Source organism: Microcebus murinus, chromosome 7, assembly GCF_040939455.1.
Source record: "Microcebus murinus isolate Inina chromosome 7, M.murinus_Inina_mat1.0, whole genome shotgun sequence".
NCBI classification, from domain to species: Eukaryota; Metazoa; Chordata; class Mammalia; order Primates; family Cheirogaleidae; genus Microcebus; species Microcebus murinus.
In genome coordinates, this window is record NC_134110.1 from 66,455,017 (window position 1) to 66,588,972 (window position 133,956).

General features: G+C 40.4%; 1 protein-coding gene and 1 non-coding gene across 7 annotated transcripts; both read right to left on the bottom strand.

Annotated features, from left to right (window-relative positions):
* Window positions 1-16,985: 16,985 nt before the first annotated feature.
* Window positions 16,986-17,091, bottom strand: LOC142872247 (small nucleolar RNA U13). Its single transcript, XR_012920461.1, has one exon. It is a non-coding gene; the product is annotated as a small nucleolar RNA U13 (small nucleolar RNA).
* Window positions 17,092-40,111: 23,020 nt separating this feature from the next.
* NDUFAF6 (NADH:ubiquinone oxidoreductase complex assembly factor 6) lies at window positions 40,112-68,202 on the bottom strand. 6 transcript variants are annotated; one of them, XM_076005151.1, is made up of 9 exons: window positions 68,089-68,202; window positions 61,816-61,915; window positions 58,997-59,119; window positions 53,753-53,809; window positions 49,924-50,026; window positions 48,423-48,556; window positions 47,649-47,750; window positions 44,293-44,349; window positions 40,112-40,259 (listed from the first exon to the last, which is right to left on the bottom strand). In XM_076005151.1, exons 3-9 carry the CDS (start codon window positions 59,081-59,083, stop codon window positions 40,131-40,133), a joined length of 669 nt encoding a protein of 222 aa, XP_075861266.1. In that variant the 5' UTR covers window positions 59,084-59,119; window positions 61,816-61,915; window positions 68,089-68,202; the 3' UTR covers window positions 40,112-40,130. The 6 variants fall into 6 exon arrangements, with proteins under 6 accessions (XP_075861266.1, XP_012628282.2, XP_020144514.1 ...); XM_012772828.2 differs by lacking the exon at window positions 68,089-68,202 and adding an exon at window positions 67,818-68,062; XM_020288925.2 differs by lacking the exon at window positions 68,089-68,202 and adding an exon at window positions 67,818-67,945 and having other exon boundaries at window positions 61,812-61,915.
* Between the last annotated feature and the right edge of the window lie 65,754 nt (window positions 68,203-133,956).

The window sequence follows — 133,956 nt, forward strand, 5'->3', positions numbered from 1 at the left end:
CCCGTCTCTACTATAAATAGAAAGAAATTAATTGGCCAACTAATATATATACAAAAAAAAATTAGCCGGGCATAGTGGCACATGCCTGTAGTCCCAGCTACTCGGGAGGCTGAGGCAGAAGGATCGCTTGAGCCCAGGAGTTTGAGGTTGCTGTGAGCTAGGCTGACGCCACGGCACTCACTCTAGCCTGGGCAGCAAAGTGAGACTCTGTCTCAAAAATAAATAAATAAATAAATAATAATAATAACTATCTTATTGGGTTCATTTGAAGATAATATAAAGCACTCACAACAGTGCCTAGAACATAGAAACTCTCAATGTATGTTAGATACTATTATTTTTGTACTATTATTTTTACTGAAATGTGTCCAACACTGTACATCACTGATATCTGAAACTGCTTTGCTAGCCCATCTGGCTTCTTAAGTAAGTGGCACCCTTGAGCCGTACCTTACAGAGCAATGAAATTGTTCCTGTTCTGTCTGTTGCACAGTTTGTTGGTTAGGCAAGGTGCTAATGAGATCACAACCATAGAATTAAATACATTTATTCTGTTCTATGATCCCAAACTGAAGTCTTTGCTGCTCCAACCATCTCTTAGGCATATGTTACTGGTCCTAAGGACACCTGGTCACCATTATTGGCCATTATTGGACTAAGAGCACCACATTGGAGAAATTGCCACAGCTCCATGGATAACATGATGGGTCATTATAATCCCCTTCCTAAATTGATAAGAATGCATTTTACCACAATCCAGGAGATTGGGTTAAGGCAATTCAAAGATGATAAAAGGAGAAGAATACTTATAAGAACATACTGATACTTCCCTGGTGGTCTAATGGTTAAGAAACAAACAAACAAAAAGAACATACTGATATACAACTCCAAATTGTTTAGAAGTGTAGCCAAATATTCCATAAAAGAGGCAGAGACAGAGTCACCTGCATAATCTTAGATAAGTTACCTTCACTTCACCAATCTGAGTTTCAGTTTCTATATCAGTAAAAGGGTCAGCAAGGTGATTAGGTATAAGTGGGTATAGTGGGGACTGCAGTAAACAGGACAGACCATGCTCTATTTGAAATTGGCAGTCATTAATCAGCTGTAACTGATTATTGCCATGTGAGAATGAAATAAATATATTTCCACTTTACAAGTGAGAAAACAGAGTCATTGGTTGATCAAGATCCATCTGGCCCCACACTCTGTTCCTAACAACCACCAGTACAGTAGATTTTTGCCTGCCAATCAGCCATTCGTCCTTTGTCACATTGACAGCTTGATTCTCCTTGGGATTTTCTCTTGATAGGGGTAAGATTGACTCACTTCTACCTCCAGGGATAGGATATGTCAGGGCTGGCCAATCAGAGCAACAAATCCACCTGAACAATATGATTGGCTCAGTAATAAATATGTGACACAAGCTTGCCAATCCACAGTAAATCAAACTTAATCTGGTGCAATCTGGTGCAATATTGGAGGAAGTACTCTGTTCCTAGTGGGATCCCAGAAATGAAGGGCTAAAATCCTGGAGCTGCTGACCACTGTCTTGTTACCATAAGTAACATGTCTGTAGAGCCTACAGAGATGAAAAGAATGCAAACGTGGTGTGCCAGCTATCAATTTATTGCCTCGCAGTTTGAAATTCACCCTTTATTGCTTGCTCAACAAAAATCTAGCTGGGCCCATGAATATTTCTTGTTTACTAGCTGTCATGATTTAAACTTTGTTGGTAGAGGGCGCTGGAGAGACACTGCAGAAGATAAGGAGTTTGCGTCCAGTGTGTTCATTGGGAGAATGTGCTGTTTCTCCAGCATCCAGCTCTAGCAAGCTGATAGCAAGCTTCTCTAGCACCTGGCTCCCTCAGTGCCAGCGGCTTACCCAGGCACCTCCCTCAGATACCTTCAGTGAGACACCTCCCAGTGAGTGGCTTTCCCCAACATCCAAGGAAACAAATTTACAGCAAGTTCCACTCATACTACATGACAGCAATTTCTCTGCCAAAAGGTGAAACACAGCTGTACTCTCTCCAACAAGTTCTGGATCTCAACCAGGGGTAGGGAGGCTGGAGGTGGCAGGTTCTTTAGGTGCTCTATCTCAGCCTTATGGTGAGCAGTTCTCCTTAAATCTGCTATTCCTGCATTTACATTTCTCTTTACTCCTTACTAGCCAATCCATTGTTATGCCAATTCCCGACATAGTTAATCATTCTTTTTTTTTTTTGAGAAAGAGTCTCACTTTGTTGCCCAGGCTAGAGTGAGTGCCGTGGCATCAGCCTAGCTCACAGCAACCTCACACTCCTGGGCTCAAGCAATCCTGCTGCCTCAGCCTCCCGAGTAGCTGGGACTACAGGCATGCACCACCATGCCCAGCTAATTTTTTTTTGTATATATATTAGTTGGCCAATTAATTTCTTTCTATTTATAGTAGAGATGGGGTCTCGCTCTTGCTCAGGCTAGTTTCAAACTCCTGATCTTGAGCAATCCACCCGCCTCGGCCTCCCAGATTGCTAGGATTACAGGCATGAGTCACCGAGCGCAGTGGCTCACGCCGTAATCATTCTTAAGATTAAACTTTTCCTCTTCAAATGATCATGTGGCTTCTCTCTCCTAATGGAACTCTGAATGACACAGGTGGCAAGTGAGATTAGTCCCTGATGGCACTGGATGAGCCTGGATCTAGCTGGGTCAGAAGCCACCTCTTCCTCTGGACTTTTCAGTTACATAAACCAATACTTTTTTTTTTTTTTTTCTTTACTTGAGTCATTTTGGAGTTGGGTTTTCTGCCTGTGTCAAATTAAAGAATCCTGATTACATAAGCCACAAAAGGAGAATGAACAATTAAAGGAACAAAAAATGTTTACCCAGGAAGGGTCATCTTCTTAGGAGACAGAACTATGAGAAAGAAGAATTTGAATGTTACAGTGAACTTGAACTATATGACTGTGATATAATTTGTCATATGATGATCACATTAGGACCAATGGGTGGAAGTTACAGACAGACAGTTCACTGAGACAGCATGATGAAGAACCTTCCAGCAATTTAGTGTTCAAAAGTGGGATGAACTGTCTTGCCCAGTTGTGAGCACCCTGACCTTGGCAGTGTTGTGAGAGGAGGGATGACGGCTGCTGGCAGGTATGAGGTATGCTATGGAAGAGGTTATTGCCTTGGGTGGGAATTGCAACTAAGTGACCTATGAAGTCCCTCCCAAATCTAAGATTCTACTATTAAATCTAATAGTAAATTCCTTAGCCCAAATGCTATCAGATGGTCCCAGTTAAGAGAAAACCAGACAACATCAACATTGTGCATTATGTGAACCACTTGGGAACTTTAGGTACTGACGGATATAATCATCAGATGCAAAGAAAATGGACTAAGTCACCAGACAGGGGTATTTTAATAAACACTACTTTGCCCTGTTAAGAACACAATGTATTGCATGAAAAGCAGGAAAGCAATTACTATAAATAAAATCATTCTACAAATAAGCATATTAAACACTTGCTTTTAATTTGGCTCAACCATATTTACCTGACTCAGAACTAGATTGCTTAAATAAGTAGGTAAATGAGAAGTGTTCCAAGATCGGCTTAACCCAGGATGCAGAACATTAAGCTGGCAGGCAGCCAACACTGATTCTATTCCTGCTTTTCATAGTGACCTTGCAGCAAGGGAGGTGGGGAGGGAAGAAAGCAAAAGATCTTGATTTTGCTGAGCTTTGGTTTGTTCAACTAAAAGAATAAACAAAGCAGTAGTCACACCTACAACAAAAGTATGTGAAAGTTAAACAGGAAATACCTATGAAAATAGAAAACAATGTAGTAGTCTAGAGACACAATGGATATTTTGAGCCAATCTTTTTATGCAAGGGTTCCTGATTATAAATTATCCTGAAAGCTTCATCATTTAGCCAATATTTCCCCACATTTTCTAAATTAATATAACTTCTAAAGATGTCCAATCCAAAACTACCTAGTTCTGGCATACAAGATAAATTAGGGTTAAGATAAGCAAACATAGAAAGTGAAACTAATGAAGTAAGAACATCAGCTGTATATGAATAAAAAAAATTATTTTAAGAGTAAAAGAAAAGAATAATAATTTATAAAAAGAATAAAAAGAAAGTGAAACTAAAACCTATAGAAAATCAGTAAAGCAGTGTATTCAAAGGCACAATATATTCAGGAAGTCAGAGGCAACTTCACATCTGACATTATATGCAGTAGTCCTCTAGACCAAACATTTCAGCAAATCAGATCATTTCCTTTTCACTAGCAATAATATTGTTCCTTTTCTTTAAGAGGAAAAATATCCACCCCTGCTCCATCACAGTTTTTATGGACCAGAATTTGTTTTCAAGTTAAATTATTTGCTTTGTCTTCTATTTACTATTGTTCTATTTATTTTTTGCATGCAGACAGCATCCTGAGGAGGAAATCATTTTTAAAACATAATTCTTACGGATATCCTCATTTCAGGAACATTTTGTGATTGTCCATTTATTCCTTACACAAAGTGAACTAAGGCAGGAATTGATGAGGAGACAAAAAGGTAGGAAGAGCCCTGAATTAAAACTACGATTTGGCTTCCCTAATCAGTTTAAATCCATTTCTAGGTGAGATAGACATCATGTTCAACTCACCCCAATCCTCATGTATGATTTAGGGGTCATTATCTGCAGCCCACACCAATGCAAAAGGGCCTAGACACGTCTGCAGATGTTCTCCTAAAGCCTGGGGCAATGAACAGGGCACCAGAGAAAGCATTTAGAGGCTAAACTTCTGCTGATGGAAGATTAATGATTTTATAGGCACTTACGCATGCTCTATTATAGGAAACGCTTTCAAGATGAGACAACAGAAATGGAGTAGTGAGGAATGAGGAGAACTGAACTTCCGGATGTGCCTCAGCAAGCCCCAGAGAAATGAATGCCTGAGCTCTGTAACCAGGAGTGAGCAGAGAAAAGGTGGAACATTCGAAAGTCTGGTCTCCAGAGGTTGCCACTAGTGAGCTCTCTTCTGTTTAGGGCAAGAAAAGCACTAGGAAGGCACTCCTTGTATCAAGTCTTTGCATGAACTATCAACAGTTCTGGACAGTCAGCAGGAATGGCGGGTGTGGGGAGAGGTGGAGGAAAGCACAGATGAGAGTAGCCATTTTTGTTGGCCTGGTGGAAGCCCAGGAGAATGGGTGGTCACCAGTGGTGGCCCAAAAGAATACACCTTGGGAAGCCAGCTTTCAAGAAAAATTAATCTCTCCAGATTGGGATGTCCAGTGCTCTAGACATCTCTCCACCAATTCTGAATGTTCAAGATTTAGCAGTAGACATTAATTTTGCTTATTCTGGTAAGAAAATTCACTTTTGGGAAGCAGAAGAGACTCCAGATCAGAATATCACCACTAAGACATGAGTTGCTCTCACCTGAAACCCTTTATACACAAGAAGCTATAGGAAATAAGGAACTTCCTCTCACCTTTTTAATGTAGAACAGAAACCCAGACAAAAGGGTCTAAAACCAACCAGAAATCTTCGTCAAACACCTGCATGCCACCCTCTGCTGCAGCCCAGCCCTCGACTTCAGAGAACAAGTAGACTTAGAGATCTCTCACTAGTAACAGACGAGCCACTATCTAGGAGGAATTTACAAGGTACTTCACAGTCAGTCATCAGAGCCTAGGTTCACCAGTGCATCTTAGAGATTAGGTCTTTGGGGAGTACACCAACTTCTAAACATTTCATTTTCAACCGAAGGGCCAACAATATAGGCAGAAGATGGATTCTATAACGTTAATGACTGTACACTATTCTGCATCCTCTACTGTTGAACATTTAGGTTGTTTCCAATTTTCTGCTTTTACCAATTAGGCCATTACCAATAAGGGAAGTATGTTCAATATTTTGAATTGAGATGTCTACATTTAATCTTTTGTCACTCATTTTTAGCTTCATTTCATTTGTAGTCAAGAAATGTGGCCTATACAATTCTGTGTTTGGAAATTTGGGGCCTACTGCATCGTATATTTTGGTAATTTCCCATGGACACTTGAAAAGAAGGCTCATTCTCTCTAAGTTCATAATACACTTTTTAAATGGACAATATATCTTGAGGCTAGGAGTTTCAGAAAAAAAAATAAAATGGGCAATATATCCAGCCAGAAATAACAATACAGAAATGATTTTGTTCATGGCCCCAGAGGCTCTGGGGCCCAGAGGGTGTGATTGCTCTCCTTAACTCCATTAGCCTCAGTAGGTGGGATTCCTTTAGCACTGCTACTGACGAGCTGCCACAGTCCCAGGTGTGCCACTAGAGGCCTCCTTCCTGTGAAAGTATGCAATATCTCTGCTTCCACCTTGGCAATTGCAATAATAATAGCAATAGCAGAACCAACTCCTTCCTGCAGTTTTTCTTGTAAAAAAAAATTCACAAAATTGGACCTGCCTATTTTTGCCCCATGGAGACTCAGGTAATAAACCTGGTATGGCAGTTTTGAAAAAAATCAGTGTGGACTGAGGGCTGAAGATGATAAAGATGAAAATGTCTCAATATGATCTAATTTGAATAAGATAGTTCTAACACATTTACAAGATGTTTGTAGAGTTTTTAACAAGCCATGTATACTTGAAATATTTTCAGAATGAATCCAGTCTCCTCTACGGACTAGCTATGAAGCTTTGAAGTACAGTTTCCACTCCCATAAAATGAGAAGAATAAAATGCTAACCTCTGCTATCCAAGTACCAAATAAAGAAAAAAAAAAAAATGCTAACCTCATAGGATCATAGGGAGGCCTAAGTGGGGAACTTGTTCTCAGTAATATTAATTCTCTCTTTCATCAGCTATTGTTGCTTGGTCTGTTAACTAAGGAGTCCTTTTCATCCCCCTGTTCATTTTTGTCACTTGGGTTATTTATAAAATTCCACAGGTAGCTTCAGATGTTCACATGTGGAGTCCTGGTCAATGACTTGCCCCATGCATACAGGTGGTGTTGCAAGGTGGCTAAGAAACAGAGCTTCTTTGCCTTATCGCCTGCAAGACCTGATAATTTCTTCTAAGTCCTGACTGTGGTGCCCACCCCCCAGCAATATCCGCCCTCCCTGTGTCACTGCTCAACCCTTCCTCCCCCATGCCAAGTTTGTGAACCCACAGCCCACAGCTCCCAAACTTTCACACTCTTCTAAATAAAGGGACCACCTGCATCCTGGTTTGACTCCTTGTCAGCAATTAAAACATTTGTGAATTGGGCCAAGTATCAAAGACCCCTTAAAAGTGACTGCTAAAATTTGCTACATTTAAACAAATGCTTTGCAAGCAAAACTTAAAAACTGAAGGAGAAGCAAGGTTTTAGAATTTGTTACTGTAATAAACAGAACATTCATTTTAATTTTTTTTTTTTTTTTTGAGACAGAGTCTCGCTTTTGTTGTCCAGGCTAGAGTGAGTGCCGTGGCGTCAGCCTAGCTCACAGCAACCTCAAACTCCTGGGCTCAAGCAATCCTACTGCCTCAGCCTCCCGAGTAGCTGGGACTACAGGCATGTGCCACCATGCCCGGCTAATTTTATATATATATATATCAGTTGGCCAATTAATTTCTTTCTATTTTATAGTAGAGACGGGGTCTCGCTCTTGCTCAGGCTGGTTTTGAACTCCTGACCTTGAGCAATCCGCCTGCCTCGGCCTCCCAAGAGCTAGGATTACAGGCGTGAGCCACAGCGCCCGGCCTCATTTTAATTTTTTTTTAAAAGCTAAATAACATTTTTAGATACACAAGAAAACCCTTACATTGACTAAAGGGGGTGAAGGTGGGCATGGATTGCACAGAATTTGGAAGGAAAGTAGGAGGAATTGAGGGCAGATTTAATAGCCTCAGGCCAGAGCCTGAGACAGTCTTGGTGGACCGACCTTCCTGGTTTCTGACTGCCCCTGCACTCCGCCCTGGGCCTCAAGGGTTAATTGCCTTTAGATTGCCACTTTGATAAGAGAAGGAGGCCACTGGGCACAAGGAGTGGCAGAAGATTACTGACTCAGATCCCTTTCCCCATTAGAATGACACCGTCCCACCAGACCCTTATGTCCTTCCTTCTCCGCCGGTACAAAGGTGACCATCTTCCCGGCCGGCTCCACCCTACGTCTCTGGGTGTGTCACACCACCTGTCCTCATTCACCCCTGAAGCATCTTGTGCAAAGTGAACACAGAAGCCTGCATGTGACGGGGAAAGAATCCTCTACAAACATGGGTCAGACTCAAACTTTCGGAGTCCAGGTCCTTTTCTTTTTTGTCTCTGCAGGTGGCAACAGCAATCTCAGGAGAGGGTCAATAGAAAGATGTGGAAACGTTGGGTAGGGTGGCCAGAAAGGTGTAATTCAGTGAGGGAAGAAAAACGTGCGCCCTTTGAAGGGAAGATGTGTAGCGGTCTTGCCACTAGCTGACGTTCACTGAACACTCACTTTGTGTTAAGAGTTGTTTTAAGAACATTGCGTATATTATCTAAGCCTCCCAACTGTCGACCTAAGGAAAGAAACTGAGGCAAAATTAATACAGACAGTTATCGGGACCGAGGTTGAGGACACGCGCAGGACACACTTCCATGTTGCCTTGAGGAGTGCTCTGTCCCACCTCGGTTACAAGCAGGTTTTCAAAGGCCAAAAGGGGACAGAGCGTGGGCTGCTACAAAGTTGTTTGACAGGAATTCTCATTGTTTGACAGGGACCGCATTGATTAGTGATTCGCTGTACCTTGTTGAACTAAAAGATCTGAGTTATGGTGTCCAGCCTGTGGTGTTTTCTGGCCACTTGGCATTGGTTACTCTAGAGTCCACATAGCAAGTAGCTTTAAGAGGTAATTAATTGAAACCCTAGCACTTTGGGAGGCTGAGACAGGGAGGATCACTTGAGGCCAGGCGTTTGAGACCAGCCTGGACAAGAGCAGGACCCCCGTCTCTACTAAAAATAGAAAAATTGGCCCGGCATGGTGGCACATGCCTGTAGTCCCAGCTACTCAGGAGGCTGAGGCAGGAAGATCGCTTGAGCCCAGGAGTTTGAGGTTGCTGTGAGCTAGGCTGACACCACTGCACTTTAGCCTGGGCAACAGAAAGAAACTCTATCTCAACAACAAAAAAAAAAGGTAATTATTTAGCTCAAGGGGAGAGTGAGATGTGATTACTGTAACATTTCAGTGCCTCTCTGGGCCTGATAATTAAAGGGGACTGGCATTCATCAGATAAAATTTTTTTTCTTTCTAAAGATAGGTATTATCACCCTGATTTTGCTGATAAGGAAGCCAAGAGGCATAAAGTAGATCGTTCAAGGTCCCTAAACTAGTGGTGGGGTCAGAAAGCAAACCCACCAAGGCTGACTCTAGAACCCGAACTACCTCTGCCCGCCACCCCCTGATACCCACCCCTAACGTCCTAGGGATTAGAAGAGCTACCCAGCGAGAAGTATAAGGTGAGCGCCATGGTCATGAATTCAGTTGGAACTAACTCAGTGAACTCAACATATGTTTCCTATAATTCAGATTCTTAGGGGCAAATGTGCTGATGAGATTGCAGATTAGCAGAGAGACTGAATTTATTTTGAATACTACTTCTGCAAATGTAAGGATGGACACAGGACTTTGTATTGATTTCAAAAGGCTTTGTGAGATATTAAATAGCTCTGGTAGAAAATACTGACCCATTTAGAGTCTCGCCTGGAAAACAATCAGTGTGGAATCAAAATGTGTCAAAGTGGAACTTGAAGTTAACCACATGCCAGATAATTTCATGTAGAGACCAAGGAAGACACACAGGTGTGATTCAAAACTCTGAGTGCAATGTGAAGTTGAGAACAGTCCCGAGGTAAATGAGTAAGGTGTAAATGTGAAAGGTGAGTGACGTCTACTGTTTACAGTTAACATGCAGTTAGGCAAATTGTCCCAGAGCATGATATAATAAAAAAGAGGTGGGCAGAGTTATGCTTGCCTTAAAGGAATTAAGAAAGAGGAACAATTGAGTTATTTTCTTGTGGCTCAATAAATGTAGGGAGGGGTTTTTTAGGGGAAAAGAGAAAGTACTGTTAGAGATTGAGGTTTTCTGGAAGAGCTTCAGGGTGAAAATAAAGGAGATGGATTTCAGCTGTGATGAGTTTTTGGCAAATGGAAAAATGACCCTCATAATATTACACAATGAACAAAAGGGGTGGTAAGAAAACAGTAGGGATAGGAAATGAGAGGATCATGAATCCACTTTGTTTCAAGCCTGCAGAGGAGGAAAAGAGGTGAGAGAGGTTCATGCAGACTGAACTTCGTGAAGAAAAGAAAATGAAAAAATAAATAAAAATAAAAAAAAAAATAAAAAAGAGGTGAGAGAGGACCACCCGGAGGAGTTAACAAGGGACAGATAAGGCAGGATAAGAGTAGGAGGTTCACTGTATGACTCTTAAGTCTCCAAGAAAGAAATTTGGAACACAGAGCTGGAGACAAGGATAGAACATGAGATAAAAGCAGCACCTGAGAAGTCGAAAACAAGAGAAGGCAAAGAACATGAACTAAAGAATGAAATAAACACAATGTCGTACAAATATTAACATTATCATACTTAAGTAGCAGGTGGGGCCAGGATGCTTAAGAGGCCGAGGAATGCAAAATTCTAAAGATGAGCTTGAAGGAGGAGAACCCTAACGTGATGCCACTTCCTGTGCGCAGATACAGCTATGGGGCTCTCCCCACCATGGGTTGTTTGGGAAAGGGGGCACCTTGGTTAGAACCAGATGAGATCTGGAATATTTAATAAGGATTATCCACCCACTAATCAGAAGAAACACCTGCTGAGGCACAGGGTACTGGAAACCCCCCAACCCCATTCCAGGCCCCCAAGTGTGGGAAGGCATTTGGGGGAGGGGTTTGGAAGGGCCTGAGGTGGGAGACCCTCAGAGCAGTGGATATTTACCCAACCAGTAGGAAAGTACAGTAAAACACCATAATAATATGGTAAGTGGAGTGTAACATCAAAACATAAAACACAGGCCCCATACAGTGAAAAGGATATTTTTCAAATTGTTTGGGGTTTCCCAAAAAGCAGTAAGGTAGAGAAATTTAGTCTGTGCCCAGCTGACCCTACACTGAACCGGGCAAATGCAAGTGATCACCAGGCAGTGAGTTAGTTCGCGACCTTGCCCAGGCTCAAGATAGGAATTTGGGCCCACTTAAAAGAGAGGTGCTCATGGCCTGTGGCAGCATTTCCAGTCTGCCTTAGGGATGGTTTCACCGTGTTTGAGGCAGTGAGTGACTGGCACAACTGGACCAGTAACTTCTTGGAGAATTACTGCCTCCACCAGCTATGCAAAGCTCTAAGGTTGAAGAGAAGGTTGAAGATATAGGGGAGAAAATCCTATTTACAAAATGTGAAAAGTAAAAATATTGACAACTCCCCTCCCTTTTTTCTTTATATACAGTTTATACTCTCTGTATATTTTTTCTGTATAGAGTAATATTGGATGAGAATTTCAAAGGAATCTTCAGAAAAGTCATTCTGCTGAAAATAACCTAAAACTGACTTTGGAGGCCAAAGCCCGAGATCTCTACGTGAGAGTACAAGGGTCTAAATCTCCAGCATACATATCAAAGAGGGGAATGGCTGCAGGATCCAGAGAGGGAACGGCCCCTGCACACCCATCCTGGGGGCTACAAAGTGTGGGAAACTGCCTGTCGGGTAGGCGTCTTTAGGGGTTGAGAACGAGCGTAGTCGGGGTAGAAGGAAGCAGAATCTAGACAGATGGGAAATGGAAGAATGTTCAACTCTTGCACAACTTGGGAAAGGTAACGATTATGACCTTGCAGTTTCAGTTTCTACCGGGAACCTGGAAAGAACCCAGAATGGACAAGGGGCAGCCTAACATTAGGACCCCATCCAATGGGTACGCCTGTCCCTCCCCAGCACTGCCCAGACTCTAGGGGTCCAGGATGGGTGTGGCTTAGCGCAGCCAATGGGAGGCTGTGAGCCCAGGGGGGTGGCAGGACTCTGTAGTCCTTGCAGCCCTGAGTGAGCTCAGCAGGCAGAGCCCTAAGCATGGTGGCAGCCACAGTGCAGACAGCTGGCTCTGGACGACCTCTTGGTGGGGGGGAGTGTCTGGCCCAAGGCTCCAGGCCCAGCGTGGCCTCTGCAGGGTCTGCTGCTCCTGGAGTATTTCTGAGCTGCTCCTCCTCTGCTACTGGGGGCAGTCCAACCGGGCAGGTGGAGGCTGACGTTTCCCCAGTGAGCTGGAGAAAGAGGGAGAACCCACTGTCTTGAGAAACAGTGGATTTTGTTGTAACTGTGTTTGTGCCACTCCCCGGCCCTGAATCGAATGTGCAAGAAAGACTGGAGGTTGTGAAAGGTAACAGGGAAGACACTGCGGTTCTGTGCAAGAGTGGAAATGAAGGTCTCCAAAGCCAGGTGATAAGTCAGCTTTACCCAAGACCTTAGCAACTGTGTTTTAGAACAGAAAGAAATGAAAATTAAAACGATAAAATGAAGTAGAAGGACAAGAGAAAAAAAGAAAGTCTGGATCTCTTTTCACAGAGGCACAGAATGGTGAGAAATATTTTTAAATGTTTTAAAGTAAAAGCCCCTAAGGAAAAGAGGAAGCCAATGAAAGGTTTTACATTGCAGGTAGATTTCTGGCTGCATTGAAGTTTAAATGGAAGGCACGGATCGAGGAAACAGGTAGAGAAATGAACCAGCAGCCACCAAAATGCAAAAAACAATTGCCACCATGAAATGATGGGATGAGGAAAAGGCCCAGGAAATGTGAGGGTGAACTTCAGTCATGAAGAATCAGGGTCTTACTCCAAGAAAGGAAAAAGAACAAAGAATTACAGGTATGGCAATAGAAAATCTTTGGATAGTAGAAAAGTAGGATACCTTTAAATGTATAAGAAATGACCAGAAAACGAAAAAAAAAAATTATAGGAAGGAGAAAAGGGAAGATGGAAGTGTAGAAAGTTGTATTTGACCCCAAGTAACTCCCACAAACTGAGAGTGGTGCACCCCGTGGATGATTCGCCCCTCCCGCGGGAGATGGTGCCACCACCCCTATACCCCTGGACTGCCTTTAGGTACTCTAGGATGTGTTGACCTGATGGCAGCAAGAAAGGACACCCCAGAGGACAAGAGGAAGGAGGGAAGCATCTTTTGTCAGGTTTGGCTTCCCACCAAAGGATTAGGAGGAAGGTTTAAGGGAAGGGGCCATTTCTGGATGGGTTGCTCTTTCTGAGAACAGGATTAGGAGCAGCAGGGATTACCTAGGGATTGGCGCTGTCATGAGAGCAATGGGGCTAAGCAATGGGGCGTCCATGGTAACAAATGAAAACAGCAAAGTGGGCTTGAAGGTGTCACTGGTACGAATCAGTACTTGGGATTATGATTATTATTATGAGGGTTATTCTGTTAACTTTGGATTGGGCTTTACCTGTCTCTGTCCTCTTAGCCTGATTAAAGTTAGGGCTCCATTCTTCTTTCTCAGTTCGAGGTGATTTTTATATTTTCGGTCTCTGTATGGTTTTTCTCTTTCAGTCTCATGTATTGGCCAAGGTAAACAGGACATTATTCTGTGAAATCTAGATTTTCAGAACTATAGGCAGTCCAGAGGTCAGAGCCTAGAGCTGGACGTAAGGACGCTGTAGTTCCTGCTGTATAAACTGTGGCTCAAGGGACAGGACAAAGCCACACATTAGCAGTTAGGGCTCTGGAGGTCACACATTTGAATACCGCAAGGCAGACAAATACTAGAAGAATAGATTATGATCAGCCCAGGCAACAGCAGCATTTGTAGTTCATTTCTAAACCAAGACACAAGTTCACTCAAATTATACCAAGAGAACAAGTTCCATCCCCGATCTGCAGAACCTGCAGAACCAGGTATGGGCTATTAGGCAAATTACCTAATCTGATTTCCATGGCTGTTTCTCCAATCTTTTTAGCAATGTTAAAGAGTCTTGAGAGGCCTGTGGAAATGCAAAGACAGCATTCTTTTAAGGTGACATATGTTCCACCTTGAGGGCCTCTATGATATCAAGAACGGTTCTATTCCCAAACACCACCTGTCTGACTTTATGAACCTCCTAGATGAGGTTTTCTATGACCATAATGACATTGGCAGGTTCTACTGCTATTCTCTGAACCATGTTCTCATTCTTTTTTTTTTTTTTTTTTTTTTTTTGAGACAGAGTCTCGCTTGTTGCCCAGGCTAGAGTGAGTGCCGTGGCATCAGCCTAGCTCACAGCTCACCTCAAACTCCTGGGCTCAAGCAATCCTTCTGCCTCAGCCTCCCGAGTAGCTGGGACTACAGGCATGCGCCACCATGCCCGGCTAATTATATATATATATATATTAGTTGGCCAATTAATTTCTTTCTATTTATAGTAGAGACGGAGTCTTGCTCTTGCTCAGGCTGGTTTCGAACTCCTGACCTCGAGCAATCCGCCCGCCTCAGCCTCCCAGAGTGCTAGGATTACAGGCGTGAGCCACCGCGCCCGGCTCATGTTCTCATTCTTTAGGCCTTTTGTAAACTGTAGAATGAAGAGGCATGGGAGAAGAAAATTCTCTTGAGTAAAAGTTTTTGAACTCAGATCAAAGTTCAATTTTTCTCATGCTTGACTCACATTATCTAAAGACTTCTTTTTCCAAAAAGGGATATTTATGAACTAAAGGGACCCTGGATGATGTCAGGGCCTATCCTGGAGGCAGGCATTAGTTTACCAAGAAAGCAGATCCCTGCCCAATTGGCAAGTAATAGCCAATACACTTTTGTACTGCAAATCCAATACCAGTTATTAGTGGCCACTATTAGTCTTTGGCCATAATACTCCTAAGGGGTTGTCACGTGGTGTTATAATATTGTACACCTTTATCACGTGTGACTCAGGCCAATGATGTTTTTAGTATAGAGATCAGGTACATCTAAACCAAAATTACACAGGCCTGAGCCTACATGCTATGCCTTTTTAAAATAAAGTCTATAAAAGTAAGACCATCTCTAACTATACTGTATCTATTCCCCAGTTCTTTCTTTCTTTCTTTTTTTTTTTGAGACAGAGTCTCACTTTGTTGCCCAGGCTAGAGCAAGTGCCATGGCGTCAGCCTAGCTCACAGCAACCTCAAACTCCTGGGCTCAAGCAATCCTCCTGCCTCAGCCTCCCGAGTAGCTGGGACTACAGGCATGTGCCACCATGCCCAGCTAATTTTTTCTATATATATTAGTTGGCCAATTAATTTCTTTCTATTTATAGTAGAGACGGGGTCTTGCTCTTGCTCAGGCTGGTTTCGAACTCCTGACCTTGAGCAATCCGCCCGCCTCAGCCTCCCAGAGTGCTAGGATTACAGGAGTGAGCCACCGCGCCCGGCCTCCCCAGTTCTTTCTTAAGTTCTATTTCTATGAAAGTTTGGTTATAAAACCTAAATCCCATGATAGGCACTCTAGTGGTGTTTTGGTACAAAGAGGAACCCCCCTGTCTAGGTCTGACCTGTGAGGAGTTTTAGATTTCTAGTTGTCTCGCCTACTGCAGTGTTTGTCATCTAAAGAAGTCACTCAGCGTGAGAGTCTAATGACCTAGAGAGCCAACTGAATTGGCACCAAGTCATAACATTGATACAAAAGGAAGCTGAATGGCACTCATTGGAAAGTGGTGCCAATATGTTTTAGGCTAACTGTAGCCAGGTGTTGATCTGAAGAATAATATTAAGGGTAATATACTGGCTTTTTTTTGTTTTGGGGGTTATTTTTGCCTTTTTTTGCCTTTTTTTTCCTTAAGAAACAGGGAAGGTTTTGCTCTGTTACCCAGGCTGGAGTACAGTGGCACCATCATAGCTCATTACAGACTCAAACTCCTGGGCTCAAGTGATCTTCCTGCCTCAGCCTCCCAAGTAGCTGGGACTACAGGCACATGCCACTAATGCTGGCTAATTTTTAAATTTTTTGTAAAGATGAAGTCTCATCATGTTGTCCAGGCTGGTCTCAAACTCCTGGCCTCAAACAATCCTCCCAACTCAGCCTTCCAAGTCACTGGGATTACAAACGTGAGCCACCATGGCTACCTGGGCTTTCTTAGAGTCCTAACTTAAAAAAACCATTACTTTTTTTTTAAATTATGAGACAAAAAGGTTTAAACATAGACTGGATGTTTGCTGATATTAAGAAACAAATTTTTAAAGATGTAGTAGTAGTATTTTTTAAAGTCTTTACCTTTTAGAGATATGTACAAAATATTTACTTCAAATATTTGATTCAAAATAATTAGAGGACTTTAAAAATATACTTAATGGAAAAATTTTTTTCATTCAGAATAGGAAAAAAGATCCTAGGAATACCACCAAAAAAAAAAAAGAGAGAGATCCAAACTTGATTCTTGCTGCTAAAAAAATAAAAAAAATAAAAAGAGAGAGAGAGAGAGAAAAGAAACCTGCAAAACTGACATTCCTAGATAAATAATGAAAGAATAAGTATGATTGAATTTTCTTACCAGATTGATTAATCAAACTTATGCAATTCCAATTAAATATCCCAGTGAGTTTTTCTAAAATTAGACAAAATTTTCCCAGATTTCATCTATAATACAGCAGGAGTTCTTAAACTAAGATCCATAGATAGAATTTGGAGGTTCTGTGATCTTGAATGGAAAAAAGTTATACTTTTCCTTTTACTAGAACCATAACTGAAATATAACATTTCCTTCACTTAATGAATGTAGACAACAAAACATGGTCATATTAGCAGTCCCTGCAACTCTGTCCCCATTAGAAATCACAGATATTTTCATATTATAATTGTTATATTAATAGTTATTTAGAAATATCAATTTTGATCATCACCACTTTGAAACCATTCTAGTAGGTATTAGACCTGCTGCTAGATCATGTAATTAATACATTAATAAAGAAGCACATATTTACTATGTCATAAAGTTTTTAATATTTTCATAACTATTTTTAAATAAAACTAGCTTCCTTTATTTTTCTTCTAAGTTCACATCAGACGTGGGTAATGTGCTGACATCATGACAAGGTTTGAGGGAGGCATATCTTACACATGAACGTGAAAACCCAACTATCACACTTATGAACTACCAATGGATCAACCTGGCCAAACTGGCTTCCTTTATAATCCTGTTTATTTTATGCATTTAAAATCATTACTCTGAGAAAGGGTCTAAAGGTTTTAACAAAGGGAGCCATAACACAAAAATGCTTAAGAACTGCTGTTCTAGAAGCATAAACATGGAAAAGAGCAAAAATTAGAATTCAAGAATAATTCGAAAAAGTCTTATGAAGTATTAAGCACATTTAAAGGGCTCAAGAATTAAACTGTTGTCGTCCTGATACAAAAACAGCTATTAATAGGTAGATTACTTGTCATGATACTAGACTGATAAATGCTACAGAACAGAGTTCAAAGCAGACCAGGTACAAATAAGAACGTAACGTATGATAAAGACAGAACCCCGATTCAGTGGAGAGAGGAAGAATTATTTACCACACAAAGCTAGGACAACAGGCTTGTGAGAGACCAAAAAAAAAAAATTTTTTTTTTAAGCATCACCTCACACAATTACTGAAATTAATTCCATTTAGATTGAAAAGTTAAATGTAGACATACAGACAGATAAAATCCTGAAAGAATGCTAAGGAAAGTTTTCCCCACAAGAGAGATACTAATTCACGAAACAAGAAATCCAAACCATTTAGTAACTTCTAGATATCAGTCTGGAAATCACAGGGTACATTACGGTACCTCCAAGTAGTGCTGAGCAGGAGGAAACGATTCCGACGGCGGCACGAGAACGCGGCTGGGCACCAGGACCTCCCTATCAGCTCGTCAGCTCTTTCCGACGGCACGAGAATGCGGCTGGGCACCAGGACCTCCCTATTAGCTCTCCACTTCCAACAGCAGCAGCACAGAGCCCCCCCATTTCCTACCACTGCTGCGCTATTCACTCTTCTCTGGTTTCCGCCACATGCTTGCTATTTATTCCTCTTGCTTCAGTCATTTTCATGGGCTTCAGCCCTGTTTCTCTCTACAATCTCTCTTCCCTTTGTGCTGATTAATTTCACAGTCTTTGTGCTCTTGGGTATCATCAGAGCCCCTGGGCCATTAAAAATGTTCCCCACCACCGCCCCTCATCATCAAGGCCACTGGCCAGGGTGTCAGGGAGGTCAAGTAAGCTGACCTAGCTCTGTGCAATGAAGGACGCAGGACTCGACGTAAACTCCGAGAGGGCAGGAGCTATGCCCATTTTGTTCACTGCTGTATCCCCAGAGCCTAGGACAGTGTGGCCACCAACATGCTCACTCAGTATTTGTGGAAAGGATGCATGAAGAAGTCGAAGATGAAAGGTCAGCACTCTGCCCTTGGGTGAGGGCCAAATCCTAGGCTAAGGCTCTGGTTGCTGTGCTGAAAAACTGTTAGCCCCAAGAAAAGAAAATAAGTTATCTCTTCATAGAACAATAATGTTATCCCTTCCAAAGTCAGTTTTTATTTTCCTCTATTAAAAGCTTGACTAGTCCTGGAGTTTAATTATTGTCAAGACATTTCCTCCTTCCCACCTCATTTTCTCACTGACTCTTCTCTAGTCAATGGTTCTCAAACTTTAATCTTTAGAGACTTACTGATGACACAAACATTTGATTGGAATGTCACAGGTAACGAAGCTGATGTGACACTGAAATCATGGCGCTCCCTCTTATTAAAACAACTTCACTCATCTCAGTGATTGACTTTGAAATAAAAAACTGTTATCCTTTTGTGTTTATAAGCTATATTTAGTCTAATGAAATACACGTCATCTTTTTTATGTATTGCAAATTCTACAAAAGATTTAATTTTAAAAGGGGGTGGTTCTCGACAAAAGCTGAAAGAAATCAAGATGTCTGTCAGTTGGCGAGTGGATAAACACACTATGGTTCATCCATGCAATTGATGCCCCGCTTTAGTATTCATCAATAAAAAAGAATGAGCTATCTAGCCAGACAAAAGCACAGATAGATCTTAAATGCATATTGCTAAGTGAAAGAAGCAAGTCTGACAGGGCTGCAAACTGCATGATTCTATTTATATGGCATTGCAGAAGATGCAAAACTACAGAAAGAGTAAACAGCTCAGCGGTTGCCAGAGGTTCTGAGGGCTTGAATAGGTGAAGCACAGGGGATTTTTTTTTTTAGGGCAGGAACTATTCTGTATGATACTGTGGTGGTGGATACACATCCCTATGCGTTTGTCAAAACCATACAACTTTCAGCACAAAGAACGAACTTTGATGTATACAAGCATATCAGCTGCAGAGCCACACTGCAGGGAACTGACCCAGAGCGGGAACCCTCAGCAGCTGTCTCCCCTTCCAGCCACTCCACGATGCCTGTGCCCCGCCTCCACCTCTGATTCTCTTCACCTCCACCGCTCCTTCCCACGCTGACTGCTTACTCTGACCTTTTCTCTCCCCCTATTCCCCGCTTTGGTTTCTGAGTGGCCTCTGTGGTCTCACGGCTGCTGCTCTCTGCCTTCCTTCAGTGGCTCTCAGCTTCTTCCTCCCCTACTGGCTCCACTGCTCAGGTAGAGATGTCATTGGCTTGGCTGCTCCCTCCCCGGAGTTCCATCTCTCTGGGGGCCAGGTGTGCACCTGAGACTGGCTTGCCTTTGGCTCAGGTGGAAGCAGGATGGTGAGATGCACAGCAAGTCCACTAGAGCCTAGGGCTTGCCTCAGGTGGAGGGGCAGGCACTTCTCATGACCTTTACAACCCAGAATAACCTCCCCACCGTCTCCCATGATTGGGAGTCCATGCTTCCCTGTCCTGTGCGTCTCCTGTCATGATACATTAGTCCCCCCTTATCCAAGGTTTTGTTCTCTGTGGTTTCAGTTATCCATGGTCAACCACATCCACCGATATTAAATGGAAAAGTCCAGAAATAAAGAGTTTACAAGTTACAAATTTCATGCCATTCTTAGTAGTGTGATGAAATCTTCCGCCATTCTGCTCTGTCCTGCCTTAGACTTGAATCATCCCATTGTCCAGTGTATCCATGCTGTAGACATTACCGGCCCATCTGTCACTGAGTAGCTGTCTCAGCTATCAGATTGAAAAAACATGGTATGTATAGGGTCTAGTACTATTCAGGGTTTCAGGCATCCATTGGGGGTCTTGGAAAATCCCCCTCAGATAAAAAAGGACTATTGTATTTACAGGCATGTGTTGTACCTGCTTCTTCTTCTTCTTCTTCTTGGGCGCTGGGACTTCAACAAGGACAAAAGCCATGTGCCCCGAGTCATTTTATACCCAGTGCACAGGGCCATACGTGGCACATGACGGGCACTCAACTTTTTTGAAGGAAGGAGAAGAGAAAGATGAAGAGAAAGAACACAGGTGGGAGGGATGGTTCAGAGTCAGCAACTTAAAGCAAGACGTGGAAAAGGGATGAGTATGAGCCTCATATAGGAGATACAGAGACAGGTGTGACCGGGGCTGGGTGTTCATTTTGGAGAGCTATTGGAAATGAAGTTGATGGCGAAGGTCAGGCCCAAGCTTGAGTGCCCTGCAGAGACATTTAGATTTTATATGGCTGCCCTGAGAGGTCATGAGCAGAGGAATAACTTGAGGGAAATGACATCGAATGTCAATGGAAAATCTGGCATTGAGGAACTTCCGCCTAGAGATACACAGTTTTATAAAGAATTCCAGGAAATCGTGAATTGTTCAGGGAAGGGCAGGAAACTGACTCCAGATTGATTTTTCTAATGATACAACATTAGGTAACAGGACCACTTGAGACCTCATTTTAAAAAGTGATCCCTTTTATGATATAACCAGGTCAGTTTTTAGGAGGGGTGAATCACCGCCATTGGTTAGTGCTTTCGAAGAGCCCACCAGCCTTCTGGGAGACCCCAGCAAGTGGGTCTCTCTTCTTTTATTGTTTTGATTGTTGCGTGGTTACCTAGGCCTCCTCGCACTATCATTGGTCTGTGCTTGTCAAAGATTCTCTCATGGTAATTCAAAATAATGCAGGGAGAAGTGGGAGAGGGCTGGGATAAAGCAAGATTGGCCTAGAGCTACTTAAGCAAGAAGATTTCTAAGCTCAAGAAGCTGGAGGGGTGGGAGTGGCGCTGGCCTCAGGCATGCCTGGATCCTAGGACTCTAATCCTTCAGATCCCTCTCCCAGCTAGTTTTGTTTCCTCCGGCCGCTGACTGTGCAGGACTCACGTCCTGGGTAGCTGCACCCCTAATTTCCATGAAAAGGAAAAAAGGACCCTTACTCAAAGAACCAACTAGAAAATTCTAGTGAAACACCGATTGGGTCATTTAACCACCCCTGTCCCAAGAGATGTTTATGGTTGGCCTGGCTGGGAGATAAAACCCAAACTTAAAGGAGGGGGCACTAATCTAGGCTGATAAAATAATAAATGACTGTTTGGGGACATCAAATAAATTATTTTCATTCCAAGCATTTTGAGGCTGTGTATTTGGCCCTAATGACCTGAAACTTTAAATTTTCTGGATGGTCCTAATTTTATTTAATGTAATTTTTTCTCAAAAAAGATGATTTTTAAGTTTATAACTAAAAATGATTTATTATTGTATTATTATTGTATACCTCTGTAAACTTCATATGAATGAATGAATGAGTTCACAAATATGAGAGTCATTTAAACCTTATGTCCCTGGTTTAGACACCTGGTGTATTGCTCTATTTAGCATACTAGAAAAATTATCAGGAGTCCCGATCTTTCTTCTTCCATCATTTGAGCTCTTTCATTTGTCTGTTGACCCACATGAATGGGATCCTTGTGCCCTTGGGTTCTGTTTGTCCACTGTCCAGGTCTCAGGTGTTACTGACCTACCAACCATCAGTGGAGGATGTGTTTGCCTAACAATTGAGGAATAATATTTCCTATGTTAGACTCTACATAGGGCATGGTGTTGCTGACTGCCTGATAATCATCATTCCACCTTTCTTTGAATGAAACTTTGGGGATTGTTAGGGAAGGAATCTGGAGTTGCAAAGCCTAATCATAATTCTCCCCTCTTTTAGCTTCAGACTAAATATGAGGCCCTTGATCCAATGGCTTTCTCCAAAGGCCAGGGGCAGGTAGGATAGCTGGAAAGAGGACATTAGGGCAGGCAGTAAATGCACTGGTGAGGAAGTAAATGCACACAGAGCACATCCACATCTGGGATTAGAAAATAGCAGTGAGGGTGCAGAGGAAGAGATATGTCTGAGAAATACCATGAAAAAAGAATCCATAGAAGTTGGTGACAAAGTGGAGGTACAAAGAGGAGGGAGAAGTCAAGGATGGTCAAATGGCTTCTAGTCTGTGACAGAGGCAGAGGACATTCTCTGCCATTAAGAGAAATGGGGAAATTAGGAGGTAGAGTGCGGAGCTGTACAGTTTTAGATATATTGAGATTGAAGGAGATGGAAAACCATCTTCAGGTGGTTGAAAAGCCAGGGCCATTCTTGATTAATGTTCAGGAAGGGAAGTGCAGAGTGGTAGAAACCCAAACCAAAGGTCAAAAACATCCCTGGCCCCAGATCAAAGACCAAACTAGTTAGGGGTCAGAGTGTATAAGCCCCACAGGCTAGTAACAAAAAGTATTCCAGGTTATTCTGACATAAATCTCAAGACCATATGTGTATGTGGCCCTGATATGTTGAAACCAATCAGCTGGAATGTATACAATTTTTCTTTTCTTTCTTTTTAAAACTTATTATGGAGAATTTTAAAAATACATAAAAGTAGAAATAATTCTATAAAGAACCCCATGTTTCCATTATCCAGCCTCAACAATTATCAAATCATGGCAAATCTTGTTTTATCCCAACCCTCACTCACTTCTTGTATTATTATTTTGAAGCAAATTCCAAATACCGTATATTTCACAGTATTTCAGTATGAAATTCTAAAGATAAGGACTCTATTTGAATCAAGATTCAAATTAGGACCACAGATTGGGTTTGGTTGATAGGCTTTTAAGTCTCTTTTACTCTTTGGATTCCTCCCCTCCCCCTTTTCCTTCTCCCTTTAACTACCCCCCACCCCCATTCTGTAATTTATATTTTTAAGAAATGGAGCTGTTAGCCACACTGATTTTCCCACCGTCTGGACAGAGAGAGTTCCCCCGCACTGGATTTGGTTGGGTGCATTCCATTGGTGTACTTTATTTTTTTATTTTTATTTTTGGACAGCTGTGCAATGTGTTTTATTTATTTATTTATTTTTATTTCGGCATATTATGGGGGAACAGATTTTAAGGTTTCAATAAATGCCTATTCCCCCCCTCCCCCCACAAGTCTGAGTCTCCAGCATGACCATCCCCCAGATGGTGCACATCTCACTCATTATGTATGTATATACCCGCCCCCTCCCCCTCCCCCCTGCCCAATACCCTATTACTGCAGTACCTATGTGACCACTTAGGTGCTGCTCAGTTAATACCAATTTGCTGGTGAGTATATGTGGTGCTTGTTTTTCCATTCTTGGGAAACTTCACTTAGTAGTATGGGTTCCAGCTCTAACCAGGAAAATATAAGATGTGCTATATGACCGTTGTTTCTTAGAGCTGAATAGTACTTTAACATGTTTCTCTGCCCACCACGTGTCCTACACATTGGAAGCCGTGATCAGAATCAGATCCGTTTTTATTTTAAAGGCTATGCAGAAAGATACCCAGTGAAGATGTTGGAGCCACTGGCAATGATGGGATTAGCAGGAAATCGCAGAAAGTGAGAAGCGTCCGAGGAGCCCCTCCTGAGGAAGGGCGACCTTCAAGGGTCAGGCAGAGGAGACGCGGGCGAAGGTGCGCGCGGGGGAGCGCGCTGTCGCCTGCCCTGCAGTCCCTGCCCGGCCCGCGCAGGGGCGCGCGAGCGAGCGAGGGGAGGCGGCGCTGCCTGCCGGGCCTCACCTGCTGAGGAAACGACGGGGGACCCCACAGGCGGAGACCGGCTTTGGCCTCCTGAAGCGCCGAAATGCGCGCGGCTGCTCGCCGTGGCGGCGCCGTCGGGGCTGAGCGCCGCACTCGCCCACCTCCGGGCGGCAGTCTGGCATCCCTCGGCTCGCTGGGGGCCCTCCAGGGGACCGGGGTGGTAGACGCTGGACGCCCTCGGTCTGGCGAAGCTAGGCGGCCGTGTCCTCCTGGCCCTCAGCGCGCCCACCCCTCACTACAGTCCCCGCAGCCGCCTTTGCAATTCCACCCTTGCCCATGCCCCTGCCAGCCCGCGCCTCCCTGCAGAGGCTCAGGCTGCTCCAGCCGGCCCGGCCTCCGCTCCTGGGCCTCCCCGGCGGCGCTGGGGAGAGCCCAGTGGTTGGCCCGCTTTCCCTCACCACTCGCCCCTCTCTTCTCTCATATGACCACTACCCACTACCCTCCCTGCCATGTGCCACTTTCTAGTTGCTCTTGTGCGGGGCCTTCAATGATACCACTTTTGGACTTTTCCATCCAGCAGCACCAGCCTGAAAAAGCAGTGAGTTGCACCACCTTGCAGGCATACCTGGTCTCAGGTGGGTGGATTAGGCCAGCTTGGCCATTAGTGCCCCAGCAGTGCCCATGTGGCTGCTCTGCCCAGCCTCAATGCACAGGCAGGAACAACAAGTATTTCTTTGCCTTGGAGAGTTCCAGATAAAGGCTGAACACACCACAAAAAGGGTCCCTTCACAAGGAAATACTGGTCAGGCCTTCTGAGCCCTTTATAGGAAACTTGCCAGCTGAGAAACATAACTCTGCTCCCTTTCACTAATGGTCCAGGTGGCCAAAGATCTTAGTGTTAGTCACAGCTTTGGTTTGACATTTAACGCCTTTGTTACCAGGGTAACTAAGATGAGTACCAAGAGATGCCAATGCCACTAGTAAACATCAAAATATAGATTAGTGTACAGGATCCCATAGCCTCAAGTTTGCAAAGTAAGGCTTTCAGGAAATGAAACAAAGTATAGTTAGGTTCTAATGGGGACAGGGAGGGTCCTGTGTGGGGGGCCATAAAGTAGAGCACCCCACATAAAGGCCCTGGGTCTTAGAAGATGCCCAGATGGGGAAGGCAGGAGATAAGGAAGGAAAGGAAACTAACATTTTATCGATCATTGGGACAGTCACTGTGCTGGTGCTGAGTATGTGCACAGATTAACTTCTGGAAACGGGTGGGGTTGGTGGCTAAAATGATTGAGGTGGAAACCAGCATCTTTTGTTACTCCTCTATCCCTAAGATAGAACCAGTCTGTGCAGAATGAAAGACTTGAAAGAAGCAGATGTGAGTGGTAGGAAAAATCCCAGTGACAATGCCAACCAGCTCACCTTCTCACCAAAAGCCTCCCAAGAGGATCTCAGCCCCAAACAAGGCACAGGGCGTACAAGTGGTGCAGACAATGCAGCTGGTTCCGAGGTGCCCCAGGGCACTAGAGGGCTGAGCGCTGGGACCGAAATGACTTCAGCCTGCTGTCCTCAAGATTCCCACAGGCCACATGGCTACCACTTCTTAGAGTAAAGTAGGAGGGACACATCTCCAGCCCCATCCAGATTCTTATATCCTGAGGAATTTTGCCAAAAACTACTTACTGCCAAATGGAGCCAGGCTGGGTATTTCTAGGACATGAGCCATTTTCACTGTGCCCACTAAACAGGGTGCAGTTCCCCTGAACCACTCGGAGAAGCTGCAAAGGTTGTAGGGATCATCCCTGGTGAACAGCTGGCCTCTTACACCCCACTGCAGACACAGGGGCCCCCAGCGCAGCCCTGTGGCAGTGGGCAAGTCTGCAGGGCTGGCTGGCTAATGGGGGCCCCCATGCTGGTGATGTCTCCCTTCTGCGTTAAAATCACCATATGGTGCTAACAGATGCAAAGCTAGCTGGTTTTACTGTTTAAGGAGGGTAGATTTAACTTCTACGTGATCTGGGTTATCACTAATGTTGTTTCCCTGTTATAGAAATAGCTTTTTTACTGTTTCTTGTTTTTCTAAAATTATTTTCTGCCTCTGACTAATGCAAACAATAAAGGGAAGGTGATTTGAGGGGGAAAAAAACACAAAGAAAAATCATGGAAGATGTGCTTCAAAACCGCAAACCTGAGAAAAGGGGAAGTGTAGGAGAGAGGGTTTTTCTGTTTTTAATTGCAGTTGAACTGCACAGCAAAGACTCATAGCAGGGAATTATAACAGAAATTCTCTGCCCAGCTTGTAGTTGTTGATACATTTTAATCCTTATGTGTGACATTAACAGCTTTGGTGTATATTAATTATCTGCCATCTGGCCTATTTATTTCAAATAGAGCTTCTGAATTACATGGATTTTTATGTGGCTTGTTGTACGTATATCTGTTGTTTTTTTGTTTTGTTTTGTTTTTTGAGACAGAGTATTGCTCTGTCGTCCAGGCTAGAGTACTGTAGCATCAGTCTAGCTCACAGCAACCTCAAACTCCTGGGCTTAAACAATCCTCCTGCCTCAGCCTCCCAAGTAGCTGGGACTACAGGCTGTTATGCCTGGCTAATTTATTTTTTCTATTTTTAGTAGAGATAGGGTCTTGTTTTTGCTCAGGCTAGTCTGGAACTCCTGAGCTCAAGTGATCCTCCCACCTCACCCTCCCAGAGTTCTAGGATTATAGGTGTGAGCCACCATACCTAGTATATCTTTTTTATTTCACAATCCGAAATGGAGAGAAACTCAGCACTCATTTTTAGCAGTTCAGTCTATGAAGGTAAAAGAAGTAAAAATGTGTTTCCTCGCTTAAAGTTATTTGTTTGATAACCTGAAATCATTTAAGTATCCAAGATAGAAAATATCAAGATTCAAACCTTAATGTTAGCAGGATTCCAACAGATAAAATCTGGTGACTTGATTTTCTCTGAAAGTGGCACAAATATGTATATAAATAGATTTAAATGGCAAACAGGCATGTACATTTATGAAGTGCTAGTCACTATTCTCAGCACCTTACAACTATTAACCCATCTGATCTTCACGACAATTTCTAGAAAGTAGGCATTACCTATTTTATGGATGAGAAAATTGAGGCACAGAGAGGTTAAATAACTTGTTAACAGTGAATCACTAGCAAGTGGAGGAGCCAGCATATAAACCCAAGCTGCCTGGTTCCAAAGCCACATTCTTGTCCCATATGCTATGCCTCTTTTAAAAAAGGAGGCCCTCCTCTTGGGACACAGAGGTAATCAAGGCACCTGCCTTGAGTTGAGTCCATGTCTGGGTAGGCAGTTCACGAGTTAAGGAGCATGAATAACCAAGAAGGTCCAGATGGGTTAGTAACCTGCCCCAGACTGTGCAGCGGTATGTGGTTAGACAGGTTTCAAATTCATTATGTAACAACAAGAACATTTTGAACTGCTTTGAGGTATTTGTAAATAAACCTCTTAGGGGAAAATTAATATTTTACATTTTTAATTCAACAGAATTTTTAAAGCACCAACTATGTGACAACACAGTTTTAAAGTAAACCATCATACAAAGAAATGTAAGGTGATAGCAGTAGTCTCATGTAGATAACACAACCTTTATCCTCAGTAATTTTAGAATCTAATAGGTAACTGAGATTATGCACACCAAAGTTTACAAGTTTGATTAATGATGTTGAAACACTATATGGGGCCCCATAACTGATTTATTGTCATGTTTGTTCACTCCCTATCTTTCACTACAACATAAGCTCCATGAGAATAGCCAACTTGTTGACTTTGTTCACAGCTACGGAACAATGCCTGGAACACAGCAGGTGCTCAATAAATGAACAGTGAGCAGATAGGTGAGTGTGCCAGCTTTGTTGAGCCTCTGAGCGTAGATAAGCTCTCTGAGAATGAGATCGTGGACAATGACGATAAAGGCAGAATTTTGAGGAATTCCACCAACTTGAGGATGGCAGGAGAAAGACAAGACAGAAAGCAACCAGGGAGACGGAAGACAAATCAAGAAAGTGGGGCATCGTGAAAGTCAAGAGCAGGAAGAAGTTTGGGAAGTGGAGGACAATTTAGGAAATACTGAAGAAAAACTCAAAAGGATGAGCATTGGGAAGACACTGTTGAATCTGGTCTTCGGGCAGCCACAGAGACAAATTGGAGAGGACCCACTTGCACAGGAATTGTGGAGTAATTAGGACACTGGGCAGGAAGTTTGGCAGTGAACGGAAGGAAAGAGAGAGGACAGCACTGGGCATTTGCTTGCAGAAGGCAAGGACATTCATTCTTAATCCAGTGGAAAAGTTTCACGTGGTTACTGTCTCAAGTGGAGGCTCCCTGTCACTCACCCTTTGTCCTAAGGGAACAAAAGAAGCCTTGAATTTCATGAGTGCCCCAGTGATGCTTTTGAGAGCTTCAGCTTTGGAGTCAGACAGACCACATTCAAATCCTAGTTCTTCCTATTATTATACTAGCTGTGTCACTTAAGGAAAATTACTTAATTCCTTAAGTTTTCTCATCTGTGAAGTGGGGATTCAGTCAGTCACTGAATGTTATTAAGCAGCTACCAGACACTGTTCTAGTGGGGGATTTAGCATACCAGTGGTAAACAAACCTCTGCACAGGCCAGGCGCGGTGGCTCACACCTGTAATCCTAGCACTCTGGGAGGCCCAGGCGGGCAGATTGCTCAAGGTCAGGAGTTCCAAACCAGCCTGAGCAAGAGTGAGACCCCGTCTCTACTATAAATAGAAAGAAATTAATTGGCCAACTAATATATATAGAAAAAATTAGCCAGGCATGGTTGGCACATGCCTGTAGTCCCAGCTACTCGGGAGGCTGAGGCAGGAGGATTGCTTGAGCCCAGGAGTTTGAGGTTGCTGTGAGCTAGGCTGACGCCACGGCACTCACTCTAGCCTGGGCAACAAAGTGAGACTCTGTCTCCAAAAAAAAAACCTCTGCACAATTCCAAAAACATGAAGTCAACAGTATTTTTAAATTATATCTTTTTTTGTAGAGACAAGGTCTCACTACATTGCCCAGGCTGGTCTCGAACTCCTGGCCTCAAGCAATCCTCCTGCCTTGGCCTCCCAAAGTGTTGGGATTACAGGCATAAACCAGTGCCCCCAGCCTTTAAGTTATATCTTGACTCTGCTTCCAGGACGATGGAGTAGATATACTTTTCCCTATTGCTTCCACTACTCACAACTAAAAACCCTGGGCATTGTGTATAAGTCAAACATAAAAAGACTCTGAAAAGGTGTAGAGAAAAGGCTGACGGGCTAAGGACTTTGGTATCCAAGGAACAACCTGGAAATAAGTTTCCTGGTTTTTTGTTTTTATGTTTTTTTAGTCTCTTATACCCCAGACTTGGAGTTGGCAACCCAGAAATGCCAACAATGGGAGCAAAGAAAAAAAATCCCCTAAAAAAATCTGTCTAGCCAAAGGCCCAGGAAAGGGGCAGCCTAACAGGACAGAAACGTTTAGACTGCAACTACTGACTCCAGCTAAAATGCACAGAAAACACTGCAGCCCCCACTCCTACCTACACTAGCCAGGGGGGAGTGGAAGTCCAGACTTCCTCCCTCACCAGGCTGTAACGAGGGGCCACACCTGCGCTGGCTGGCGTGGGATCAGAGAAGGCCACAGGGAAGGCACTTTCATCTCCACTGGGGGGTAAGGAGGCTCCGCTCCTGAGTAAGAGGAGACCACATGGGGCTTCTGGACCTCCGCTGGCAGCAGCTACAAAGGCACTCCCTCCTCCTCCCTGCTGGCGTGGGGTCAGAAGAGGCTTAGTGGGGAGGCAACACTTTCACCACTGCCCAGTGACAATGAGGCCACCTCCCCGGGCGGCGGCGTCAGTGGAGCCCATGTGCAGAAGAGTAACCCTGCTCCCAGCCCAGCGGTATGGGCGCATGCCCAGTGGGTATCCAGAACCCCCACCCCGCATAGCAGTAACCAGGAGCCCTTCCCGCCAGTGTGGACAGAGGCAAGTGGTGAAGCTGGACTCGCACTCCCTGTCCCCTGCTGGATTGCTCTTGGCATGAGAGCCAGCTAAAACAGACGGTTTAACTAAGACAGGTTTGGGAAGACAGAGCACCGAGTGGGGAAAACAACCCTCACCACCACCAACTCCATCCACGTTAAATGAATCTTGAAAATGTATCTGAATGAAAATTAGTTTAGAAGGAGCTTAATTACTAGTCTGCCTCACATTCCTTGGTTGAGCCCTGGGCCCAGCACAACAGTTCTCTTGGTTATTATGGTTCACGTCTGACCTAACCCCTGGAGAAACTGGACAGGTCAATGAACTAAAGCTCCCTTTTTTATTTTGGACCTGCCCCAAACCAAGAGAATAAAAACAAAACAGATAGTCAGGATGATTTAGAGCTGTGTAATGTGTCGTTTTTGCTCAGAGGCATGCTAACTTGCAGTGTGGTTTTACAAAGGCCTCTAGTTTATCCTCTTCCTCTCTTCTGCTGCCTTTTCACTGTTTAAAGAGGTCAAGGAGGAAAAAAAGAAATCAAAAAAATAAAATACTTTTGTTTCTTCTTTTAGTAAAAGTCAGAGAAAGAGAAAGCTGAAGGCATTGACTGAAATTTGATTTCTCTAGACTTTAGACCAGGGGTCCTCAAACCACGGCCCACGGGCCACATGCGGACTGCCAAGGACATTTATCTGGCTCTCTGGGTGTTTCCGCCACCACTGCCCGTCCTGCTTAGCAGCCGACTCTTCCCGGGCCCACAGTGCGCATGTGTGGAATGTGTGCCACACTCTCCAAGGGCCCTACAACAGTCTGAGGGACAGTGAACTGGCCCCGTTTAAAAAGTTTGAGGATCAGGCCGGGCGCGGTGGCTCACGCCTGTAATCCTAGCTCTCTGGGAGGCCGAGGCGGGCGGATTGCTCGAGGTCAGGAGTTCAAAACCAGCCTGAGCAAGAGCAAGACCCCGTCTCTACTGTAAATAGAAAGAAATTAATTGGCCAACTGATATGTATATGTAAAAAATTAGCCGGGCATGGTGGCACATGCCTGTAGTCCCAGCTACTTGGGAGGCTGAGGCAGAAGGATTGCTTGAGCCCAGGAGTCTGAGGTTGCTGTGAGCGAGGCTGACGCCACGGCACTCACTCTAGCCTGGGCAACAAAGCGAGACTCTGTCTCAAAAAAAAAAAAAAGTTTGAGGATCCTTGCTCTAGACTACTCCACTTTAGACACACTAATTTTTTAAGAAGACAAATTTATGAAAATGATCAAGTAGAGAGTGACTGCTCACTTCTCAAAGAGTTTTTATTTTTAATAAAATGGACTTAGGGGAACATTTCTTTAAAAAGTGACCTTCTCCAATGGGCACGGTGGCTCATGCCTGTAATCCTAGCTCTCTGGGAGGCCAAGGCAGGCAGATTACTCGAGGTCAGGAGGTTCGAAACCAGCCTGAGCAAGATCGAGACCCAGTCTCTACTATAAATAGAAAGAAATTAATTGGCCAACTAATATATATAGAAAAAATGAGCCGGGCATGGTGGCGCATGTCTGTAGTCCCAGCTACTCGGGAGGCTGAGGCAGGAGGATTGCTTGAGCCCAGGAGTTTGAGGTTGCTGTGAGCTAGGCTGACACCACGGCACTCACTCTAGCCTGGGCAACAAAGTGAGACTCTGTCTCAAAAAAAAAAAAAAAAAGGGACCTTCTCAAATTTCTTTAAAATACTCCTCAGCCTCAAATACATATGGAAATTGAGTACAGAAATATGCTCAAGACCGCTTTTCAAATCTGATGCTATTGGCTTAACTAGGCAACCACTTGTGGATCCATACCTCACACTTTGCTTCAGATTAATTCCATGTGGGTCCAAATGCAAGAAATAAAAACATAGAAGTACTAAAAGAAATCATGGGAGTAAAGTTTTCCTAATCTTCATAGGAGCAAAGAATATAAAGAATTAAATCAAAGCCTAAACAAATGTTTTTGAATATATTAAAAATGCTCAAATTCATCCATAATAAATTAAAGGTAAATGAAACTATACTGAGAAGTGACAGAAATACATAAATCCCATGTTTCATTTTGTCCTGGAAATCCTAATATTGGCAAAGGTCATGTTGGCTTTTCAGAGAACATTACGTATGACAGTGGCTTAAACGACTTTATTTGGCTTAAAGGCTGAGCTCAGAAGGCTGGAGGCCTTAAGCACATTTGAATTGTAAGTACAAAAGATACAACATATTCCCACTAAATTAAAATAATATTCTATAGAATAAAAATTAATAAGAATATTTTCCTTTCTTTTTAGAAACAAGGTCTTGCTCTGTCACCCAGGCTGGAGTGCAGTGGCACAATCATAGCTCACTATAACCTTGAACTCCTAGATTCAAGTGATCTACCCACCTCAGCATCCCAAGCAGCTATGACTACAGATGTGGGCCACCATGCCTGGCTAATTTATCTATTTTTTGTAGAGATGGGGTCTTGCTATGTTGCCTAGGCTGGTCTCAAAGTCCTGGCCTCAAGCCATCCTCCTGCCTTGGCCTCCCAAAGTGCTAGGATTACAGGCATGAGACACCATACCCGGTCTAAGAATATTTTTCTAATCTCATTTTTTCACACTGTATTGCTAAGCTAAAATGCAGACTAAAAAAACAATAAGCAGACTGTACTATTTTTGTATATTATATGTATGCCAAGGGAAAAAAATGTAAGGACATAGACCAAAATGTTAATGGTGGTTGTTAGTGGAAAAACTATGAACTATGTTATTTCTGTGCTTTCACTCAAAAATCAACATAGAAGACTTCTGTGACTCCAAAATACATAAGGATTTCTCCTCAACAGCAAAGAAGCAATCAATTCTGCAGTGGACATGTCCTCCAATTTGATTCCAACACTATCTACCTAGAGATAGTGTCAGATGCCACATGTTGAGGGCTCAGTCCTCAAGACTGCCCCTTCACTTACAATGCCAATCGCAAGCTCCAGGTTGTTTAACCTGTGCTTCGGACTGATGGCTATAAAACAAGATTCCCACGATCCCCTCTTTGGGTTAGAATAATTTGCTAGAACAGCTCATGGGACTCAGGGAAACGCTACTTACATTTACTGGTTTATTATAATATAAAAGATACACAAGAAAAGAAGCACACGGCGAGGCATGGGGAAGGGGTGGGGGCCTTCTATGCTCTCCCTGGGCGCTACCCTCCAGGAACCTAATGCGTTCCAAATCCTGTTCTCTTGGGCCTTTCATGGAGACTTCATTGGCTAGGCATGATTGCCAACTGTGTAGAAATGTGATTGGACAAAAAGAGTATGATCTAACACCAACAAACTAAATGGGGAAACCCAGCAAGTCTGTTTACCTTCTTCGTGGCCTCTCTGTAGCATTCCTTCACCCAGAGTATGGGTAGAACACCTTCTGACACAGCGGTCTGAAGACCCACAATCAGAAGGGTGAGTGAAGATTACAATCCTGCCTTGGGAATAAAAAGGAGCAAGTGAGAGGAAGGCAGAAGAAGGTCAGAGGGAGAGATTCTGTTTACTGAGGCCTGCTTCTGAGGCCTAAAAGTGCCTCAACATTATAACAAAAGACTATACTAAGAGCTATGGGAATTATGAGCCAGGAACCATGGACAAAAATCAACATTTTATATATATGTATCTACATATAAATAAAGTAACATCACAACGGTTACCTTTTACCTTGTGAAATTATGGGTGATGTAAAAAATATTTTTCCTTTATACTTTTGTGTTTATTTTCCCAAGATTTCTGCAATGAACATATGTGGGTTAGTTGTGTAAAAAGAAAACAAACACATTCATTTTTATAAATGACCTCTTAGGAAAGAGTGTATGATATATCCCCTAAAGCAAGATTCAAACAGATCTATTTCTGACAACCACGTGGAACAGCCACAAGAAAGGGGTGGAAGTGGTGTCTTTATGTTGATTAATTTGAGAAATTTCTCAACTTATATTAGTCAATTTAGAAAATTAACATCATATAAAACAACTGCAGGAAGAAACAAATATAGGACATAGTGAAATAGCTTTTCAAATCATTAATGTTACATCCCTAAAAAATCCTTGGAGCACCCACAAAAGAGATCTTGTGGTTTTAAAAAGCTCTTGAACTTGCTCTCTGAGAAAATCATTATGTAGGCCTGTGTTTAAAACACACTGGACATTATTATATAACTAAGCAGCTGGGAAGATTAAGCATGATTAAAAATAAAAGGGAAAACACACAGTACACCAAGGCAGGACTGTTTAATGAGACAAGGGTGACTCAAAGGAAACAGTATTTGTGCAGGGGAATAAAAAGTCAACCCATGGATTTATCAAACAACAATAATGACATTCTGTCTCACGTCTGATTTAAAAGGCACTGCTTATCCAGCGATATGATTACATTAGAAATAATGTAAATAATATCCATGAGTATATACACAAAATGTATGTGTTATGGACCATTTGTGGAGAAGTACTTGTTTTCAAATCACATGCCATTCTTAAAAATCCAAACATCATTAATGTGGTCTATGATTTATTTATCTTTCCAGCCTCATTTTTCCTTCCTCGCACCCTGTTTTCCAATCATACTCTCGAACGTCATATGCGTTGCCCAGCTGCCACATCTCTGACAAACACTTCTGGTTTTATCCTTCACTCATCAGCCCAAACTCTAATTAACACTTCCTAGTAGCCTTCTACCCCACATTATACTACAGCATGTTCATTCGGACCACAAAGATTTTTGGAGCAGCCATCAGGATCTATAGCATGTTCTGGACATACAAAGATGAATAAAACATTGTCTTACACTCAGGTAACATGGCTAAGTGAAGGAGAAATGTGCAAAACAATAGTTACAGCATTTTGGGAGAAAGCACAACCGTGCTTCATGAAGCTAGCCCCAAGTTGTTATTAATCCCTTGTTATTAATCCACCATCTACCAAGTCTCCTAAATTACTGGTCATAAACTCAAGTGTTTATAGAGTAAGCAACACCAATCTATGAGTCAGGCTGAGTTTGTGGTATTAGCTCGTGCTGGGACCTGTGGCCAATTGGAGAGTACACATCCTGTCTAAAGGCATTCAAGTTCTCATTCTTTTTCAAATGCCAAACCTGCAAAACAAAATATGCCTGCAAGCCTAATTTGGTTCAGGTTCAGTTTGTGACTTCTGCATAATAATGTTAACACTTGTTGTTTACTACTGCTCTAAGCGCTTTACATATAGAAACTCATTTCTTCCTCACAAACATTGAGGTTGATATGATTTTGCCTATTTTACAAATGGAGCAACTGAGGCTCAGGCTAACTTGCAAAGGCGACACAGCTGTCAGGGTGGCAGAGCTGGGAATGAGCCCAGGGGCAGTCAGGCTCCTCCAGAGTCCACACTCTTAAAAGAAGTGCTTCACAACACTACACGGTACGCTACTGCTCTGTATGTAAACTCTTTCAGTATCTTTCTTTTCAGCTTATGCTACATAATGAGTAATGTATTTATTGTGCCAAATATTCCTTTCTGTTGTTGAACAAACTCTTTTAACTGGTATATACAGATTTGATAGAAAAGTTCATGCCCACCTATCCATTGTTCCATAAATTCAATCACCTTCCCTGCCTACCACCAGCTCTCTCACTTGAAGGGTCCTAATTTTTAAGAAATAACTTCACAGTTACCCAAGAAATATATGCTCATTATAAGAAAAAGTAGGTAAAGTGAAGAGTCCAAATTATTTTAATGTATTCCCCCCAACTCCTCTCCCCTCCTTCTGACCCATTTCCGATACCATTCTCAATTCTGGGTGTGTGTGGTTTCTTGCCCAGTCCTCCTTACTGGAACAAACAGTAGGATAATGTTTTGCTTTTATTTTCAATAGCTGTCTGCATAATGTTTACAACTCTGTGGATCTTTCTGGACAAGGCAATCGATTAGGCCAGTGTCTTCACAGAAGTCCAAGTTATATGAGCGAAAACAAATCCAAGGGCACCTAGGGATTTGCTGAAATGGACAAAATATAAATTCCCAAGGCTTTGATCTTAATTCAGAGTGTTTCATTACACCAGGGGATGTGGCCACTTTTGATTCACAGACTTTCCTAAGAACTCTGGACATTCTGTTCTTTTTACTTAAATAAGTTAAAGGCAAAAAAAAAAAAAAATGAGGAGTCTTGATTTAGAGTTTACACCATCCGCTCTGCTTCCTGGCCTTTGTACACACTGCTCCTTCGGCCAAGGACCTCCACGCAACTTCATCACCCCCTCCCCAAGCACTGGCTCCCACCCAACCTTCCTGACACTGTTCACATGCCACCTCCTCTGGGAAACCCTCTTTGACCTCCAAGGCAGTTAACGTCCCCCTCCTGCACTTACCCAGTGACCAGCACTCAATATCTATTTCAATCGCCTATTTCTCTCTCGCCTAATTTGTAGTTGGACTTTACGTAGTAATTACTTTTTTTTTTTTTTTTTTTTTTGAGACAGAGTCTCGCTTTGTTGCCCAGGCTAGAGTGAGTGCTGTGGCTTCAGCCTAGCTCACAGCAACCTCAGACTCCTGGGCTCAAGCGATCCTCCTGCTTCAGCCTCCTGAGTAGCTGGGACTACAGGCATGCGCCGCCATGCCTGGCTAATTTTTTTCTATGTATTTTTAGTTGGCCAATTAATTTCTTTCTATTTATATTAGAGACGGGGTCTTGCTCTTGCTCAGGCTAATTTCGAACTCCTGACCTCGAGCAATCCGCCCGCCTCAGCCTCCCAAAGTGTAGGATTACAGGCATGAGCCACCACGCCCAGCCGTAATTACTTTTTTAAAAACTAATTTGTACCTGAAATTTATGTAGTAATACTTATTTCTGAAAAAAAGTTATGTCCTTCAGCTTTTAAACTTGGCAGTTTATTTTACAATCTCAATAATGGTAAAAATAATGGGCTCTGGTACTGAACTCATGTGGGTTTGGCATCCAGCTCTAGTATTAATAGCTGTGTGACTTTAAATCTAACATCCCTAGGACAGTTGTATCCTTTGGAAAATAGACTTACTTCACCGTGAGGATTAAAGCATAGTAATGCAAAGTAGACCATGTTTTTAAGTTTGTGGTCAGTAAGTGTTAGCTACTGTTATATTCCTCAAGAACAATTTAATTTTATCAAAAAGAGAGCTTTTTTTTTTTTTTTTTGAGACAATCTCACTCTATCGCCCCAGCTAGAGTGCTGTGGTGTCAGCCTAGCTCACAGCAACCTCAAACTCCTGGGCTCAAGCGATCCTCCTGTGTCAGCCTCCCGAGTAGCTGGGACTACAGGCATTCGCCACCATGCCCGGCTAATTTTTTCTATACATATTTTTAGTTGTCTAGCTAATTTCTATTTTTAGTAGAGATGGGGTCTCGCTCTTGCTCAGGCTGATCTCGAACTCTTGAGCTCAAACGATACGTCTGCCTCAGCCTCCCAGAGTGCTAGGATTATAGGCATGAGCCACCATGCCTGGCCTAGAGGAGAGCTTTAACCAAAAGGAAAGAAAACTATATTGTCATTTGACTGAGAACTACTCAAAACTTATTTCATAATGATATGCAGCTTTACCTAAGTTGAGATTGATCTGTAATTTATATTTAATATTGGTTATCTGTTGCAGTCCACCTATTCTGTATAAAGTACATCTAAAATGATTTGAAAATGTTGACTCCTTTAAAATACTCTATGTATTTATCTATTTTTTGAGACACAGTCTTACTCTGTTGCCCCAGGTAGAGTGCAGTGGTGTCATCCTGGGCTCAAGCGATCCTTCTGTCTCAGCTTCTCAAGTAGCTGGGACTACAGGCGTGTACCACAACTAATTTTTCTATTTTTATTAGAGACAGAGTCTCACTCTTGCTGAAGCTGGTCTCAAATTCCTGAGCTCAAGCAATCCTCCTGCCTCGGCCTCCCAGAGTGCTAGGATTATAGTCGTGAGCCAACACGCCTGGCCTAAAATACTCTAATAAAAACTCAAAGAGATTTGAAAAATAAAAAAGAATGTTGGCACACACGGAGTATCTCTTATGCCAGGAAATTAATAATACAGTAAATTTCAATGAATACAACTCCATTTTAATCTTTAGGAGATTGGTAATTTTAGTTCACCCAAATCTCTAAGCATCAAATTTAAAATGGCTTAGAAAGTATTTTGAAATTATTTACTTAATAGTAAATTGGCTTCTACTCCAGTAAAGAATCCAATAATCCAGTTGAGTGTTTAAACCCTTCTTTTTAAGTCCCTTAGACAGGAACCAAGATGATTGTTGCCAAATTTAACCTGGGAAGACCTGCAGACAATACTCACTAACAAAGACTCTCTCTAATGAACTTTTCACCCCCCGGAACATTCAGAATCCCAAGAGGAAACATGTCCCATTTCCTTGTACTTGCCTTTGAAGACAAGTAAATGGCTATCTCAAGCCTTAAAATTAAACAAGAGGATATTCTTTCAGCATCATTATCAACTAAAAGTATATTAATATACACAACCACATTGCACGTTCATTCAGTTATACATTTTTTTTTTTTTGAGATAGAGTCTCACTTTGTTGCCCAGGCTAGAGTGAGTGCCGTGGCATCAGCCTAGCTCACAGCAACCTCAAACTCCTGGGCTCAAGCAATCCTGCTGACTCAGCCTCCTGAGTAGCTGGGACTACAGGCATGTGCCCGCCTAATTTTTTCTATATATATTAGTTGGCCAATTAATTTCTTTCTATTTATAGTAGAGACGGGGTCTCGCTCTTGCTCAGGTTGGTTTCGAACTCCTGAACTCAAACGATCCGCCTGCCTCAGCCTCCCAAAGAGCTAGGATTACAGGCGTGAGCCACCACGCCCAGCTTAGTTATACATTATTAACATGTACTTGCTCTAAATCAGAAGCCATTCTAGGTACTGGGGGATGCCAAGATGAATGTACTCTTGCCCTCAAAAAGCTCTCCATTTGAATTTTATTTGCAAAAATGTAATATTTTAAGCCACTCACGATTTAAGTAGCCACCAATTCATAGCTGAAACCAAAGACTTAAGAGACATAGGATAGAGGACAATGGGACAGTAGACAAGACACCCGAAAATGCAGGAAAAAGAAAATTGTGCCCTGAGCTTAAATGACGAAACTGTGCCAACTACTAATGGTGATGCCTAATTATGAATCCAACGTGTAACTAGTTATAAATACATACATATATATATAAAAAGAAAACTGTGACATAATCTTGGTTTGAGAGTCAGAAATTCATTTAGATTCCAGATCGACCAACTACCAGCATTGTAAAGAATTTTGGTTTTTGTAATTGGGATGTCCTTTATAATTTAAAAGTTTAATGAACAAAATCATGCCCTATTTCATAGGGTTTTTAGGAAAATCAAATGAGAATATCAATGAAAGTAGACAGCACAGTGCTTATCGATGAGAAGTGCAATGCGTGTTAATTTTTTTTTTAAATGTAGCATCCTCTTAATAGATGTTCAATATAATATTGTTAATATAATTTATGCTGATACAAATTTTGTCAATACAATTTTGTTCATGATCATGATAATGCTAAATGACATACTGAAGCTCTGGGATTAACAAAAAAAAGTAAAAGCTTCTAAATTAGCCAGAGCTAAAGTCAAATTAAAGGTATTGCCAGCCACTGCCTTACCTAAAGAAATGATCATCATGGATAAATTTTCACACTAGATTGTAAAGGTTAAATGTTAAGGATATAAAGCCCTCAATACAGTGACTGATACTCCCCAAACATTACCTTCACTGTTTGTGACCCCTAAATAAACGCATTTTCCAGCTGTGAACACCTGAGTTTCAGCTGCTCGGCACGCAAACCCCTGTGCTAACTTAAGGTCCTTTCCCTTTCCCCCACAAAGGCTGAAGGGAGGACAACAATGTTCTCTCTCCCTGTCCTCTGGATGAAGCTTGGCTTACAGCCCAAGCACAGCTAAACAAAGTTTCCCTCCTAGGCTCCAACTTCCCAGGGACGGCACAGCCAACTTTGTCTGGGGGCTGGTGGTGCCAATTGTGGGGCCTGTAGCAGAATCTCAGCAGTGTCTTGGTACCCTGCTTGGTATCCCACAGCAACTTCTTAATTCTGTGAGCTACTCAACTCCATCTGATAAGTTCACCTTCCCCTTAAGTAAACAGAATCAGTTCCTGTTGTTTCTAAACAGAAATAAGTATACTTTTGTACGACTATTAGAATAAAAGTTAATGAATATCAGTGCCATGAAATTATTTTAATATCTTTTTCTCCATGACTGAATATACAAAGATAATGGAAGTAATGTATTCTTCTGCTGTAAAGATGGGTGGAATATATCAAAATCCACTCGTTGAATTTTCTTTAAATAGTCCTCTAGAGAAACCTGGAAAGAGAAAGTAGTGGTCACTAGATCATAAAATGATCAAGTCTTTAAAAGAAACTAAAGAAAAACTATAAGTATTAAGGCTGTTTTAGTTTCCCTGAAATGGTCTTCTACATAATAACAATTTAAATGAGGATTTTAGAAGTGAGATAGAAAATAAAGACATCTCCTAAGAAGTTTCTGTTAGGAAAGTAAAATGGTATCACGAGCTATTACTAAAAATATCAAGCCTTTTTTGATCCAAAAAAAATATGTTCTGGTAAAGATGTAAAGGATCAGAGAGATTATGTTTGCCTGGTGTTACTACTAGATTCTGTGGAATACAAAAAGGAGGCTTCAATCAGGGAAAATCAAACATCCTCCCCACTCCTACCCCCAAATGCAATACGCCATTAGAGGGAGCTCAAGTTGTCTTTTCAAGAAACTATTTTGTGAAAAAGTTGAATGGGTCTCCATGTGCTTGCTAGAACACATGATTTTCAACCAGGGAGAATAATCATAGGTCTCTATAAATGTCACCCCATCCTTGCCCTACCACATAAAGGTTGAAAAAGTCTTCGCCAGGATAGTGGCAGGATAGAAAACATCAAAGATGTACAGTACTCTTTATTTTTTGGTTTTCAGTTATCTTTATTCATTTATACATTTTCATTTTATTTTAATAACATTTTAGTTTTATACTCCATGATTCTAAGAGGCAGCACTTCCTTCCCAGTCCATGTGCACAGTGCCCCCTGGAGTTCTGCAGCACGGAACTTGCATGGTCCTACACAGGGATTATGTGGTTTTAGGTTTTTTAGAATACACAGATGGGAGGAAAGAAAACAAAAAGTATTGTATTTTCTTCCAGCCCTTTTTCCTACACATTTTTAATATAGGTGTATACATCCAAACAAATTAGTTATCTATGTTTTAAAACCCTAACTTACATATATGTATAATAGGAGATATGTGCACAAATGTGCACAGCTGCCTTATTTTATATTAGCAAAAAACTTGACTTGGAAACAACCCAGAAATTCTTTGGCAAAAAAAGATAAATAGCTCATACGATGAAATATTATACTGCAGTGAAGTGAATGTACTACAGCTAGATGCAACATTTGCACAAATCTCAGAAACATTAAGAGTGTGTTATATGTTCTAGAAGACAAACACAAAATGATTACTTTTTATAAAGCTCAAAAACAAAACCAAGGAACATATTGTTTAGGAATATATAAAATGAAGAAAACTTCTTGGAATAAAAGCAAGGGAACAGGCGGGTGGGGGTGGGGGAAGAAAAGGAAACAATACACACAAAATTTAGGATTGCTACCTAAAAGAGGCAGGCAGAGGCAGGGGGATGAGATGAGGAAAGCACATGAGTGCAATTTAATGGTGACATTCTAGTTCCTGGATTGAGTGGTGAGTTCAAGAGTGTTTATTATGCTATACTTTATGATATATTCACATATATATATGGACATATTCATTTGTATATAGCAAATATCAATAATTTTAAAAGAGAATAAAAAACTTTGAAAATATTTCTTTGGGAGTTCAAGACCAGCCTGAACAAGAGCAAGACCTCATCTCTACTAAAAATAGAAAAATCAGGCCGGGCGCTGTGGCTCACGCCTGTAATCCTAGCTCTTGGGAGGCCGAGGCGGGCGGATTGCTCAAGGTCAGGAGTTCAAAACCAGCCTGAGCAAGAGCGAGACCCCGTCTCTACTATAAATAGAAAGAAATTAATTGGCCAACTGATATATATATATAAAAAATTAGCCGGGCATGGTGGCGCATGCCTGTAGTCCCAGCTACCCGGGAGGCTGAGGCAGAAGGATCACTCGAGCCCAGGAGTTTGAGGTTGCTGTGAGCTAGGCTGACGCCACGGCACTCACTCTAGCCTGGGCAACAAAGTGAGACTCTGTCTCAAAAAAAAAAAAAAAAAAAAAAATAGAAAAATCAGCCATGTGCAGTGGCTCCCACCTGTAGTCCCAGCTACTCAGGAGACTGAGGCAGGAGCCCTGGAATTGGAGGGTGCAGTGAGTTACAATGATGCCACTACACTCTAGCCCAGGGCAACGAGAGAGAGACTCTGTCTCAAAAAAACAAAACAAAAAGAATGAGGGTATATGATAGAAGCAGTCCCTCCCTCAGGAATTGCCATGTTATCCTTCTAGTTTCTCTTGGCACAGGAGAGAAACTGAGAGCTGGCCCCAGCCCCAGAGTTTCTGATCCAGTAGGTCTACAAGTAAAGCAGAAGATACGCACATCTAACAAGTTCCCAGGTGAGTTGAATGTTGCTGGTCCAGGGACCACATGTGGAGAGCCACTGGTTGGACCCTAGCTGCATTTTACAAGAGAAGCTTTTAAAAAGTGTCAATGCCTGCCTCTAGCCTCTTAGGTATTATTAATTAGTTGGTCTGGAAAGGGGCCCAAGCATTGTTTTGGGTTTTTTTTTTTTTTGAGACAGAGTCTTGCTTGTTGACCAGGCTAGAGTGAGTGCCGTGGCGTTAGCCTAGCTCACAGCAACCTCAAACTCCTGGGCTCAAGCAATCCTTCTGCCTCAGCCTCCCGAGTAGCTGGGACTACAGGCATGCGCCACCATGCCCGGCTAATTTTATATATATATTAGTTGGCCAATTAATTTCTTTCTATTTATAGTAGAGACGGGATCTTGCTCTTGCTCAGGCTGGTTTCGGACTCCTGACCTCGAGCAATCCGCCCGCCTCAGCCTCCCAGAGTGCTAGGATTATAGGCGTGAGCCACCGCGCCCAGCTGTTTTGGTTTTTTTAACCCCCCCCCCAAGTGATTCTAATGGGCAGTCAAGGTTGAGAACAACCTTTATCATGAAACTGAAAAAAACAAAATCCTTAACCTTTATGGAGTTATTCTATCTTAGTATGTTAAACAGGTGATAGTATATCCACCAAATAAATAGCCATTAAAAAGGGTGATATAGTACAATGTGTTGACACATGCAAAAATACATAAACAATTACATGTACATAAAAGGTCCAGAAAGATGAACAGACATTATTTCTGAGTGGGATGGAATTGCAAGGGTTCTAATTTCTTCTTTTGCGTTCTCTTACATTATGTGAACATTTAAAATATTAGTTTATTACTTGTATAATAAGCAAACCCAATAAAGAAACAAAATGATTTCAAACATGCAGACCTGAAAATTAGGATAGAAAAGGTGAAGGGATCAAAATAAATTTTTAAATATATTTTAAAGGGAAAAGGTAGATAATATTGATATACAAATCTTTGAACCTTGGTTCAAAGTAGCCATACCTAGATATATTCCTAGGAAGACTAAAAAAATGTATGGAATGACCTAGTTCAGGGCCTGTTCCATAATAGCTACTAAGTAATTGGTGGCGATTATCATTTCTTTATAAATTTTAGAACAGTTCCCAAACCTGGCTACACATCAGAATCACCTGGGGAACTTTTTAAAATCGAAGATTCTCCCAGGAACTGGCCTCCTTCTCAATCCCAAGAGTCTTATTAAATAAGACTCCAGGAAACTGTATTTTTTTAAAAAGCGTTCCAGGTTATTCTGATGCAGCCAGCTCAGCACTGGTCTGTGAATCACTGTTCAGGAACCAGTGGCACCATATGGTCAGGTTACTACGGAGAAAAACTTAATAAATAGTAAGTAATACTTATATAGCTACAAATAGCCTAACAATTCTACGAGGTAGTTTCTTCTATTATTCCCATTTTACCTATGAGTAAACTGAGAAACACAGTGGGTAAGGAACTTAAGGTCCCATGGCTAGTAAGGGGCAAAACAGATTCAAACCAATACAGTCTGGCTGCAGACTCAGTGCTAACAACTCAGCTCAACTGCCTCTGGGAAATGCAGAAATGATCATCACCAAAAGCACCATGTACCTAATGAAGCCCACCATAAGGGAGGGAAACAAAAACAAAGGCTCCAGACTAAAGAACTGCACTGGGAACTTTACAAAATGTAAAAAGAGATCACACACATCTGCTTCACTAATTATACAGCCTTCTCTATCAATCTACTTACCGTCTGAAGAAAAGCAGGAAGTGCTTTCACAGGAACACTTTTGTGGAAGGACCTAGCCTAAAAAGGAAGAGATAAGGAAACTGGTTTGAAATTTTTCTGCAAATAAACACTCTCCCTCTGAAAGCAAACACAAAGCAACACCAGCAGTTTAACAACACAGCTAGGGACTCTCTCTAAAGCAAGAAAATAGCTCATCGCCTGCAGATTAAAATTAGTTTCCTAACTCTAAAGGACTCAGAAAGAAGTAACCACTATATTAAAAATTCTATTCTTTCTTACAGATTGGCTTTGGCATTTTCCAATTCTTACATTATCTTATAAGTTTGACTCTCTAGCTGTGGTAAGGAGTAAATGAAGAAATACTTGTGTTATTAAGTCCCAGCACCTCCCTAGCTTAGAATGACATTATCTCTTGTTTAAATGAATGTAAGATCCTCTTAAGAGATCTTCCTCCCTCTCTGTTCCATGACCTTTAATTCATTCCACACAGCCAGCCAAACTGATGTTCTTACACCACAATTTCATTTTTACTTTCTTTAACTTAACTCCCTGGTAGGTTAAGTTTCAACTATTTATGGTGGAATTCTAAGGCTGTCATATCTTGACTCTAGGCTCATCTACCCAACCCAACTCGCTAGCACTCTGGGCTGTGAACACCTGGTCCACTCTGACTGATGCCCACCATCCTGCATTCGCTCTTGTCTCCATGTCTTCACTTATATTGTCTCTTATGCCAGGAAGAGCAGATACTCGCCCTCTATTTCCTGACTCACTTCTTAACCCATCACACTCTGGTTTTACCCCCAGCTGTTTCTAAAATTGCTCTAAGATCACCCATGATTTACTAATCACCAGAACCATCTTTTCTCTTCAATTTCTCTGTAGTATGTAAAACTTCAATATTCCCCTTTCTTGCAATATTTTACCCCCTTGATTTTTCAAGAGACACTGGCTCTCAGTTCTCCTATTTCTTTGAACATTCTTTCCTTCTTCTACCTTATAAATGGAGGTGGGCTTCAGTTATATATGTACATGTGTATACATACACATACACATATACAAGCACATATATAAACATCTACAGTCTCTAAGCCACTTTTTCTCCCTCTCCTAATTGTCCCCTGATTCCCCAACCCCCAAACTCATCTCAAACTCTACTGGCAGAGTTTTCTAGTCTGAAACACTAATTTACTGCTTTACTTAATGATGTTGATGGCAATGATGATGAAAGCTAACTTATATTTCACTGACTATATGCCAGGAACTGTTATAAACTCTTTATATATGTTAACTCATTTATCCAAATAACCCTTAAGCTAGGTGCTAATATGATCCTCTTTTACAGATAAGGAAACCGAGGCAGAGAGAGGTTAAGATCACATGGTCAGTAAATGGCAGAGCCATGATTTAAAGTCAGGCTTTCGGTTTGAGAGTCTGCACTCTCATCCACCATGCTCTAATGCCTCCCAAAAGCCTCCAAAACTCCATAATCTTTCTTCAAACCATCGTTCCAAACCTATTTTCCATCACTGTATTGCACATAACCTATAAGCCAGTAGTTTTCAAAGCTGGCTGTTCAAAGTCATTTGGAAATTTTGACTCCTAGTCCCTTCCTAGGCTTACTGTACCAATCTCCAGGGAGTGAGGCCTGGGAATTTGTATTTCTCCGGTGCATTACACATTCCATCGAGTGGGACTACTCAGTTCCCACACAGATCCAAGGTTTTCCTGCCTCTTTGATTCTGTCATGTGCTCAGATCTTACCCCAAACTCTGCTAGTCCCAAGTAGTTTCTCATCTAAAGCTCCATGTATTTTATCTACACCTCTGTTAAGGCAGAGAACTGTGTTAGATTCTTTAGGAAATTCAAAAGAAGCTTAAGATAGAGTCTTTGCCCTCAAAGAGCTTACAATCTGATTATTTAGTATTTTGCAAATATTTGTCAAGGGCCTATAATGCACCAGGAATTTTAGATCCGGAAGAATACAGCATAAAACCAAAATCACTTATACTCCATGGAGTGGAGAGGCAATAGTCAAACTTTTAAAATGTCAGATAGTGAAAAGTGTTAAGCTGGGTAAGGGGACTGAGGGTGATGGAAAGGGAGGCTGTTATTTTAGATAAGGTGGACAAGAAAGATCTTCTGATGACATCTGAGCACACACTATTGGGGGTGAGAGGATAGGAAGTAGAAACATAGCAAATACAAAGGCCCTGAGGTATGCAGATAAATGACCAACTCTTCAGAATCCACTAAAGTTAAAAAAAAAAAAAAAAAAAGGTTCACAAGAAGAACCAGGAAAAATTAGCATTATGGGAATCAAGGAAATAAAAGGTTCCCACCAACTCTTCAGGGGCCACTAATATCAAGGAATCGCTCAAGGAGAATCAGAAGGGAATAACATCATGGACATGAAGGGCAATTTCAAGAAAGAAGTGGCTAGTTAACAGTGTGAAATCCCAAACAGAAGACCAGGTAAAGTCTGAGAAAAGATGAAGAACTAACTCTTGGGGAACAACTAAACTGACAAGCGGGAGAAATAAGGAACAAGTTTAGAAGCCAAGTCAAAGACTCAAAGGAAGGAAAAGAAAGTTTCAAAGAGAAAATGGTATCTATGGTGTCAAAAAGGAAGAAGAGTTATCAAGAATGAGTTTTAAATGACCATTAATATCTTGAATATGACTTTTGAGTTGGTCCAAAAAAAAAAAAAGAAAGAAAAAAAAAATGTCCATTAAAATGGTGATAAGGAGATTATTTACTAGTGATTGTTTATTAAAGTGGAGAGGACGGAAGCCAAATCACAGCACAGTGAGCAGTGCCACGGAGGTGAGGCCCTGAGGTAACAATGCATGCAGACCACTTATTCAAAAAGTTCTTCTGGGAGAGAAAAAGATACACAAAGTGTCCACAGGCTGCCTGTAAACTCAGACGGCAATAACAACAAACCAGAAGATAAAAGGGGCAAGTCATCAGAGAAGCAAACTGAAAACACCAGCTGGGGACTGCCAAGGATATGAGGTCCTGGAAGAGGGAGGAGAGGCTTCAGCCTTGGCAAGGCAAAAAGACATCCTGTCCTCTGAGAGAGAGAAACAGTGAGTGGACGGAGCACAGAGCAGCCTGCCTGAGAAAGCTCACCCTTGATTTACCCAGTAAAGGTGCATTCATGCGCTGAGAGGGAGAGGGGGGATTTTTTCAAAGTGAGAAAAGTTTACAATAGTCTCTGAGACAAATCTACTGGCAATTCAATGAAAAGGGGAATAAAGACCGCCAAGTTGGGAATACCATACATGCTCTAGGAATAGCCACATCTAGAAATTATCATTCCCTAAATGATTTGGCAGCAAGAGTCTACTTACATGCTGTAGGTGCAAGTGTGCCTGGCTGGCAATGTCATATATTACATTTCTCACATTTTTATCTTGGTTCCTTCGTAGAAAGTCCTCTTGTGAAACACCATGCTGTGTGGGAAAATACACATTATATTAGGAATCTAAAAGCTCAGTTAAAACTAATTCAGCTCAAGAAGATTGGTGCTAGAACAGTATGTACAATATAATGCCTATTTTTTCTTTAAAAATGCATGTATCTATATATATGTGTGTTATGTGTACTTGTATGCATACACACACACACACACACACCTGGAACATTCAACAAGATGTTAATTTATGACTGCTGTAAGTAGAATAAAAATAACCCCAAGAAAACCAATACAAAAAGTTTAAAAGAACAGACAATAATGAATCTCATACAGAAAATCAAAGTTCTCAAAAACAAGATTTTTTAAATAGATTACTTCCTCCAGTACAATAAAATAAAGAACAGTCTAAGGGGAACACTAGGAATAATTACTGCAATGGCTTGGAAGAGAGTAAGACATCAACATGAAACTATACCAAATGAGGTTCTCTGGACCTTCTTACTCATAGCTACTCCAGAGACCTAAAATGCCTGACAGATAAAATTATGACTCGATAACTCTGGAATGAAAAGAGGAAGACCATGGGCAGTAAGCAATAAGCATTCCTTTCAAAGCAGTTACTTGACTAGACTAAGCAAAGAACCAAGAGCTAACTTCCCTTTCTGCATTCCTGAGGTAAATTATTAGAAGGTCCAAATTACAGCCTTACCAGCATACAAATATCCATGGGAAGGAACACCTTTCTTCTGCTGCCATGATACGGCGTTGCTCTTAAGCAAGTGACAATGCCTTGGGCTTTTCCAATGTGACTTGCAGCATGATCTGCATGAAGATCCTTTATACCTATGATTTCAGAAATTAAACAAGGCTGCTCTATTCTCTTTAAGTGCATAACAAATCGATAGAAATAGCACAGAGAAATCACCTAAATATGTAAAGTAGGTGTTTAACCTGTTCTAGATCTGAAAAACAGAACTTATAAGGGAAGAAATGGGCACAAAGACAAGTTGACTATTTACCACCAGCAGGTATCTAAATACAAGAGTTTTCCTCAGACACACCAAGAACACATTTAGAATTTTAATTGGCTATCATGGAAAACATCACAAGTCTTCCATTTCTTCTCCTCTGTGCAATTTCCATGTGACCTTATTTTAAGCATATGCTTAACAAATGTTCTGTCTTTGCTCCTTCCTTTCATTGTGATGGCAAAGATGTCACTGGGGCTGCAGGCAGAACAGGACTGGCAAATTCAGTGGTGACTTGTACTATTGTTTTAGGGTGGCATAAAAATATATTAATATTACCATCTTCAGATAAGATGGTACTGTCCTTAACCCAAATAATTTCCTCATAAGACATCACTAACTTGGAGCAAAGTCAGAGAAGGAATAGAATCATCTAAGTTTTTTTTTTTTTTTTTTGAGACAGAGCCTCGCTTGTTGCCCAGGCTAGAGTGAGTGTCGTGGCGTCAGCCTAGCTCACAGCAACCTCAAACTCCTGGGCTCAAGTAATCCTTCTGCCTCAGCCTCCCAAGTAGCTGGGACTACAGGCATGCGCCACTATGCCCGGCTAATTTTTTATATATATTAGTTGGCCAATTAATTTATTTCTATTTATAGTAGAGACGGGGTCTTGCTCTTGCTCAGGCTAGTTTTGAACTCCTGACCTCGAGCAATCCGCCCGCCTCGGCCTCCCAGAGTGCTAGGATTACAGGCGTGAGCCACCCGCACCCAGCCTTCATCTAAGTTTTTTTTTAAGGAAAGAAGAAAAACCTCATGAAAAGTTTTATAAATGCAGTTTTATTTCTTTTAGTTTTTTTGTTTACATGGGGAAGTATTATTGACAGAAAAGGAAAAGTCAAGCTACAGGCCTGTAGGAGATGCTATAGTAAAAAAGTAAAGCCATCTGCAATTCTCAGGTTATTAATTACAGCATTCCCATGAGGTAGCTAAATTACTTGTATGAGAGTTTGAGTTTTGGATTAGTCTGCACTCCAAAGAAAGATATATACATATATATTCCCCTTCTTGCTCAAAAACAAAACAAAACCAAAAATGCTGGGAAAAAAAAGCTGTTCCTTTATAGCTAGTAATTATACAAAGAAAAACTCTGGTGCTAAAACTGGTTAGACTGTCAAATTACGAAAGAGTAAAATTTCAAAGGTGTTTTATTTGAAAAGAGAAGTATAAAATAGAAAAACAACTTACCCAATATTTCTAGCGTTAAATAAAGAACAGAGCTCTGTGTGTTTTCAGCATAATTTTCTAGTTCCTGGATATTACGATATGGTTTGTCATCCAGATTCTTTTCCTACAGTCAAAGAAAATGCAAATAAAGTTTGTTGAACAGTCAATATTTTATACAAGTGCTATCTTTTCTTTGCCCTGAAGAACTGAATTATGAAGAATAAAAATATTTAGTATATAATAATATAAAAATAAGATTAAAATAACACTGTAATCTTCAAAGTTCTATACATTCAATACTTATAAATCACCCCTAAAAATAATACCCCAGGAATAATTTCAATGCACAAATCACCATGGGCTTAATTTTCAAATCCTTCTAAAGCCCAAGATATCAAGAGAAACTGAGTTTACTGAACTCTTAAGCACTTAAGCACCTGAGGCATTATCTTCTTAATCCTAACCTACCCCAATGAGATAAGGAAGTAATACTTTCCCACTTTACAGATGAAGAAACTGCAATATAAACACATTAAGTAACACATTCAAGGTCACAGTTAATAAATGGTGGGGATGGGACTCAAACCCACATATTTTGACTCTTGAGCTCATGTTCTTCTATTCTCTTCTAGAAAATGAAGAGAATAGCAACCAGGGCCCCTAAGAGTAACCAAGCTTAATAAAGTAAGAGGGTGATGACTTAAATACATTTTATTTAAGAAATGGAAAAATGTAAATCCTAGAGCAAGAACATTTAGCCACTTTTATAATAATACATTTACAAAGACTCTATTTATCCTCAACTCTACCCCCTTTTTATAAATCAGGAGAAATTGACACTAGCAATGATCCCAGGAAAAAAATAAGTCCTTTACATATTTTTAATTGAGACATAATTCACATACCATAAAATCTGTCCCTTTAAAGAACACAACTCATTGGCTGGGTGGGGTGGCTCATGCCTATAATCCTACCACTCTGGGAGGCCAAGGCGGGCAGATTGCTCGAGGTCAGGAGTTCAAAACCAGCCTGAGCAAGAGACCCGTTTCTACTATAAATAGAAAGGAAATTAATTGGCCAATTAATATATATAGAACAAAACTAGCCAGGCATGGTGGCACATGCCTGTAGTCCCAGCTACTTGGGAGGCTGAGGCAGCAGGATTGCTTGAGCCCAGGAGTTTGAGGTTGCTGTGAGCTAGGCTGATGCCACGGCACTCACTCTAGCCTGGGCAACAAAGCGAGACTCTGTCTCAAAAAAAAGAACACAACTCATTAGTTTTTAGTATATCTACAAAGTTATGCAACTATCACCACTATTTAATTTCAGAATATTTTCATCATCCCCAGAAGAAACCCCATATCCACCAAGCAGTCATTGTCCATTTTCCCCTCCCCTGGCAAACCACTAATCTACTTTCTACCTTTATAGACTTGTATATTCTGGACATTTCATAAAAATGGAATCATACAATATGTAGTTTCTTATGTCTGGCTTATTTCATTTAGCATAATGTTTTCAAGGTTCATCCATGTTGGAACTATCAATATTTCACTCTTTTTAACTAAACAAATTACGAATAATACTCCATTGTATAAATACAACACATTTTAACCACTCATTAATAGGGGTTATGAGTTCTTTTCACTTTGGGACTATTATGAGTGATGTTGTTACAAACATTTGTATACAACTTTTGTGCAGACCTATGTTTTCATTTCTCTTGGTTAGTATAAACCTAGTAGTGGAATTGCTGGGTCTATAGTAACACTATAGTTAACTTTTTGAAGAACTGCCAAACTATCTTTCCAAAGCAGCTGCACCATTTTATATTCCCACTAGCAACGTAAGAAGGATTTCAATTTCTCCACATTTTCATCAACACTTGTTCTTGTTCATCTTTTTTATTACAGACAGACACCCTAATGGTGTGAAGTGGTATTTTATTGTTTTGATTTGTATTTCCCAAATGAAAAGATATTGAACATCTTTTCAGATGCTTATTAGGCATTTGAATGCCTTCCTTGGAGAATGTCTACTCAAATCCTTTGCCCATTTTAAAATTAGGCTGCCTTTTAATTGCTGAGTTATAAGAGGTCCTTATATATTTAAGAGACTACTCCCTTTCAGATATATAACTGGCAAATATTTTCTCCCATTATGTAGATTTTTACTTTATTGAAGTTTTAAATTGTGATGAAGTCTAATTTATCTATTTTTTCTTTTCTTGATTGTGCCTTTGGCATTGTATCTAAGAAATAACTGCCTAACCAAAATCATAAAGATTATGTCTATGTTTTCTTCTAAGAGTTTTATATATAGATCTTTGATCCAGTTTGAGTTAATTTTTTTATATGATGGGAGGTAACGGTCCAAATTCATTCTTTTGCATGGGGTATCCAGTTGTCCCAGCACCATTTATTGAAAAGACTGTTCTTTCCCCACTGAATTGTCTTGACACCCTTGTCACTCAACTGACTATAAATATATGGGTTTATATTACTTCTGGACTCTCATTTCTAGTCCACTGATATATATGTCTATCTTATACACATACTACACAGTTTGAGTACTGTAGCTTTGTAGTACTCACATTTGAAATCAGGAAATGTGAGTCCTCCAACTTTGTTCTCCTTTGTCAAAATTGTTTTGGCTATTCTGGGTCCCTTGCATTTCTATATGAATTTTAGGATCAGTTTGTTAATTTCTGCAAAAAAGGAAGCTGGAATTTTGATAAGAACCGCATTGAATCTATAGATCAATGTTTGATCCCAGTACTTTACTTTTAAATAACCCCCTTTCAAATGCCAAGTGTTATTTTTCATTAAACAAAAAAGGCATCTCTGTCTTTAGTTCTCTAATTTTCTTTACCTGATAAAAATAGAAAAGATACCAGAAAAATAGGTTTTCTTAGTGCTAATTCACCTACAGGCCTACTGAATAATTTGTTTTCAATGCTAAAGTCACTACCAATCTCTTTTTGGCTTATAATTATTATTACTACAGCTCAGAGTTATTAACAAATTACATCTAAATAAACTGAGTAAACTTACATTTGCATGACAACAGTATGTGATAAATATCAGGCCAAGGAGAACACTGATACAACAATGTATCAGAAAGATTATACAAGTTAGACCAGGTCACAGAGTAATTGACAGGCTGGGTTGGACCCAGAACTCAGTTCTAAGAATTTAGTACAGGATTCCATTCATCGGAACCATCAGACTTTCTTTATTCCCTTTACTATTTGGACACAGATCCAAGTACTGAGGTGTACATAAAGGTATGTGTATGACTAAATGAGTATTTGATGATATCAAACAATTATTAGTAACGTTTTAAGGTGTGATAATCATACTGTGGTTATATTTTTTTAAAGTCTTTATCTTTTAAAAATACATACGTATTTGTAGATCAAGTGATAAGATGCCTAGGATTTACTCAAAAATAATCAAATAGAGATTGGTGAGGGGAGTTGGTAGAATATAGATGAAATAAGATTGGACATGTATTGATAACTATTAAAGCTGAATGACAAATACATGAAAGCATATCACAGTATTCTCTCTACTTTTGTATAAATATGAAAATTTCCATTTGAAAAAACCAAAACAGTTGGATTTGGTTGTGCAGCATATACCTGCCTTTGCCTTGGTGCCTATCTTTGCCTGCCTGTCTTAAGGTGTCCATTGCAGGGGACTAAGGTGGCCGGCATGCAGGGATAAAGTATGGATAAAATGGCATGCTTTTCAAAAAGCTGCTTTCTTCCAAAATGTTAAAATATTTTCTCCCTGAAGATGCTTAAGCAGGAAAAAAAAAACTTAAGGCTTGAACAACTGCAACTTACTCTTTCATCAATGATCTTCATAAGCCATCTTTTAGTTAGATTATGTCTTTTGACAGCCTAGAAAAACAAGAGTGTTGTCAGTTTTTAGAAAGTACTAGAAATGACTTCTGTAGATTTGAATAACATAAACAAACCAAATGCAAAACTAAGTAAGGAAACATTTGTAATAATTCATCACCAGATAGATATTGTGTTAAAGAATTATCAGGGAAAAAGAAAATGTCTCTAGAGATTATTTCAAAATATTTCCAAGTAAAGATATTTATAATACTTTTCCATTAACCTTTTTTTCCCCCAATACTGTTACTAATTTTTTTTTTTTTTTTTTTTTTTTTTTGAGATGGAGTCTCACTCTGTCACCTGGGCTAGAGTGCTGTGGCGTCAGCCTAGTTCACAGCAACCTCAAACTCCTGGGGTCAAGCGATCCTCCTGCCTCAGCCTCTAAAGTGGCTGGACTACAGGCTGTGCGACTATGCCCAGCTAATTTTTTATATTTTTAGTAAAGATGGGGTCTTGCTCTTGATCAGACTGGTCTCGAACTCCTGACCTCAAGTGATCCTCCTGCCTCAGCCTTCCAGAGTGCTAGGATTACAGGTATGAGCCACTGCACCCCGCAAATACTGTTCGTAATTTAATGATTCCATTTTCAAGAAAACAGAAAAGAATTAAATACTGAGCTTCTCTACTACGTGATACATCCTGACTTCTACGCTCACTTATTACACACAAAATTTTTTTCATAGGACAAAGATTCTATTTAGCAAAAATAACCACTTCTCTGAAAATGAAAAGAGTTAACTAAAGCTACAATAAAAATAATTTGCAGGATAAACTGTTGTCTTAGCAAAGTAAAGATACTCCAGTAGGAAAAAACACACCTACTGCCCAAACACTGGTCTCTAATACCATTCCCCCAAAGGAATCAATGCTCTAAAAGAAATGGGTGATTCTAGAGGAGTAGGAAGGAAGAAGTTCAAGATGATCTTTGAATCTTACTGTGCCAGAAAATAAGAAAGAGCTTTAAAAAGTGAGAAGGCATGTCACAAGGACATAGGAGCCAGTTTGAAGGAGCTCCCACTGCCCAAATCAGGGACAATTAGAACACCAAAATAATTAAGTACACGAATGTACTTATAAACCATTAGGAGGCCAGGTACGGTGGCTCATTTATAATCTCAGTGCTTTGGGGGGCTGAGGCAAGGAGGATCGCTTGAGGCCAAGAGTTTGAGACCAGCCTGGGAAACATAGTGAGACCCCAGTCTCTACAAAAAAGAAATTTTTTTTAAAAATCAGATGGGCACATGGTAGCTCATGCCTATAGTCCTTGCCACTTAGGAGGCTGAGGCGGTGGGAGGATCCCTTGAGCCTAGAAGTTCAAGGTTAGAGTGAGCTATGATAGTGCCAATGCACTCCAGTCTGGGCGACAGAGTGAGAGCCTGTCTCTCAATAAATAAACAAATAAATAGATAGACACGTAGATAGACAGATGAATTCCTATGCTAGTTATTTCTATTAAAAAATAAACTATAAAAAAATAGGAATTCTTGAATCCACACTAATCATTAAAAAGCAAAAAAATAAATATAGAAGAGGGAAAGCTCATTCTTACAGTAGAATGCTAAGTGCCAACTGGCAAATGTGGACACAGTGCTGGAGTTGAGAAATTATTATTTTGCAACCATAACAGTAAAGACTGAATCAGACAAGAACCATCAATGCCTGCTAAGTTTGGGGGGGAAATTTTGATGAGGACCAAGATATTTGCATAGTCATAAAGTATCCCCCCAAAGATGGCTGATTAATTGCAAGGCAAATCATAATTATATAGTGGGAAAACCAGGCAAAACCTTGACTAGGTGATCAAAATTAACAGTGCCAATAAAGGACAGATGGAAAAAGTGTGCCTCTAGATATGATACCATAAGAAGGACACATCACCTATGAAGTATTCCAGCTGAATCCATAATCTGAATCATGAGAAAACATCACACAAATCCAAAATGAATGTTCTACAAAAATAAAGGGGGGGGGGGCGCTACACTCTTCAAAATTGTCAATGTCATAAAAGACAAAAGCTATGGAAATGTTCCAAATTAAAACAAACTAAAGAGATATGACAAACTGACCTGACCCAAAACTGGATCCTATAGTGGAGGGGAAAAAATGCTACACTGGGCATCATTAGGTCACCTGACAAAATTGGAAAATGAATAGAAAATTAGATAAAAGTATTTAAAAATTAGATAAAAGTTAAATTTACTATAATCAATAATTTTTCTGGTTATGTAAGAAAATATACATAGAAAATATTCACTAAAATTTTTAGGATAGGGCCATAATGTATTTAACTTACAATCAAATGAGTCCGAAAAAAGTTATGAATGTAAATATACATGCATATATAGGGAGAGAAAGGGTGGGAGAGAGAGAGGGAGAGGGAGAAAGAGCACACATGTGAGTGAATGTGCACAAATGATTAAACAAATAAATAAAATGTTAACAATAGGCTGGGTACAGTGGCTCACACCTGTAATCCTAGCTCTCTGGGAGGCTGAGGCAGGAGGATTGTTTGAGTTCAGGAGTTCGAAACCAGCCTGAACAAGAGCAAGACCACGTCTCTACTATAAATAGAAAGAAATTAATTGGCCAACTAATATATATAGAAAAAATTAGCCAGGCATGGTGGCGCATGCCTGTAGTCCCAGCTACTCGGGAGGCTGAGGCAGCAGGATTGCTTGAGCCCAGGAGTTTGAAGTTTGAGGTTGCTGTGAGCTAGGCTGATGCCATGGCACTCACTCTAGCCTGGGCAACAAAGTGAGACTCTGTCTCAAAAAAAGAAAAAAAAAAAAAATGTTAATAATAGTGTATCTGGGTAAAGGGTATAGAGGTGTTCTTTGTACTGTTTTTAATTCTATAACCTTTCTGAAAGTTTGAAATTATTTCCAAATAGTTTTAAAAACACTGTTTTTTTTTGCCATGTTAATACTAAGTATAATATAGTTTCACAATAATAAATATGGTAGTGAAACATAAAGTCTTAGGGATATCCTATATTTCAACTAAGACTCTCAGATGCCATTGATACTAAAATGTAAAGGCTAGCACACTCATCAGTACACATTTATGTGACAAAGGGTGTGAGTACAGAGAACAGAGCCCACATTGGCTGGCAGAAACCTAACAGAAACTAAAAGGGCTGCACAGAATTAGTTCCAAAGTGCTCTCAGCATTACTGCTATTACATAGCAAGGATCTCCCAATAGGCCTCTCTCCCAAATCCCAGGAAGCAGCCAACCAGTCATTACAGACTCCTGCTCTTGTTTTATTTTATATGTGTCTGAATGGGATGGGCATGTTTGATCTTTGTAACCAGACCAGCAAGTACCATTCCTGGCACATAAAAGTACTCAATAAATATTTAATCAATGAAAAACCAAAGCTCTATTTATTCAAGACTGACGCTATAATGGCTGCAGTTCCTTGACTACAAAAGATAGTTCTGTTTGATTCCAAAGAAAATCAGAGATCAAGGTAAAAAATAAATATTAAAAAGAAGTTGGAAATCTGCTAAATAAAGTATTGACTCTGGAAAACGAAGCCAAATAGAATAAAAAACCTTGGCTATAAACATAAATTCAAATTGCATCTAAAATTTATACACAGAGAAAGGGAGAACCCTATATGGAACGCATGAGAAATTATAAATATTCAACTATTTTGTACCCTAAAAATACTAATGAAACAGTACAGCTGGAAAGTGGTCTCTAGACAACACACTGCCACTGCCCCCCTATTTAATCTTACAAAGAACTAACTCAATACTCTTCAAAGAAACAATGGAAAGTTTCACTGGCGTCACAGTAAGAATACACTCCAACAGAATGAGGAAGAATAGACAATATATTAATATAAAGTAAACAACTGCTCCAAACACTACCTGCTTCTTTCAAATATTCATATCATCCTTTAACACTGGTCATATCAGAAAGCTAGCTAACAGTAATCATCAAAATTTAAGCAATTAAAATTGTAAAAATTGGCAATCCTAAACCAGCACACATGTAAACATTCTATAATTAAGATATATCTTCTAGTTTTGTAAGAGAAGCCAAGGTAAGATAAATTTGCATTGAAGGAACCTCTAATATTCCACTATATTTCCAGACAAAAGCCAGAACCTTCAATCCAAGTCTTAATGTCAACCTCCACTATAGTCAGGTTTTTGTGTAAAATAATGAATAGAAAGGGTTTCTGGATTTTAGAAAAACTTTTCTCTTTACTGAGTCACCTAGGTTGAGCTTCTTGAAGCGGGACGAATAGAGGTAAAGAACTAATCTAATACTCACAGCTTCCCATCCACTTTTTCTTCTCAGTCCCCAGTGTCGGGGGATCTGGCTTCCCATCTTTACTGGGGCTCTGTGAAGTCAATCTGGGGCCCAGACACTGGGCCTGCCTCTGCTGGTGCACAGGCCTGAGAAGAGGTGTTCCACTGTCAGGTCTGTGGGTGGCTGCTGTTACAGAAACCCTTTTTTGGCAATCATCGTTATTACAACGGGGACACACATCAGTGACAAAAGGCACCTAATTCCCCTTCCTCCCATTCATAGGTTAGCATATTGCTAAACCACACATGGCTGTTTATGAATGAGGGATCCATATAGCTGCTTTAATATAAAACCATTTACTATATATATCTAGCTATACAAATAATACTCTAGCTCATAGGTTTCCATCCTCTAATATATAAAATTCATCAACAAATAGGTAATTCTATCAAATTAGACAAGGAAGTCTTAGATTTGTATCTGAACAATGGTAAGAGTAAGTGTCCCTTCACAAAAGATTAATAGTTGTTATTCTACAGCCCAGGGTCTGAATTAAAACACTGGTGTAAAGAGCTGCTGGGCAGACAGAACAGAAAAATTTACCTGCCACTGCATCAAAATTTGCAGGATTTAAATTCTACACCAAAATATGTGGAAAATATTTAAGTAATTCATAACATAAAGAGACCAGATTCTTCTTTTATCCTTTAATACAGAAATACACCAAAGACCTGCGCAAATTATCAGTGGATAATTTTAAATTCCTCTGTCCAAACTAACATACATCTGAACGTTACATGAGCCTAAGAATATTTTCAGGATATATTCCACTATAATCACCACTATCCAAATTATATCCATCAAAAAGTAGGCTCAAATAATATTCTTAAAAATTAAAAGCAGCATTTTTTTTTTTTACCTTCCATAGTTCAATGGCCACAGGCTGGTGTGGTGGATTGTCACAGTATATATCTTCCACAGTTTTTTTCCAAAACTGCATTCGCATCAGTCCAATTGTCTTCTCAGAGACTGAGTCCTTAACCTGTAAACAAGGTTTAAAAACTTTAACAAATATACTGCTTAGTCTCAAAAATCAGTATTTTTGAGGGAATTTTTTTAGTTAATGGAACTGTCCTATATCATGACTATAGATTTTACATTTTTCAGAACCTATAGAACTGTACCCAACAAAGAGTGAATTTTACTGTCTGTACATTTAAATAAACTCATTCATTAATTTTTAAAAAGAAGGTTATTAGACTATCTCCCTTAATCATACTGATTAAGAATGGCCTTCTTAGGTTCAGACAAGAATCATCAATGCAAGCTAAACCAAGGAGATAAATTTTGATGAGGACCTTGGTCTTAAAATGTCTCCTCACAGACTGCTTATTAGTAGCAAGAGAAAAAGATATTGACATCTTGACTGGGTGACCAAAATCAACATTACCACAGAGAGGCAGATGGACATGCCTCCTTTTGATTCTCTGAAGAGGACATGTACCATTTAGGTAATATTAGGCTAGGAATTCATAACTTTAAAATAATCATGATGAAAAATAAACTAAACCTTAAATGAGAACCATTCTGTTTTTAAAAAGGAACAGTATTGTTTTGAAAAAATATCAGTGTAATAAAAGACAAATGTTTCATATTAAAGGAGGGTAAAAAGACACAAAAACTAAACACAATACATGATCCTACACTGGATCCTACACATAAGGAAAAAAAAAGCACCATGAAGGACATTATTGGGTCATTTGACAAAACTGGAAACCAGATGGTAGACAAAATAAAAGTATTATATCAATGTTAAATTTATTCCTTCATAACCATACTGTGGTAATGTAAGAGAATATCCTTGTTCTTACAAAATACACACCCAGGTTTATAGGGTAAGGGCCATGGTGCTGTCAAGTTACTCCAAAATGATTCATAAAAAGAAAAATGTGTGTGTATACATATGTGACAGAACGATAAAGCAAATGGGGCAAAATATTAACTAAGGGTCTATGGGTATTCTTTGGTACCATTCTTACTTTTCTGTATGTGAAATTATTTCTAAATAAAGAGTTTCTCTTAAAAAACATGATCCTGGTGCTGGGTTTCTTAGCAATGTTCAGTGTTCAGATACCAGTGGCATCCACTACAGCAGAAAGAGTAATTCTTTCAAAACATGACCAAGAGGTTATGTCCCTCTGTCCCTCTATGCTCAGAGCCCTCAAGTGACTGACCATCTCACTCAGCCGAGATGGCTGCAATGGTTGCCAAGATCTTGCCTTTCTGACCCAGGTGCCCCAAATTAATCTCATCCCATGCTCCCTGCTGCACCACAATGGTCTTCTCCTGTTCTCTGAATATGTCAGGCACACCTGCACCTAGGAGCCTTTGCAACTGCTGCTCCTTCTGCCTAAAATACTCCGTCCACATCTATACAGCTCACTCTCTCACCTCCTATAAATCTTTGCTCCAATGCCACCTTCTCAGTGAGGTTTTTCCTGACCACCCTACATAAAATAGGAACCTCTGCTGCACCCAGCCTTCCCTATCTCCACATCCTGCTTTATTTTCCTCCACAGCACTGGTTGCCATCTGATACATTACACAGTTATTTATTTGTTCACTGCCTGCAGGGACTTTGTGTATTTTATTCATTGCTATACCCGCAGGACCTAAAGCAGTGTCTAGCATATTTTAGACACTCAATGAATATGCTGAGTGAGTGAATAAACAAGACTGTGTGTGCAAAGTACACACAAATGCTCCCACAAAGTGACAGAGAATTCAAGGGGAACTCTGGGGTTTTCTTAAAAAACGAAACTTTAATCATTTAAAAATTATAATGGAAGACCACACTGGGAATTACTCATGGCTGAATTGTGACTGACTTAACACAGTGATGTATAGTTTATACCTGAAAAAGGATGACCCACAAATTCCAGGGATATACCAGACAAAAAAATAGCCAGTCTGTTAGACTCTCTGCAGACTCATGGTTGTGAATCTCAGTTGTGCCTCAGTGCTATATGTACCCACATCCTTTTATTCGTTCCTTGTTCACCTCTATCATATGCTCCAGAGAAGCTGTGCCAAAACGTGCTACTCTCTTCAAGACTCCAAGCACTCTCCTGCTCCCTTACTCCTAATATCTGACCTTCCCATTTAATTTACTGAGAAGATGAAGGCCATTCTACTTAAACTCCCTCATTTCCATTCCCTATTTCAATTTATTTTGTATCTGCTTAAGTTCTTTCTATTCTAAAAAAAAAAAAAGGATCTTGCCTTCCTTTATAATTCTTAGACCAAAATGAGTTAGTATGAGTTTGCTATAATTGCATCCATTCCCCACTCACATTAAAGCTAAAATCTCAGTGCTTTGAAAAACTGCTATATGCATGTAAATTGTGCAATTGTTAGAGAGAATAAGCAATAATACCCTAATTAATCTATTCAATTAACAGATAAATATGCAATGTTAATTGCACAATTTTATAATATCCTCAGAAAAAGAGGTAAAAAATTCCAGGATGGCATTTCCAGAAACATCAAGTTCCTTAGCTAGTTTTATTTTGGGTACTGAATTGTTAAGCCTAAATAGTTAGCAGAAGAAAGAAGTCACCAGTAGAGACCTTAAACACACCTAACATATAAATTACAACTATATTTCTTTACTGTACAGAATGAAACACATTATATCACTATTTTTCAAATAATATTTTAAGGTATCTTAATACCAGCCTGAGCCAGTTCCACATTAAAGGCCCTCAGTGCAAAAGCAGAGCTTCGGGATTCTGCAGGGAGCAGCAGGGAGCATAAATAACCTTCATAATCTCGTTTCCTATAACAAATAGACAAAAAAAAAAAAAAAGATAGTTACTCTTCACTTTCCAAACTGCACACAAAAATATCAAAATTAACTGAAAGAGACTTTAGAATAGGCCTGACATGTCTTATCTTTTATACTTGTTACTCTACAATTACAAAAAATGTATCTGCTCCCAATCCCAGACCACCTAAAAGAAGAAATACTCAATCTCTATTAATGTAATTTGAATTATATAGTACTTATAATCTTAATAGTTTCAGAATCACATGGGTTTAATAAGAATTCAAATGAGCTACAAAAGTAGAAATCAAGTTAAAAAAATCATTTAAGCAACTACTGGTGTGAACTCAGTTTTCAATACATAGATAGATACATAAAAAGACACAGAGATAAGACGTAGAAATCAATAGAAGCGGGTGTTGTGTGCACACATACATTTCCTAGGAGCATCTGATGAAAGAGTCTAGAAGCAATTATATCCCCTGGTATCAATGAACACACCTACCACCTAGATCTTGGTTTCTACAACCATTCTCTACTGAAACAAACTAGGGCTCCTTGGAGGAATGACAGGGCTGTGGCAGGAAAAATAAGATAAGCCTGAAACATCTTCTTGAACAGAAAGCAAAAAAAATGTTTAAAGAATGCAGGGGACTTGTCAAAAGAACATAGAAACTAGCCTGACAGAGTTCTTACTGGCCAAGTCTGTAGCAATTTCAGCATCAAAAAAATAATGATAGTAACAGATAATAGGACTCTATAAACACATGCTGATATAAATTAATGAATAAATAAATGGAAAGAGAAGGAAAAGCCTGACAATCAGCATAATGCCTACTAATAAATCCAGAAAACATAATGCAATTTATAAAAATCATTATATGATAACTATCATAGTAATAACTGATTTAGGCAAAAATCATAAAATAAATGCCTGAAAACATTAAATAGGTGAAAGTTTGATGTAAACAGAATATTTACATAGTATTAAAGTATCTCCCCACAAAGTATGCATTTCTTTCTAATTAACATTATTCTTAATTAAATTTACAAACAGAAAACTGGAAGATAATAAAAAGTTAACATCACAATAATAGGGCAAATCAATGTCATGTGCTTTCTGATGTGCTACACAGAGAAAAAAGAAAGACATTACTTCTGTGATATTCTGTTTAAAATGCATAAATCAACAGAAAAATACTAAAAATCCAACTGAGAGAGATTCTAAAAAGTAACTGGCCTGGTCTCTTCAAAAAATGTCAAGCTCATGAAAGATAAGGAAAGAATGAGGAATTTTTCCAGACTGGAGAATACTAAAGACATAACTAAATGTAGCACATGATTTTAGATGTATCAAAGACATAATGGAATAATCAGCAACATGTGAATAGAGTCTGTGCATCAGATGGTAATACTGGATCAATTTTAATTTCCTAATTTTGATGGCTGTACTCTTATACGGGGAATTACTCTTGTACTTAGAAAGCACACACCAAAGTATTAAGGAAGGTAATGGATCATCATGTTCTCAAATGGTTCATAATGTTAACAATGAGGGAATCTGGTGAACAGTATACTGGAGCTCTGTGTACTATTATTATAGTATTGTAATATTTCTGTAATTTTATGTAAATTTGAAATAAAAAGTTAAAGAAAAATATAGACCTTACTATAATCATTCAAGGAAGGTGACTTAAGTTTAAAGTACTTACAGGACTGCCTATCAACAAGTCTACTTTAATTCTAATACACTGGAACCTTACTATAACATTATTTCCTATAAAGCAGTACTTAATAGAAGATGGGTCCAATCTGGAATTCATTCCATGGAGTTTAGGTACTCAAATTCAGATTACTCCCACTTTTCAATTGGTCCACATTTTGTCCGGTTCCTAACAGAGAACTTAAGCCCCATATAGCCACTCCCTTGACAATTTCCAACAATTTCCACATAAACAAAAGGAAGAGATCATGAATAGTAACCCTGCGATCTCAAGATAGTGCTACTAAAAAGATTTCACCTTAAGCAGTTTCACCTACAAAATGGTTCCCCCCAAATTTCTAAGGACTGAGGGCAAAGTAGGTCTATAGTTTATTATTTTTAGATTTTATTTACTATTAAAAAAGTCTGAACTTCAAATGTGTTTAAAACACTTGAAGTTAACATGAAACAGTGAGGAAAAACTGAATGGGAATCAAAATTACAATCTTAACTTCTATCATTCAACTAGTTATTAATAGAAATGATACCTACTACTCATGTCTACTTCCCAATGTGCAAAATGAAGCTTGATAGCCTATGTGTTCCACATCTTCTAAAAATAACTAATATGTGAAGTACTTCAAGCTTCTTACAGGGAAATGAAAAATGAAATAGACATAAATAAAATATTTTGGAAATAAGCAATATTTAGGAAATAAGATACTCTACACAGCTAAGGATTTGCCCTGTTAACAATTTTTTAAAAAAATTCTGGATGGAGGCCAGGCCCAGTGGCTCACACCTGTAATCCTAACACTCTAGAAGGCCAAGGTGGGCGGATCGCTCAAGGTCAGGAGTTCAAAAACAGCCTGAGCAAGAGCGAGACCCCATCTCTACCAAAAATAGAAAGAAATTAATTGGCCAACTAAAAAAATATAGAAAAAATCAGCCAGGCATGGTGGTGCAAGCCTGTAGTCCCAGCTACTCAGGACACTGATGCTGAAGAATCGCTTGAGCCCAGGAGTTTGAGGTTGCTGTGAGCTAGGCTGATGCCACAGCACTCTAGCCAGGGGAACAAAGTGAGACTCTGTCTCAGGAAAAAAAAAAATTTTGGATGGAAATTTTTCTAAACAATATTACCCCTTTCACCACATTAAACAGGATATACTGACTAACCATTTTTTCATCACTCAGGATCATTATTATAAAAATCAATTATTGTTGTTTCCAATGGTTATTGGAAAAAGAAAAAAAAAATCAACTATTGGACTATAGATATATAAGAATGCCCTAAGTGTCTAACCAAGGTCCTGTTATCTGTGAGCTGTCCCAGATAGTGAGATAGCCATATTATGGATACATATATATGTGCATATATGACAGATGGCTTTATATACTAATAAGGCAAATAACCTCTCATTCATTCTCACATTTATTCAGTGTCTACCATGTGCCAGGCACTGTGCTAGACACTGAAGACAGGTACCAACTTCAACCTGGTACAGAGAGGCACACATATGAGAAACAAGTGCATAGGGTGTTAGTACTACTGTGCTACTACCATGGACCTGTGCCATCAAGGCACATGGGAAGAAGTGGTTCCCTAATGAGGTTGCAGGAGGATGAAGATCATGAGTGCACTCTCACACCTACAGCCTGAGGCTCCTTGTTTACTCTCCACAAAAAGAAACTCTATTATAAGTAAAAAATATTGATTACAATTGAAAAAAAAAAAAAAAAAAAAGAAACTCTATGAAGCCTATGTAAATTAGGTCTGAGATTTTTGCAGAAACATAGATTCCTAGGAGAGAGAGGATGACTAACCTGAACTTACGGCCTGATATTTTCCCTGACATTTGGAGACCCTGCACAAGATGCATGTTCAAAACAACCTTGCACAATTGCATAGACCAAATCTTGCAGAGATTGTTGATGGTTAGAAGCCAGAAGTTCTAATCTTCCTTTCAAGTTTCATTTTGGTTTTATTTTTTTTTTCTTTTTTTTTTTTTTGAGACAGAGTCTAGCTTTGTTGCCTAGGCTAGAGTGAGTGCCATGGCGTCAGCCTAGCTCACAGCAACCTCAATCTCCTGGCTCAAGCAATCCTTCTGCCTCAGCCTCCCAAGTAGCTGGGACTACAGACATGCACCACCATGCCCAGCTAATTTTATATATATATATATATTAATTGGCCAATTAATTTCTTTCTATTTATAGTAGAGACGGGGTCTCACTCTTGCTCAGGCTGGTTTCGAACTCCTGACCTCGAGCAATATCCGCCTCAGCCTCCCAGAGAGCTAGGATTACAGGCGTGAGCCACCACGCCCGGCCTTTTTTTTTCCTTTTTATTTATTTATTTTGAGACAGAGTCTCACTTTGTTGCCTGAACTAAGTGCTGTGGCATCAGCCTAGCTCACAGCAACCTCAAACTCCTGGGCTCAAGCAATCCTCCTGCCTCAGCCTCCTGGGTAGCTGGGACTACAGGCAAACGCCACCATGCCTGGCTAATTTTTTCTATTTTTAGTTGGCCAATTAATTTCTTTCTATTTTCAGTAGAGACAGGGTCTTGCTCTTGCTCAGGCTGGTCTCCAAATCCTGAGCTCAAGCTTTCCTCCCGCCTCGGCCTCCCAGAGTGCTAGGATTACAGGTGTGAGCCACCACGCCCAGCCTGGTTTTATTTTTAAAACTACTTTATTAAGTATTTGTTATGTGCCAGGACTTTGCTAAGCATTTTTATATACATCATCACAATTAATCCTCACAATCAGAATACAAGGTAGGAGTAGATATTTACAAATGAGCAAAAAACTGAGTCTTTAAGCAAATTTCCCAAGTGAGAAAGCTGGGATAAGTAACTCAGATCAGGTCTGCCTGCAAAACCTAGGTCTTTTAATTCACTGGAGCCAAGAGCCTCTCTTCCTCACAAATAACATGGACAGGTTAAATACCTGGCCATATGTAACTATAGAACATATATTTAAGAAAAGCTAGCATGTGAGTGAAGTAAAAATAAAGAATTATATACTTAAATATTTGTAAATCCATAGACTATCATTGTTAGGAATACATAAGAAATTTGTAAGACTGATTACCTCTGAAGAGGAAAGTTATGACACTAGTGGCTATAGGTGGTATAGCCACCTCTGGTAACCTGAACTTTTTATCATCAAAAGATAATAAATGTAAAATATATAAAAATAATACAACTTAACAGTTTTGGTTTTCACAGGTTTTAATGCCTCCATTTCCACTATTGCTACCTTGTTTCTCCTATAAGTAATCAATATATAAGGTTGGGGGAGAAATACAATTTTTAAAAAGTGATTACAAACAAAACTCTGAAATACATGTATTTTGTGTTAAGCTACTTTTTACTAAAATGCAATTCAAAAAAATTGGATTTACTTGCTCTATTAAACCCAAGGTATTTTAGGTATGTGTTCTAGTACTTTCGAGGAGTCCTTGAGACCTTATGATACGCTTTCAAATGAAAGGCAGCAGAGGGGCAGCTGGGCTAAGCCATGGGTCTCAGCAGTCAGACCAGGATTCCAACTCAGCCCCTGTCTGGAAGAGCCAGGTAACTTGATTGATCCAAACCACCTCCACAAATGATTAAGGATCAAGTGCCAGGCTTTCCCAGCGGGAACAAACCACTTCAAACTCTTGACTTCATGAGGCTATTCTAGTGAACCTCATGCAAATTCCCTAATCACTATAAAACTCCGTTTACTTGTCTATTAAAGGAGATAATAATGACTTATATTGTATTCACTGTGCCCTTACTATGTGCCAGGCATTGTTAATATTCACAACCCTAAATGGCAGGTCTACAATTGTCATAATTTGCAGTAAGGTTTAAACAAATTACTCATAAAGTACTCTGTAAACTGCCATACACACAGAAAGAATTAAAAGTTAGCTACTGTTGTCATTAGTTACTAGACGTTTTGCGAATAAAAAAAGGTTATGCACGCAAAAACGTTGAGTTAGGTTAAAATTAAAGTTCAGGCAAGGTGACAAGCATAGGCAGGAGAAGGAATTTTGGTTGCCATGTGAATGTTCATATTGCCTTACTCCCTCCACGCACACACACCCAGAGGTTCTCGAGGAAGGCGCTAGCGCGCTGTCGCGGGCCAGATACAAATCCCAGAGACGCCCACCCACCCGGACACCCCGCTCCTCTATCTCCCGCCGGGGCAGGCCGGGCTCGCTCACCGCAGCAGCTCCAGGCAGTAGTGCCCAGTGCCCGAGGGCCCCGGTCCGCTGGCCGCGGCCACACTGCGCCCGGACACCGTGGGCCCAGGCATCCGCTGCACGCGCGCGCGCAGACCCCAGGGCGGCCGGCGACGCAACAGGCTGGAGACACCGAGCCCCAGCGGGTCCCCGGCCGAGCCCAGCATGGAGGCCGCCATGACACCCGCGCCGCGTGCCCTTTGACCCCGCGCCATCGGCACGCAGCCACGCCCCCGCAGTGCCCGCCGCCTGCCTTTCACTCGCGGGAGGTCGGTCCCGGGACTCCGCTGGGAGAAGAGCCAGGTGTCGCTGTGGTTCTCTGCATCTGGGCTGCCGCGGCGCTCTTCGGCGTTGGTTCCAGGAAAGCCGCGCCTACGTCCAGCCGATCCCTCCCGGGCTTCTCAACCCTCTGCTTCTATCCACAGACGTCCCCAGAACGCCTGCAAGAAGCGCTGGGCGCCCGCTTCTGAGAGAAGTGACTGCCGAAATTACGCCTTGCTACCCCTACGCCTGATGTCCCCATGAGAGCGGAACATCTTGTTCTGTTTCTCAGCAGGGACACTGTGTCTCAACAACAGAGGCGCCCTTGGCACTTTGGGTTCACAGCACAGTCCCAGGTCCCGTGCGTGGCTGGAATTTGCCATACCTAGAGTTCACCCCGGCATGGTGAACACTCGAGGAGCAAAGGCGAAGATTCCTTTTTGCCCTCTGAAGAAAGGTTCGCTGAAAAAATCAACTAGCAAGAGGCAGATTAATTGGGAAAAGGGCATACAAATTTAATGTGTATACATGGGAGCCTTTAGAATGAAGACCCAAAGATATAGGGGATTGCCGTCTTTATGTTTAGGTTCAAAAAAGTATGGAGAGCTGTGTATAAATATAACTGGATGAAAAGGGTATGATCTAATACTAATGAATTGAGTAGGGGACCCTAGCAAGGCCCGTCTATTAATAGATTCTTCTTGGCCTCTCTGAGTATATATTCCTTCCTTTAGGGTGTGGAGCAGGACCCTCTCTGGAATGGGGCTCTTAAAACCTACAGTCAAACAATGTAGGTCAGATAATTTTTTTATGGCCAGTTTTTATACAGAAAAATGAGGGAAATTAGGGTAATATTTTTAGGTTTTATGGCTGGCTTTGGGGAAAAGGGATTTGATCTGCCTTGGGGAAGGGGGATTCTAGTTTCTATGGCTAGCCTGGTGGCGGGGGAGGAAGAATGGGATTGAGAAACAGGAGGGCAGGAGAAGATCAGAGAAAAACGTCTGCTTTTGAGGCTAAATCTAAGGCCTTCAATTTGGGGTATTGTTTTCTGAGCTCCAACACCACCAGACTCCCACACACACATCCCCAAAGGTCTCTGGTAATGTTGCCCTGGTGGAGAACCACAGGCCAGCCACCTCACACTTCCAGGAGAAAAACACAAAGATCCCTGAATCAACACCTTAAGCCTTGATCAGCCACCGCCTATAGCTCACCTGCTTGTTGATTGTTTCTCCCACTACAGGCTAAGTTCCATGGGTACAGGGTAATTATTTTGTTTCCTGCTCTATCCCTAATGCCAGTCAGTGAAAATTGTAGAAGATGAAGTGCCTGGTTTCACATAAATAGTAAGGAGTCAGGTAAGATTCAAACATTCAAAATAGCTGTATTATTCTAAAGTCTTCTCTGGGAATGGAGGAGAAGTGGGGCAGGCCATAGGCCAGAGCCTGCTCTTCTGGGCTTCCAAGGTCTAGCATGGAACTCTAAGGAGTCAAACTTCTCAGTTTAAACCTTACCTTCCAGGTCCTTATGAAGATGTATTTATCAAGGCAGGAGGATAGACTTTTTTACAGTTTACTAGCTTGATTTCTAACTTTTAAATATTTATTCACATGGTATGTTGGCCTTCTTTGGTACTCTTACCCTCAGACCCTCCATTGTTAGAGTTGTATCTAGTTGCCACCAATGGCCTAGTCCAAGCCAGCAGCTACCTATCCCTGGATCCCACTGACACTTCCTGCATCCATATTTGCCCAAACTGTTCATGCTGCAGGCAGACTGGTTCTTTCTAAAATGTACATCTGATCATGGCCCTTCCCTACTTGACAGCCTTTAACTATGCTTCTATACAGTTTCTCCATTATGTGATCTTTATTTACCTTTCTGCCTCAACTCTGGTCTTTTGCCATTGTGACTCCAACTCCTGTTATTGCTTAAACCCAAGGGAGAGCACCTTGTTGTCTGGATGTAGAAACTCTAACCAATTCACCCAACTTTGGTTTTACTCTCTGAGACTGCCTCTCTTCCTCCTATGTGGTAGCAGAACTACAGTCCTCTCTACATAACATCCTCTCTTCCCTCTGGGCTTCTGTCCTTTGGCTGTGACAGACACGTGTTAATGTTTTGAACACCCAATTTAAACCTGCTCCATTAAAAAAATATATATCCACATTTCTAATTCTTATCTCCTGCCCAACTGGATTTTTCCATCCAGATATCTTACCATTACTTCAAAGTCCATATGTCTAAAAACCAAATTAAACAAACCCCTCTTTTTAGTCTCTTTATTTGGACAGTGTCTGCTTTCTCAAAATCAACCAGTGGAAACACTTTGAAGTTCATCTTTACGTTTTCCCTCCTATTGTAATCTAATTGGTCAAATGCTATTAATTCTTTGTATATCCATGGCAGCTTAGCTAGTACAAAACTACCTGGATTCATTGCTTTAAAACACTACTTAAAAAAAAAAAAAAAAACTACCTGGATTCATATCCATCCTGGCCCTACCTCCAACTACTTAGTGATATTGGATGAATTACCTACCTTTTCTTGTGCCTCAGTTTTCTCACCTATAAAATGTAGATAATAAGGTTATCTTCATTTTATCCTACCTCATAAGGTGGCTATGAGAATTAAATGAGTTAATATATCTAAGACACCTACAACAGTGCCTGCCTTATCATAAGCACTCAACACAAGTCAGCTATGTAGGGAAAACATTATAAAAGACTTTTCAAATGGACCAAAAATGTTGCTGGGTGTCTCCAATGGAAAGCTAGACATTGTCTAGATTGTTTGCTTCTATGAGGTCTTTGCATCTTTCATTGTCTTTGGACTATTTTGCTACTCTGTAAATTGTGAAATATTCACAGCAATGCAAATTATTCCTGTCCATAAATGTGTAAATTGTGTCCAGTGGAGATTCAATTGATTATTGTTCTGTGGATATTGACCAGTTTTGCCAGTTTTACATCTATTAAGCAGATTTATTTATGCATTCTTGACTGCCTGTATTATGTCTGGTATTTTGAATACTCCTTCGAACTGATTATAACATCTTACTGATTCCCTCATTAATTAATGAGCTACATGAACGTTTTGATGTGTACATTTTATCTCTGTATGAAAGTTATGATTATATCATTTTTGAAAAAAATTATTTTCTGGCCAGGTGTGGTGGCTCATACCTATAATCCTAGCACTTTGGGAGGCAGAACAGGAGGATCACTTGAGGCCAAGAGTTCAAGACCAGCCTGGGAGGCATAGCGAGATCCTGTCTCTGAAAAAAAATTATCTTCTATTAGGTATCATTAGCTACTATTAACTTTGCTTCCATTTTACTTCCATTACCAGTTTCACATCTTTCTAAAGAACCTGTTCCATTTGTTTCCTAATTAGTCTCCAGGCCAATGAATCTATAGTGAAAAATATAGCCATTTCTAGTTATCACAGATGTATACTAAAGATATTATGAACTTGTGTAAACCTGAAAGAATTCCAATTAATGTCAATCAAAGAAAAATTAAAAACTTTGAAAATTACGCTATAGATAGCATATTGTCTCCAACTAACATTAATTGAACATCTATTATTTCTAATCTTAAAATTCATTTTTTATACATACTACTGTATCCTTTTTTTAAAGAATTGTGAGTACATGAAAGTATTTCCTTAGTCTAATTCCTTGGTATCAAAAACAAAATTTTTGAAATATGCATATACTTTATTCAGAGTTATAATCAAGGCAGAAACTGAGTGCTTGTGTAAAAAATTAACATGAACAACATAAATGACCACAGAAGTATGGTTTGTTAACTTGGCATTTAGCTGTGACATTCACTCACTGTGTCCTCTTTGACTGTGTCCACTTTCCCCATCTTGGAAAGTGTATGACTTTCTCCAAGATGATTATAACTGATCAATCTATGTAGTTATGGATGAAACAGAACAACATTTCTTTTCAAGCTTTAGCTCAATAAAAACTTCCCTTTGGTTGATTGCTACATTTTAAAGAATGATGTCTTATTGTTCCAGAATATGACTCCACCTCTTATTTTTTTCCGTGGCCTTTGTTAAGTGGGCTCCATTCCTTATATTTTGAGTCAGACTGGCCTGTCAGCCTTTACATGACACCTTGTGTATCTAAAGGATCCGAGAGAGTGTACACCAGACCACAGCTGGTTAGACCTCATTGGACAAGAACCTCCACATGCCTCTTCCTCTCCAAAGCCCTCAGGGATCAACTTACTTTTCCTCAGGCCATTTTGTTTTATTATGTGTTTTCCATTTTATTTATATATATGTTTTCTTTTTCTTTTTTTTTTGTTTTTTTTTCTTAATTTTAATATTCTATTCTTTTTCTTTTTTTTTCAGGTAACACCTAAGATTATATATGTTTTATTTATATGTATTTTATATGTATATATGTTAAAGGTTCAATGAAGGAAATCTGGAAAATATAGGCAAATGTAGAAAAAAGTCATTCTGAAACCTATAATTCAAACAATGACTTCACAGTTTGGTATTTTCTTCCATTTTGTTCTATGCGTAGGCTTTTTTGCTTGTTTTTATAATTGCTTGTACAATACTATTTGATTAACCTAACATTATCATAAACATTTTCTTATGTTATTATTTCATTCATTTAGAAATATTTATTTATTTATTTATTTATTTATTTTTTTTTTTTTTTTTTTTTTGAGACAGAGTCTCACTCTGTTGCCCAGGCTAGAGTGAGTGCCGTGGCATCAGCCTAGCTCACAGCAACCTCAAACTCCCGGCTCAAGCAATCCTCCTGCCTCAGCCTCCCAAGTAGCTGGGACTACAGGCATTCGCCACCATGCCCGGCTAATTTTTTTGTATATATTAGTTGGCCAATTAATTTCTTTCTATTTATAGTAGAGACGGGGTCTCGCTGTTGCTCAGGCTGGTTTCGAACTCCTGACCTCGAGCAATCCGCCTGCCTCGGCCTCCCAGAGAGCTAGGATTACAGGCGTGAGCCACCGCGGCCCGGCCTAGAAATATTTATTAAGAGTCTACTATGTGCCTATACTGGGCTAGGATACCAGGATAAACAAATAGACGTACTCCATGTCCTCAAAGATCTTATTCTTTAGTGGTAAAGACATTAAACAAACAAAAATCATTGCAAATAAATGTATAATTACAAAATGTGATAGCTGCTATTGTTTTGTTTTTATGAGCAGGGTTTCATTGTGTCACCCAGGCTGGAGTGCAGTGGCGCAATCATAGCTCACTGTAACCTCAAATTCCTAGGCTCAAGTGATCTTCCTGCCTCAGCCTCTTGAGTAGCTAGAACTACAAGCACACACCACCACACCCAGCTAATTTTTCTTATTTTTGTGTAGAGACAAGTTCTCGCTATGTTGTCCAGGCTGATCTTGAACTCCTGGCCTCAAGCAGTCCTCCCACCTCAGCCTCACAGACTGCTGGAATTACAGGCATGAGCCACTGCACCTGGCCTGCTAGTGTATTAATAAGGATATATGTTTAGCTGCTCAAACAAAGACATACAAAAAACAGTGATTTAAACAAGATAGACATTTATTTCTCTCTCAAGTAGTAGTTTGAGTGTAAGCAGTCCTAAGGTCGTGAAAGTCCTGCATCCCAGAAAGTCCTTCAGTCCCAAGTAAATTGGATGGTTGTCACCCTACAGATCCTATTGTTATCATCAACATTTTTTTTTTTTTTTTGAGATATTTACTTTGTTGCCTGGGCTAGAGTGCCATGGCATCAGCCTAGCTCACAGCAACCTCAAACTCCTGGGCTCAAGCGATCCTCCTGCCTCAGCCTCCTGAGTAGCTGGGACTACTAATTTTTTCTATTTTTAGTTGCTCAGCTCATTTTTTTCTATTTTTTAGTAGAGATAGGGTGTCACTCTTGCTCAGGCTGGTCTCGAACTCCTGACCTCAAATGATCCTCCTGCTTTGGCCTCCAAGGATTATAGGTGTGAGCTACTACGTCCAACCTATCATCAACATTTTATAGAAAACAAAAACAAGATATGGAAAGGTTAGGAAATTTGCCTCAAATTACACAGCTAGTAATTGGCAGAGGCAGGATTTGCACCTAAGAAGTCTTCTCCTGAATCTACCTGCTTCATCTCTACATTCTAGTTGTTTTCTTCCAGTACTTCAGGTTTTTCCTGTAGTACTTGTATAATTTTGCTTTTTTATATTTCTTTTGTTTTGGAGAGGTAAATGTTATGAAGATATGGATTCAACTTTTTTCTTTACACCTACTAGTTGTCTTATGGAATCAGTAGTCTACCTTTCCCCCCACTTTGGTTTGATATGCTTCATTTTTCACAGAATAAACTCATGTAGATATTTTATGTCTATGCTATTCCATTTGTCTATTACTGTTCTAGTACCACATCTTTTTAAAATATATATAATCATCTTCAATTAGCTGCCATTTGTTGAGTACTTATGTGGTAGGTGATTTTACATTTAATCTCACTTAATAATCCCCAAAATCTATATGATAAATATTATCCCCATTTTGCAGAAAAGGAAACTAATGCTTAAGACTTGACTTAAATCTTAAGACTTAAATCACACAATTATTTAGTGGAAGTGGGATTAGAATTGGGACTGACTCCTGAAATCCTCAGTTTACTCCGTTAACAACATAGTATCTCTCCAAGTTTTAACATTTTGTTTTCTAGATTTCTCCAAGGCTCAGGGGAGAATAAGCAATGATTTAACAGGGTTAATAATTAAGGACTAATTTCTTGAGTGCCTCTAAGTTAAAAGGAAAAAAAATCTTTAGTTTATGTGCTATCATTGGTCTAGTTAAAACACCTTTTAAGACCTTATTTAGTTTTACTCATTCTGCTTCTACTAACCAAGTATTTGATTTTGGCCAACTCACTTAAACTCCTTGAGCCTTCATAATTTACTGGAGCCTTTAGTTTAAAAGACCTGGATTAAAATTCTGCCTCTCTCATTGTCTGTGCCTCCACCCTGGGCAAGTAACTTAAGATCTTTGAGCCTCACCTACCTCCTTTTTAAAGAACACTCTGTTAGCTGAGGTAATACGAAATACTATAGTCTGGGTAGCTTAAACAACAGAAATTTATTTCTCACAATTCTGGAGGCTGGAAGTCTTGAAATGAGGCTGCCAGCATGGCTGGGTTCTGGTGAGGGCCCCTCTTCTCCTGCCTTCTTGCTGTGTCCTCATATGGCCCCACACCTTTTAATTATTGAGATTTTATAGTATGTTTTCATATGTATCTGGTAGGGATAGTCATTCTTCATTACTCTTTTCCTCTCCAAGAGTTTTCCTGGCCATTCTTGTTTGTTTTTCCATTAAATTTTAGGATCAGCTTTTCTATTAAAAAAATTTATGAATGTGTGTGTATATATATATATTATATATATAATATATTAGAATTATGTGAAATTTATACCTAACTTATGGAAAATTGGTATTTTTATTATATTGAGCCTTCATAAATATTTTTGGTAACAGCATTATAGTTCATCTTATTGATAAATTTAACACATTAATTTCACTATGCCCTTATTCAATCCATATATTTTTTTCCAATTAAATATTTCTTAGACTATTAAATTAAATACTTACACCTATTATTAAAAAGGAAGCAAAAATATTTTTCTATACTGGTGCAATATTTCTGACACCAAACATTTGGGTCTTACACATCAAGCAATTCTAGCACTAACTACCCAGAGTTAGTACAGACTCCACAGGTTAAGGGCTCAGTCCCATAAAACTGCCCCCCACTTTGGAAGCCAGTAGCAAGTAGTGAGTCCCTAAGCTACCTATCCTTTTGTCTGATTTGGCTGTAAATCAAGGATTCTCAGGACCCTCCTCCTCAGGTTTGACAATTTGCTATAATGCTCACAGAACTCAGGGAAAAAATACACTTACCAGTTTATTATAAAGGACATAATAAAAGATACAGGCGAACAGCTAGATGAAGAGGTACACAGGATAAGGTTTGTGGGAAGGGGTGCAGAGCATCCCTGCCATCTCTAGGCGAGCCACTCTCCCAGCAACCTGGAGTTCAGGGATTTTTATGGAGGCTTCATCATGTAGGCATGATGGATTATTAACTCAATCTCCAGCTCCTCTCCCCTCCCTGGAGGGTAGGGGTTGGGGCTGAAAGTTCCAAGCTTCTAATCAAGGCTTCTGGTGAGTAGCCCCCATCCTGAAGATATCTAGGAGCCACCAAGAGTCACTTCATTAGAATTCCAAGGGATTTAGGAGCTCTGTGAAAGGAACCAGGGTCAAAGACCAAATATTATAACAAATATGTAACAAAAGATGTTCCTATCATACCTATCACTCAGGAAATTATGAGGATTTTGTATAGACCAAATATATATTTCTTATTATGACACGATTATAGTTGAATCTTTGTTCATATCTGTATTATCTTATGATATATTCATAGAAATAGAATCACTAGTCAAAGCTGTGAATCTTTGAGATATCTGACATTGCCAAATTTCTTACCAAATAAACTATGTACTCTAACAAACTATGAAATGAAAGTATTAAATTTATTACATTTTTAAAATAGTCTTGCTACTCTAATAGAAAAAAAGTGATATCTCACTTAATTTTCACTTATTTGATTGCTAGTAAGATAGAACATTTTTATATGTTGACTATATATTTAATTTTCAGTATTCTATCAACATCTTTACCCATTTTTTTGCTAAAAATCTAGTGATTTATTTCAAAGCATAAATTTTCTTCCTTACCCATTTTTATTTTGATGGTTTTAGCATTTTTGTTTTTGATCTGTATGAGCTTTTATTAAGACTATTAAGCCTATTTAATATCATATTTGTATCAAATAATCAGTTTGTTGTTTACTTTTGTTTATAACATGTTTTATTATGTTTAATTTTTTTATTTTAAAAGATGAACATAGTCACTGAATAATAAGTTCTCTCTTTCCCAGTCCACTCACTCGTACTGATAAGAAATGTGTGTGGTGACTTTCACAATTTTCAGCTTTTTATGTTATCAGATTTATAACTGACAACATAAATTTTAACTTTCATAATTTTTTGACTTTCACAATTTTCAGCTTTTTATGTTGTCAGATTTATAGAACTTTGTTAGTGACTACCATTTGTTTATGTTTAGAAAGACCTTCATACAGAAATCAGGGGTGAAGTGGAACCAGTGTGAAATGGAGAAACCAGTAGGTATTGGGGTTGTCCAGGAAAGAGATTCTTATAGCTTGGAACAGTGGCAGTGAAGATGAAAAAGAGTTGGATAGATCAGTATATAATTTGGAAGTTGACTTGCGATTGATTGATGGGGAAGAGGTAGTGAAGAAAGAAGAGAAATAAATGATGGTTCCTAGATTTTTGACATAAGCAACTGGGATAAGGGGGTGTCTTTTGCTGAGCTGAGGAATGGGAAGTCTTTAAGGGGTGAATGAAAATATTTTGGTGCATGTTACCTTCCTGATGCTATTTGTTGAAATGTGATCCCCTTTACCAGAATCCTTGAGTACAGGCTGACACATCCCTCAACTCTCTGCTGCTGCTCTTGGTTTACATTTTTTGACCTGCCGTGTTCTAATGTGCTCACCTACTTTGGAGGAATATTCTTTTCGTGTTTACAAAGTGTTCTTCAGTTTGTCTCGTGTTTCTTTGATGACTCCTTCCTAGGTACTAATGCGAGCTGGGTTTTTCATTACCTAGTCAGTGGGGTGCTTCAGAAGGAGTGTCTCAGGCACTGGAGGGTCATAAACACGGGAGGTACTCCTGAGTGCTTTCTGCTTTATCAGATTGTTGCAATGAGAGCCCTGGGGCGGTTCTTGAGGGCTGGTGCTGCCTCTCAACACCAACTTTTATTTCAACATAGGTCATCAAAGGAGAACCAGGCTAATGAGCAGTATGGCCTGGAATAGCCAGTTTGGAACGAATCAGTAAAAACACCGTCAGTGAATTTTGTTGTTGTTGATGTGACTGTGCAGAACAGTGCCCAGTGAAGCTTCTAGTCCCCACTGAACTGCACAAACAGGTTCAGAGGACACCATTATTCCAAAAGATCAAAGCAACATAAGAGTGCCTACTATAGGGGAAGAAATAAAGGTCATCTCCCCCCCCACACCTCCCAGTGCTGTCAGTTTGATGCCTGCATATGACCGCTTTCTCTTAATGACCCAGAGACCATGTCTCTGACTTCCTGCCAAAAGGACACGTACTGAGTTGTTTTTCTGAGAGTGATAGTGGCTTGTGTGGAGCTGTTCTACACACACTCTCTCTCCTGATCCTCTGGCAACCAGCAGCATGTGCTAAGAAGGGAAAAGGCTCTCTAGAGTTAGAAATGTGGTCTGTGGTCTTTGAACAATTTTTCTGGGCAAAACTAACTGATCCTTCTTTGGAGATAAGCAGTCTAGCTTTTTCAAAATTTACATTCTAGCTGATCCCACAATTCCATTGCATAACTAAAGGCCACACCTGCAGCTAAATTAAACATGTTTGTCACTAAGGATATGTCCATCTGGCAAACAAAATACTGTGGGATTATGCTGTTCCCTTTTCCTGGAATGTCCTTGTATGCTGTATCTTCAAGAAGGCCGTTTGGCAACATTCCCAAATCCCTTGCCTTTGACCAGCCACATATGGTCTCTACAGACTCCCAAGAGAGCTGCCTAGAGGGACAGTCCTGGCACATGAACACTGTTTATTACACTGTTCTTACAAGCCACTGCTGAGCTTGTCAGGATCACTTCAAAGGCAAAAAGACACAGAAAGACAAACCCCAAAGATGGTATGACTGAAGACCTAAATCAAAAGTGACTAAGCTGCAACTCAAGGCTTTCTGAGATTTGGGGGTACTGAAAGAAAGCCTGAAATTTGTCCTTGTTACCAAGAAATTCTAATGCCCTTTTCCCACTTCATGAACTTCTACTCATCCTATGAACCCTTGTTCAAATACCTCTCCCTTTCTGAATTTTCCTTGACCACAGCCTCATCCAAGAAAAATGAGTTGCTCCTTCATTTTTGATCCTGTAGAAATTTGTGTGTTTCTCTTTGATCACTTCACCAGCTCTTACTGTGGTAAACTGTTTACATGGCCCCTTTCCCAGACTGCCAAAGGTAGACACTGTCTTGTTTTTCTTTTTATCTTCAGTGGCTGGCCAAGTGCCTGGCATTGGGAGGTATTCAGTATATTGTTCTGAAAGCCAACTCTTTTGGCACTGGAAACAAGTCACATGGTTGTGCAGTTTGTACACTGCACAAGCATGCCCAGCCAAGGAAGCAAGAGGGACTGGTGTGGGGTTGTCTCTGCTCAGAGGAAGGGGAGCCTTTCTCTTCACACAGAGGCACATACTTGCAGGTTACGTGAGTCCAGAGGGGGAACTTCCTAACTTACACCAAGATGCCATATAGGCTTACAATCTTACCAACTGAGAGAGTAAATCAGATCTAGCAACTTTAAGAATGGCAGAATATGAAAAAAAAATACAAAGTTAAAAGGAATATTTCCCCTTGTGAAAAGTTTCCACTACTTTATTTAATAGTTAGGACTTAGAGTTATCAGATTTTAGGGAACTTATCAGTTATGAGCATGGAAACTTGAATGTGTCATGCTTTTTGTAGTTTACTTATCTTCAATTATCATTTTTTAAAAACATAGAATTATACAATTTGAGACCTGAAAGAAAGTTGTCTATTAATTCAACAAATATTTTTCAAGCATTTAGTGATAGTTATATACTTAGTGTGGACCAAGCACTAGAAACAGTAATAAAATTGGCCAATGTCAAATACCTATTCAGTGGCAGGTTTTTCATTTGCTAATAGGGTACCTACCTTACTATTCTGTCAGAAACAAGAAGAGGCAAAGTGGTCACTATGTTAGTGCAGTTGTAGTTTTAGCCATTTTGCTCTTTGGTTTCTGCTGTGGTCTTATATTGCCAGTTTTTTAATATCAAAGCTGTCATTTCTTTAGCTTATTTTTTTTCTATCTATTCCCACCCACCTACCACAGATAGACCATGAGCCATTCTGGGGACATCGCCACTAGATGTTCCATAGATTTAATGTACAGAATCATATGTGTGGAGAAGAAAGACTGATGGTAGTCCCTACACAAGACACAGATGAGATCCATCATAGTTGTCACAGGGTTATGGGTGGGTTCTCTTTGCACAAGTTGTTTTTAATCAGAATCAAAGAACCAAAGTTTGGAAACAGTTTCTTATATGTATGAGACGATTCCAGGTTGTTCCTATAATAATGTCATTCCAAAGTGGGAGAGAAAAAGGTGTAGTTACAGCTGTGTACCAGAAACTGGAGATACCCTGTCTATGCCATAGCCCCTGAGTCAAGTGCCCAGGGAATATGGCATATCTCTGAACATTACCCCATCACCCACTGTGTGTGTTGTAGGAGGAAGTGATTAGGATCCTAAGGACTTATGATGTCATTTCTTCCTCTCTTTCTTCTTAACTTATTTCTTCATCTCATCCTGTTCCTTCTCTTCCTTGTTCCTCTTTTGGCATGTCATTGTGTTGCTATTTACAAGTGTACCAAGATCAGTTCGATACAATTTGTATTTAATGAGCATCATTATACTTGTGTTTTTATTCTGACGTCTGGCATGCACATTCCCTCTTTCCCACCCCTACCTGCCTTCTTCCCAGATGTTGTCTACAAATTAGGAGTTGAGGGAAGGTAACAAGTCTCATGCTTATTTGTATTTAGCCCCTGACTTTATAATACAGTGAGTAATTGCTCAATACATCTTTCTTACATGAAAGTTAATGAATGAAGGCATGAATGAATAGGAGGTAAAAAGAAACCTTCACTCTATCTGGGATATTTTATTTATTTAAAAATTCTGAAGCCAACATGTCAAAATATTAACATTCTAAATCAAGGTGGTATATATATGAATATACATTATCATACTCTCCATATTATTTTTCATGTTTGGAAATTTCTGTAATATTAAAAAAATAACATGAGTGGTAGAAATGACAGAGTGCTAGGATTACAGGCATAAGCCACCTCGACCAGCCGATTTGAATATATCTTTGCAAGGTAAAACTAAGTCCACCTATATATGATATGTGACCAAAAATCCAAGCATTTCAAAAGAAAGCTATTTTTTCAAAACACTTCTCCTTCAAAAGGAAATCTTATTTATTTATTTTTTTTGAGACAGAGTCTCAGTTTGTTGCCCAGGCTCCAGTGAGTGACGTGGCGTCAGCCTAGCTCACAGCAACCTCAAACTCCTGGCTCAGGCAATCCTACTACCTCAGCCTCCCGAGTAGCTGGGACTACAGGCATGCGCCACCATGCCCGGCTAAGTTTTTGTATATATATTTTTAGTTGGTCAATCAATTTCTTTCTATTTTTAGTAGAGACAGGTTCTCACTCAGGCTGGTTTCGAACTCCTGACCTCGAGCAATCTGCTCGCCTCGGCCTCCTAGAGTGCTAGGATTACAGGCATGAGCCACCACCCCCGGCCCAAAAGGAAATTTTAGATGAACATTTTCCCCGGTTAGCAAAGGTCATTGATGAGCAGGACAATATATGCAAATTATTTGAAGAATACACAGCTGTTATAGACCTATTAATTGGATAGTACAATGAAAGTTTCACTGACCTTGAAAATCATGACATCACATTCAAATTACCATTTCAGCCTCACCTAATTGATACCACCAAGGCACTTAAAGAACTACAGATGGAATTGATTGAGCTCTCAGTAGATAACATTTTAAAGTCATTAATGCTAAGAAAGATCCAATCGAAATATGGAAAAATGCAGTAGAATACCCATGTGTTTGGCAACATACCTGAAAAATGCTTTCTTGCTTTTCAACCACTTATTACTGCAAATCTGCATTCTCCTAGCTAACCCAAATCAAAATGCCATTAAGGTCACAAATGACTGATATCCATCTAGAGGACCAGCTGAAAATGTGGACCTCCATGCTGCAACCAAATATTCAAATACTTTCCAACAAAAAGCAGACACAACAAAGCAATGAAAAGGTTAGTTAACTTTAAAATTAACAAATAGTTTTCATTTTTTGAAATTATTAAGTACATAGTAGTTAGATTTTTACAAAATAATGTACATTTTAAAGTATATTTATAGCACACAGCTGAGTCTAAAAAAAAAATAATAAAGTATATCTAATTGAAGTTTTTTGAATGTGGCCTCATTTGATCACAGCTAAATTAATGCCGCTTTCCAACATGAAAAGGTTTCCCACCGCTGGCCTGGACCATGACACCCAGTTTAACTCCTCACCAGTAATTAGCACCCAGGTCTGCGTCCTTCACTTTGCAGTGCCAGAAGAAAATGTCAAAGAGGTAACTTTAATTACTAAACTCCTGTCTAAGCCTGTTGTCTTCAGCTCTTTTTTTTTTTTTTTTTTTTTTTTGAGACAGACTCTCACTCTGTTGCCCTGGCTAGAGTGCCATGGCATCAGCCTAGCCCACAGCAACCTCAAACTCCTGGCCTCAAGCGATCCTCCCTCCTTGGCCTCCCAGAAAGCTAGGATTACAGGCACGAAGCCACCCGGCCGTCTTCAGCTTTTTTTTTTTAACTCATTTCATCCTCTTTTTTCCTACCATGAAGTTATAGAAACTAAGATGTTAAATGACTACAAAACACTTGAAAACGTATTGTCAGCATGAAATAATTACAATCATCTTTTAATAAATTCCACCTTCGGAATACTTTTGGTTACTTTGTGATCTTCATATATTAACATATAAATATATGTAAAGCATAATCAGAAGGGAAAAATCTAAATAGTCAATCTGTTAGTTAATGATGAAAAGGAAATGTGTATGATTTAGTTAATTTGAAATGATAAGCATCTGGGATAATGTTAGTGGGCCCAGCCAGGAACGACTGGTAATATCCTAAGCTCTTTAAGGCCTTTGCACTTGCCATTTCCTCTGCCTGGAATATTCTCCCTCCCTCTCCCACTCTTGATCTGGCTAATTCCTATTTATCCCTTAGCATTCTGCTTAAATCTTGCAACCTCAGATAAGTCCCTGACCCCAATCTAAATTAACACACTCTTCTCCCACCTGTTGTTAATTTCTCTGTTGGAAGCCAGCCTTTTTCTTTCTTAGTATTTATCACAATATAAAAGTTTGTTTTTGATTGTGTGTTGAATGCTCAATGTGAATCTCAGTTTTGAGGAGAAGAACCAGGTTTGCTTCGTTTTCCGACTATATTTGAAATTTTTAACACAGTGAGTATCTATATCAGGGGGCTCAATCAACAGTCATCAAATAAATGAATGCTCAAAGTTCATAGAAAATAAGAACCATTGCCTTTATGAATTATAACTTCATTTATACTATTGCTGTCTAAGGTGAATTATTGGCTTGCCTTAAGCTTAAGAGTATGCCTCAACTGGGGCTACTGGGCATTGTTCCCTGGATAAATTAATATAAATGTATTTATATTTCTACTGTAGATTTTAATTTTATGAGTCATATTTTGTTACAGGAAGCCAGAAACCCAGCCAAGATCTTGTCATAAATAGTATTAAAAAAATAAGTCTGTCCTTAAAGTTACAAATGTTTTGCTTTGTGCCATTCATTCACATATAGCTCATAGGTCCTGGCATGGTCTGACCTTATCTGCTCCTTCTTTCTCCATCTTTGCTCACCATGTGTCAGGAACCCTGACTTGGCGTTCTTACACTTACCAAGCATGCTCCTACCAGAGGATCTTTTACATGCTGTACCCTCAGCCTGGTATGTACTCCTCACAGTTATCTGCTTAACTTAATTCCGTTATCTCTTCATGTGTCAGCTTCCTTCACCCCTGATCTAAAATCTTACTTTCCTTCTCTGTATTAGTTTCCTAGAGCTGCCATAATAAACTATCACAAACTGGGTGTCTTAAATAACAGAAATTTGTTGTCTTGCAGTTCTCATGGCTAGAAGTCTGTAATCCAGGTGTCTGCAGAGTTGGTTTATTCAGAATTCTGTGGAGAGTCAGTTAGATGCCTCTTGCCTATGTTTCAGTGGTTTGCTGGCAATCTTTGGTGTTCCTTGGCTTATGGAAGCATCACCTCAATCTCTGCCTTCATCTTTACATGGCATTATCCCTGTATGTTTGCCTGTGTCCAGATTTCCCCATCGTATAAATAAGGATACTAGTCATGTTGAATTAAGTCAACCCAAGTGATCTCATCTTGACTTGATCATCTGCAAAGACCTTATTTCCAAATAAGATCATATTCACAGGTACTAGGGATTAGGACTTCAGCATCTTTGGGGGGAATACAATTCAGCCCATAATCCTTCTCTTATACTGCCTTATTTTTCTTTGTAGTATGTATCATCATTTGACATATTATATTCTTATGTTTTTACTAGTTTATTTTCTCCCCCACCCCCGACTAGGATATAAATTCCATGAACAAGTTCCACAGCACTTAAAATAATGCGTAGTATACAGGAGGTATGCAATCAATATTTGTTAAATGGGTAAATACTAAACAGAGAAATAGGCACTCTTATTTTAAGAGACTACAATCTGGAACTTATTTTTTTGCTATAATAAACTATTTGAAGAAAGTAAAGCTTCTCAGATGTCATTCACATGTGTATGTTAAGTCCAAAGAGTCAATGGAGATCTATCCAAAAATCTCTGTCACAAACTAACAAATACCATTCCTTTGAAAACAGAAGGGTAGATAGAGCCGGGCCCGGTGGCTCACGCCTGTAATCCTAACTCTCTGGGAGGCTGAGGCGGGCGGATCCTTTGAGCTCAGGAGTTCAAAACCAACCTGAGCAAGAGCGAGACACCGTCTGTACTATAAATAGAAATAAATTTATTGGACAACTAATATATATATAGAAAAAATTAGCTGGGCATGGTGGTGCATGCCTGTAGTCCCAGCTACTTGGGAAGCTGAGGCAGAAGGATCGCTTAAGCCCAGGAGTTTGAGGTTGCTGTGAGCTAGGCTGATGCCACGGCACTCACTCTAGCCTGGGCAACAAAGTGAGACTCTGTCTCAAAAAAAAAAAAAAAAAAAAAAAAAAGGTAGATAGAAAACTCTGAGGAAGAATGGAATTTGGGAGCCATAGGCTGATGGGGGCATGAGAGAAGGGATAGAAATTGAATGAGGTTAAGAGTGGTCAATCTCCAGCACAACTAAAGAAGTGACCTTTTGCCTGACTTCATAATAAAAGTATGTCAGTGGCCTTCAATGGAGTTACATTGTTTTCATTACACATTAAAAAAGTATTTTTAATTAGAAAATAAATTTAGCCTGCTGCAGATATTAGAAGTACTCCCTGTGGCATTTATTGAGATATATCATTTGTATGTAACTTTATCAGGTTGTATTGTCATTATCTGATACCCGCCCCCCACTGGAACATGAGCTGAGGGGCAGGGGACTGTGTCTTGGCAAGCCTTTACCACAGTCAAAAGACAAGTGGTAAATTAAAAGAGAATATGTGCTACATGAACACACTAAAAAGGGTTAAGAGCCTTTACTTACTTACATAAGGCTTTTATAAACCAGTAAGAAGACAGAACCCCCAGTGGATCAAAGGACGTGCAGATGCCATATAAACATATGAAAAGATGCTCAGTCTTGCAAGTAGCCAGGAAAATGCAATTAAAATAGAAACAAAATTGAATTTTTGCCCATCTGCAGTTGAAAAGATTGATGACTTTATTACAGATAATCAGATACTCATACTTTTGGAGATGAGACAGTAGGTGGAACTATATATTCAAACTCAAAATACACTTACCCTTTGAACTGAAAATCCCATGTGTAGGAACCTATCCTATGAAAAAGACAGCCCTCATAAGACACATATCAATAAGGCTCCAGAATTTAAATATAGGAAAGACATAGGGGTATCTATTTGGTTTTAAACAAATCAAAAATATGGTATTTCTTATGCTTCTGATTCTGTAGAGTAAAATTCCAGCTCTCTACTGAATTAATTACAACATCCCAATCAACATTTATCAAATGTCAACTAGAGGCAAGAGATGGTGTCTGAATCTCTAAAATTCTGTTTTAAGAGTTAGGGTATGACTCTTTAAGATTACTCTTCAACTTCTATACGGCTTCCATCCTAAACCTATCTATGTAAAACTTTAAGTTCCAAAGGTGAGCTCAGAAGGTGAGAGGTCAAAAGTGTGTGCAACAGGAGGCCACCCCCTGTATCTAGGGCAGTAAAAGTCTCATCTTTGCTCCCAAATTTCACTCTCTGTCCTCACCATCCCTCATTGGTTTCTGTCTATAATAAAAAGGGGAAAGTGCTACTTACAGCAAGAATTTCCCACGGCCATTTTCTCATATTAAGGGAGTGGCATATTCACATCCAGGAAAAAGTGCCTTGGTGGGTCTCTTTGAAGATGACTCCTCCCACTGGAAAAGAAGAATTATTTTTATTGTGCTGCATTGCTCTACATAACAAAGTAGAATGAACCTAGACTTTTCCTTGGAAAAGGGAGAAAGTGAGGAAGTGAGGGGCAGGCAAATGGGTAAGATATGAAGAGTTTTGAGAATGAAAGGGGAGTCTGCTCCAAAAATGTGGTAAAAGTGTGGCTAGCATTTGTCACTGAAGGCCCCTGTGGTCCTCTGATGCTCCCCTGACACCTGGTAGCCCAGCTGGAAGCAGCATAGCTGGGACAGCCCCAGCTTAGAGCTCCCTCGGGACCAGCTTCAGCTTTGGAGCTAAGATCCTGGTCTTTCAAGGCAGCCCCTAGCGATGACGGAGATAGGAGGTAGACACGGGCATAGACATTTCTGCCAGGCAGAAGACTCCTTTCATTTGCTCTCTGTGCCAGGAGCTCCCCTGGTTTTGCCAGAGCCTTTGTCAAGTCTGCATGTGTCAGATGGCTCCCCCTGTCCAGGCCTGCTTCCCTCCCCTTTGTCTTGACAGCTTTTACTCACAAAACCTTTCCCACCCTACCCTTTCTCAGCATCTGCTTCCTGGAGAGGCCAATGAACACAGCTGGAAACCCACCCACCTACCCCGTTTGAAACTGCTGAAGTTTAACACTAGTGGGATTCTGAAAGCAACTATTTCTCATTTTAATTCCAAGGTTGGGAATTACAACTGAATGTTGGCCAGTTCTCTGCAACAAGTTACTATTTAAGAGAAATGAAAGGAAAAACCCCACAAATATTGCTACAACATTTTCTAATTTTATCAGTAATAGATTCCTAATTTTAGAATTAGAAAGGATCTTGAAGTTTATTCTAAATAAAGCCCCTCACTTTGCATAAAAGTGACTGTAGAGCCCTTGAAAAATTGTAATCTAGTTCTCTAGTTAAAAAAACAAACAATAATAAAACAACTGTGCAACTATCTTAGTAAAAACAATTAATGTTCCAAATGATTATGACTTCTGTTTGTATTATTTAAAATTACTTTAATACCATGTGGTAACACCCAGCTAAATAAACTAGTAGCATTTAAGTCATTAGAGTAAAAGATAAAGTTCACTTTTTAGGATCTAATTTCTTTCAATTGAATATATTTTTCTTTATATGTTTTCAGTTTCTCAATTGTGTTTCTTAAAGACACAACTAAGTTTTCTTTTTCAGAAAAGCAACATCTCTCACATAGAGCCACTTGGCCCTCCCAACCTACGTGCTGGGGAATTTGCAATCATATTAATTTGGTGTAGTGTATTTGGGGGTGGGGGTGGGGTATTCTGTATTTTATTCAGAAGGAAAAAACACTTTTAAAAATGTGTCACTTTTAAAAGAAACAATAATTATTACTTATGTAATAAACTTTTAAATATATTAAGGAGGAAATTGACATTTAAAATGGGTGTTGTGTGTATTTAATGGGGGAATATATTGGTCAATTCCCTTTATTCTCTAAACACTCCTTTCTCTGCCCTCTTTTGCAATGTCTGCTGAAATTACATCTCCACTTGGCTGTTTCTCCTTTACAAAAAGGAGAAGCTCAACTTCCTACCCAGACTGCTTAACCTTCATTAATCCACTTTCTGTTGGGGCTGGCCTGGAGGGCAGATGAGGTTATGTTGAGATTTCTCAGCCTCTTAGGAAGACCCTGGCCCCTAAACCTTTCTCCGTTGCCGCTTTGAGTATCTCTTCAGCACCATCCACCCTCTCTCTCCTGTAACCCACTGACCCAGTAAGTTCCCAGGGCAAGATAGCTGATGATCTAAATCCAACTATATCTGGTTTCTGTCACTACCATGGAACAGCCAATTCATCTATGCAAAAGGGTAGTTTCAGCTACAAATTACAGGTAGATGGCTGAGTATCTTCTGTGCTACTAAAATTGAGACAGAGTGTTTCCAAATCAAAGGCAATCATGTGAGTAAGAGATATTTGCTTATGTATGAATGTGCATATACATGTGTTGGCTAACAGTGGTAGTGTCTATGATCACAGTATAAAGTTTAGGATATTTCCACATCTAGAAATGCTAGTGTAGCCCATATAAATGGAAAATTGTTTTCCAGTTTAAATCTTAAAACAGTTGAAATGTTTGGTTAAATAGTTATTAACCAATAATATTAATTACTGTGTTTAGTACTAGCTCAGGATAAATAGAATTCCTTTGTAAGGAGCTTGTGATCTACATAAGACATATAACTGACACATATAAAAATTAGCTAAGAAAAACCTAGGGAAGAAACTTCTGAGAAGAAAGTGGTCTTAGAATCTGTCCTTTGTTACACTTAACCTGAGCTGGGATTATTCAAAGTTTTTCTTTACATAGTTAAAATGGATAAGACTTAATGATCATTATCTTTAATTCATTATTAAATTATTATTATTATTATTTTTTTTTTTTTTTTGAGACAGAGTCTCGCTTTGTTGTCCAGGCTAGAGTGAGTGCCGTGGCGTCAGCCTAGCTCACAGCAACCTCAAACTCCTGGGCTCCAGTGATCCTTCTGTCTCAGCCTCCCGAGTAGCTGGGACTACAGGCATGCGCCACCATGCCCGGCTAATTTTTTCTATATATATTTTTAGTTGTCCAATTAATTTCTTTCTATTTATAGTAGAGACGGGGTCTCGCTCTTGCTCAGGCTGGTTTTGAACTCCTGACCTTGAGCGATCCTCCCGCCTTGGCCTCCCAGAGTGCTAGGATTACAGGCGTGAGCCACCTCGCCAGGCCCATTATTAAATAATTATTAAATAATAATGTACTTTCCAAATATTAACTAAATATTCTTGGCTTATGATGAGGGAGAGGAGGAGGATAAAAGAGTGCAGAGCCAGAAAGCCATCTGGTCCAGTGCCCACATTTAAAAAGGGCTGTGAACTTGGGCTTTTGACATTGCCTCCAAAGGAAGCTACACGGAGATACTCTGATAGGATTGAAAGAAGACACCCTCCATCCAAATTTAAAATTGAGATCCATGAATGACTAAGCTGCATCACCTTCGGTATTGCAGGGGCAAAGCAGGGGGTTACCCTTGGTCCTCTGAAGGTTCACTGAAAAAATCACAGATGTAGGTATAGATTATCTGGAGAAAAGGCATCAAATTTATTTAATGTTTAAACACAGGAGCCTTCAGAATGAAGACCCAAAGATACAGGGGAAACTGTCTATTTTTATGCTTAGGTTCAACAAAGTATAAATAGCTGTGTAGAAATATAATTGGACAAAAAGGGTATGATCTGGCCAGGTGTGGTGGCTCACACTTGTAATCCTAGTACTTTGGGAGGCGGAGGTGGGAGAATTGTTTGAGGTCATAAGTTCAAGATCAGCCTGAGCAAGAACAAGAACCCATCTCTACAAAAAGTAGAAAAATTAGACAGGCATGGTGGCACATATCTGTAGTCCCAGCTACTTGGGAGGCTGAGGCAGGAAGATCACTTCAGCCCAGGACTTTGAGGTTGCAATGAGCTATGATGACACCACTGCACTCCAGCCCTGGCAACAGAGTGTGACCCTGTCTCAAAAAAAATAAAAAATAAATAAAAAGAATATGATCTAATACTAATGAACTGAGTGGGGAAACCTAGCAAGGGCTATCTACCTAGATTCTTCTTGGCCTCTCTGAATATATATTCCTTCCTTTTGGGTATGGAGCAGGACGCTCTCTGGAACAGGGGCTGTAGGTCAGATATTTTTTTTATGGCCAGTTTTTACACAGAAAGATGAGGAGAAATTAGAGTAATATTTTTAGGTTTTATGGCTGGCTTTAGGGAAAGGGGGTTCTGGTTTTATGATCTGCCTTGGGGAAGAGGGGTTCTATAATAGTATCTATGGCTAGCCTTGGAGAGAATGGGACTGAGAAACAGGAGGGCAAGAGAAGGTCAGAGAAAAACTTTTGCTTTTGAGGCAGCTTCTGAGGACTATATTTTGGGATATTGTTTTCTGAGCCCCAATAGTATGCTATGAATTTTAAAAAATTAAATCTTGAGGCCTGCCACACCCGGGTATCCAGTGGACATTTGTAAATGACTATGGAAAACATAAATAAATGGTGCTCAGTATTTTTAAAAAGCAGGTTATAAAACCATATACGTATCATTAGCCATCTGTATCTATGGGTTCCACATCCAGAGATTCAACCAACCACAGATATAAAATATTTGGGAAAAAATAACAATACATTATTTAAAAAGAAAAAAAAGCATAAAAATTAAATATTTTAACTATCTTCTGACTGGCATAACTATTTTGTGTTGTAAGTTTTTTGTATTAAAGACATTCACTTGTTAAAATGTAAACATTCAAAACATTACAGTTTTTTAAGCCTTATTTTAGCATTTTTTGAAAAATTAATGTACGAGGAGCCTCAAAAAAAATGGAGGTTGCCTAGGTCTCTCTCAGCCTTTGAAAGTCTGAAATCATTGCGTTAGAATGCAAATATTCACATGAGGTAGTAGGCAAGAATGAGTTGTATGTTTCAAATGAAAACTCAATACGTGCTTTTTGGTTTTTCTTCTATATTGGATTTTATGGACTCCAATGTGTCTTTCAGTCTTACTGTTCCAACATGTTAATGCATATTTAAAATATACAACACTGTGCCTTTAGAGCATACTTCCTCAGTCTGAAGCCAGTAGCTTGCCTTGGTAAACTTACAGAAATAGCATGTGGGTAAAGTTCTGACTGCTCAACCTAAGTCAACTGCATGATATCTGCAGTTATCTGACCTACAGCCCCTGTTCCAGAGAGTGTCCTGCTCCATACCCAAAAGGAAGGAATATATATTCAGAGAGGCCAAGAAGAATCTAGGTAGATATAGCCCTTGCTAGGTTTCCCCACTCAGTTCATTAGTATTAGATCATATTCTTTTTTTTTTTTTTTTTTTTTGAGACAGGGTCACACTCTGTTGCCAGGGCTGAAGAGTTCTTGGATACCGAGGCCTGGAGTCTGAAAATAAAAACTGATATATGAGATTCTTTGAAAGATAAGTCTCACAAAGAAAGGAGTGACAACTAAAACAATGGGAAAAATCAACTTTCATGAGTTAAAAAGGAAGGTTCATTCTGGATGCAGGTCAACAGAGGTCATCATGTGAATTATAAATATCTTGAAAAGGAACTTCTTGTCTGCCCAGTTCCTGGAACTACATTGTCTCCTGGGGAAGCTTTCATAGTTACTCCTGCAAACCCAGTAGAGCGATAGAGACAACCATTTTGGTACCTCTTAACAGGCTGAAATCTGAAGCCAGCTGTCTGGTCAGAGTGGGGAAATTATATCTTTGACACCAATAGGAATTGGCTGACTAAAGGCATTTAGAAAAGAAAAGAGGATAAAAACACACAAAGGACACCAAAGGTAAAAGGAAAGTTTGAGTCTGAATTCCATCTCTGCTACAGGGTTAATATATTCCTAGTGGTCTTACTCAAGTGCTTATACTAAAGGCACAATTGAAAGAGGAAGGCTCATATCATCAGACCTACCCTGAGGAGCCCTGAGTTCTAAAAGCTAAAAAAACAATCTGTTGAGTCATGATGGCACAGGCTGTAACTTTCTAGGATCCCACGAAGTGGAAGGTGGAAGGAAGATAAAAAGCCACATTGGTATTTCAGAAAGAGGTGTAGGAGACACAGGTAACTAATGGCTTGTTTCATGGTGACAAGAAATATACTTCAGGAAACCTTTGTGAACTTTCCCTGATGTCTTTCAGTCTCTGTGACACATCTCAAGATGTCTAGCTTAGTTTGGGTCTCTCTCAGAGTGGCCATATGCTCTGCATATATAATCTCACTTATTCCTCACAGGAATACTATGAGTTGGGGGTTTTTACTCCCATTTTACAGAAAAGGAAACTGACCTCAAAGAGAGATGTCGAGTGATTTGGGTGGGAAAGAGTGAAAGAGGAGAAAATGGGGATGAGTGTGGCTGAGTTTGATGAGTGAAGGGGGAGTGAGATAAGGTAGTGGCTGGAAGAGGCTAGGAGTTGGGATTTTTCTTTTTTAAGATGAAACGGTTGACTATGTTAATGTCGATGAGAAAGATGCAGTTAAAAAAGAGTGGTCACAGGCCGGGTGCAGTGGCTCACGCCTATAATCGTAGCACTCTGGGAGGCTGAGGCAGGCAGATCACACAAGGTTAGGAGTTCGAAAACAGTCCCAGCTACTCAGGAGGCTGAGGCAGAAGGATTGCTTAAGCCCAGGAGTTTCAGGTTGCTGTGAGCTAGCCAGGGCAACAGAGTGGGACTCTGTTTCAAAAAAAACAAAAAAAAAGAGTGGGGGGAGGGATCACTAAGGGTCAGGGCTAGGACTGGCTGCAGAGGACCAAAGCAGTGTGCAGGATTGACCTGGGGCAGCAGGAGGAATTACCCCTAGAGCAAGAGGAAGAGAAGGAGAGATGAGGGCACTCCACCCTGAGTGACAGAGTGAGACCTTGTCTTGTAAATAATAAATGAATGAATGAATGAATGAGTGAGTGAGTGAATAAGACTTGTATGTGCCAGTTATTGTGCAGCAGAGAAAAAGAAAGATAGGTGAGACTTTGTTTCTGCTCTTGAGGACTCACAGCACATGTTTAGCAACATGTTGTGACTAGCCTTGGCCTAAATAGAAAATGAATAAGAGAGAAGAAAGAAAGTAGCATATGGTCTTTATGGAGAAACAAAGTTCTAGACTGAAAGCAAAAGATATTTTATCAGGAAGTATCAAAAGAATGAGGAACAAGATCAGGAACATTTTTTTTTGAGACAGAGTCTCCCTCTGTTGCCCAGGCTAGAGTGAGTGTTGTGGCATCAGCCTAGCTCACAGCAACCTCAAACTCCTGGGCTCAAGCAATCCTACTGCCTCAGCCTCCCAAGTAGCTGGGACTACAGGCATGTGCCACCATGCCCGGCTAATTTTTTTCTATATATTTTTAGTTGTCCAATTAATTTCTTTCTATTTTTAGTAGAGACGGGGTCTCGCTCTTGCTCAGGCTGGTCTCGAACTCCTGAGCTCAAACGATAAAATCATCATGTGGAAAAGTGAACAGCGAAGCAAAGATGAGTTGCTGGCGGTGCTGAGGGCTCTTTGAAGGTGGACCATCTTGACTTTATCATGCATCAGTTTGCCCTGGAACACAACTTTCTGAAGTATTGCTTAGCTACTGGAGTCAGATATATGGAAAGTATAGAAAGAGGTTTTCTATGCTTTCAATCTGCAGATGATCTGGGAATATCTGTTGAATGAATGGTGAATGACTCAAACCAAACCTTCTCCCCCTGTGTGTAATTATATACAACTTCCCCACATTGTTTCCTCTTTAGCATGCTTCGGAAGTTTAAGAGTCCAGACCTGGACAGCCAAATAGAAGCAGAAGTCTATGTAAGAATCCTGGAATCTTAGTCTTATCTTTGAATAGTCTTGGAGGAATCAGAAAAAAAGTGTCTGGGCAAATATGCCAAAAGTGATTTTATCATTTCAGCATTAACAGCGTTGTTCAGTGTCTACAGTCACCTGGAAGCTTTCCTGTTGTAGTTAAGATGTGGCCAGGTGGTTGGCTTCTCGGTGGGATGTGGTTGAAATGTGGCATATTCAAGGTGAGGCTCAGGGCCTGGTCCTCCACTTATCTGGATCAGAAATTTGATTAGAATAGCTGTCTCAAGGTAGGGGTGGTCAAGCTCTGGGAAACTGACCTATATTCCCCCAAATCACTTCCCAAAGGGTCAGAAATTCAGTCCTTCTACTCTAGCGAAATAAATACAGAAACTTTGTGCAAATGAGGGGATTTTTTTTTCTTGCTTACTTTGCTACACACTTTCACATGGTTTGAATTTTTTTTACAATAAGCATATTTTACTGTTTGATTAAAATTTAGATTTTTAAATTATTGCAAACAATTCATCCAGGGCACCAATTTTTGGTTCTATGAGAGTAGGGATCAAGTTTTGTTTTCAAACATGATATGCTACCATTTTGTGTGTGTATGTGTGCACGTCTGTGTATTTGATTGCAGATAACATCTTTGGAATACAAAGGACACTGGTAACAATTTGTTGCCATGTGGGGACAGGGATAGAAGGGAGACTAATGCTTCACTGGATACCTCTTGATTTTTGTGCTATGCGCATAGGTTATCTATCATTAAAATTAATTACATTTATATTATAAATATTCCTCTAAAATATTTTTATAGGCAGTGAATATAAGAAAGACAAGATTTATGGCTTCCAAATATTTTATAATATAGAAAAGTAAACCTAGTTTTTCTCTGACTGACAGCAAAAAGGAGAAGTTTCATGTCCCTCTAACTAGATAGCTGAAAGACAGGGTGGGGGCAGAATTTCATTTTCTAGAACATAAGCAAACCTCCAATCTTTATGGAAAAACCACAGATCCTTAAGGAGGTCTGAGTAATGAATGCTTGGCAATTGTAACAAAGGACAATCTAAGCTAATTTTTTAACTGTTTGGAGAACAGGGGTTCTTCTTCCGCCAGACCTCTGGCTGGGCTCTCCAAATTCTTTACCTCATTAAAATATTCTTTTCTATAAGCCTAATTGTCAGAATTAAAAGAGCTGCTTATTACAGACCTAGGTTCCTATGGCAACAGTAAAATAAAAGCCAAAGTATCCGAAGCATTGAGAAAAATAATATACGCTAATAATAGGGAGCCCTGTGAATCCTTTTAATAAGACCACTAATTGCGAACTAGCTATTTTCTACATGTTGGAGCAAGAATGGCTGCAGAATTCTTCAGACTTTTTAAAACCCAGTAAAATGTTCTCTGTCAAAGTCACTGAAATGATTGAGTCAAAAATATGTTGATGGCTACTTCAGGACTGCCATGATATTGCAAGCCTATCTGTTAGTGGAAGAAAGGATGATTTTCCCTTTTTACATTAAATACTCAAATCTGTCTCTTGGTTCTCTCTCCCTCTCTCTCTTTTTGGCTTACGTGTCTACCGAAATCCTGGCAGGGCGAGCTTGGCCCCAGGCCAGCGCCTGCACGGTGGCTGCACGGGCGAGCGAGCGGAGCAGAGCGGGCGTGTGTGAGACCACAGGGAGCCCCTCCCTTCTGCAGCATCCGTCACTCTCCTCTCCTCATGACGGAGGAGGGACTCCAAACAGGAGGGCCCTGCGATGGGGCTTTTCTGATTCATGTTCCCTGAACACATGTTCTGTTCCAAAATTACTAATAGTTCTTTCCTGGACTTATGAAGCAAGTGGCATATCCCCTTGTATCAGTTTGCCAGGGCTGCCATGACAAGGCATGGCAGCCTGGGTGGCTTAAACAACAGAAACTTATTTCCTCACAGTTCCAGAGGCTGGGAAGTCCAAGATCAAGGTATTGCCGGGTTTGGTTTCTCCTGAAAACTTTCTCCTCCTTATCTTTCAGAGCTGTCTTCTCCCCATGTCTTCACATGTTCTTCCCTGTGTACCTGTCAGTGCCCTAATGTCCTCTTGCCCTAATGCCCTCTTGCCCTAATGTCCTCTTTCAATGGCACCAGTCATACTGCGTTAGGGCCCATCCCAAACACCTCATTTTAACCTGATTACCTCTTTAAAGACTGTGTCTCAGCCGGGCGCGGTGGCTCACACCTGTAATCCTAGCTCTCTGGGAGGCCAAGGTGGGTGGATTGCTCGAGATCAGGAGTTTGAAACCATCCTGAGCAAAAGTGAGACCCCATCTCTACTATAAATAGAAAGAAACCAATTGGCCAACTAATATATATAGAAAAAATTAGCCGGGCATGGTGGCACATGCCTGTAGTTCCAGCTACTCGGGAGGCTGAGGCAAGGAGGATCGCTTGAGCCCAGGAGTCTGAGGTTGCTGTGAGCTAGGCTGACACCACGGCACTCACTCTAGTCTGGGTGACAAAGTGAGACTCTGTCTCAAAAAAAAAAAAAAAAAAAAGACTGTGTCTCCATATACAGTCACATCATGAGGTACTGGGGGGTAAGACTTCAACATATTGAATTTTAGGGGGACACAGTTCAGCCCATAACACCCTTTCTACTTCCTCTGCAAGGTAAGCCACACCACACATCATATTTAGCACCACACTCTGTCAGTGCAAATGTCTTGGGAAAGTTAAATTAACCAACTGTGTTTCCAATTATCTGATTCCAGTTAGATCAGAGGTAATAATGATTATGAATTATCATCCAAATGTCCCATTTCAATACTTATAAATCAGTGGAGTACATGAAAATATTCTTACAGACAATCCAGCAGCAATAACAGACTCAGGTATGGGTTGTGGACTCCCTCATAACTATGGGAGTACCAAGGAGAGTATCTTAGAAAAGTTACATGACTCTTGGCCTGGTTCCAGACATAGGAGGGGCTGAAGGAGAGGGCATTTGTTCCATTGTATTCCTGTTCCAGCTGCTTGCTGTGTTTGTCAGGAGACCTCCTGGATGCTTGAGATTGTTGTATTGAATCTCCAGTGCCTAGCCCAGCATCATTTTCATTTAATGTGATACATGAATGACATGCATTGTTTTGACCATCTAGGAAGAAACAATTCAAAGGGAGTTAGAAACATAGCCTGGAACATTGGAGAGAAGTCAAGGCCAAAATTCCAAATTTGAGAGTAGAGGTGATAGCTGCACGGGAAGGGGGGGGTGAGTCCTTGAAGGCAAGGGTATATTGAGCAGGTCACTGCCCTGTTTAAACCCTGAAATGGTTTCTCAGTGCTTTTAGAATGAAGTCTGACATTCTTTTTTTAAAAATTGTGGTTACAAACACATAGCATTAAATTTACCATCTTAACGATTTTTAAGTGTACAGTTCAGGAGTGTTAAGTATATTCACATTGTGCCACTGATCTGTAGAATTTTTTCATTTTGCAAAGCTGAAACTCTATGCCCATTAAACACTAATTTCCCCTCCCTCCTCCAAGCCCTTAACAGCCGCCTTTTTACTCCTATGATTTTGACTACATTAGATATCCCATATGAGTGGAATCACAGTATTTGTCCTTTTGTGAATGGTTTATTTTACTTAGCACAATGTCCTTGAGGTTTATCCATGCTGTAGCATGTGATAGGAGCTCTATTTTTTTCTTTAAGAGACAGAGTCTTGCTCTGTTATCCAGGCTGGAGTGCAGTTGTGCAATCATAGCTCACTGTAACCTCAGACTACTGGGTTCAAGCAATCCTCCCACCTTAGCCTCCAGAGTAGCTAGGACTATAGGCACGTGCCACCATGACCGGCTTATTTTTTATTTTTTGTAGAAACAAGATCTTGCTATGTTGCCCAGGCTTGTCTCAAACTCCTGGCCTCAAACCATCCTCCCACCTCAGCCTCCTAAAGTGCTAGGATTATAGGCATGAGCCACCACACCCAGGCAATAGGATCTCTTTTTTAAGTCTGTATAATATCCCACTATATGTATGTAGCCCATTTTCTTTATCTATTCATCTGTCAATGGATAGTTGGGTTGTTTCTACCTCTTGGCTATTATGAATGATGCTGCAATGAACATGGGTATGCAAATATCTCTTTAAGATCCTGCTTTGAATTCTTCTGAATATACATACAGAAGTGGCATTGCTGGATCATATGGTAGTGCTATTTTTTAATTTTTTGAGGAACTTCCATACTGTTTTCCACAGCAGTTGCACCATTTCACACAGAATAAAGTCCATTGCTTAACAAGGCCTGCTATACCCTGCATGAGGTGCCTCTGCTTACCCTTTCTAGTCTCTGCATGAGCCAGTCTCTCCACTTCTCATTAGGTTCCTGCCATGCTGGTCAGTTTTTATTACCCAAATATATCATTCTCTCTTGCCAACAACTTTTGCATTAGTTGTTCCCTTTGTCTAGAATGCCAGTGATCCTATTAGTCAGCTATTGCTGCCTAACAAACAACCACAAATCTCAGTGGCCTACAACAATAAGTATTCTTGCTCATGTGTCTATGGGTCAGGTGGGGTTTGACTGATCCAGATTCAGCTTCACACTGTGGGTTTGGTTCAGCTCTCTTCCATGTACCTTTCATTCTTCTGGGACCAGTGGGCTATCTAGGGAATGTTCTTCTCCTGACAGAAGTTGGAAGCTCCCAGAGAAGCCAGCAGAACCACCCACTGCCTCTTAAGGCCTAGGATCAGCCCTGCACATGGCTACTTCTACACATGTGCCCTTGGTTAAAGCAAACACGTGGCCAAGCCCAACAATAACCGGGCAGGGAAACATCATCCTTCCCTAGAGGACAGGGCAGGGGGAGAGAATAAGTATTGGAATAGAATCTGATCTACACATTCCCCTTCCACCCTCCATTCTCCCAGCCCTGCCTAACACCTTCTATTCATGATAAACATCTCGATTTAAACATCCCTCTCCCAGGAGGCCTTCTTGAATCTCTTCTTCCCACACTAGTTTGGCTCCCACTATTTGCCTCAACCTGTATTTTTTCCTTTTGTGAAACTTTCAGTAAACATCGAGATGTTTACCACATTCGTAATTGTTTATTTAACTTATCTCCTCCAGTATCAGTGAACTGTTGCTGTGTAAAAATAGTGGCTTATAACAATAACCAGGTTTTAATGGCTTAAAACACCCACTGTGTATTATTTCTCATCATTCTGTGGGCTGGATGGGCACTTCTTCAGTTGGTCTTACCTGGGCTCACTCAAACAATTGCAGTCAGATGACGGCAGGAACAGCTGGGTCACCCAAGGGGAACTCACTCAAATGATTGGCAGGTAGTGTTGACTGATGGCTGGGGTGCATCAGTTCTCCTCCACACGCCCAGTTATCCTAGGAGGCTAGGCTAACATCCTTACATGGGGGGCTCAGGGCAGCATTCTAAGACAGCAGATATAGAAACTACAAGGCTTCTTACAGCCCAGTCTTGGAAGTTGTACAACATCACTTCAGCCACATTCTATATCGGTCAGATCAGATCACAAGGCCAGCCTAGCTTTAGAAAGTGATGACAGAGATTACACCCCTTGATAAGAAGGACAGCAAAGTCACAGTGTAAAGGGTGTGCTCATTGTCATGGGTTGAATTGCTCATCCCCCTCCTCCGATTCTTAGGTTAAAGTCCTAACCTTCAGGAGCTCAGGATGAGACTGTATTTGGAGATAGAATCTTTAAAGAAGTAATTAGGTTAAAAATGATCTCATTAAGGTGGGCCCTAGTCCAATATGACAGGTATCCTTATGTTAATAAGAAGAGGAGATTAGGGTGCTGACATATACAGAGAGAAGACCATGTGAAGACACAGGGAAAGGATGGCCAAGGAAACAGGCTTCAGAAGAAACTTACCCTGCCAACACCTTGATCTCAGACTTCTCACCTCCAGAATTATGAGAAAATAAGTTTCTGTTGTTTAAGTCACTCAGTTTGTGGTGTTTGATCATGGCAGCCTTAGCAAACTTATACACTTACAGAAATGAGAAAAACTGTCGCAGCCATGTTTGCAAACAATCTGCCACGTCCCCAAGACCTTGCTTAAGTGGTTTGGTGTTCTGTTGCTCTTGTGTATCATCAGCATTCAATAAATACTGCCTTTTATTAGGCCTGTTTTTCAAGGCAAAAGAAAACAAAGAAGCCAGAGAAGATGATAAAGGGTCAGAGAAATGTGAGAGAACCAGAAGCATATTTGTGTCACAGATGCCCAAGGAAGAGAGAATCTTGGGAATAGATCTTGAGAGATCTTAAGGAGGATGGGAACTGAGAAATGGCCTGTTGGATTTGGCAATGGTTGATGGACACACCAAACAGTTCACAACATGGGACGGGCTGCGATTGCTGGGAGGGAAGAAAAGAGTGTTGGCCAAGGAGAATTTAAATTCTTATGTATATTTCCACTGCTTGAAATGTTTTACCATAAGAATATATACCTACATGTAAATTTTTAAACATATAATAGTTTTAAAGAGAAAAAGTCAAAATCCTCGCTGGGTCCTCCTACACTACCTTCTGTAAGTACCCACTTCTAATAGTTCAGTGCCCTCCCTCCTGCATTGCTGGGGAGTGCAAAATGGTACAACTCCTGTGGAGGACAATTTGGCAAAAACTATCAAATTGCAATGCAATGAGTTTTGTGTCAACAAATTTGTTCTTAAACATTTCAAATGCATAAACCCTTTAAATACACTCATACACATGCAAAATGACACTGTGTATAAGAATATTCACTGCAGCTTTATTTGTTATAGGAAAAGTTTGGAAATAATCCAAGTGTCTTCCAATAGAGGATAGTTAAATAAACTATGCTACAGCCACACAATGGAATCTCATGTTGTTGTTAAAAAAAAGAATGAGGAAGCTCTCCTTGCACTGATACGGAAAGATTTCCAAGATTGATTAAGTAAAAGAAATAAGGCACAGAGCAGTTGTATGTTCCTCTTATGTAAGCAAGGAGGCGAAAGAAGATATAAACATAGAGAGAGAGACAGATTAGATATACATTTAATTTGCTTATATTTTCATAAACTCTGGAGGGATAAGAAACAAAATTGATTATTGGTTATCTAGAGAGAAGGGTATAGATAGGGACAGGGTTGGGATTATTGTAGATTACGCCCTTATTTATATACAGCAAATCTAAGACAATTATTATTATCCCAGTTTTACAGATGAAGATTACAAAGACTAAGTCAGTTGTCCAGTGTAGACAGCTGGTGAACATGGAGCCTGATTCTAGCCTATCTGTGCCTGACTCCAAAGTCCATGCTACAACATCACTCAAACTGCCCCTGAGCAAACATGGGGCCCTAGACTTCAGATTTACAATCTAAAATAAATGACATCAAAGGCAGAATAATTAAAAGTTATAGCCAGACATATTTTAAGGTGTTTGTCAAATACAAGGAGCTAGAGATTGAGAGATATTTTTTATGAAGAGTGCTGGTTTGACTGGTGATTTATGTTTGTTTATTTGTTCTTTTGTTGGCTTCCTGGTTTTTCAGATGTCTGTTTTGGAAGAAATAAGTGGAGGAGGGGATAGAAAGATGATCTACTTTTTGTGGTACGTACAGTTCCCTTAGGCAAGTAATTTTTTGTTGAGGCTTTTGAAGTTTAGAGTTTGCTCCTGTTTAGCTCCAGGACATGTTGTCCAAGTAAGTGACTAAAGGTATAGGAAGGAAAATAAAAGGTGAAGGAAAGTCCCTTCCTGGATAAGCCTTCTTCTGTCACTGCTGCCAAGTCTCCTGGGTAGAAAGGACTCACGTCTGAGCATAAACAGGGAAATCTGGAGTTCATTCGTCTGCAAGAAGGCACTGGCACCCAGTTAAGTTATACTGGTTCAAGCTTACCCTGTGTGTTCTAGATCTTTTTGCATTGTGACCTTTTTTCCCTGTAATGAGGAAATCTCTCTTAAGCCATATTTATTGTCTAAATGGAAATTTCCAGGCCTTGAATGAAGTATTAAAGAGCTGTGGCTCTGATAATCCAAATCCAGAAGTTCTTAAACCACATTTTTTATGGCTGTTACTTTTGTATAAGACCTGAGTGGTCCTTCAGAGGGCTTCCAATTAGAGTTTTTGGATGACAAGGATTTTAAAAATTAAAAAAAAAAAAAAGAAAAAATTTAGAAAAAACAGAGTAGGGAACCTCAAGAACCCATAGGAGGAAGTAGAGTGTTCTCCCCTTGGATTACTCTCCACCTTGATTTCAGCTTTTCAGATTTAAGTGGCACTGGTTTGCTAGATGTCAATTTGGGGCCAAACCCACAAGTCTTTTCCCAACTGGCAAAAATGGAAAAATAGAGAGTAGTTGCTTCTACCCAAGGCTGGTGACTCCTGTTCCCATCACAGCAATTTACACTGCCAGGACCACACAAAATTGTTGCCCTAATTCCAAACCAGCTTATGAATGCTTTGTCCTTGTCTTGTGGCAAAAGCGGACCCCTCAGCTCCCCCATGTTCCCTCAGTCCTTCCAGCGTGACTAGACCAGGCCTAATGATGCTTTTGCTCTGGAGGCCAACCTTCTCCTTGGCTCATCACAACTGTTAGAAGATCTTAGCCATGACACTGATGAAGTCGTTACAGAGTAAAAACTTTCTCTCTTTGTAGTTTTGAGGAGAAATAAAAACCATTGGGATCTGCAACCCTTGAAAGAGAATTAGCACTCCTTTGGCAATGGAGTAAGTATAACTCCCAAAACCCCAGGTCATTGTCAATGTTAAAGGAAGAACCTGAATTTGTTAGCTGGTAAAATGGTGTATTGGCTAGGTGAATGTATCTCATCATTTTCACTCAGTGGCCCTCAGTTCGTTAGTTTGATCATTCGTCCATCCATCCATCCATTTATTATTCATTCATTCACAGTTGGGTCAGACATCTTACTAGACACTGGGATTATAAAAGAGAACAAGATAGAAATAATGCCTGACCTCAAAGGTTTTCCCGCCCAGCTATGGTTCCTTCCTTCACCACTCTCACAAACTTTAAGCTGCTCGTGTTGCCTGATCTTCATTCACAGAGATGTAAGCAGCTCTGCATCTCTGGTCTATAGAAATGCCAATTATCACTGGGAAATTCCTTTAGTATATATATTAGCTTCTAATTTAAGGATTAATGAAGTCTAAAACTAATTATCATCGTATAGTTTGAAGTGGTTTTCTTTTTTTTTTTTTTTTTTTTTTTGAGACAGAGTCTCACTTTGTTGCCCAGGCTAGAGTGAGTGCCGTGGCGTCAGCCTAGCTCACAGCAACCTCAAACTCCTGGGCTCAAGCGATCCTTCTGCCTCAGCCTCCCAAGTAGCTGGGACTACAGGCATGTGCCACCATGCCCGGCTAATTTTTTTTTTTCTATATATGTATTAGTTGGCCAATTAATTTCTTTCTATTTATAGTAGAGACGGGGTCTCGCTCTTGCTCAGGCTGGTTTCGAACTCCTGACCTCGAGCAATCCGCCCGCCTTGGCCTCCCAGAGTGCTAGGATTACAGGCGTGAGCCACAGCGCCCGGCCTGAAGTGGTTTTCTTGTTTGTACAAACAACTCATCTGAGCCTCACAACATATCTAAGCTGGTTAGAAATCACTGTTTCATTTTTCTTAAGAACAGTTTTATTGATAAGAGATATAATTCACATACCATAAAATTCACCCACTTAAAGGGTACCATTCAGTGGTTTTTAGTATATTCAGAGTGTTGAATACAACTATCACCACAATCAATTTTAGAACATTTTCATCACCCCAGAAAGAAACCCATACCCATTAGCTAATTTACTAGTCTACTTTATGTTCTTAGATTTAGCTCTTTTGTACATTTCATACAGATGGAATCATAATGTATGGTATTTTGTGCCTGGCTTCTTTCACTTAGCATAACATCTGTAAGGCTCATTCATGTTATAGCATTTGCCTATATTTCATTCCTTTTTATGGCTGAATAATATTCCATTCTGTGATAGATATATTGAATTTTGTTTATCTCTTCATCAGTAGATGACATGTTTCATTTTACAAGTGAAGAAAATAAAGTAAGCAAATGGTTGGGTTGGGACCATTCAAAGCCAGGTCTCCTGGCTCCCAATCCAGGGCTCATTCCATTAAATCCACTAGGTCCCATAACTTAAAAGTACATGTTGATCTCTACTTTCAAAACACATTTGCCTAAGAAATTTTGCAATAGGGAATGAAACTAAGGAATGCACATGTAATATGGGCTAGGTGGCAGCTTTCTCATTTGTTATTGTTATTTGAGAGTTTTTCTGCTTTGAGGGAAAAAAAAAATTTCAAGGGAGAAAAAAGAATTCAATAAAAAATAGTTATTTGTAGAGCATAGCCCTCACTGTTGCCCCTGCCCCTTTCTCTAAATTTTACATCTCCTTTCTCTGTTGTCCTCTGTGTACAGGTCATAGGTCATTAGAGTTGAGTGAAAGTTTTCTCCAAGTTCTTGATGTTTGTCACAGAAAATTTCAGGATGCACCACATAAGCCAACGAAGCAAGAAAGCAGTTGCTCTGAGGAGAGGTGGTCTTAGATCTTTTGTGGCCTTAACAATTGAGAGGAGGAATATTCAAGGCCAAGGGCTTGGCTTTTGCTGAGAATTGAAGCGGCAATTCCTAGAATAGGGTTCTCCCCCATGTTCATACTTTATATGGTTGTCTCAGAACTGTCATGGCGATTTCCAGAGTGGAGAAATTTTAAAACTGCAATGTAAATGGTATTGTAATTAGCCAAAGCTCATGTAAGGTGGCAGAGATAGCTGACAAGCCAAAAGAGGCAGGTTCTCACCTTTGGTAGTCAGTCCCTCTAGTTAACTTCTGCTTGAGAGTTGTTTACTTTAATGCCTGTAGCTGATCAACTACCTGCATCCAACCTCAGTCTTGTCTCCCAGTCTCCTACTCTAACAGAATGGGCCTGTAGGAGCTGAGAGAGAAAAAAATAAGTTCCTGGTTAAAAAGTAGTATATAAGAGGTCAACAGCCATCACAGTTCAGCTTCACCTGCCAAAGGAGGGGCTCCAGAATCCACAGCCCATATGAAAATGTGAAATCCATCCTGCAATACTCTTCTCTCCCTAATAGTTTTATACATTTTGATGAGACCCAGGAGAAGTAGGAGAGAATCCTAGTGGAGGCTACTGTAGTAAGAATAGTAAAGTTAAATAAATTAACTCAGAAGCATTGAAATCAAACACCAGCCTGGCAAGCCAGGCTAAGCAAAGGAGGCTGCTGTAAACAAGAAAACACTTCAGAACTTATCATGCAAAATGCTACATTGAGGTTGCAACCTCAAGATTTTTGCAGTTCGCCTCTCACTTCCTCTTTTTGTCCCAGCTTTCCTCTCTTCATGGGGGGGGGGGAGTGTTGAGGCTTCTTATTCCAGGACCTCAGTTCCCCTAACCAGCTTAAAACTGGGCAGATCCACCAGCCAGGGCTGTCTTTGTCAATAGTAGCCGCGCCTCTCATGCCTTTTTCAGTGTGCTAAGATGTCATTCTAAACATATTCTGATTCCCATGCATGTTAGCTCCTATTCTAATGCGATGCTGTGTTGTGGGTGGGAGTTTACTGAGTCCTACAAATGAGTACTTGTGGATAATGGACCTCCTTTAGGGGCTCAAGCTCCAAATAAAAGGAGAAAAGAGTGTGTGTGTGTGTATATGTGTGTGCATGTCCCCACCATAATTTCTGAAGGGACCACTAGAAACAAGACACCAAGGCATGCTAATAAAGTACTAGGGAGAACTGCACCACTGATTTGGAAGGAGGTAGGTGACCAATGGCACCTGTAAGAGTAGATGGACCAAGAAGACAATAAAATTTCCAAAAGAATACATATACTGTAGTATGGTTGCATTGGCTTTAATTTTTAAAACTATATGTCTCCAGGGATATTTCAAATCAAGGAAAGCTATAAAGAAAGACATAGGAATGATAAGCACCAAATCCTAGATAGTCTTTACTTCTGGGTAAAAAAGCAATGCATTCAGGGAGAGACACACATAGGAATTCACCAATGTTAGTACAATTTTATTTCTGAAGCTGAGTGGTGGATACAACAGTGTTAGCACTATCTATTCATAATGGTGTTCTTTTAAAAAATTTCTCAGTTTTAATGGCTAATAAAGTAAACATTGATGGATATAACCCACATACACACACATATTTCACTATGTGAAATATTTCACTATATATATTCATATTTCACTATATATATAAAAGCTTTGCCCAAAGAGCTTTTGTATATCCTCAATTTATATATATAAATAAATATATATATATATAAGTGGTCAAATATACATAACATAAAATTTACCATTTTAGCCACATTGGTGTTCTCTTAATCCTAAATGTCTCACATGTGACAGGTAACAGGTGATTAGTATGGTCATCCACAGAAACCAAGTTGATTCATATGCAATTTCTCCGGTTTGTTTGGACGTGATGAGAACGAGCTTTTTCCAAAGAGAAGGCCTTCAGCATCTTTGAAAACCCTACAGAAGAAGCTGAAAACCCCACAGAAGTGCCTTCAGCTACTATGTGGCTTCAAGAACCTCTACATGTTTCATTTTATTAAGCTACTTAGGGAAGTTGAGAGTTTAGATGAAAAATTAAGAAGACAGTTCTCTTCATGTTGAAATGAAAAGAAAAGCTGCCTCTAGATTGTATTTTTAATTTGGGTGAAAGTGGTCTCTGTTGGAAGCCAATGTCTTCAAGACCTTCATGTCTGAGGAGGAACACGTGTGCCACGATGTAAGACTGCAGAGGAGGCCTGGCCACATGCTTGGCTGCAGGCACCAAGGAAGAACAAACTGTGCCCGGATATTTATCAGGAGAGTTGTTTTTACCAGGGCTCTGCTTATAGATTTCTTAAGGTTTTGAGTAGTCTGTCTTTAACCCTATTTTTCTCATAAACTCTGTTTTGCATGATTTTGCTGAACGTGAGATTGTTTTTAAAAAATAGAGAATTGTACAAAATCGTATAAAATTACATATTTTATATATACTCTTATATATTCTAAGTATTTAAAAATATTTCTAAAGGCTGCAAAAGATAAATACTTTAGGTAGGATAATTATTTTTTTTTCTTTTCTACTTTATGGGCTGATGTTAACCCATGGGTTAGGTAAAACAAAATGGCTTAAATAATAAGAAAAATGCATCATTTTATACAATGTGACATTCCAAACAAACGGTGACATATTTAGAGTGGCATAATAATGTCATCAGTACTAAAGCACTTTACATTTTGTCCTCTGCTATCCTCAGCACCTTGGCTTTCATCTTTAGCTTGTGTCCTCATGGTCACAAGATGACTGCCATAGCTCCAGGGTGCACACCATCACACAACTGTGTTCAGAGGCAAAAAGAAGTTTTGGCCTTACAGACATTTTTATTAGGTAGAAAACTTTTTCCAGAAGTCACCCTCTGTAGACTTCCCTTCAGGTCCCTTTGGCCAGAGTTGGATCATATGGCCATGCCCTAGCTGTAAGTGAGGCTGGTAAATGAGTGTCTAGCATTTCCAGCCTTTGGAGGGGGAGCCAGCTCTACCAGTAAGGAAAACACACTGGGAATGGCTCTTGGGCTGGGAACCAGCCTGTCACTTGAGGCCATAGGTAACCAGACAGGTCTGTCTGCCAACAGAACCTTTAACCTCTGCTCCATGATGTCACCTTTAAGAGTCATCCTTTCCATCACAAACACTATTATATAACCACACGCCCAAAGTCACCCTGCACCTTCCACCTCCTGTCTTTGTACGTGCAGTTCCCCTAGTCTGGAATTCTGCCCCTTCCATATCTACTTTTAGACATAAAATCCACTCTTTAAAAAAATTTTTTTTTTATTTCAGCATATTATGGGGGTACAAATAATAAGGTTATATATATTGTCCATCATCCCCCTCCCCAGAATCCACTCTTAAAGATGCCTCTCAAGCACCACTTTCCCAATAAAGCCTTCCAAATAACTGTGGTAAAACTTTGCAACTCTTCTCCCTGGACTCTCAAAACACAAGGAGCTCCCTACACACTCAACAAGTCTGGTGAACTAAGTGGGACTGGTTTGCCCTTCAAGCTGCAGAAGAAAATGTAATAGAAAACAGGTTCATCTTCACATAGTATAGTATATGGGGTGATTTTAGTGAAGTGATACTATATAAAAGAGCTACCAAAAATGTTAACATTATGTGTTTTCTGTTTTGCATTGTGTTTTCACTACATATATATATATACATATTTCACTATATATGTTTCACTATATATGTTTATATATATATATATAAGCTTTGCCCAAATCATTTAAATAATTTGCTTAAAAAACAGCTCTTTTCCTCTACCAAATTATTTGAATGGCTTTTTTAACTCTTTTCTAATTCTTTAACTGTTAAGTACTGGTCTCTATGGATTTTTGAACTCCTCAAAATTCACAAAATGTTAATAATTGTTGAACCTAGGCAATGGGGTACATAGGGATTCATTATACCACTGATTAACACAAATCGTTTGGGATAGGACTTCCGGTTTCCGGTTCCACATGAAAGGAATTAGAAGTTACCGCTGTGTCTTAACGGCAAGTAAAAAGTTGACATACTGAAAAATCAACAATTCTTCCTGATCTATAAGGCAGCAGAGGACACAGAGCAAACTGCTACCCCGCAGACTGGAGAGGGGCGAATACAGCTTGCTGGAGTGGAGACTCTGAGTGGAACCCGCGGGAAGCCGCGCTGGGTGGGGAAACCTGAGGTGTAGTCGATGCATTGGTGGAGGCTCAGTGCGGACAAGCCTGAAAGTTAAAAACTCTAGAGGGAAACGGTCATGGGGGGAACCCCACACTGTCATAGGATTTATCTCCAGGAGCTCCACCAGGTTCTCACACCGAATATTGGAGAAAAATCTCCTGTGCTTCCATCAGGGGAAAGGAAAAGGAACCATTTTGAAACACGCCGGAGCACTGTGTTCTTAGCGAGGTCTGCCCTCAGGAGAACCAGAGCTTCTGGGCACTATCAGAGCCTAACTAACGTGGGAAAAGGGAAATACCCAACTCCAGCTCACTCTAGCCATCCATCCTGTCACACCTAAGCAGGAGAGGGAAACCAAGACACACCTGGGAAGCTCACAGTCCGCAGGCACAGGCTCATTAACGGCGGAGACTAATCATAAGACTGCAGAGCGCCCCCTGCCCCACCCCTTACCACCACATTACTAAAGACCCACTTACAGCAGTTCCTTTTACCTGGTACAGGTGGTCCAGCTGTCAGGAAAAAAATTACAAGGCATTCTAAAAGGCAAAAAACACAATTTAAAGAGACAGCCGGCGTGGTGGCTCACGCCTGTAATCCTAGCACTCTGGGAGGCCGAGGCGGGCGGATAGCTCAAGGTCAGGAGTTCAAAACCAGCCTGAGCAAGAGCGAGACCCCGTCTCTACTAAAAATAGAAAGAAATTAATTGGCCAACCAATATATATAGAAACAATTAGCCGGGCATGGTGGCGCATGCCTGTGGTCCCAGCTACTCAGGAGGCTGAGGCAGGAGGATTGCTTGAGCCTAGGAGATTGAGGTTGCTGTGAGCTAGGCTGATGCCATGGCACTCAGTCTAGCCTGGGCAACAGAGTGAGACTCTGTCTCAAAAAAATAAAAAAATAAAAATAAAGAGACAGAGCAAGCATCAGAACTAGACGTGGTAGAATGCTGGAATTACCAAACTGGGAATTTAAAACAAGTAGTAATATATTAAGGGCTCTAAGGGATAAAGTAGACAAAATGCAAAAGCAGATGGGACGATGTATGCAGAGAGATGGAAATCCTAAGAAAAGACCAAAAAAATGCTAGTGGTCAAAAACAGTGTAACAGAAATAAAGATTGCCTTTGATGGACTTACTAGTAGACTGGACATGGCTGAGGAAAGAATCTCCCAATAGAAACCTCCCAAACTAAAAAACAAAGAGAACAAAGACTGAAAAATACAGACCAAAATATCCAAAGACTGTGGGACAACTACAAAAGGTATAATGTACAGGTAATGGGAATACCAAAAGGAGAAAAAAGAAAGAGAGAGAGAGAGAAAGAAAAGAAAAGAAAGAGAAGCAACAGTCACTGAGACAACAGTCTCACTGAGAATTTCCCTAAATTAATGTCAGACACCAAACCACAGATACAGGAAGCTCAGAAAACCAAGCAGAATAAAAAAAAAACAACAAAAAAAAAACCATATCTAGGCTTCTCACTTTTTAACTACAGGAAATCAAAGATAAAGAAAAAATCCTTTACTGCTTTAAGTGTGATCTTGGGAACTTTGTTCCTTCTTGCTGGGGCTGGTGGAGGGGACATCTCATCTATAGAGGGACAAAGATAAGAATTGTTAACAGATCCAGCTTCTCCTCAGAAACCACACAAGCAAGAAGAGAGTGGAATGAAATGTTTACTGTTGAGAAAAAAATACCAACCTAGAATTCTGTACCCTGTGAAATTATCCTTCAAAAGTAAAGGAGAAATACTTTCTCAGACAAACAAAAATTGAATAAATTTGTTTTTAATATTCCTGCCTTATAAGAAATGTTAACAGAAGTTTTTTAGAGAGAAGGAAAATAATAAAGGTGAGAAACTTAGATCTACATAAAAGAAGAGCATCAGAGAAGGAATAAGTGAAGGTAAAATAAAAACTTCTATTTTTCTTATTCATAATTGACATAACAGAAAAGTTTGTTCAAAAATAATGACAACAATATATTTGATTACATATGCATATATCTCATATATATGCTTATGTATGTTTATATATAAATTAAATGAATGACAGCAATGATACCAAGGGAAGGGAGAGAGGAATCAGGATTATTTTGTTATTATAAAATATGTACCCATGAGGTGGTATAGTGGTATTTGAAAGTGAACTTGGATTAGTTGTAAATGTATATTGCAAACTCTAAGGTAACCACTATAAAAGGTAAAACAAAAACAAGTATAACTAATGTGCTAAGAAAGATGAGAAAAATGGAATCATATAAAAGGCAGATAAAGAGTGGAAGACAAAAATAAGAATGAAGAAAGGGCAACAAATAGAAACCCATAACAAATATGGCAGCTATTAATCCAACTGTACCAGTAATCATTTTGAACATCAATGATCTATATGTACCATTTAGGCAGATTGTCAGAGTGGATCAAAAACAAAGACCTATCTATATATTGTGTGCAAAAATGAATTGGTTCTCCATGCTTCAGAATCTTTGAAGCCTATGGTTATGTATTTTTTAAAAAAGTATAGTGAACATTCAAATGTTACACATGGAAAATTAGTTTCCAGGGTGTCAATTCACACATAAAATTGGCATATTCTTTGGTAGGGTTTTCTTTGCTTCACCAGATTCAGTGGGTCATGGGAAAATATCTGTGAAAATATTTTATTTTTGGGAAAAGAATACCAGTGTAGTGTGTGAACACATATCAACTCAGCATTGATATTAAAGTTCTTAATTGTTGATACATACATGTTTTCTTTTGATTGGAAACTTCTGTAGCCTTGTTGGGTTTTTCTCAGGTAGGTTCCAAATGTGACAGTTTCACATTTTAGGCCAGATAACAACTTTACTGTTTTAAATCATCTGAGGAGCTTTCTTCCTTCTTTCCTCTTTGCAAAGTTCTGTTTGTTCTTTCAGGCTCAGTTTAAACTCTGTCTCCTCTGTGATTCCTTCAAGACTGAGGTTTCTACTATAATAAAGACAATTTTTATCATAATCTGAGCCAGTCTGTACTGGACTCTTACTATATGGAGGCAACAAATTGAAGAGCAATTATCTGCCTGCTCACCAAATTCAACTGGGAGGAGTATTAAAAATATATTCCCAAGTCCCTTCCCTAGAGATCCTAATTTGGTAGCTCTGAGGTGGGCTCTGGAATCTGTCCTTTAATAAGTGCACCCTAGTGATTCTCCAGCATAGGCAAATTTGGGAAACCCAGTGAGCAATTAAGACATGAGCCCTAAACATTTACACATTGTTGGTGGGAATGTACAACCTCTGTGAAAAACAGTGTGGAGATTCCTCAGAGAACAAAAAGTGGACCTACCATTTGGTCTAGCAATTCAACTACTGGGTATCTACCCAAAGGAAAAGAAGTCATTTTACAAAAAAGATACCTACACCTGAATGTTTATTGCAGCACAATTCACAATTGCAAAGATATGGAATCAACCTAAGTGCCCATCAGTTGATGAGTAAAGAAAACATGGTGTATATATGCCATGGAGTACTATTCAGCCATAAAAAGGAATGAAATAATGTCTTTTGCAGCAACTTGGAGGGAACTGGAGACCGTTATCCTAAATGAAGTTTCTCAGAAATGAAATAACAAACACCACGTTTTCACTCATAAGTGGGAGCTAAACAAGATATATGTGGTCATAAAGTGGTGTAATGGACACTGAAAACTAAGACGCGGGGAGGTTGGGAGAGAAGTGAGGGATAAATATCTACCTACTGGGTACAATATTCACTTTTCTGGTGACAAGTACACTGAAAGCCCTCACTTTGGCATTGTACAATTCATCCATGTAACAAAAAACACTTGTACCCCATGAATCTATTGAAATTTTTTTTAAAGATATTACCCCTAGACAGCTCCTGAATGCAAACTGTCTCAATTTGAATCCTTGCTCCACCATGTCCACCAGTATGATCTTAGAAAAGTTGCAAAATATCCATAAGCCTCAGTTTTCTCATTTGTAAAATGACGATAACGACTGTACCTGTCTCGTAATATTGTTGTGAAGTTTAAATGAGATGACAATAACAGTACAAGCTTTAGCAGACCTGATTTAAGAAAAACAATGGCAAAATATCTTAAATTTGCAAATTTTTTGAAAATATAGGACTAATGTGAACACATTTTCAGGGATCCTCCCAGGGCATTGAAACCTGATTAGCTTTATGGAAAATCTGCCTCTGAGTAGTTATGATTTCATTGTGCTTGGGTTTCATGTCCATTTAGTTCTTGCAACAACCACATGGGAAAAATGTTTCTATTAGCACTTTATAGTAGAAGAATCAAAATAAAGGGTTAGGGAAATGGTGACCTGCCCAAGACTAATGAAAACCAATGGTGCTACCAACCCAGGTCTGCTACATCAGGACCACATACTGAACATACATGCTCTGCATTTATTAATATTCTTTTTTGGTGAATGACTTTGTTGAAGTTGAAGAGAGATATAAAGAGTCTTAAGTTGGTTGGCTCCTCCATAGTACATTGGGTCATCATGGAGCTGGGACTGTTTTCAGCTTTGCAGCTAGAATCTCAAAATTTCTATTTTACGCATACTCTCCCAACTAATTGCTTAACCGTACTCACTAGAAGTTGACTGAACAAATGCAATGGCAACGTGTTCATGGATAATGGGAGGGTGCCTGCTTGATAATCAGCCCAGTCAGGGGGGCAAACCACAGATCAGAAGATAAGAAGACAGTTTGCTAAACCTACAATCAGAAATAGGAGTTGGGTGCCATGATGAGGTATTTTTGTAAACGAGGCTAATGGAATGAATGACTGTTTCTTCAGGGGAGATATACAGTCATGCATTGCTTAATGATGGGGATGCATTCAGAGAAATTCATAGCTAGGTGATTTCATCATTGTGTGAACATCATAGAGTGTACTTACACAAAGCTAGATGGCATAACCTACCACACACCGAGGCTATATGGTATAGCCTATTGCTCCTAGGCTACAAACCTGTACCGCATGTTACTATACTGAATACTGTAGGCAATTATAACACAATGGTATTTGTGTATCTAAACATAGAAAAGGTACAGTAAAAATACAGTATTATAATCTTATGGGACCTGTGGGGTCTGTTGTTGACCAGAATGTCATTTTGCAGCATGTGACTACATCTGCCCATCAAATAGGGGTGGAGGTCAGGAATCAGAACATTGGCTCTCTCAAGAAAGCACTGGATAAAAGGCAACAAATTCTCTCTCTCCAGTCCTCCTTTTAAAGCAAATCTCCATAAACACAGTTTGTAGAACTATTTTGGTTATAAATGTCTAAAAACCTGACTCAACCTGGCTTAGCCAGGTTAGCCAACACAATTATGTATTGGCTCACATAATTAAAAAAAAATCTAAGGGCAGATATGGCTTTACCATGGCCAAAATGGGGCCTAAATGATTGGCTGCCTTCCATGTATTGCTTAATTCTCAGGCTCTACAAGGAAATAAGATGGCTATAGTTACTGCAGCCATCAAGTTTCAAGTTCAAGTACATCAAGGTTTAAGTACAACATATGTCTTAGTCCATTTTCTGTTGCTGTAACAGAATACTTGAGACTGAGTGACTTATAAAGAAAAGAAGTTTATTTAGCTCATGGTTCTGGAGGCTGGGAAGTTCAAGATTGGGCAGGTGCATCTGACAAGGACCTCCTACTTTGTCATAACATGGTGGAAAAGCAGAAGGTCCAGGAAGCATGTGCACAAGAGACCAAACAGGAGAGGCAGCCTTGCTTTATAACAACCCACTCTCTTTGTGACTAATCCAGTCCTGAGAGAGCAAAAAAGGCATTGATCACCCTCAACATTCTAATTACCTCTTAAAGGCACCACCTCCCAATATTGCCACATTGGGGACCAACCCTCAACATTAGTTTTTGTGGGAGAAACCATATTCAAACCATAGCAATATGGAGGGGGAAAAGAGAGCCTCTTAGTGGTTCCTTTAACTTAACTGACTTTAGTTTACTTGCTCACCTTTGAACTAGTCATGATGCAAGAAGAGTGTAATACGCTGACTGGCATAGGCCTGGGTCATGTGGTACTCCCCAGAGGGAGGTAGAGGGTGAAGCCCCAGACACTTCATGGGTTGTTGAGGGATGGGTACCCAAACAATTACAAAGCATTCTTTTTTTTTTTTTTTTTTGAGACAGAGTCTCGCTTTGTTGCCCAGGCTAGTGTGAGTGCCGTGGCGTCAGCCTAGCTCACAGCAACCTCAAACTCCTGGGCTCGAGCGATCCTTCTGTCTCAGCCTCCCGAGTAGCTGGGACTACAGGCATGCGCCACCATGCCCGGCTAATTTTTTTTATATATATATCAGTTGGCCAATTAGTTTCTTTCTATTTATAGTAGAGACGGGGTCTCGCTCTTGCTCAGGCTGGTTTTGAACTCCTGACCTTGAGCAATCCACCCGCCTCGGCCTCCCAGAGAGCTAGGATTACAGGCGTGAGCCACCGCGCCCGGCCAACAAAGCATTCTTGTTGGAAAAAAGGGGGAATGGAGGTAAACAAACATCTGCTAACATATGGCTTCATGCCTGATTCATTAAAGTTGACCATGTTATCTTTCTTCCAACAATAACCACATTCTAGGCACACTTTCCTCAGGATACACCCCAGTCAGCTCCTTTGAGCTTGGATTTCTCCCACAAGCCTTTTCTTAAGATGGCTAACTTCTGCCGTTGACTAAGCTCATTTAACATGAGTGGTTCAGTTTCCCTACCCATCAGAAAAGGAGAATATACTCTTTTAAAATTTATATACAAAACATAAAAATACATGAAGAACAGAACACTTATCCATAGTCTCATCAAGGTAGCATAACCAATAGTTCTTATGTATTTCATTCCAGTGTGTCTTCTGTGGATAAAGTTTGGGAGTTTTTTTGTCACAATCTTGTTTTACATTGTTGTCATCCTCCTGCACGTGTTCCTACTCCTTCCTTAGCAGTATCTCATAAACATTTTTCCAGATTAGTACATAGACTTTATTAATATAATTTCTTTTTATAAAGATATTTTTAAAGATTATTATAAAAATAATACATTTGTGGCAAAATAATTCAAGTAACACAAAAGTTTATAAAGTTAAAAAGCAAAATCTCCAGATTTTAAGAATGTGGACTAAACTTATGCTGAAATCTCTACCTCTCCTACATAAGACCCTGAGAAGAGATTTTTAAAAAAACAAAGGAGAGAAAGAGAAGGCAAAAAGGAATTGGGTAGGGAAGAAAAAACAACACATCCACTTTTGAATATAAGGAAGATCCCTTTCTATAGAGGCTGATCGGCATTCTTCAAGGAAGTGAAGAAATGGGAAACCGGGAGGTAAGCCAAGGTGCCCAACTCATAACCTCCATGTGGGACTTAAAGCTCAGGGTATAGGCCGGGCGCGGTGGCTCATGCCTGTAATCCTAGCTCTCTGGGAGGCCGAGGCGGGCGGATTGCTCAAGGTCAGGAGTTCAAAACCAGCCTGAGCAAGAGCGAGACCCCGTCTCTACTATAAATAGAAAGAAATTAGTTGGCCAACTGATATGTATATAAAAAATTAGCCGGGCATGGTGGCGCATGCCTGTAGTCCCAGCTACTCGGGAGGCTGAGGCAGAAGGATCGCTGGAGCCCAGGAGTTTGAGGTTGCTGTGAGCCAGGCTGACGCCACGGCACTCACTCTAGCCTGGACAATAAAGCGAGACTCTGTCTCAAAAAAAAAAAAAAAAAAAAAAAAAAAAAAAAAGCTCAGGGTATAGGCAAAGGTGTAGCCCAAGTGGCAGAAGGTGAGCTCAGTCCAGGGGTCCTCAAACTACGGCCCATGGGCCACATGCGGCCCGCCGAGGACATTTATCCAGCCTGTTGGGTGTTTTGCCACCGCTGCCTGTCCTGCTTAGCAGCCGACTCGTCCCAGGCCCACAGTGCGCATGTGTGGAATGTGCGCCACACTCTCCAACGGCCCTCCAACAGTCTGAAGGACAGTGAACTGGACCCCTGTTTAAAAAGTTTGAGGACCCCTAGCTCAGTCAGCCTCTGAAAAAGGCTTTTGATCAACACCATCAAAAGGAGCAGTCTTAGCTGGGCGTGGTGGCTCATGCCTGTAATCCTAGCATTCTGGGAGGCTTAGGCGGGAGGATTACTTGAGCTCAGGAGTTCGAGACCAGCCTGAGCAAGAGCGAGACCCCGTTCCTACTATAAATAGAATGAAATTAGCCAAACAACTAAAAATAGAAAACTTTAGCCGGGTATGGTGGTACATGCCTGTAGTCCCAGCTACTTGGGAGGCTGAGGCAGGAGGATTGCTTGAGCCCAGGAGTTTGAGGTTGCTGTGAGCTAGGCTGAGGCCACGGCACTCTAGCCCAGGCAACAGAGTGAGACTCTGTCTCAATTAAAAAAAAAAAAAGAAAGAAAGAAAAGAAAAGAAAAAGAGAAACGTCTCAACAAAAGGAGGAAATTGCACCTGAGAAAACAGAGTTACCAGAACAACGAGAACTTGAAAAGTAGTGATTTCAGAGCCTCAGGACAGTTCTCAGTCCCAGCTGCATACTAAAATCACCTGGGAGTTTAAATAGGAAACACTTTTTGTCTGTTAAACTCAACTCTTTTGACACAAAATGTGTCAGGCTTTTTCCACACCAACCAATTCTCCGACTCTCTGAACACCAACTGCAATTCAACTATGACACTAACTCCCTAGAGTTAGTGCAGACCCCACAGGCAGTCTCACAAGGCTGCCCCCAAACTTCAGATGCCAATCTCAGGTAGTGGGTCCCCAGTTTACCCTCACTGATTTCCAACTTGGCTACATATTGGGGGTTTCCATTTGCTATCATGGCTCACTCACAGAACTCATGGAAACACTACTTATGTTTACCTGTGTTTACTAGCTTACTGTAAAGGATGTGATAAAGGATATGGATGAACCAGCCAGATGAAGAGGTACATAGGGTGAGATCCAGAAGGGTCCTGCGGGCAGGAGCTGGGATGCGCCAGCCTTCCATCACGTGACTGTTCACCAACCTGGGAGCTCTCTGAAGTCCGTAATCCGGGGATTTTTATGGAGGCTGCATCACATAGGCATGATGGATTATTAACTCAATCTCCAGCTCCTCTGCCCTCCCTGGAGGGTAGGGGTTGGGGCTGAAAGTTCCAAGCTTCTAATCAAGGTTTTCTGGTGGCCAACCCCCTTCCTAAAGCTATCCAGAAGTTGCCTAATCAGAACAAAGGACACTTCTATCACACCGGAAATTCCAAAGGATTTAGGAGCTCCATGTTAGGAACCATAGTCAAAGACCAAATAATAGAACAAAAGATAGACCTAGCACCTCTATTGGTAAGAAAATTACAAAGGTTTTAGGAGCTCTGTGCCAGGAACTGGGGAGGAAAACCAAACATATACTTTGTATTGTATCACAACATCACAGAGTTTTATGAGTTCCTTGCCCACTACTCCCTGGACTAGACTTGTTCCCCAGCCTTAACTGCCTCCGAGTTAAGTCAGAATTTCTTGGGATGAGGCACAAGCATCAGTATTCTTATTTATTTAATTTTTATTATGTGCTAAAAAGCACATAACATAAAATTTACCATCCTAACTATTTTTAATTGTACAGAGCAGTAATGTTAAGTATATTCTCATAGCTGCGAAGCAGATCTCCAGAGCTTTTTCACTTTGCAAATCTGAAACTCTGTACCCATTAAACAACAACTCCCCTTTTCCTCCCTCCCCAGCCCCTGGTAACCATTATTCTCCAAACATCAGGATTTTTTTAAACGTCCCAGGTGATTCCAATGTGCAGCCAAGGTTGATTCCTGGTGCTCAGAGAAGTAGGGAGTTTAAAGGCATGAAATGAGAACAGGATGCTGTCAAACAACAGCACGTGATCATTAGAAAGGATCAAGTAAAGATGCTGAAAATAAAATGCATATAATTGTTGGCAAAAGAAGATAATCAGTAATGGTCTGAATAGCAGGCAGGACATGACCGCGAAGGCAGCTTCTTCAGATGCCTCACTCCCCAGCATTCATTCGGCCTCTTTCCCCCCATCCTACCTGCGCTGTCACCCTCTCTTTCTCTAATCCCAATCCTGGCCCCTGTAAATATAGTCAAAAGCACACCAAATCACAACAGTCCAGCAAACAAAAGTAACAAAGAGTTCCTGGGAGAGCAGCAGCTGCAGGCCTCAGGAGTTCTGCCGATGTGCTCTTTCTGGTTGCTGGCCCGCCTCTGCCTAGGCCTCGGCAGGATTCGAACTGGGGGACTGGGAGGCTCACCTGCCACTTTCAGTGAGAGTGTATGTGGAGAGGCCTCCGAAGAAAGAATAGTCAGTAGAGATCTCACTATACTTTCATCTGCTCTTTTCTTCTCCCTCAACCCTCCCAGGAAGATAAAATCTGGTTAAATGAGCAATTAGGACAGCTTCAAAGGGGGGAAAATAAACGTCTTCTAGAAAGCCACCTGCCGGGGGTGAATGAAAGAGGACCCTCCAACCACCTACGCCTGCCCTTGTCACTGCCTGGCCCCAGCAGCTACAGGGAAGCCAGAGAGAGATTTGCTCTATCCTAGGGGCAGCTCAGCGTCTGGATGAGGTAGCCGGGACTGGCAAACACATGGCCTAGAGCAAGCAACTTGCAGTGGTTGCCCTGGTGAATCCTGGAAAGGTAGCAGCAAGCAGCTGGCCTTGGGAGCCTCACAGACCTGGGTTTGACCTCCTGGGCTGCCTCTTGCAGACTCATTTTGGGCCCAGAATGCCTTGGGTTTGATCTCAGGTCAACTCTTGGGACAAACATCTTTAAAAGTCAGTGACTCATTGTCTGCTCTGAGAGTAATTTCACCCATCTCGCAGTATAGGGATAAAGATTAACCTGGATAATGGAAAGCCCCTAGCACAGAGCAGGTACTCGACAGATAGTCAGTCTGCTCTCCGAAGGAATCAACCGTGACAGCTAAGTCTTAGCTACTGACCCGAAGGCAGAACTGCAGGAACTGAGAGCTGCAATGCACGTAATGTCTGCAACATACCCCAAGCCATTTTATAAGCATGTGTTCTTTCTATGCACATATATTTCACATATTTACAATACCCTGTTAATGTCTGTTTTTAGGGCTGTAAAAACATCTGGATTTATACTTTCTCCAGATGTTTTAATATACTTAGATTTAATTTTGCCCATGATAAAGGGAGTGAACTTAGTTCTGGGGGGGGGACCATTAGCACTTTTAATCTACTAAGACCTTCTGAAAAAAGTAGTTCTATCAATAAACTTGCCTCTAAGGGATCCTGGCTGGGACCTTGCTGATAACCTGTTAATCTCCATGAGGCTTCTATGCAGAAGTATATCAGACGTTCCTTGCAATCATTTTTTAACTTAAACTTTTTTTTTTAATTTTAAAATAATTGTAGATTCACATGCAGTTTTAAGACATAATCCAGAGAAGCCGGGTATGGAGGCTCACGCTTGTAATCCCAGCACTTTGGGAGGCCAAGGCGAGAGGATCACTTGAGGCCAGGAGTCCAAAACCAGCCTGGTCAACACAGTGAGACTCTGTCTCTATGAAAACAAAATTTTTAAATTAGCCGGGCATCATGGCATGTGCCTGTAGTCCCAGCTACTCGGGAGGCTGAGGCAGGAGGATCACTTGAGCCCAGGAGTTTGAGGCTGCAGTGAGCTATGACCATGCCACTGCACTCCAGCCTGGGCCTTAGAGTGTGATCTTGTTCCCCACCCCCACCAAAAAAGAAGAAGAAATAATACAGAGAGATACCAGGCACCCTTTGCCAGTTTTCCCCAATAGTAACATTTTACAAAACTCATATTGCTTACAAAGCAATATGAGAAGTGAAGTAATTGACATTGAGATGGTGAATATACTGAACATTTCCATCACCACAAGGATCCCTCACGTTGCCCTTTGATAGCCGCATCCCTTCCCTCTCACCCCACCCCTCCTTAACCCCTGGCAACCACTACTCTGTTTTCCATATATGTAAGTTCATTCTTACCATTTCAGGAATGCTACATAAATTATATAGTACATAACCTTTGGGGTTTGGGTTTTTTTACTCAGCATAATCCTCTGGAGATTCATCCAGGTCATTGCCTGTATCAATAGTTTGTCCATTTTTTCTGCTAATTAGTATTCCATGGTATGAATGTACCACAATTTGACTAGCTGCCCACTGAAAGACATCTGGGTAGTTTCTAGTTTTTGGCTATTATGAATAAAGCTGCTATAAACATTTTTGTGAACACAGCCTTCATTTCTCTGGGATCAATGTTTAGGAGTGCAACTGCTGGGTCGTATGGTGGTTGCATGTTCAGTTTTAAAAGAAGTGGCCAAACTGCTTCCAAAAGTAGTCGTGCTATTTTACATTCCCACCAACAATATATGAGTGATCCAGTTTCTCTGTGTTCTTACCAGAATTTGATATTGTCAGTATTTTTTATTTTAGCCATTCTGTTAAATATGTAGTAATATTTCATTATGGTTTTAATTTGCATTTACTAATGGCTAAGGATGTTGCACATCTTTTCACATGCTTACTTGCCAGCTGTTTATCTTCCTTGGTGAAATGTCTCTTCATATTTTGCCCATTTTTTAATGAGATTTTTTTAATTATTGAGTTTTGAGAGTTCTTTATGTATTCTAGATACTAGTCTTTTGCAGGACATATGGCTTACAAATATTTTTTCCCACATTGTAGTTTCTCTTTTTATTCTTTTAGCAGAGCCTTTCTCAGAGCAAGTTTTTAATTTTGATGAAGTCCAATTTATAAATTTTTCACTTTATTAATCATACTTTTGGCATCAAGTCTAAGAACTCTGTGCCTAACCCTAGATTCTGAAGATTACTCTCTTATGTTCTTTTCTAAAAGTTTTGTAGTTTTACATTTAAGTCCATGATCTATTTTGAGTTGGTTGTATATAAGCTATGAGAAATGGGCCAAGGTTATTTTTTCTCCATGATGTCTAATTGCTCTAGCACTATTTATTGAAAATATTATCTTTCCTCCATTGAATTGCCTTCTCATCTTTGTCAAAAATTAGTTAGGCCTATTTGTGTAGGTCTCTCTCTGGCTTCTCTGTCCTGTTCCATCAATCTATGTGTCTGTCTCTCCACCCAGTCTAAATTACTGTCCCTATGTAATAAGTCTTGAAATTGGGTAGACTTATTTCTCCATTTATTCTTTTAAAAAATATTTTCAGCTATTCCCATGCCTTTTGCCTTTCCATATAAATTTTAGAATAATTTTGTAATCTATAAAACATCTTGCTGGTATTTTGATAGGAATTGCATTGACCTTGTATGTTAATTTGGGGAGAATTGACATGTTTACTATGTTGAGTCTTCTGATTTATGAACATGACATATCTTCATGTATTTACATCTTCATTGATTTCTTTCCTCAGTATTGTATAGTTTTCAGCATATAAATCCTGTATGTGTTTTGTTAAGTTTACACCTTAGAATTTCATTCTCAGAGCAATTTTAAATGATATTGTATTTTAATTTTGATGAATAATCTGAGTAACTCTTTTTTTCTAAAATAATGCCAGAAAAGTTTAAAATATTACTGTTTGTTCTATAAGCACTGTTTGACAGTGCAAAGCTCAGCATGGGTACAATGTTCTATCCACAGCTCAACTGACAAAAAATTCTTAGATGGTTCCTCACACACTGGTCACAACTGTGGCCACAGATGGCTGGGCCAGGGAAGGCACAAGAATTGCCAGTCCACAGGCTAACCAGTGGTTTCTGAGGTGGTGGCTGATAAGAGCTTTGTCCTAGGGAAAAGTTACTAAATGAACCCATTGAGATTTTTTCTCTCTGGATTTTTTTTTTTTTTTTTTTTTTTTTTTTTTTTTTTTTTTGAGACACAGTCTTGCTCTGTTGCCTGGACTAGAGTGCCATGGCATTAGCTTGGCTCACAGCAACCTCAAACTCCTGGGCTCAAGCAATCCTCCTGCCTCAGCCTCCCGAGTAGCTGGGACTATAGGCATGCACCACCATGCCCAGCTAATTTTTTCTATATATTTTTAGTTGTCTAGCTAATTTCTTTCTATTTTTAGTAGAGACAGGGTCTCGCTCTTGCTCAGGCTGGTCTCGAACTCCTGACCTTCAGCGATCCTCCCACCTCGGCCTCCCAGAGTGCTAGGATTACAGGTGTGAGCCACCACGCCCAGCCTTTCTCTCTGAAATTTAAAGTGGAGATATGTGAAAAGAGTAAGTATAGGCTATAGTAGAGGCAAAAGTGAAGAAACATAAAGAAAGAAAGCCGAAGCTATAAGAAAACTAGGAGGCAGACATGGGAGAAAGCAAAGTGGTATTGGGAACAGAACCCAAAAGACACCCAGAAAGAAAAGGTTTGGCTCTAGGTAGCTACCAACCCATTCCCATTGCAAAGGGAGGAGGAGATAACCCAGCCATAAGAGCTGATCAGTGTCCTGCATGACCTTCCAGTTCCTGATTAATTAATCAGCCTCCATGGGGCTCTATGACTCTGGTGTGCCTGCGCTAACCTTGCAGATGGGCAGAGTAGATATCTAGAGTTCCCATAAAGATGGTATTTATTTTCCTCACTTCCATGAACACCCTTGTCTTAGTTGGTTTGGGCTGCTATAACAAAAATAGCATACTGGGTGGCTTATAAGCAACAGAAATTTATTTCTCACAGTTCTGGAGACTGAGAAGTCTAAAATCAAGGATTGGGTGTCTGGTGAAGGCCACTTTTTGATTTACAGGTGGCCATCTTCTTGCTGTGTCCTCACATGGTGGAAGGGGCAAGGGAGCTCTCTTGGGTGCCTTTTATAAGGGCACTAATCCCATTAATAAGAGCACCACCCTCATGACCTAATCACCTCCCATGAGGCCCTGCCTCCTAATACCATTACCTTGGGATTAGGTTTCAACATATGAATTTTGGAAGGACACAAACATTAAGTCTATAACAACCTTTAAAATACATCTTCCATTAAAATAATGACACATAAGCATATATGTAATAAATCAAGATATATAACATCTGGTATGTAAGAAATATCACCTTTCTTAATTCTCTTTAATTTAACCTAATTCTGATTCCTAAACTCCATCCCATTGAGATGAGAAGAAATCCCAACTCAAGCATTGCTTGTCACCCTTGTTGGTTACTATCTCCCCACCGTACCCCCTCACATGACCTGAAAAAAGACAGGACCTTTGTTTTGTTCTCTGATGTATCTCAAGTACTTAAATGAGCAACTTTTTAGGCAGTTCCAAATATTCTTGGCACTCTTGGTGTTTCAGTGGATTTTTCACAGTGTCCCTGGGCCAAAAGAAATGCCTAATAGTTCTGTTTTATTAAGTTGTTAAGTCCAAACAACTTAACTAGTACTCATGTCCTTAACAGCTATTTAAAAAATAAAGTACACACCTGGGTTTCAATACCAAAACAAAAAACCAAAAACCACAAATTGAAAATATATATATATATATATATTTTTTTTTTTTTTTGAGACAGACTCTCGCTTTATTGTCCAGGCTAGAGTGAGTGAGTGCCTTGGCATCAGCCTAGCTCACAGCAACCTCAAACTCCTGGGCTCAAGCAATCCTCCTGCCTCAGCCTCCCGAGTAGCTGGGACTACAGGCATGCGCAGGTGTCAGGGGAGTCTGGAGCACCTTGCTTCTGGGCCACACGGGCCGTGGGAAGATGGGGGCTGCCTTCCTCTGCACGATGCACCATCATCCCTCTGAGGTTGGGCCCTGCCCAGGTCCTCCAGCTCCTAGCCTAACAGGCCTACTGCTCCCTGCCTCCTCTTCTTGCACCCACAGGCCTCACCCACCTCCACCTCTCCCGGGACACCCAGCATCACCTACCACTTCAGTGGGCTCAGGCTTTCATACAAGACTGGAAGAGCCACTGGCTTCAGTACCTTCTTCTCCCATGGCCTTTCCGCCCCACAAGCATCCCTTGGGCCACAGGCACGAGAAAGCACAGCCACCTGCTTGAGAGAGGAAGGGAAGGGCACTAGAGAAGGAAGAAACAGAGAGGAATCTTTCACTGTAGTGGCACAGAACTGCTTTATGTGCTTGTTTCACTTGTCATGATTGCTTTATTAACAAATGATAGCAAGAAAAAGTAGCCTTTAGTTTTATTAATGTATTTATTTAACAAACACTTATATAGCAAGGGTTACAGGCCAGGTACTGTTCAGAGCTCTTTACAAATATTATCTCATTTAGTTCTTATAACAACCTTATATAAGGCCAGGCACTGTGGCTCCTGCCTATAATCCTAGCACTCTGGGAGGCCGAGGCAGGCGGATTGCTTGAGCTGAGGAGTTCGAGACCAGCCTGAGCAAGAGCGAGACCCCCGTCTCTACTATAAATAGAAAGAAATTAGCTGGACAACTAAAAATAGAAAGAAATTAGCCGGGCATGCCTGTAGTCCCAGCTACTCGGGAGGCTGAGGCAGGAGGATTGCTTGAGCCCAGGAGTTTGAGGTTGCTGTGAGCTAGGCTGACGCCATGGCACTCTAGCCCAGGCAACAGAGTGAGACTCTGTCTCAAAACAAAACAAAACAAAAACAACCTTATATAAAGGTTCTATTATTAGCTTCATTTTACAGATTGGGAAAAAAACTGAGACGCAGAGAAATTAGGTAACTTGCCCAAGGTCACTCGGCTAGTAAGCGGCACAGCCAGGATTTGAACCTGGACAGTTTATCTTGAGATATTTCAGTCTTAATTATATGGTAATTACTGAGTCTTCCTCTTAAGAAATGAATTTTCAAATTGCATTTATTTTTACAATTAGAAACGCATTTTCCTTAGGTTGACCTCCTTAATCTATTTCAGAGATCATATACCCATTCTTTTTCCTCTAAATCTGTCTTGCTATGTCATTGACCAGAATAGTTAGTCTTAAAGAGTGACCTCTTTGAACTTTTCAGAAAGCAACTTTCTAGGAGAGCTTTCACCCTGACACCATCAGAACCATTATTTTTCTTATTTAGGGTTTTCACATAGCTACAATTCGATAGGTGAAGGAAGTGAGGTAGACATGACACTGCTAGAAAACAAACAATACAGCTGGTTGATTTCACAGCAAATGACACCATTATTCAATTTGCAGGTGAGTCACAATTTTTAAAAATATATGTGAAATATATGCAAAGGTCTCTAGAATATAATATATGGTTCTTTGTCATCTCCATCCATGAGAAACTTGCAAACACAGGCATTCCCACCAGCCTGGCCCTGACACCACAGCAGGAACCTCCATGCTAGTTTTTGCCAAAGAGGTGGGCTGAAGAAGTAACCCAGGAAGAAGGAGCCTGACGAGTCATCTGTAGTCACTGGTGGTTCTGAGCAGAGGGACAGAGGTACAATTGCACCAAACCACTTATAGCAACAAGCCTCAGCTTCATCCTACCCATCCCATTAGCTATACCTTGACTTTCACTCCTTTGGGGTCAGGGCCACCTTAACTCTAGCACTTGGGTCTCCAAGAACTCAACTGACAGCTAAGTCCACCCCACAGTCCACTATCAGCCTCTGGGCAGTGTCACTGAGAAAGCCCAGCTGTGCAGCTGACATTCACCTTGCATCTGAGCTCCTTTGTGCTGTGATGTTCTTGGATCTTGATTATGTTTATAGCTTTTGAGACTTCATTGCTTACTCCCACAGAACAGGTTTTCAGATATTAGTTAGAAGCAAAATGCTCAAGGGCAGAACTTTCTGAATTCTCTTTGTACTCCCAGGACTTGGCATAGAGAGGCCAGCACAGAACTCAGTGAAAGTGTGCTGCACGAAAGAATGGTAGCCAGTCTTCCTGTGTGATGCTGAGGGAACATTTTGGTGGATTTCCCTTTTTCTATGAATATTTTTCCCATAGGTGAGAAAATAAGATACATATAATTAACAATCTTGCTTTTTTTCCCAATCAACATGATGTGGGCATTTTCCTGTGTTATCATAAATTCTTCCCAAACATTTTTTGTATGTGTATGTGGTTGATTTTATTCCATTGTATGAAATATGCCATCATTTTCTAAGCCAGTCTCTTGGTGTTCAGCATATGAATTATTTTCCGTTATTAACTATTAAAAATAAAACTGTGGGCAGCTCATTCATTTGCATTTTGGCTAGTTTCTTAGGTTTCCCTGAACTGGAATTACTGGGTTAAAGGATACAAACAGCTTTTCTGCTAATTTGATGGTTGAAAACACATCATCTTGTGGTTTTTTTTTTTCTTTTTTTTTTTTATTTCGGCATATTATGGGGGAACAGATTTTAAGGTTTCAATAAATGCCCTCCCCCCCACAAGTCTGAGTTTCCAGCATGACCATCCCCCAGATGGTGCACATCTCACTCCTTATGTATATATATATATATATATATATATATATATATATACCCGCCCCCCTCCCCCCTGCCCAATACCCTATTACTGTAGTACCTATGTGACCACTTAGGTGCTACTCAGTTAATACCAGTTTGCTGGAGAATATATCTGGTGCTTGTTTTTCCATTCTTGGGATACTTCACTTAGTAGTATGGGTTTCAGCTCTAACCAGGAAAAATATAAGATGTGCTATATCACCATTGTTTCTTAGAGCTGAATAGTACTCCATGGTATACATATACCACATTTTATTAATCCATTCTTGGATTGATGGGCACTTGGGCTGTTTCCACAGCCTTGCAATTATGAATTGTGCTGCTATAAACATTCGAGTGCAGGTGTCTTTTTTGTAGAGTGTCATTGGATCTTTTGGGTAGATGCCCAGCAATGGGATTGCTGGATCGAATGGTAGATGCACTTGTATCGCTTTAAGGTATCTCCATATTGCTTTCCACAGAGGTTGAACTAGTTTGCAGTCCCACCAGCAGTGTAGGAGTGTTCCTCTCTCTCCGCATCCATGCCAGCATTTGTTATTTGGAGACTTTTTGATAAAGGCCATTCTCACTGGAGTTAAGTGATATCTCATTGTGGTTTTGATTTGCATTTCCCTGATGATTAGAGATGTTGAGCATTTTTTCATATGTTTGTTGGCCATTCTTCTGTCTTCTTTAGAAAAGTTTCTGTTCAAGTCCTTTGCCCACTTTTTAATAGGGTTATTTGATTTTTTCTTGCTGATTTTCGTGAGTTCTAAGTATATTCTAGTTATCAGTCCCTTATCGGATGCATAGGATGCAAAAATTTTCTCCCATTCTGTAGGTTGTCTACTTTCATGACTATTTCTTTGGCTGTGCAGAAGCTTTGTAGTTTGATCATGTCCCATTTATTTATTTTTGTTGCTGCTTCGATTGCCTATGGGGACTTCTTCATAAACTCTTTGCCTAGGCCGATTTCTAGGAGAGTGTTTCCAACTTTTTCCTCTAGAATTCTAATAGTTTCATACCTTAGGTTTAAGTCTGTTACCCAGCGTGAGTTGATTTTTGTGAGAGGTGAAAGGTGTGGGTCCTGCTTTAGCCTTCTACAAGTGGCTATCCAGTTTTCCCAGCACTATTATTGAAAAGGGATTCTTTTCCCCAGTGTATGTTTTTGTCTGCTTTGTCAAAGATTAGATGGCTATATGAGGATGGTTTTATATCAGGATTCTCAGAGCTGTTCCACTGGTCAAAATTCCTATTTTTGTGCCAATACCAGATTGTTTTAATTACTACAGCTTTGTAGTATAGTTTGATATCTGGCATATTAATACCTCCCATTTTGTTTTTGTTGCCTAGAAAATACCTCCCATTTTGTTTTTGTTGCTCTTGATATTCGGGGTCTTCTTTGGTTCCATACAAAGCATAAAATTATTTTTTCTATATCTGTGAAGAATGCTGATGGGATTTTAATAGGTATTGCATTGAATCTGTAGATCAGTTTGGGTAGTATAGACATTTTAATGATGTTGAGTCTGCCGATCCATGAGCATGGAATGGATTTCCATCTGTTTAAATCCTCTGCTATTTCCTTCCTCAGTGTTTCATAGTTCTCCCTGTAGAGGTCTTTTACCTCCTTGGTTAAGTATACTCCTAGGTACTTTAATTTCTTTGTTGCTATTGTGAAGGGTATTGACTCTTTAATTTGGTTCTCAATTAGATTTTTGTTGGCGTATACAAATGCCTCTGATTTCTGTGTATTTGTTTTGTATCCTGAGACTTTACTAAATTCATTGATCTGTTCCAGGAGTTTCTTAGTTGAATCTTTGGGGTTTTCTAAATATAATATCATATCATCAGCAAACAGTGAAAGTTTGATCTCTTCTGCCCCTATTTGGATACCTTTAATTCCACTTTCCTGTCTGATTGCTGTAGCCAGGACTTCCAGCACTATGTTGAATAGAAGTGGAGATAGTGGGCAGCCTTGTCTGGTTCCAGTTCTAAGTGGGAATGCTTTCAGTTTTTCCCCATTCAGTATGATGTTGGCTATGGGTCTGTCATATATGGCTTGTATAATTTTTAGGTATGTCCCTTCTATGCCTATTTTCTTAAGTGTTCGTATCATGAAAGGGTGTTGAATTTTGTCAAAAGCTTTTTCTGCATCTATTGAAAGAATCACGTGGTCTTTGTTTTTGCTTCTGTTTATGTGGTGAATTGCATTTATAGATTTGCGTATGTTGAACCATCCCTGTATCCCTGGGATGAAGCCCACTTGGTCGTGATGGATTATTTTTTTAATAAGCATCTGGATTCGGTTAGCTAAGATTTTGTTGAAAATTTTTGCATCTATATTCATTAGGGATATTGGTCTGTAGCTTTCTTTTTTTGTTGCATCCTTTCCTGGTTTTGGTATCAGAGTAATATTCGCTTCATAAAAGGTGTCGGGGAGGTTTCCGGTCTTCTCGATGTTGTGGAATAGTTTCTGCAAGATAGGTACTAGTTCTTCTTTGTAAGTGTGGTAAAATTCGGGTGTGAAGCCATCTGGACCAGGAATTTTCTTTTTAGGGAGATTTTTAATTGCTGTTTCTATTTCAGCAGTTGAGATTGGTCTGTTCAGGGAATCTATTTCTCCCTGATTGAGCCTAGGGAGGCTATGTGTTTCTAGAAATTTGTCCATTTCCTCCACATTTTCCAATTTGTGTGAATAAACATCTTGTGGTTTTAATATGTATTTCTTTCCTTGCTAATGGTGCCAAATACTTTTCTTTATCTTTGTTTACTAGATGTATTTCCTCCTTTGTGAACTGTCTGTTCATGTCGTTTGTCCGTTTCCTAAAACGGTCTTTGTATTTTTCTTATCAACTTGCATGAGTTTTTTTCCATTGTAGAGATCCTAACCCTTGTCATATTTACTAAAAACAATTTCCCTCTTTCTGTGGTCTGGGTTGTAATTATAGTGTTTGTTTATGGATGTAGATATTTTCTAATTTTTCATAACTTAATAAGTGTTTTCCCTTGTGCTTTTATTGTTCCTAACTTTGAAATTCTTGAGAGGCCCATACCCACTAAGTCTCCCTCCATTGTCTACCATTATCTATTATCCTATTATCTGCCATTGTCCCACTGCTCACCTTGTGACTCTTTGAAGGCTGCTCTATCTAAAGTGATCAATGACCTTCCACCTTTCATAGCTAGTGGCGCCACTTGACCCCTGGAGGCGTCTGGAAGGTTGAGAGCACCTCTTCTCTTGCTCTCCTGGTTGCACTCTGTTGTTTGTCCCCTCAGAATCATTCGTCCTTTCTCACTGGCTTCTCTTCCCTCCCCTTTACCAGGTCCTCATCATCCTCCCCTTTCCAAAGAGTCCAGAGATGTCTGCTCTTCTCTATTAATACTTATTCCCTGAGCAATTCATCTCATCTAGTCTTGCCCCTTTAAATAGAGCTCCGATGCTGGTGGCTCCCCAACTTTCTGTTGCCACCCTTGACCTCTTCCCTGAACTCCAGACTCTACCTTCCTCTGCAACCTCTCCACTAGCTGTCTAACAGGTATCTTGAGCTTAGCATGGCCATAAGACCGGAGTCAAATTCTTGATTCACTCTCCTAGACTTGTCTTCCCCATCCCAGAAAATGGCAACCTCAACTTCAGAGATGCTCATTCTGAAAGGCTTTGACTCCTCCCCTCTGTCCTACCTGAAGTTGGTCTATCAGCAAATGGTTCAGACATATCTGAAATCCAATCACTTCTGCCCACTTCCACCAACACCACCCAATCCCAGACTTCTCCATCGCTCCTATGGGCCACTGCAGTAGGATCCCAGCTGGTCTACCTGCTTTCTTCACTCTTGGCCCTTGCACTGCATTCCTCACACCACCAGCCTTTAAAAACAAGGCAGATCCTGTCACACTGCTGCGCAGAACCTTCCAGTAAAATCTTTACCATTTCCTCTAAGTCTCTGTGTGATCTATGTCATCCCGCCCCATCTCTCTAACTTGATTTCCTGCTGTGCACTGGGTTCCAGCCACATTGGTTAGGTGATTCATTAGACACCAAACATGTGCCTGCCTCGGGGAGCTTGCACCTGCTTTCCCTCTAGCAGGAATGCTTTTCCGTGATACCACAAGGCTTGCTGCCTCATCTGCTTCAAACGCTACTCAAATGTCATTTCATGAGAAAGGCCTTCTCTTACGCTGCTTTCTTTTTCCTCATAGCTCTTATCGCCACCTGGCACAATATACCTGTTTGTTTATTGTCTGTCCCTGCTGATGAGAATATAGCCCTGTGGTGGGCGGCCTCATCTCGGCTCCCTGTGATCCAGACTTCCTGGTACCCATGCCTGTATGTAATCCCCTCCCCTTGAGCGTGGGCTGGACTTGTTGACACACTTCAAAACACATAAAATATGGCCAAAGTAATGTGATGTCACTTCTGAGATTGTATAACAAAAAGACTTTCTATCTGCCTCTCCCCACCCTCACCCCCCAGTGCAATAGAGACCCCCACACTGCAATGGACCGATGTCCCCAGCCAACTGCCAGCAAGGACCTGAGGCTGCCAACAGCCATGTGAGTGAGCTGGGGGTGCATCCTCCCCCAGTTGGCCTGGAGATGACTGTAGCTCCAGCTGATACCTTGATTGAAGACTTATGAGAGACCCCAAGTCAGAGGCACCCAGCTAATGCCCAGATTCCTGACCCACAGAAACTGTAAAATAATAAATATTTGTTGTTTTAAGCCTCTGAGTTTTGGGATAATTTGCTATGCAGCAATAGATGACTAAAACAAGGTCCAATAGGGCAGGATCCTTGTTTGTCTTACTCACATTATCTCCAGCACCTAGAAAAGTACCTGGCACGCAGTGGGTACTCAGGAATATTTTCGAATGAATGAATGAATTTCAGGACTTTTGCTAGGAAGATGATGCGTCTTGCTCTGGACAGTGTGGAATGCACCCGTGAGTCCTAGAACTGCGTCAGCCACTGCATCACTATGTGTGACACCAGCCCTAGTGCAAGGCCAGCACACAGGGGCAGAGCCAAGAAAACAGCAAAGTTGCAGAGCTGGAGCCCCAACCAACACACCTGCCCTACCTGTAAAATTTTTTGGCTACTTGAGCAAAGTTTAAGCTAGTTTCGGCTGGGTTTTCGATCACGTGAAACTAAAAACATCCTAACTATTACAGTTTGCATGGCATCATTCTCAACCCTCTTTGTCTCTCTCCAAATGTTCTTTGTTTTCTTTTTCTTTCTTCTGCCTACCCCCTTATGACAGAGATTACAGTGGCCCCCCAGTTTCCCTTCCCTTTCATCCCCTACCAAGAGAACCTGGTTTAGTTGGCACACTAAGGGGACTAGCTCAAGAACTACATGTCCAGCCTCCCTTGAAGATAGTTCTGGCCAGTGGGAGTGGAAGTTACGCACTGGGTCTTCTGTGAGGACTTCCTTAAAAGCAGGCTCACTTGGCTGGCAGATTCCTTTTTCCTTTGGCCTCTTCCTCCTTCCTACTGCCTGAAATAGGATGGTGGGACCTGAAGTGGCCATTGTTTTGGAAATGGAAGCAAATTTGAGGATGAAACATGCTACATACGGTGAAAGAGAGAGCATCTGAGTCTCTGATGAAGCCAACATACTAACCCTGGAAACCCCACCTCTGAACTCTGTGGTGAGAGAAAAACACTCCCAATTTTGTTTCTTTCTGTTATGTGTAGCTTAACATAACATAAGCCTCATGTAACCCTTAAATGTAAGGTTTTTAGGGTCTGTCCTCGCCTTCTCTTTTCATGCCATATGCTTTCCCCAGGGGATCTCATCTGCCCCCATGATTCCAGAACCACCTACATAATACAGACTCCCAAACCGATGCCTGCACCTCCTGCCTATCTCCCAAGCTCCAGACTCAGAGCCCCGAGTGACTCCTACACGTCCCAAACTGAATGGCACTTGGAAGTCTATTGGGGGAGGATGGATTGTGGAGCCAGGTTGCAATCCTGGCTCCTTGTCTGCCCTTGTAACCATGGGTGAGCAACACCATCTCTGAGCTGTGGTTTTCTCATCTCTAAAATAAGAATAAAATACTACTTCATAGAGTTTTTCCCCCATGGGAGCATAAATTCAAGTTGCACTAATATACACTCCTGTTGTAGGGGTTTTATGATATAAAACAGAGTCTGGCATATAATCAGTGCTAAATACATTTAGTTCTCTTCTCCCTTCACTTGCCCCCCTCCCCTGCCTCTGTCTTCTCACCTGTAGGTAAATGGCTTTACTAACTTTTTAGCTTTCCAAGCTAGAAATCTTGTAATCTTCAACTTCTCTTTCTCTGTCATTCACCATTTCCTCAAGGCCAATCAATGACCCATTTCAGTTGATTTTATCCTAGAACTGAGACTGTGTTTTTCTATCTCCATTGCTCCTCCTGGTTTAAACTCTTATTAGCCCCTAGGCTTGAGCCCACAAGTTGGAGTCCAGTCTGGGCAATATAGCAAGACCCCATCTCTAAAAAAATAAAAATAAAAACACGATCATGTTTCAACATAGCTTACTGACCTTTCCTAACTTCTGTTGCCTACAGAATAAAATCCAGATTCTGCAAATGATCATCCCAGGCTGTCCCACTGAGTTCCATCCAGTCTCTTCCTCTTTCTCACTCCCTGGGGACTCATCGTTCTTCAAACAGACCGGGCCCTTTCCTCACTCTGTCTTTACACCTGTTGGAATGTGTGCATTCTGCCCCTGGTTCTTTAGCCACTCCATCATGGTCAATAATATGTGGCCCAATAATGGTTTGAAAGCTTAATTTGTTTTCCCCCTGCATTTCCCCTTTTTCCTCTCTCCATTCCAAAAGGATCTATTCTTAGTCTCAGGGGAGCCTGGGCAGGTGGACAGCGGAGTTGTCTGGAGCCTCTTCCCCTCCTGGCTTGCATTTCCCAAGCCCTCAGCCCGACGTCGAGGTGTACTGAGCTT

What these genes read in the sequence shown, in the direction of transcription:
- NDUFAF6 (XM_012772828.2), bottom strand. Translation starts at nt 68,050, where the DNA reads ATGGCGCGGGGTCAAAGGGCACGCGGCGCGGGTGTCATGGCGGCCTCC. An exon ending in TACTGCCTGGAGCTGCTGCG is followed by an intron (nt 61,916 to 67,817) that starts GTGAGCGAGCCC and finishes TATTTGTTATAG; the next exon opens with GAAACGAGATTATGAAGGTT. An exon ending in TGGCCATTGAACTATGGAAG is followed by an intron (nt 53,810 to 58,996) that starts GTAAAAAAAAAA and finishes TTGTTTTTCTAG; the next exon opens with GCTGTCAAAAGACATAATCT.